Source organism: Fundulus heteroclitus, chromosome 7 (genome assembly GCF_011125445.2).
Source record: "Fundulus heteroclitus isolate FHET01 chromosome 7, MU-UCD_Fhet_4.1, whole genome shotgun sequence".
Taxonomy (NCBI): Eukaryota; Metazoa; Chordata; class Actinopteri; order Cyprinodontiformes; family Fundulidae; genus Fundulus; species Fundulus heteroclitus.
The window spans coordinates 40,650,908-40,795,086 of record NC_046367.1 but is presented as its reverse complement, the minus strand read 5'-3'; the positions used below and the strand labels follow the sequence as shown (position 1 = coordinate 40,795,086).

Sequence of the window (144,179 nt, the reverse complement as noted above, 5' to 3'; positions counted from 1 at the left end):
ACAGCAAAGCTTTTATCAATCAAATTAGGAGATTTTGATTGATAAATAGGAGAGAAATTCATGTTTATATGGGATGAGGTAAGGAATGTTCTTTAGAGGTCTGAGGGTGGCTTTGAAAACGGACTGTTAACCCATTCAACATTTGTCCTCATATCTCCAGAACTGGCCTGGCCAGCCCAAGAGGATCAGAGGTCTCCAGCCAGGTGCGTCTTGGCCTAACCCTACCCCTCAGTTCTCACCCTCATTTGGGTGATCAAAACATCGCTCCTTAAAGACAAGCCAACAACAACCCTAATGACTCCTCGTTACAGATGAGTGGACCAGTTTCGGTTAAATCTGCTGGCTTAATGTCTTTAACGACCACCCATTACTAAGGGGTGGACCTGTTTCGTTTGGATTTGCATGTTATCTAAGCCATTACAAGGCCTTTGTTTGGACAGGAGTATTAAAGCTTGGTACTCCACATTCCTCCAGACTTTTTCAATGGCGTACCGCGAGCGAGCTATTTTTAGAAACGTAACGTCACGATGACGTCACATCACGTGGTACGCAGTAGGACAAGCTTGCATAGTCCGCCGCTGTTTCGCTGTAAAAGAGACGTGCGTTACCCTTGGTTTGACTCGGTAAATGACTGCTTTTTCCAAATCTAAAACCATGGTTTTTAAACATTGTTGCTATGGAACGTGCAACAGCGACTCGAGGTACGCTGATCGGCCGCATATGAAGGATGTTTTCTTCGAGACTGCCAAGGACAAATGTGTGCGCTGGGTACACCGGTGCGGTCGGCCTACATATGTAGCAAGCATTTTGTTGGAGGAAAGGGCCCAACCGAAGAACATCCTGACCCAATTCCAGCGACATTAAGTAGTGAACAGGTAAGAGTATTTTGGTGGCCGACATGTTAATAAAGTAGCGCCTGCTACCATGATAGCATATAGGCTATCATGGTAGCAGGCGCTAACATGATACCCTGCTAACAGGATAGCTTACTCAAAAACATTTCAAATAAGACAAACATTAAACATATACCGATCCCTGGACGGTGATTACAAACAAAAAAAACGGCCGATGAAGCCATGACCGCCGCGCAGGAAAATGCGGCGGTCCGTTCGATCAACTCGGCCCGTTTTCCAGTCTTTTTAAGCCCTCGACACTCAAGCCATCGTTTGAGCTGAAGGTTGGTGTGTTCTTCGACAGTGCGACCAGTAAACCGTGTGCCTGGGACATCGTCTTGGGAAAGTTTAACGGCTGCAAAGTCGGTCATATCGCTGTTTCTGTTGCGCGTGTAATAGCTGGTTGCTACGGGCGTTCTTTACCTGTATGCCCTACCTAAGCGGCAAAAGGGGCATTGCTCTTGAGACGGTGACGTCACGTGCGCGGTACCCCATTGAGAAAGCTTCCTGGAGAGGAAGCGAAACGTCTTCAACTACGAAAAACAAGTCCAGTTGTTTTGTTTTTTACTTTTTTTGGAATGACCACGACCTTGATGACTTAGAATCTTCACCAGCAACCCTAACCCTTCCCTGGGCGGGTCAGGGAATCTGTCTGTTGGTCTGTTGGTCTTCTCTCTACCGCTGGTCTTTCACTGTTTCTGTAACTATAGATATATCAATGATTCGGTCCAAAAAGATCACCTTGATCAATGAATTGTTAACAATTCCTGGACAGAAATCGGTGTGTCAATCTTGGAAGAAGGTAAGAGGCTTAAATGTTAGGGAAAAAAAACAGTTTTCTACTTCTGCGTATAGTGGGGTGTAAAACGCCTAGCATGGGAGCGCAGCACTGCCCTCTAGTGTCCACCAGAAAAGTGCTACTTCAGAGGAAGAGCTGCGTGGAGCGTAAATACTGCAGACGTTGGGTCTGCACATCTCATCTCATTTGCATGCGGAACCTAAGTGCATGAAGCATAAAGAAACCTTGACAGTTTTGGATCCTGGACATACAAAAGCACTGTGGGAAGTGACCGTGATCCAGCCGTAGCTCCTGGGAGCACATCTGGAGGACCTGGTGGACCCGCAGGGATGCCAGCGGCGCTGTTCGGTTCTCCCCGTTAACTGCAGCACCATGACTCGCTGCGTTAAATTCTGGTTCTCCCTGAGAAGCAGACAGAAGCTCATTTGATGACGCGATGACGCTGGTGTCACTGTTTGTACATATAAAATTCACAGCAGTCAACCCGACACGGTGCAGGTGGAAATTTCACTGAAACCGCGTTCGGTGTGAACGCACCATTAGAGATCTCTTTAACCTCTCATATCTTCCAAGAGAAAAAGTTCAGACACACAAGGGTTTACATGTTTGGAGAATCCTCTGGAGAAGTTGTTTTTCAATAAACTTTTAGGTTCTGCATGCGATGCAGTATGATGTTCCCTTGATGTCAGAGCGAGTCTGAAGTTTGTCTAGTATCACAACACTGATGATCACAAACACAAATAACCAGAAGCAACTTTGTAAGGTCAGCAGATAATAGCCTTCCACTGTGGTCCAAGCACTTCAGGACTGACTGATTTATGATGGCATTTTTCAGTTTATGCTCACTAAACTGGATACTTGGTCCTTTAACCTGATAATAGCAGTCACTGTTCATGATTCAGATCGTGGTCAGGGTTAGAGACGCTATCAGCTGCCCATACCATGATGTTATGAGACGGAGAGCCATAAAGTTTTTTGACTGGGTGGCTTACAATCAGAAGCATGTTTTCATTTAATGATGGAAAGACTTTTCTAACCCGTGGTGTTGCAGAGCAACAAATCACTCATTATTAGTGGGCATAAAACAAAGGAAGAACTCCTGTGCTTCCTCTGAGGGACCTCAGGTGTCAGTAATATTATTATTGTCTGTTTAGCTCAATGTGTTTTCTTTCTGACAGCACATGACAATTATAATGCCTAAGTATTCATAGGACAGTTCCAGATTGATTTCCTTATTACAAAACAACGGTGATAATTATAACGAGATGTTTGTGTCAACCAGATACTGATTCAAAGGCAGTCTCTTAAGTTTTTGAGACTCATTTGTCTCTATCTATAGAAAACAAGAGCAACCCTAGGTTGGTGCAGGCACAGGTTATCCGAAACATGAAACATACAGATGTTAAACTAAAGTGGCACAAGAATAAACCCTTGAGGAACCCCACAATTCGATTTTGTTCACCCAGATTTAAAGAGACAAAGCAATTCTAGTCTACCAAATAAGAGCCGAACCAGTTCAGCACCACTCTGTATGTTAGGGGTCAAATCCTGCCCTGAGATTGAGTAAAACCTAGACAGAAGTTCCAGCTGTTAAACATGTACATTGTTCAAAACTTTTACCAATGCGGTCTCAGTTCTGTAGAGTGGTCTAAAGGCTAACTGGAAAGCACTCAGGAGGATCTTTTTATCACAAAGTAGCACATTTGTAGAACAATGGTAGAGCTCCACACTGGCTGAAACAAGCCTTTAAATGAACTATGCATTTAGACAGTCAGGTTATCCGTTTAAATCAGAATATTACCCAAAAGGTCAATGTAACATGAGCATTAAAAACAGCTAGAAATAAGTCAAGAATGGTGTCTTTCCTGGTGGGAAATCATTCTTTAGGGAGCTGTTAAACTACTCAAGTGCTCTACATTTAATATGTTGTCATATATATTAATTACACTCTGCCCACCGTGTCCTGGCCCCTCGTGCTCCAGCGCCTCTTTGATAACGTCAGCCCGTTAGCAGCTCGGCAGCTCGATCCGAGTTAGTGGCAGAGGTGTGAGGAGGTTAACGCAGATCCACAGGCTGTGCATTAATCACCGAAAGGTCAGGCGGGGAAAGGCCACAGGCAGCAAATTACTTTTGGGCCGACATCAGGTGAACTGAATACGCGTGGACTGTGGAAAGGTAAAGCAGAATCAATGGATCCAACAACACAACTCTGTGCATTCATTAAACTGCTCATGCAGAGATGACTAAGGGTGAATAGCCCCGTCATTTTTCTTCTTTTTTAATTTGCTTTGCACTCTGAGATGCTCCGAAAACCAGAACAGAATCAATGCTGAACCATGACTGAAAGAACAACAATAGAAAGAGAAAAAAAACTATATTTACACCCACTGTAAAAATAAATTGCACTATCATTCACTCCTAGGACATTTTATATCAGTCCATTAACCCATTTGCTGTTTTCCAGGTTGTAAAATTATTCAAATCCTAAATCTAAAAACGCACAACAGATTTTATACAGTGATTATATATTAAACAGCTTGAAGCTTAAATCCTCTATTGTGATTTCCAACTGAAGGAAAGCAGCCAGACTTTGTTGATGAACTTATGATTAACTGATTATCATCAGTGTGATCGCCTCTTTAAAACTGAAGTTTTGCTGCTCTGGTCAATGCAACCCCAGGGTGGCAAAAGATCAGCGATTAACTCAGAGAAGTCCACCCATGTGCGACAGAAAGATTATTCTTAGCAGGTCATGACAGGCCAATTGAAAAAAAGGTTAAGGGAAAAAGCCTCTTTTAAAACAAGATCACAGCCAGATTTAGGTTAGCAAAGCTGCACCTGCATGAAGGACGAGACTTCTGCGACAATGTCCTCTGGACAGAAGAGAGCAAAGCGGAGATGTCTGGCCATAATGCTCAGATCCATGTATGCATGGTGGTAAAGGAATTATGATCTGGGCTAGTTGTGCAGCCACAGGACCGTGAGTTCATCTGCCCTGTTCATCTGAAGTTTAGTTGAGACTGGGTTATTAACAGAACAGTGATCTAAAACACAGCCGCTAGTCAGCAATAGAAGGGCTGAAGAAGAAAAGAATCAAGATGCAGCAATGTCCTAGTCAAAGTCCAGACCTTAGCCTGATTGAAGTGCTGTAGTGGGGCCTTCAGAAAGCTGAGCAGGAAGAAATATTAGCAAATGTCAAATATCTGAATCCAATTAGGGTTTCTGTTATAGGGGGGTCACCCACAAGCTGTTGAACAATGGGGTGTACTTAGTTTTTCACACATCTTCCATTATATCGCTGTCTTTTTTTAAATAATCTGTCATCTGCTTTCTTAAACCTAATTGATTTTGTAACCAGGTATATAACTGATCGGCTGATCACCTCCTGAAACTAAACTATTGAAAGAGGTGATTTGTGAAATACTTGATTATTGTGAAATACGTATTAGAAACCATGAAATACATCCATGCTTTACTCCAGTCCTTAAAGCTATAGTTGATAATCCTGTTCAGAAACAATTTTTTGTTATCCTGATAGTAGTCAATACATTATGTATTCAGTTCCAGGGTTATCACGCTCATGCAACGGCAGAATGCGTGCATCCAGTTTATGTATCCAGTTAGCTTAGCTATGTATCCAGTTAGCTTAGCGGTTAGCTCAGTGGTTAGGTTTGGTGTTAGCCTTTCATCGTAGCTTCGCTGCTATCACTGTATATTTTGAACTTAGTTGCGAGTCACAAAAAGCAAACTGCGTGCACATTTATGAGAAGAAGAGGAAGGCCTCAGTAGAAAGAAATAAGACCAGAGTGAATTTGGGAGATTTTTTTTCACGCGATCTCCCCTGAGGAGAAGCGGAAGAGCAGGTAAAGACGGTCTGGCACGTGCGCAGTTCTTCAGAAACGGATTTGGGGAAACCTCCGGACAAATTGATGACCCTAGCTTTAACAACTGAGTTTGCAAAGAAAGCTTCTTCTTCTGTTTTCATCTCCAGCTGAGCACAGCAGAATGAAGACCTCCTCCTACCTTCATCTGAACAGAGGATCTCAGGTAAAACACCATGAAGACATCTGGGTTCTCCTCCATTCCTTGTACACGTTGCAGTTCTGTCTCTGGTAAAATTGATGACTTGTTTGCCCATTTTACCAGCGACAGAAAATTATAGTAAAATAGCTGGAGGATAACGCCTCTGAACTGAAAGGTCTCTCCTCAACATTCAGCAGAGATAAATGGAAACATCTTGATTTTGACAGAGAGGGGACGTTCAATCTAAAGCCTCCTTACTGAGGTGCTTTTCTGATGCAGCACAGGTTCAGCTTGTGGTTTTCTTCTAAAGTCGTTTAATGCTTTCAACTGATAGCAGAACTGCTTTCTAACCTGAACTTTACTTCTAATGCAACGACAGAAGCAGTCGGGCCTTGATTCCCATGGTGTTCCTGATGCAACAAACAGCCTTTACCAATCGTTGTGGATGGGAGATCTTATCAGACGCCTTTCTTGTTGTTTGCTTGTGAGCCTTTGTGTCTGTTTTGCCGTGTGTGTGTGTTCAGTCTTTGTCACCTGTGTTTAGCTTTTCTAGAAAGCCCTGGATTTAAACCGGCTGTTATCGCTAAAAAGACATTAAACGAGAGGCTCAGATGTCCAAAGTGACATCCCACTCGGGGAGATAAATGGATTTCCACTACATGGATGTCTCTGCAGAGTTTCCATTATGGAATCATCAAGAGGCTCAAGGACAAATGCTGTAAAGAGCGTGAGCTCAGAAGTTGATGCATTTCATCAGATATTTATTGTGGCATTCTAAGAGGGACAATTTTTTCTGTTATAACAACTTCCTTTAAAGCATTCAGTTACTGTTGTTTTCTGCAGGACGGGTGCCTTAACTGCTCCCTGTTGCTGATATTTTTCTTATTTGGAAACGTGAGTTGAAGACTGAAGCTGTAAACCAGGGGAATATAGTTTGGCTCAAGTCATAAAACCCTGTAAATGCTTTATGTTGGTGCTCATAAACGATACTCACAAACTAATATGATTTAAAATCATTTTAGTCGTGTCTCCCATAAACTCTCTTTTAAAGCACATGACAGTCTCCTCCAAAGTTATTGGATTGCTTTATGTTTTGCTGTGAATTTAAAAAGTTTATCATCATAAAATGCAAATCAAACAGGAAAATTCAGAGAATGGTGGTAAACAGCAAGATATTACCGTGTTCTGCTCCTGGATGCAAATACCACATATTTTATTCTAAAGTGTCGTTTGCAGTGGCGTCTCTGGCATGATAAGTTAAGTGGGGCACAGAAACTCAACACCTATTAAGCAGCAATATATTGTTTTTTGATGCATACAACCTGACATTGATCGATTTTAAATTAAACAGATAAATTAGCATAAACCAACACACCAGAAATGACAGTTTATATTACCTAAATGTAATTTATTTTTTTATACCTAAAATTACAAATAAAGTTTCAATAATAATAATAATGTTAATTTCTTGACTAGAAAAGATTTGCATCAATTGTTCAATGAACCAGCAAGGCCAACCAACACCAGATAGTTGCACACTATCCAGCAGAACGTAAACGTAACGTGTGATTCCAGCATTTTGATTGGACGAGCTGAGCTTGGGGCCAGAGGATTTGTGCCCCACGGCTGTCTACTGAGAGCGTACTGGGCATGCTCTCTGCGATTTCACATGTTCATTATTTAAACAAACGTTGGTGGGCCGACCCCGATATCAAGGCGCCTAAAGAGGATTTAGCTTCCTAAGTTTATCAGTTTTCTGGCAGACTTGGATATATAGACATAAATGTTTATAACAGAATTTCATTGGTAAAAGAATCAGTCTTTTAACAATATTACGCTATAAAGAAAAATCATGTCCCACCGACTATTGTGAACATAGGTGACATCTGATGAGGCCAGGCCCCACTGGCCCTAAATGCGGAGACACCACAGGTCGTTTGAGGTATTCGGGCTATAAACTGTTTCCTGGATATCACCAGAGAGGAAGTTTAGTTTGTATTCCTGAAAGTCAAACTGTTCTTTTCCAAAACTTCCCTCTCGTACAGCAACAGCTCCTCTGCGACCGGGTTTGTTAACACAGAGTGCTCAGAATGTCTCAAAGGTCCACGTGGGAAATGCATCATTTGTTGAAAAGAAAAAAAGCAAAGACAGCAGGTCTCCTGGACTATTTGTGCACTTAACTGCATGCAGTTATGTGGTTTATGTGATAGCAGTGCTTGGCTAGAAATTATGCTCCTTAAAACCAGTTGATGAAGATGAACAGAAGACTTTTTAATGAATTGTAATAGTCCAGATGGGAGGTGATAAAAGCTTACATGACTTTCTCCAAGTCCTTCGATATGGCTTCACGTTGTCAACTGATTGAGATGCTAAACATCCAAACAATTCTAGATTTAACCAAATACAATTGCCATAATTTAGCCTTTTCACAAAAAATTGTTTTCGATATTTTCATTTAAAAATGACTGGATGGCATGGTGGTACCAGACAGACAACAACTGTGACAAACAAAATAAAGGCAGCCTCGAGGCAGCCTGGAGAGCTTTTGATAAAGATCACCTAAACACATTCAAAGAGACTGACTTCTTAGAGGGAAGATTTAAAGAAAAGAGAAGACTCTCAGAGACGTATGAGGCACTCTGGGAACTTTCAAGGTTATCAGAAAGAGAAGTCCAGTCCATGAATTATGTTGGTTCAAAGGAAACGCAACTACAAAGTCCAGTTGAACTGAGGTTTAATGGAAATTATGTTAACAAACAGTCCAAGAGGAGGAGGAGGAGGAGCAGGAGGAGGAGGAGGAGGAGGAAGAGGAGGAGGAGGACAAAATAAACAAAAGGATGAAAACCCTCTGACCAGCCAAGCAGTTCATTGTCCAGTCTGGACTTATTCCCTTTCTGTCCATGACTAACAGCCAAAAACCCCAAAACAGGACTACCACTGATTCCCAAATTAGCCAAAAACAACAAAAAAAAAGAGTTCAGAAAGAGTTCAGAAAGTGGCTTGGTACATGTGGCAGGGCAGTGGTTGTAGGAAGGAGGAGGCAGAGCTTAGGTGTTTCTCTTAAAATAAAAATATGGTTAAAAGAAACTCATTTAGAAAAAAACAAATGTTATTTTATGATAATTTGCAGGTCAATTTAAATTGTCATATAATACATTCCAAGACTTACAGGTTACTTTACAATAACTCAGGTCTTTACAAAATTTACTAGTTACATTTGCTCAGCACTGGGGATAAAACATTTCTTGTGCATATTAAAGTTCCCAAACTTTTGTAGCCGTGCACCCCCTTCTGAGTCCCAGCCGGGTTAACGCACCCCCGATCTTTTAAAACTAACAAACAAAAATATACAAATAAATGCAGGAAGCTTTTTGTAGCCAGATTAAAGGTAGCATGTTCAATCATGCTCAAATGACCAGAACACACATAAAAAAGAAGAAAACTGCAGTTTCAGCTATATTAGCATTTGAATTAAATTGTAATAGGGTTACATACAACATCCACAACAGGATCCTGAGGATTTTCAGGTGCAGCGGTTACATTCAGCAGGTAAACACGCCCATGGCAACACACCTCAGCTCCCCACAGCCCCACCACCGGTTTCCCTGTTCCAGTCTGAATACGCGCTAAAACTGCATCTTTAAAATGAACTGCACCTGTCTGAATCACAATGAAAAGTATTACAGCTCTGTGCGTGAGCATAGTCAAGAAACCACGTCTACCACCAATTATCCCACCAGCAGCAGCGGTGGTGGCGTGACATGAGCATCAGTGCTTGTAGCGGTTCAGTCACTGCACCATGAGCAGCACAGTTTGTAGGTGCTGCACGATCGATAGAGAGACCGAGTCATTCAGTTTAATCTTATAAATAAAACTTTCAGCCGAAATTAAATTTTCCCTCTACTGAAAAACGACGTGAAGTGAGGAGAGAGATAGAGCCATTTTCTGATTCTCGCTTGCTTTCTTCTCCTGGATCCTTTGCAATTATCTCCTCTGTTGCCTCTGATTCCTCTCTTTCTCTCTTGGTTCCTCTCCTCCTTCATCACTAACTTTGACCTTAGATGTCTCACCTGCATGACAGTTTCCCTGATTTCAGCCAACTGAGCATACTTGCAAGAATGAATGACGGAGAGGCCACAAGCTAGGTGCGCATATACAGCACAATGCGTAGAAGAAGATAACTTCCTCTATAGTTCATCTTAAAATGAATCGTAGTAGAAGATTTCTTGTAAATAAATATATTTTTGAGTGAATACATATTTATTTGTTTATTAAATTTACAGTTTTTGATTTAAATTTTTACAAAGGAAATGTTAATTTACACATCTTTATTGTGCAGGGAAATACACTCCCAGACCACCATTACACTTTCCATTTCGTACATCTCCTGGTGGCAGCACCGCACTTTGGGAGTTGCTGCTTTAGAGGAACTTGCATGGTACTTTCTGGAACTTACAGGAGTTTTATACGTGTTTGATGGCAACTTTTGCATGCTACCTGTTTGCATACCAATGTGATTTATTTTATTTTATTTTTTTAAATGTTATCCACATGCATGTGGATAACATTTGTGTTATCCACATGCATACCCATGTGGGGGCACCTATCTCCAGTAGAAAGTGGAGGGGAGGCAGGGAATCCACATAGTAGATCACCAGTCTATCACAAAACAACACGAGGACAAAGACACATGTGCAGTTTAGCCCTTATCATTATGAATATTAAAACCAATTATAACTGGGTATTATAATTGATAAGTTATTTTAATCAAAGGAAAGCAACAAGGAAACATGTTTTTAACACGTGTTTGTTAGAAATGAGATGCATGAGTGGAACATGAGTGGAATCCAATGTGTTCCAACTTGAAAAATCTTGAGCTGAGATGAGGTCTGTTCGATCCAGCTGATGCTGTCTGAAGGAGATGAACCCTGTTTACACCCTGGCTTTATCATCTCAAGGCTGTGGTCTCACGGGTATCGGAGTTTTGGGTCCCAAACTGTTTCCACATCGTCACCACAGAGCTGAGTTTGAGCTCCAGAGCACCAAGCCAGATCCAAGAGAACAGCCCTGACATCCGCCTGGAAAGTGGCCAAAATGAGAGTCAGGTCTATAAAGTCTGAGTTTCAGGAGTGTCTTGGTAATGTACATTCTTTTCAAACATATACTGAAGTCGATATCAATTAGTAAACGTGACTCATTGCCACCTTGATTGGAGATGGGAAGTCCAGCTGTTTTTCCAGGATTTGTCTCTGTTTGTTCAGATGAGCTGAATGTTCATAAAGACCCTTAATTCAGCATCTCTCTTAGTCTACAATTTTAGCCTAAGGACTCAGGATAAGTTTGTGTGTGGAAAAGCAAGTTTTCTATTCAATGTTTTTCTAAAAAATATAAAAAAATTGAGACTTGTTTTTTTTTCTTTTTTTTTTTTTTTTTTACAAAAAATACCCAGTTACTCTTAACCTTGTCCATTAAAGAGTTTCTGACAAACAACAAATTACTTCTTGAGAGATGGAATGCGGTGATGGAGAGTGTCACCAGGGACCAACATCCTGAAGAATTTACCTACTGGTCCTCAGAGACGGCAGCGATGGATGGATGAATCTTAATCCACTTTTTTATTCAGACGTACTCTTTTGGTTTCTTTGAATTCAGTCCATCTATCTTGAACTTTGACTTGATTTTTTTTCTGTTTCGTACAGAACATTTTCTTTTTAAAGGTTATATGTATAAAGCGTCTCGCAGTGACCTTTAGGTCCAGACAGTCTGTCAGTGACTCCTTTAAGGCCTTTGCATGTTTGTTGCCAGAGGATCACAAACTGCAGGGAGACAGAACAAGTGGATTCAAAAAGATTATTTTCCTTTTAAAAAACACTTTTAGAATTATAATCCCCATCTCATTTCAGGCTAATTTAATGCTGCTGATGTATATGAGATCCAGCCCAATCTCATTATTCCCACTGTCACACTCCCCCCAGGTGTGATGAGCAACGACTTGTCACCTCCTGACACCGCCGGACCTGCCGCTGCCAATAAAAAGGCAGAAATTGATTCCCCAGCTCCAGTTTGGATTCAGTCCAGCTGTAATTGTGCTGCAGTCGTTCGCCTGTAACACAATTACAATTAATTATTTTGCTTTATTGGAGACAAAATTTTCTCTGCTTCAGCGATGATGAGCAGAGAGGAATCCGTCAGCGGGATAAGGTCAGCAGCTCATCTGATCTTTGGCTGCTGTGGGAAGAAGCCTCGTTAGATTAATTATCTCACTACAAACTATTTTCAGACTGAGTTTCTAATAATAATTGGAGATGTTAATGTTTTTAAACTAAGGTAAACATAGTCGCTTTTCATGTCTCTTCATTATACCTTGCTTTAATTGATTGAATTACATTTTATTTACATAGCTCCAATTCACAATATAATAATAATAAACACTGGAGATAGGCATCAGCAACCTCTGCGACCCCATGAGGGATTAAGCAGGTCAGAAAATGAATGGATGGATGGATAATAATAATCATCTTTATTGTCATTTCAAAATACATTCCAATGAAATTTGTTCTCCACATTTAACCCATCCCCACTGTGCAAAGCCCAGGGAGCAGTCTGGGGTTAAGGGTCTTGCTCAGGGACCCAGAGTGGAAGTCTGTGGGAGTTGAACTCAGAACCTCCAGGACCCAAGCATTTTAGGGAAATTATAGAGTCCCTATGTTACAGTATTATTTTCCTTTGCAGGAAGTTTTTAGAACTTGTAGGTTATGTTCGCAGAAACTGCCGCCCTTTGTTTTCCCTTTGATCACTGCACCCATTTTTAATTTTTAGTTACGTTTAATCTATCCTTAGTAAACGGATATGTACCAAAGGCTTTTGAGGCAGCTTTAATGAAACCTTTGCTTAAGAAACGTTTTCTCTTGATCAAGATGACTTAATAAATTACAGACCTATATCGAATCATCCATTCTTATCTAAAAGTCTTGAGAAAATAGTTGCTGATCAACTTTGTGAACATTTACAAAGTAATGACCTATTTGAAGAGTTTCAGTCAGGCTTTAAAGCTCATCATAGCACTGAAACAGCTCTGGTGAAGGTCACTAATGATAATGCATGATTTGCTCAAGGAATCATAATATTTAAAAAAGAAAAGAAAAACGCAGAAATATGTACCTTCAAGATCTGCTGACATACACATTTTTATTCCTGGTGCATTTTTATTTTATTACTGCTGCTTTTTTACCTTATTTTCTCGTCTTTAATGTTCTGCAGAGCACTTTGTTCAACAGTAATTTCTTTAGATGGCCTCTATAAATAAACCTAATTACATTTCATTTGGGTTTTCATCATTTTCCTACCCCTGCATAGCTGTCCTCCTTGTGCTCAGGAAGATTAAATTGCAGCTCTTAACTGTCTGCAGCTGCAGATATGGATGTTTCTTTGTGAACTGATGGTTTCAGTTTAATGCCCAACAGGAGCAACAAATGAGCGGACGTTGAGGTTTGAGGATACATAACTACTAAACTAACTAACAACAAACTAGTGTTTTGTGTGTTATATTGTGTTTTCTGCCCATTCAGGGCTCTGTTTTTACCCTTTAAATCTTTGAAAGATTTTTAAATGAGATTTTTCTCCTCTGGAATGATGATGAATCAACAAAATTTTAAGTACACACAACATTAGCCACTGTGCTGCCTACTTAGACGGAGCTAAGCTGGATGGAATATATGATATAAATATATACAGAAGGTCAGATCATTTCAGATTCGCTCATGGTGCATTAGAAAAAATGCACTTAAAATATGAAGGAATTTATTCCTCTCTGCAGTGCTGCTTTCCTCGCTGATGCTTCTTGATGAGGCTTGGCAGATGCATCAGGAAACATAAGCTCAAAATAGATCACAGAACAGCGGAGCAAGCTCTCATCTTGTTAAAAGGACATGAGAGCGGAGGAAGGGAGGGAGCTTAAAGGAGGAGGGGTAAGATTTAAATATTTACTCCATTAGTCATGTTGTTGACGCCTCTGAAAGGACGTGATTAAGACACAGACTTGAGAGCAGAAACATAAAAAAAAAATCTAAATATGGTTCATTTACATGAGGAAACATTAGTGTGGAAAGTGACTCATAACCGCTCAGCATAAACGTTTCACTCAAGCAGCAAAGAATATCATGTTTTTTTTTATCACAGTGTTGTTCTAGAGGAAGAGAGAAAATAAATAAATAAATAGAAAACAACTCTACCTGTTGAACTTATTTACATACAAGCTAGCATTAGCCAGTACCACAGCCAGTTGCTAGTTAGAAAGTTTTTCACTCATTCTCTAATCCAGAAAGTGTTGAGAATAGAACTCTAAAACTCGGCAGTCTCGTTGTGACTAATTTTTATTGTCAGAAACAAAAAAATAATAAAAACTGAAAACAACTCCATCTGTTGAACTTGTTTATGTATAAACTAGCATTAGCCAGTAGCACAACTAGCTGCTGTAGGAACTTCTCTGACCCAGAAAGTGTTCAGTGTGAACGCACCATAAAATGGTTTCTGGATGGACTTCTTTGATACCTTGTCAGGATATTGGAAAGGTGATTACAGAACCTTGCTCATGGTAATTAGAGGTTACCTTGCTAAAGTCCACCATTAAAGACGGTGAACGGACAGATCTGGAAGGTGAAGGAGCAGAGCCGAAAAGCTGGATGTGCTGGAACGCAGACTGGATTCGGTGGTTGAACTCAAGGGGAGATTGGATAAAATCTGGAAGTGTAACTCGGAGAAGCCCAACAATTTGGAAAATTGGATTTGCCATTTGGAGCCAGCAAAAGACTTAAAGCTTACGGGAAAGTCAGAGCAGCTTGTCTCATAACAAATAAAGTATTTGGTCTATGCCTTCCTTATCTAATCACTCCTGGATTGTTATTAGGAACGAGCTCAGAACTCTCCCCAGCTCCCTCCTCCCCCGCTGACATCTGCGGATGCTTTCTGAACTGTTGGCCGGCTGATAACATCAAGGGCAATGGCCTCTGGAGAGCGTTCACGGAAATATAAACACTTCACCCAAACAGACACACATAACTGATGCTCAAAAAAACAGATGAACTTACACGCGACTAGTCTCAAATGTTTACTGTTCTGCTTAAATGTGTCTCGTCTTATTTGTGCTTCTCGTGCATAAGGATTTTTTTTGGTCAGATATCTCACACTGTACCGTGAGAGTATAGGTTGTGTCTTATTTGGCTTTTTTTCTTCTTCTCCCCTATTGTGGCATTCTACCCTTCCACAGATTCAATGGCAGCGCCCTGTGGGCACAGTAGTGTCCTTGGCAGCATGGCCTCAGTAAATGTTTGTGATGTATCATGTGATGGCGGTTGTGCTGAAACAGTAATTTTCCTCTGGGATTATTAAAGTATTTCTGATTCTGAATTAACTACAGAGATTTTCACACTTAAGTAATTATAGTTTTCTCCTCAGCCAGAGCCAGAAGATCCCATTCACTCTTACTGGTGTATACAAGAAATTTCCCCACGGGGGGACAAAAAACATTTATTCTGTTTTATTCTATTCAATTCTAAGGTTAATTATAAACGGCATTTTAAAATATGACAGAGCCATGTTTCCTCCGATGGCTTTTTTCTGAACTATTCTTAGACATCCTCCAACTTTACAAGGACAGTTTGGTTTGAGATTTTTTCACAGGATTTATCTTGATCCCCAGCTTGTAACTGCTTATAGTAACTCATGGTTAGTTCTGGTTTTGGTCCTGCTTCAGGTTTCTTGCTGTTGTTCCTCCACACTGAACCCTATGTTTGTTCAAAAGGACAGATCCTTTTTGATCAGGGGTCTGCAAGGTGCAGCTCTGGAGCTGCAGGTGGCTTTCTAACTTCCCATAATGGCTCTTAACAACTGTGCCTTAAAATTATAAAGAAACAAGAAATCATGTTCCATATAGATATAATAAATGCAGCTTTTAGCACTTTTTTCCTGGAACAATTGCACTGAATTTCCACCATAGAATGACACTAAAAGTGGATCTATTTTTCTTACCATTAGGTTGAAAGCTGTGCTTTTTTTTTTTTTTTTTTTTTTTTTTTTTTTTACAGCATTTTCCACAAATATCAACATCCCAGCGTGGTAAATGTAGTGATCATTTTTTGTGTGCAAAAGTTAAATGTTTTTTTTTATATTTTAAAATCGTAAAATAAGAATGAAATGGTAGTCCTTACTCTGTCACAAGATTCAATACATTACAACATTATTGAAAAGACTATTCATTTCAGTAACTCAGTTCACTGAGTGAAACACATTAAGTAGATGAATTACACATGTACTGATGTGGCTAAACCTTTATTATGTTGATTATGTATGTTATCTTAATTATGCTTTTTTTTTTTTTTTGGAACCAGTGAATGACAACATTTAACATCAGAATATTACGGCAGACCAATATTTTTTTTTTTTTCAAATACAGAAATGTGGCTTTAATGTAAATTATGTTTAATACCTACTTAATGGTTGTTCATTTTTAAAGTTACTTTTAATCTGATGAATGAGCCTCATTAGAATAACCAGACCAGTTTGAATATGAATGTAGAAATGTATCCAAAATTACATGTTTTCTTCTTTTTAAAAGGTCATGTAAGATTTGTGGCTCTCAACATTTTATTTATGTCATGATTTGGGTTTTTTGTTTGTGTTTTGGACTGTTTGACTGATCCTTCTCCACTTATTGCTCCATTCCTCTCAGCCACAATCAGCTCCACCTGCTGCTGCTGCTAATTATCCTCAAGTCATTCCACCTGGTTCACTGCCTAGTTATACCTGCCTCACTCACTTCCCGCAGCCAGAACACCTCTTCTTGTCTTGCTGGCTGCATGTGCTTTGTCCCATATGTGGTGCTCAGCCTGCTGATCTTGTGGAGCTGAACCACTTGGAGGCAGAAACATTTTCCTCTGCAGACAGTTATCAGCTGCATCATAAAATGGAGACAGCAAAGAAAGTCTCACCAAACATGTTAACTTCCTCTGATTTTAATGAAAGGATGTCAGTTTGTGGGCCATCTGATGCACCTCACCTATGAATAAACAGTGAAAATACAGTTCTTGATAAGCAAATCTAATGAATCCTGAGTATGTTAGCTTTACCTTAATGGGAGAAATCAAGTCAAATATTCCCTGATAGGTGAAATCCTCCTCTTCCAAGCTGACTTCATCCTCTATCATCTCCTCTCCAAGCTTCTCCACACCTAAACTTTACAAACTGTCTCCAAACTATGAAAACTCTTTCCAGCTTCACTCTCCAAGCTACCCAAATTCTACTCACAACTTGAACTGACCGCAACTCTCCAACAAACAACCACCTTTTGACTGAATACTAAGGCGCTTTAATGCCTGTCAGAAAAGCCATTTGAGCGCCTCGGTATTTAAACGTGCTATGGCTGGGTGGCAAGGCTTCAGCCGTCATCATTTTGAACTCCTCCCCTAAACAAAGCAAGCCCCCTCCATTACTCGACACACACCTCGAAACCTCGGCTCATCTCATAACATCCCTACTCGTTGCTTTCACCAGAGCAGGGGTCACCAACATGGGGCCCGCGGGCACCAAGTAGCCCATGTGGTCCCAATGGGCCACATCAGCTGCATCTGGCCAAGCCTGACTCTGCTATGTCCTGCCATTCCTGCCCGTCTCAGCTAACTGGTTCCCAGAGCTCCAATAGGGGGTTTTCACTGACGTCACTGGCCAACTTCCGGTCCGCCATATTGGGTGGCACACTTCCTTATCTCTAGTTGTCGTACACGTATTATCGTATCGCGAATGGATAAGTACGCCAGCACGCTAGAGCGACCAGGTAAGGACGTATATCTGAGGAAATGTTCCGTGATCGACCATATGGACCCCTATGCCCTCCACGGTGCCTTGTTTAGCCGTAATCCAGATGATTGGCCAAATGTAGAGCACGGCGACATAGTGCATTACCTGGTGTTCGGTGAAACCCCTCTGCACACTCTTGAGGAAATGAGAGCTTACAAGGATCTAGAGGCTCACAACCAGTTCACATCTGGTTATGTACATCAAGGAAATCGCCATCATACGTGGACGGGTGAGTTTCAATAAGATGGTAAAAATGTAAACAATCCGACGCAAATGCGTCGCATGCTTCTGCGGTGGCTGACGGCCGGCGGTGCGCGAAGGCGCTTGGCTGCAGGGCCGATCGACGCCGCTCGCGGCTTTAATTATTTAAGCAGAACAATGACCAGTGCAAAATTAAGTTGTATTTACCGTATTGGCGCCGGTAGGAGCTGCAGATCATAAAGCCAGCAAACAGTGGGAACACAGTAACTCATTCAAAGGTAAGCTGTGCTCAGACGGGCTCTGGCACATGCTAACCGTTAGCGCTAACAACCACTCACGCATGTAATGTACTTTTAACTTGCTGCTATGTGTTTCAAAGGTTTAGAACACACTCTCATTGACATCGGGATACTGTGGAAAGTTATGTTCGGTCGACTTACAGCCGCGATCCAAGCGAGCCGACGACTCTTTGTTATCTCTAACACTTGTTCTCCGTGGTTGCGCCTCCAGGCAGCAAAGCGGTGGAAAATTAATCTGTTTCTATGTTTTTCCCATGGCGATCATGTGTTGCGCTGTTACAGTCCACAATACAGCAACGGTTTACCATGGTTGAAATCAAGTTAAGGTGAAATTAATCAAATTAAAACACGGCTGAGAGAGGGAGTACAGTACGCGGTAGTAATAGGCAGTAGAGGGGGCGGAGGCAGTCAACATGGCAGCCGCGGAAAGTAATAAGTCATAACCACTGAGCTATATAATACACTGGAGTGCTAATCACCGTCTGTTTGAACGAGTCGGTTTGAAGCCACCAGCCGCCATATTGGTACTCCCTATTTTCCCCCAGTAACTAGGGAATATGTGCGCTACAGCATCGAATAACGAGGATTTTGTCATGTTCAGGGGGGCTTAAAACTTTTAAAATGTAAAATGCCATATACTTTTATGTTATGTTCTAAAAATATCAAGTACTGAGAAAGTCATGTGCTGAAATATTTTGCATTTTATTCATTTAAATAATATGTTTAACATTTATAAATATATAAATAACAATGTACAAAAACATATATTTACATATGTGTATACATATATACATATACACATACTTATATATACATATATATATATATTTAATATGAATAACATGTAAAATATTTCAGCACCTAATTTCCTAGTAGTTAATAGTGTTAGTACATCCACTGACTGTAGAATTACCTGTGAAATATTTTCACTCAGCCAGAAAACTGCTTGTTGTTGCAACCAAATCCTATGGGATTCTGTGAGAGTAGGGAGTAGCAAGATGGCGGCCAGTGACTTCAGTTTTTTGGCAAAATCAGCACTCCAGTGTATTATATAGCTCAGTGGTCATAACGCCCAAGCCCTATTATTAATATATTCTTCTTACATGTTTTAAATACTTAACAGTTAATTACCTGTGACAAAGTGAGCACCGCAGACTCTGGCGTATTCCAGCTTAACACCGTCCAAATCGGACCTGGATATCCGTGTCAGCCATAGGTGACGGCGTTGTTCAGAGAGCTGTTTTGTTTTTTCACACTGATTCACTATTACGGCTGGTAGGCGATAGAAAGAGCGTTGATCTCCACCTCCACGGGCCGTGCAACCAACCATTAAACACGTTTTCCCCATTGTTCACTTCCAATACTGCCTAAGGCGTCATACAACGCAGGTCAACGGTGCGAAACGACTGCCACCCAATATGGCGGACGCGCTGAGTAGTCACGTGAGCGTGACGTCAGCTGAAAACCCCCTATTCAGATGGCCAGAAAGCAGAATTGGCTCTTTGAATTGTAAATTTTGCAGATCCTTGGCATAGATCAGCTGACTTTATTTGTACCGTTGCTGTAACTGAGGTTGGACTACGCTGTATTCTCTCACATCTGACAGTGATTTTATGAACACATTACAACTTAATTGGCTAATTGAGATTATAAATTAAATCAATAACTGGAGTTTTTTGTGTGGTGTATTGAACTGATGTCTGTGATGTGGAGAACTATCAAAAAAGATGTTTATACACAGCAACAGTCCAGTTGCCTCTGCTTGCTGTTGCAATGACCTGGATGACTGAGAATTTGCACGAGAATAAACAATGATGAAGCTGAAAGTTCCAGATGCAGCCTATGCATATCTTTCTGTATGCAATACAATAAAAAAAGGTAACTGGTGAAACCTAAACCTGTAATGAAAGTGAAGATTTTTGTTTTGTTTTTTGTACAAAAGGTTGTTAGCCAGAAGCAAATGACGTTGTCCACCACCTCAGATGCAGGAAGGTATTATTTGCAGAACATAAGTAGCAATCTGGTAAAATCTGGTTGTTGTTACCACTTGCAGGCTTCATGGTGAGATGAAGCACGAGATAAATAGACAGCTTGGCGCTTTATCTGCAACATCGGCTGCCTTGAACTGCTCTTTGGTTAAGAATAAGCCAAAAAGGCCACGCTCTGGACTTTCTGCTCCATCTACATTTCAACCACCACCTGGGATATAGATCATAAGGGAAAGAGCCAGACACTGAATCAGACTTAACTGGAGTTAGTTAACATCTTAAAACACAGCTTTAGAAAGTTACAAACTCCCAGCAGTTGCTGCTCCAGAAAGTAATAACCTGCAGGATTATTTATGATCTGTTGATCTGATGAAAACTGATCCACAGCTTTCTATCGTCCTCCCACACAGCATTCTGAACAGTCATCACTCTTAGAATTTACTATGAACTATAAGGGTAAAAAAAACTCCAGTGTGTTTAGAACATAAAACAATAACTTTATTTACTGAAGTCTTCCTGGTCTTTTTGTAACCTTTTCAGTTAAATACATTTTCCCGGTCAATCTGCTCTTGTCCTTTTCTGACTTCTCGTGTTGATCCGCCGCCTCTGTCTCTCCCTGGTATCAACTGTACCCGACTCCGGCAGTAGGGAGCAGCAAATATTATTTGTAGCTTATCAGAGATTACTCAGTGCAGCTGTGTCAGAGCCAGCTATTGGACGTCTCCTTTGATTTAATAAAAAAGTCCACACTCCTGACAGCGTTCGTGTCTCTGAGCATGGACGCCCTCGAGAAAAGTCATATTGTTATATCACTTAATCCTAAGAGCTCTCTTTGAAATATCACATTTCTTCTTTTTTTCTCACTGATGCTGGGATAAAAATGTTTATTTTCAGTTTTTTAAAGCGGAGAAAGGCCATCCTGTCAGAAGTCCAAACCCATGAAACCCAGTCTCATTTCAAAGGATTTTATTAACATGACACACAGCAGCAGAAACGGATGATTTAAAGAGGATTAAGAGCAAAACAAACCTACACGCATACATTTAAATCTGATCTACAGAATAAAATATTTATTTTATGTAATTGTGGTGATGCTGTTTATTCAAGGAAGCTGGAGGATTTCACTGAATCCTTATTTTTTAGAAAAAAGGCAATGTTAACTGTGGAGGAGGCAGGTTCTCAGAAAATCCTGAAAGCTCTCCACACCAGAGACCTGCAGAAAAAGTGCCTCAGATAACCAGAAGACAACCAGAAGCCAGGACAACGAGTAGGGCGTCTTCCAGAAGGAGAGCCAGGATGAAACAATGATGGAGAGGCGTCAGAGACAGCGAGGTAAAACGTAACATCGGTGGATGGACGATCTGAGACCTGCAGACCTTAAACTCCCAGAGAAAGGAACCAGTAAACATCGCAGTGGCAGCCTTCCAACAGAGCGGCCTATTCACAAACCACCCTGGTCGGCTCCATTGTCTGCACATTGTCTGCCTCCGCAAGGCTGTGTTGCTCAGAAGTGATGGTAGAACCTGGCAGGAGATTGATAGCTGGACTGGGTCCACTTCTGAAGTAATGTGGTGTAAATTAATCTTTTGGAAAGAGCCGAGTAACAAAAAAAAGAGAACATGTTCTCAATTTGTCGGTCGATCTACTTTGTGGCCTTTGCTGTGGTCATGAGATATGGACTTCGTCTGAAAAAATTACATCCTGGATTCCAGTAGAAAAACCTAAGATTAGACCTTGAAGTTCCCCAACCAGGTACCCTCCTCTCTCTCTCCGACTCAAACCCGTTAACGACATGAACAAGATGGGAGAGAAGAGCCGTCCTGGTTGAGTCCATTCTGTACGGGGACCATGCTCAATGTTCTGTTAAGAATGAATAAAGATCCAGTCTGCTGTTCCAGGTGGAAAAGCCCATCCATCCTACTCATGCATCAGAGTCAGCAGTCGCTTCACGTATCTTGTCCTACATCCCAGAGCAGGGGTGTCCATCTCAAGACCCGGAGCGCCACTATCCTGCAGGGATGCATCCCTTCTCCAACACATCTGAATCAGATGAGTGGCTCTGCAGCTTGTTTCAGTCAGTTTGTCCGCGCTCACCTCTGTCCTCGGCGAGGAAAGAGCTCTTTAACTTTCAGAACAGGTTGTCTGAGCTGGACCAGCAGGAGCAGAGAAATTAGACCGTCTTTCTGACGAATGCCGACTCTCAAAGGATCCCAACAGCATCGTTCTGGTTATCTCAAACACAAAAACGTTTCTAAAGGAAAATGGCTGAAACAGAAAAGCTTGAAGGCCCAGTCTGACTGAAATGCTGTGGTGGGATCTACATACACACTGCAAAAATGGAACTAAAAATGAGTAATATTTTCTTAAAATGAGTGTATCTGTCCTTGATTTGAGCAGGTTAATAAGATGATCTGCCAATGGAATAAGACTTTTGCACTTAAAATAGGAACAACTTATCTCCATCATCTTATTTCAAGTGCAGGATGTCTAATTATCTTATTTTAGGGGTCAAAATACTCATTCTATTGGCAGATAATCTTATTTACCTGCTCAAATCTAGGACAAAAACACACATTTTAAGAACATTTGACTTATTTTTAGATCCGTTTTTGCAGTGCAGCTCAAGACAACCCTAAACCTGAGCAATGAGATGGAATCTGACTCTAAACTTTTAAGGAACTTCCATGAAAGTACTGTTAATATGAAAAAATTCAAAGTGTAGCTGGGTATTTCTGGCAGTCCCATCCTTAAACCATTCAAATCATTTTTCTCGAGAATCGGCTCCTCAGTAAGAGCACAAAACATTTTATTGTTCTCATTCTGAGATTTCAGGGCTATCAGAGCCTAATTATTCTCCTACAGCTCAAGGATTGTGCTGCCGTCAGATGTGATATCTAGACATCTATTTTTACTCTTGCCCTAAAACCTTTTTCAGATACTTATACATCAGGGCTTGCATAAAAACTGGAACTGCACGGCGAAGCCCGTACAGACCCAAATCTGTAGGAAGTAATTGTGTGAGCTGAAAATCCCCTCAAGCTTCCTTTGTTTGACGTCAGCCGGGAAAGTGAAACCGTTTTAATTGCGTTCCGGAGGACTTCGGCTTTAATGTGGCGATGCAGTGCGACTTATTCTGCACACTGAAATATGTTTTGCTACACGATGAGGGCGTCCTTCTCTGAACTTGGCTCGGATGACACAGAGATGGATGCTTTTAGCAACAGTGTGCACAGAGAAACCACAGGCAGATCATCGTGACACAGACAAATGTTAATTAGGGGCCCCTTTAGGACACATGAAAACAAACCGTGATGGATTTAGCCAGCGAGTTAAAATCACGTGGACAGATTTAGGAGAGAAAGGATCAGCCAGTTGCTGCTGATCATCATCATCATTGTGAACTCTTCTAGAAAAGGAGGAGTTGGAGCATACAGAAGTGTGTTAAAGCAATCCCCCCTCATGGAAAGACATCAGGAATCACCATAGAGATTATAGGCTTCAGAAAGAAAGGTTATCTTCTTAGGATTAATCTTTCAGAGGGATGCAAACCTTCCCAGCAGATTCAGCACATATTAATGTAGTACCGACCTCCTGGAACAATGTCCTTTATGCAGATGGCACCAATGTAGAGATGGTGGAGGTCTGATGATTTGGAGTTGTTTTGCAACCACAGGACCTGGGCTCCTTGCATTCATTGAGTGGAACACAAACTCTTCTGTTGACCAAAATATCTCAGAGTTAAATGCAAGTCCATCTGTCCACAGGCTGAAGCTTCACTGCAAAAACGGAACTAAAAATAAGTAGAATTTTCTTAAAATGAGTGTATTTGTCCTTGATTTGAGCAGGTAAATAAGATTATCTACCAATGGAATTAGATGTATGCACTTAAAATAGGAACAATTCATCCCCATCATCTTATTTCAAGTGCAGGATGTCTAATTATCTTATTTTAGGGGTCAAAATACTCATTCCATTGGCAGATAATCTTATTTACCTGCTCAAATCTAGGACAAAAACACACAATTTAAGAACATTTTACTTATTTTTAGATCCGTTTTTGCAGTGTTGGATAAAAACAAGACAATGATCCCAGACACAGCAGCAGATCCACAACACAATAGCTGCAAAAGAGAACAATCATGGTGTTGTAATGGCCGAGTCTAATTTCAATAAACTGAACTCAATAAACTGAAGCAACGTTGAGAAGAGAATTCCTCTAAAGTGACGTGAGACTGATGAACTCAGTCAGAAAACCTCTGCTGATGGGTTGCTGAAGGAGGTTCTACAAGCTGATGGACCATAGGGTGGACTTAGTTTTTATGCAGCTGTGCTACTTTCTCCACGACTCTAAAATACATTTACAGAGTACGAAGGAAGGTTTGTGACTGAACTTCCACGTGTTTTGCTGTGAGACATTTTACATCTCTGCAGCAGCAGCAGCAGCTTTACCTGCTTTTATTTTTAGAACAATAGAAGCTCTTCCTCCCCCGATATGACGCAGAGCAGCTCCTCACCCCTCAGAGATCAGAGCTGCTCATATAATCAGCCGAGGCGTTGATGTAACGCTGGGTCACATGGCGCTCGGCTAACAGATGTTAGCGCTGTAAACACTAATGTACACATCGTTTTATCTGTCTCCCTCCTGACGTCCACAACAAAGTGCCGCGTGTTTCAGACGTTCAGACACCCTCCTGTCAGGGAGACGACCCGCTTCGTATCATTGATCCGTCTCTCAGCGGGTGTGGAGGAAAAATACATTTGGCACTGCCGTTGGAGACGAGAATCATTTGTGCACCTTTTTCAGCTGGTTAACATTAAAGAATCATTCTAACTGTATTCCCAAAGCCTGCACAGAGACAGATACCAGGAGGTTACAGCAGCCAGCAGGTGTTGCCGCTCTGACTCACGCTCTGTGCATTAATTTACAACTGACCACATATTTCAACACATAAATCCACCTTAACAAATGTGCATACCCACAAGAACCTACAGGAACATCCTTTCATTAAGAGATAATTGGCTCTGACTCACTGTATAAATAGCTGGTAATAGCTTAATAGCTGTTATTTTCAACGCTGCAGATGAGCACCAGGTTCAGCTTGCGTGAACTTGCTCGGTAGAGAAAAATTACATAGAATGGAATCGTACATACAGTAAATCCTCAGATTTTACTGCCCTGATGGTAATTTTATTTGCATTTATGCAGGCCCGTCTGTGATTGGCTGACTCCTTTGGGTTGGTGAGTGCGTGGCGGTGATTCCTTTTCTCTATAACAGCAAACATCGACATAGGTTGAGAATAAAAAGCACAAACAACTAAAACAGCCTGCTGAATGGCTTCAGCACACAATCTACAGAATCCACCCAAACTAAATAATTCAACCTCTTTAATGATCCAGATACAGATCTAGACACCACTGGACAACTTGCATTAAAATGTTCACAACTGAGCTAATTAGCTTTTATTCTGTGGGGCCAAACCTAAAATTGAACAGTCTTCTGGAAGGGAAAGCCCTGACTGCCTTCATGTGAATTATGATGAATTTCTGAAGGTCTTTCCCTTTTTCTCTGGAAGTGAAAGCCCAGATCATTTTAGGAGGATTTGGTTTATTAGGGCACTGAACTCTAAACTAATGCCTTCTAAACTGAACCAGTGTTATATTTTAAACGGGATCTTTAGGCACTCTGATAGAAGCTGTGAAGGACCACATGGACCACAGACACAAAATATTCTTAAAAAGAATAAAAGAGAAGGACTTTGTTCTTACAAAAGTAAGAACAAAGTCCAAAAATGTCTGGTTTGTGTCAGGATCCACAGGAATTTGACTACTTAGTTCAGGTTCCTAGGGTTCCTGCAGTTCTGTTTTGTGTTTTCTCACTTCAGTATTGTTGATTATCTGAACATCTTTATCTCATTGTGATTTCAGTAGTTTATTATTATCAGATCCTTAAATTCCTGCCTTACCTCAGTTTAGTTGGATAGTTTATTTTATCATCATCTGTTTAATCCACATGGTTTCTGTTAGGTTCTATTGTTCTCTATTCATACCCAAATTATTGCCCTCTCTCAGTCTAATTACCCTAATATCTTTCACCTGTGTGTAATTGCTTCACCTGTCTTCCCCTTTTGTCTCCTCCCTCTTTATTCAGCCAGCTCACCTGCAGACTTTATCAGGTCCTATGTAGTGTCCCCCCCCTTCTGGTCCCTTTCTTGGCATGTTCCTGAATCTAGTTTTGCCTACCTGGACCCCATTTTAGAAAGAATGGCCGAAGTACCCTGAGTAGAAAGCAGCTACTCGGACACTGTCATACTCAGCGTTTCAGAACAGGTGATATCAATCAGGCAACTAAACTCACCGTCCAATCAACCCTGAGTGAAGCACGAGCCTGAGCATTGAAGAAGCCCACATGAATGGAACACAGATAACGAGATTCACCATGGCCATGGCAGGAAATAAGAAGCCTCGAAGTGTGCATTTCCCACGAGTGGAATTAGAAATATTTAATAAAGGCATTTGGAGAATATTAAACCATAATTAATCAAAAGAAACAATGCTGTTGACGCTGCAAAAGCGAGTTAGTGGCAGACGATTGCTGAAAAAGCCAATGCATGAGTGATATGAGAGTTATTTTACGGATAATTAAAGCTGTACTCTCACACTTCACTCATTCAACATCCAAAAAAGGAAGGGGTGGGGGGACATTGATTACGTGGCTAGGTGCAACCTGATCAGCATTTAAATATTATGGGGGTCAGAATTTCTTTCTTTCTTTCTTTCTTTCAACATAAAAACACCAAGCTTTAGGTAAATAAGGTTTTAGTATCATCCTTCTAAACATCTGTTGCTTGAGCATCCACACATTAATCTCCAGCTAATCCTCCGATTAGTTTAGACTTGAAAGCAAAACCGTGTGGCATGACTATTGCAGCTTAGAGGGACAAATATGCAAATGTTAGGAATAATGCAAAATGTCCCAGCAATGACGTTTAACTAAAAAATTATTTAATCTCATGCTACAACATGCAGAGGCTCAGTTTGCGCTGATGAAGAACCACCTCCAATGCCTGTAGTGATTGGCATGACGGCAGTGACCACCTGGGGGCATTCATAGATTCTGTGAACTTTCAACCCAAGATGGTGATAAGGAAATGTATTATGGTAAAAGAAAACAATATGGTAACATCACAGGCAAATGTAACTTACAAGCACAATGTACATCTTTCTACAACGTTTTTTCTTTCAAGGACTGCAATGTATTTTTTTCATCCTTTTACTTTTGTCATTTTTGTCAAATTCTGTTATGGACATATCAGACCTTCTGTTGTCATGGTCTGATACAAAGAATGACCAGAAAATGAGTGAAAAAGCAGCCAAATACCAAAGAAGACCTTTGAATGACCTTTAGACTGCCCGGAGAATCACTTTCTGAGAACAGAAGAAAGTTGGTTGCTAGGAGGGAAAATGAAATGACATAAAGGAACATTGTGTTAAACTAGTCTTTGTGGATAATAAGTAATTGTCTTAGGTTTTTAAAAAAAGTTTTCTTTAAGGAAAAAAAAAAAATCTGCAGAGCTTTATACTATGCTTTATATAAATTAGTTTAAAGTTTGATGCATACACATAGTCTGCATCGTTCAATATACTGCAACAAAAATAAAGCCTCATCAAAATTTCTTGTTTTTCAATGTGGACACATGAAATAGAAACCAATCTTCAGCTCCAGAGACAACGGGGGAAAATTCCTTGAAAAAACAGACAGACAATGTCCCCTTTTATCTGCTAGCTGCAGAGTCAGAGATCGCCACGCTGTTTCAACTCAGAAAATATTGAGGTCAACACATTGTGGGAAAATTTGCACCCAGGAAATACCATCGAGCCTTTCTGCAGATTGGAAAGTTAGACTTTTGCTTTTCGTTCTATTCTTCGTTAACTTACCAAACAGAGAAGCTCAGTTTCCCTGAACAGTGTGAGTAATTTCTCTGCAAGATTAGGCTCACAGACGGGCACATTCTTGTCCACTGACATCTCGAACAAAAGCTCACAAAAAAGCACACACACCAAGAGACATGCTTGCCAAGACTGTGGATTGATGTTACCACCAATGAATCATCCTTATTTTCTGCCTTCAAGGCACGTTTTTTTAGACAAGGGGGAAAAGTCTGTTTCATAGACAACCCAGCTGTGTTTGTCTTTGTTTGTTCTGGAAACACTGAATGCAAACGTAACCATCTCAACAGAAGCCAGAATTTGTGTTTAAGCCAGAAGAGTTGTAACCTAATTTTAGTCTATTAACACGCACATGACTTCAGCTATTTATTCAGAAATCCTTGTCCATTCTGCAAATATCTGCCTTTTCAAAATTAGCTGCACGATGTTTGTGAAAGGCATTCCAATGAAACAAAATCTAAAGACACTTTTTGGAATAAGTTTTGATCCTATAAAGGTTTTTGATACAGATTTACTGAGAAAAAATATTTTTTTGTGTCTTGTTTCTTTTTTTTTTTTCTTTCACCAACCTGGAAACAATGTTCTACAAGCTTGAAAGTTGTTTAGATTTCTGGCATGGAAAACCTAGAATGTTTTTAATTTAAGAATAATTATTGCAATATTGAATTTACCTGGTTTTAAACTGCAGTTTTAATTGAAATGTTCCTAATCCCAAAGACAAAGGGGTAAAGCTATAAAGGGATAGTTTGAATTATTTGATGCTTTTGTGCTGTTTATTTTGATCGCTGCAGCAGCTACCAGTCAGAACAGTCTGAGTTTGAAGAAACACGTGAAAATATTTTAAAGGTGGGGTTCTTTTGAATGCTGGAAGTTGACACTGGAACTGATCTGCAATCTTAATAGCTATTAAAAGGAAAATATGTTGCGTTGTACCTAACTTTTTTTAGTTTTAAGATTCTATCTTGTCTGTAAAAATGTTGCCCTAATTAAACATAAAAAAGTTTCCATCTGCATCATCTGCTGGTGGGCTAAATATCTCTTGAAATGCAGTGGGGGGGCCGCACAAAACCAATACAGAGGCCATAAATGACCCCAGGGCCACACGTTGGACACGTCTGCTTTACGTGGTCACACTGCACTATATGCATCATCATAAGGTCCTCTAATTGTTGCAATACATCCTGTTGCTACATACTTGCACAATTCATATATTACAACTTTTCTGTTATATGAACCATAAAATGTCTTTTATGGTTTGCAGCTACATTCTTGACCAATGTCACAATATTTTCGATTAGCCTCTGTTTCTTTAATATTTTTATTTCATCCTTTTAATTATTTTATATTGCACATACTTATATTTATAAAGTGAGGCTTTTAAAAAAAATACGCTAGTGTACATTGTGAATGATAATATAATTTAAGTCTAAAGTGTACAGCCTCCATAAATGTGGGTAAACAGTTTTCAAGTCTATAAACATTTTGCTTTGTGTTTAATTGTAAAGTTGTGAGTATTTTTGGTCAGTGATTAGAGGTGATTTATAAGTCCCTAAGCTAAACTGAGTATACACCATCTAGCCCTCCCTGCAGGAGGAACTGCAGATCCAAGTCTTTTGTATTGTACACAATTCACCCAACAACTGGGGCAGCACATAAGCAGACACTCTGCATTAGCTGACTATGGCTGGTGTCCAAGTGGTCCCAAGGTCCTCAGCACGCTGCTGCATATCAAAAGAGAGGGAGATTGATTAGACAAAGCCCACAGCAACGCTAATCAGTCTCACCTAGCATTGATCCCTGGAGCTTTCCACCTCCCACCCTTTTTTTTCTACCCTGCAGCTGAGATGAAACCAGGCCTCACCTCCTCCACAAAACACCAACATTCATGGCTGACATCATCAAAGTCTGCTTAACTCACACCCGCATCTGGGCCCAGAAACAAGGTCATGGATGAGAAAGCATTTCTGACAACACACAGCAGCACCAGTTTGGCTAAAGATACATTTACTGTTGCCTTTTAACAATTTTAATGCAGAAATCTCTTTTAATAAACAGTTTCTACTGTAAATTTTGATTTTTATTGTCCAATTAGTTGTGTTTAAAATTAGCCTTCATGTGATAAGATAGCATTAGAACATCCACTTTTTAGATAACTTAGGAAACTTATGAAGACCTCCCTCCTGAACTTTTGGACCTTTTTAATAAGAAGTCAAGTTAATTAAAAAAAGAGAGCAAATAATAAAATTGTTACTGAAGCTGTAAAAGCCAGTCAGCAAATTTATCAATGAGGTATTTCATCAAACCTTTTGGTCAAATGCTGCTTTTTTTATAATATGCCAAACATTTGGTCCCTGCTGATGTACAGAACAGATGTACAGTGACACAGAACATAAACAAAAGCACCTAGTACAGTAAAAAACAAATATAAGCATACTCTCTTAACCCTTAACAGCCCAATCCCCCTTACTTAAACAATGCAAGGGCATCGCCAATCCAAACCAATAATAACCTAAACATGCTACGCCAATGTATTGATTTAAACAAACTAGCGTCACAAACACCTTTACCTTTTTACCTTTACTGTAAAAAGGTAAAGGTTCAGGGTGTTCTTGCCTGCTAATTATTTGTTTCCTGGTAGAAACAAACGTAGATCAAACTTTAATGGCACAATCTAAACTCAAAGCTTTTTTACTTAGGCTCAATTTGGCACAAACGTTAGCATCCAGAATTCTGTCTGGTTTGTGTCTCATCAGCCGAGTCTGGTGCCATATCTCAAGCTGAGTGTTGTTTCCCAAGCTGAGGGTTGACATGTTTCAGTACTGGCCCACTCAAAGCAGGCCACATTTCTCCCTACAGCCAGCGTGTTGTATGTGAGCCAAAGCTAGCTGGCCCATTTGAAACTAACTCTGTCTGGACCTGAGCTAGATGTGCAATACCCGGCTCAGAAATGGCCCAAATCCATCTGTTGTCTCGGACAGCACATCTGTCTGTCACAGTTATCTATTAAGGTTTATCACATTACCTCACATTAAAAAAAAAGAAAAACAAACTGACACTTTCAGTTTAAAGAGTACTTTGAACTCTCCTTTAACCCTTTGTTTCTGTCACTTACTTGTGGGTCTGTAACAAAATCAGCAGGTTTCTGTGGTCAGCAGAATTATTCAGGAGTTTTGGCATCTTTAAAAATGGTTGGTTTTATGCGTTAATGGAAATGTTCTGCTTTTTCATTGCGTCAAGGTGTGAATTTCAGGAAATAAGATCTGAGATACTGATCTCCTGTTCTGTTTTAGTGTTTAGCAGGAATAAAGGACAAACGTCACTGTTCGTTTTTTTTTTACAGTACAGGAACAGAAAGCAATCAGTGGAGCTTTTAGACATACTTGAAAACTGACTGATTGGAGATCTGTTTTCGGTTATTTAAACCACTGACCCAATGAAGCAGATCAGAATATAAGGATATTCACATATCAGACATTGACCCGTGAAAAACGATAGTCATAGTTTACGCAGGGTGTGTAGATATCATTTAAGATGACTCATAGAATTCAGTGTATGCTCGCCCTCAGCTGTCTGATTCATATCCAGAGAAATTTGTTTCCTTTTTATGGTTTTACTGTCACATATCTGAACGAAAACACTTCATGATGATCCACAAAGTCACCTCAGGAGGCTGATCGCTGGTCAGCCTGGGCTTTTATTTACCAGCTCCATAGGAGCAGCTGCTACTTCTGCTGGCTTCATCAGACCTGAGCGTTTCCTCAGGGAGAAGAAATAAATATTAGATTTTCTCACTTAGAGCTCAGCCTGGACCCTCTGTCTCCCCTGGAAAGAGTTTATTCTGGCATCAGAGGATGGTAAAGCAAACAACAAAACGTCTGCTTCTTCCCCTGAATCATTTTATGCAAAGCAATGAATCATTATTTTCACAGAGAACCCACACATTTTTGCTTAGCCTCAGGAAGTTTCCAGGTTTGGTGATTTCAAAAAATCAAAAAAATATGGAAAATTTTTGATTTTAGATGAGTGATTTCACACGTTTTATTGAGAAAAACATAAATCTGAACATGAACCAAATACAATAACTATTGCTTCATGTATCACACTACCTTAGTCAATTTTTTTTCATTATTTATAAAATATTCCTTTCTTCCTTAAAGCCATAGTTGGTCAGGTTGTTCAGAAACACTTTTTGTTTGTTTTTTTAGTGGAAAAGTGAGGTAAGATGGTCTTGGTCAGTTATTCAAAAAGGTAAAACTGTAAAACATGCTGTAAAATAAATTTTACATTTTTATATTTTTACCTGACACAATAATTTGGTCAGTTTTCATAGTACCATAGACCTGTTACATCAGTGCAGGATTTGATCTTTTCTAGTTTGTGTTTAGTCACTAAGAAAAAAATAACATTATGGTGGCAGATTATGTTTGATAAAAAGGATGCAGTTTATTATTACTGATGACAGGTTTGAAAAAAAGAAAATTAACAGAAAGGTGTTCTGTAGTCAACATTTCAGTTGGGAAAGTTTGACGTTTTTGACCAACTTAGACTTAAAATTCCAAAATGGCTTCCAGACACTTTGCAGCAGCCTTGCAGACAGCGGCAGTCTTACATCTCATGACAATTGTTTTCTGATTTACTGCTTAACACTCACGCACAGTGAGGGCATCTAGAAAGACCCCAAGGACATGAACCCAGGATCTTCTCGATCCAAGGCAACAGTGCCACCAACTGCGCCACTGCGCAGCAAACAAATAAAAAAACGGAAATACAGAACAGGAGAGTTGTTGCTGAATAACACAACTGTACACAGCTTTACCACCGTTTGATTTTATCCAGAAGTGAGTAGAGTAAACCAAAAATGTACTTGAGTAAGAGAGGCGCCACTTCAACATGTTTTTACTTAAGTAAAAGTAAAAAGTAGCCAACCAGGAAATGATGAGTGTAATAAAGTTTTCTGTAGGAAGATTACTCAAGCACCAAGTAAGTAATCATAGCATCATAGCATATGGTTTAATATAAACATAATGTAATTGGATGTCATTTATTTTAAAAACTAAAAAAAATAATAAAATAAATAACAATTACAAATTCAGAGAGGAGAAACACTTTTCTGATTTTTATTTTCAACATAACACCAATGATACCAATACAGACGTTACTGTATATACAGTAAGTTATAACAGGGCAAATTACTTCCAGTGATAATATCTATTGTTTATTGTGTGGCCACTTTACCTTAGTGAGATTTCAGCTGGGTTTTAAAAACAATCAGCCAGGCTTGGATGTTTTTGTCGGGTAGAAAAGGCCGCCTGACCTCATAACCCTGACAAATGACCAACATAGCTGTCACATTAACTGCACAGCAGCTTCTTTAATCTTCCCGCAGGCCTCCTCCCAGCCTCGCTGACAACTTTTCTTTCATTTGTTTAATTGTTACTCATTAGGGAGCAGTTGTACATAAATCATTAGTATGATGACTAAGAGCTCATAGAGGCTTACATTTATTCTCCTACAATGACAACGGACGACTTTATGGGTAAATAGAGTTGAACTCCATCTCACCTTTCCTCCTTATCTTGATGTGCAGTTGTTCTTCTACTTGGAACATATTTAGGCAACATGCAGGAAAAAAAACAAACATATTTCCCCATCTAGAATGTTTCACAACCACAGGTCACACAAAGAAGCATGACGGGGAGAAGTCAAATTGATCTGAACGAAATAAGGTTTCTCTTTCAACATCCCCACTCATGCGAGGGAGAGCAAACCTGTGGATTCACTCAGTTTAAGTTTATTTTTCAGCAGTGTTATACATATCTGAGAAACGTGTTAAGGTGGAAAAAGTTCAGGGAACAATTTATCTTCACATTACTAAAGTCTGCCTGTATAATGTGGGTTTGGGGACTCTGTATCCATACTCAATAAATTAGAACAGGCATTTGACTGATTGTGGAAACCCAAATCCAGGAGGAGCCATGCGGCTTTCTCCCTGGCTGTGGACCAGTGGACCAGATCTTTACCATCGCAGAGTTGCTGACGGGATCATGGAAGCATGCTTCTTCGGTCTACGTGTGTTTTGTGATTCTGTAGAAGGCGTAAGAACGTGCAGCCACTGGATGCCCAAAGCAAGACCGTCTTGGCACAAAGGCGGGTCTGTTCCCAGTGCGCATTGGACTCCCTCAGGGCTGACCCATGTCACCAATCCTGTCTGTGGAGTTCATGGACAGGACCTCAAGGCTTAGTCGTGGAGAGGAGGGTGTCTGGCTTGAGAACCTCAGGAGCTCATCTTTGCTTTTTGCAGATGATGTGGTTCTGTTGAGGCATGACCTTCAGCGCACATTGGAGCGGTTTGCTGCAGAGTGTGGAGCGGCTAAGAACTGAAACCATGGTCCCTGACCAGAAAAAGGTGGCCTGCACCCCCCCCCCCACCACCCCTCAGTTTGGGGGAAGTCTCTGCCACAAGCGGAGGAGTTTACGTGTCTGGGTGTCTTGTTCACATATGATGGCAGGATAGAGTGATAGATGGATAGATGGATTGGGACCACATCTGCAGTAATGCTAGCGCTGATCTGATTTGTTGTGGTGAAGAAAGAGCTGAGCCAAAAAGAAAAGCTCTCGATTTATCAGTCCATCCACATTCCCACCCTCACCTATGGTCACAATCTCTGGATTGTGACCATAGGTGAGGGTGGGACCATTGGTGCATACCTTTGGAGGTTTGTTCAGGAGGAATCCTACTGGGAGGAGACCCCTGGGAAGACTCAGAACTGGCTTGAGGGACTATATATCCAGTCTGGCCTGTGAGCAACTTGAGGTCCCTCAGAATGAGCTGGAGTAGGTCGCTGGGGAGAGGGATGTCTGGGTTTCTCTCCTGGATCTGTAGTCCCCACAACCTGATCCCGGATAGGAAGATGATGGAAGGCTCGTTTGTCCTTTTGGAAATAACAACCGTATCAAACATACTTCTCATTAAGCCCACATTTCTGTACCAACAATATTTTGTTTTTGTGATCTGGTGTAAAATTCTAATCTTAAATGTTGTGTTTTCAATAGCTGTAAATTGAAATTCATCCAAATTAACGGACGTAAAGGCTTGTTTGTAATTAATGTATATTTTGTGTTTCTTAGTGATGAAGTTAATGAAATAAATGAACCGTTCGATAATCTTCCAGTATATCAGAATATGACTGTATGACTGCAGCCGATTGGGTTTTGCACAAATGCGTGTGACAGCATGAAGTACGGAGAGGATGCTGACATTTCAGCAGAGAGTTGTCATCCTGGAGCTCAGTTACATTATGCATCAGCCACAGAGGCCCCAGCGGCACTGAAGGGAATTCAGGGGCTCTCCAAAAGTGGAAAAAAAATCCTGCCTTTATTCTCTGGCTGGACTTCAACAGGAAACTCCTCATATTGATATGTATTACAGCAGGTTAAGGGGTTGAAAGCATGCAGCAGTCATCTCTCATGTTCTGTGAGAGAAAATGAGCTTGTGTGTTTTTAGGGCAGATCTTGTTTCCCACTGAGCTCATATTACTTTTTCCCATTTGGTATTTTTGCCCCTTAATGATCGTTAAACATCCCACAGCCGACATATAACTGTGGGCTCCGAACTGATTCTTCTCGGGTTTCTAGGATGGGACCCAGCTGACTAGAATAAATAACGCTAAAGCAGTTGAGCCCCAAATGTGTTTAACGGGTTTTAGATGAATATGGAGAAAATTCGTTTAAATTGCAAAACACATCAGGCGCCCACATTTTACCCCCGAGCTGTCCAGAACCCAGCATAGAACCCTGATAGGCGTTTAACACCGGGCCACCATGTGACGTGTGGACAGTCCCATCTGGGACCAGTTATTCAATATATTCCATTCCCATATGTGGCAACTGTGGCCTAATGGGTAGAGATGTCTTGCAATCCGAAAGTTGTGGGTTTGATTCCAGCTTCCTTATCACGTGTCGAGGTGCTCCTGGGCAAGGCACTTAACCCCAAGTTGCCTAACAATCTGCATATCGGTGCATGAATGAATGTGTGAATGTGCTGATAGTGTAAAGTGTTTTGAATGGTCAGTGTGAATGGAAAAGCACTATATAAGATCAGTCCATTTACCATCTTCATTAATTAGAATGTCTTCAAAAAAGTTTATTTAGTGACACTATAAAAAGTGGAACACATGTTTGCATATTCCACACAAAGTGATATAGTTCCAGTTTGTTGATGATCGTGTCCTATAGCTAATGAACACCCAGAATTCAGTTTTTCATAAAATTAGAATGTCACCTCACAACAATAGAAACGATTATTAAACCAGAAATAGCATGTTTTGGACTAGACAATCATGGGGGAGACTGCTGAATTGTTGTTCAGTAGAGGATCAATGGCGCTTTGCATTGCTAAAGAACTGCAGGCCTACAGCCCTTTGGCCTCTTAGTTTGTTTCATGAATAAACTTCTGCCGGCTTTGATTGGATCAGAAGAAGCTGGCTGCTCACAGAGTCCTTTATGCAAGCATATACATATAAAGTCTTGTAGAAAGAGAAAGTGCAGCTAAAAAGGTGCATAAAGAAAAGGGATAATTTGAGCCTCGAGAGGACTGCAACAAATTTTTTTAAGAGTTTGGGGGAGATATATTAAGTGGACTGACTGAGAACTGTCAGACCCAACATGCTGACGTGTATCCAGGACATGGACTTAAACTGGCTGTTAACTCATCTGTTAATGTCACGAGCATTCACATAACATTAACAAGGACCATCAATGTTGGTTAATGGTATTTTGTAAAACTTAAAAGGAGGCTATTGAGGTAACTGCTTTTTTGTTAGCTATTGGTGAACCGGATGTGCTCCCAACATCATAACATCACTGTTTCTAAATTGTTCCTCTCCGCTGTTTTAAAGTTATCAGTTAAAGTCTATTATTGCCTGAGAAATAATTTCATAATATGAGATATAAGAATCAAATGTCCGAAAGGTAACTGATTTTTTATTTGGTAAATCATTCTTATTGTCTAAAATAATGTTTTATCTAACTCTCTGAGTTGCATTGTGAATGGGTTGAACACACAACCAGTTGTTTTTCTGAATTAGCTGAAGCTAATTTGACCTCATTCCAAATTATTTAATGTTTCTCAAACATAAATATCCTCACTCAACTTTAAAATTATTGTATCATGTTCATGGTAAGGCTTTTAAACCACTTGTATTCTTTTGTGTCTACAATAGTTTTCTTTAATCTTAATTTTGCTGAGTAATTTTAGTCAAGTTTCACTTGCTTAGTTAGCACTGTTGGTTGAAGTATGTTTCACTCGAAGTTGAATTATTTCTGTTAATAAATTCCTATATTTGAAGAGAAGTTGTCACTAGTTTATTCTGTATGTGTCCAGAGTTTGCTGTTTGAGAATCCTAGAGCTCGATTCCCTCTTTCATCTGTTGTCCTGATATCAAATCCAAATTGGACTGATAGGACACTATTTGAAAGAATGATTATTGATTAAAAATTAAGTAACTAAAATGCATTTAATTGCACAACATGCTATATTTAATGACTTCTGCTGTTTACAAGATGTCAAAGTACAGGTTAGCTTTACAGACCACAAAGGAAAATTTCCCTCATACTGTCCTGGTCGGGGCAAATGCATGGCGGACTGAACCGTCTGCAAATCTGGCATATACTGGATGTTTCTGTGTGTGACAAAGGTGCCACGGATCCATTTATTGATGTATTTATTGCTTTACTTGCTGTATATAAAAACAAAAACAAAAAAATATGAACAGGGCGTTGTGCAATCAGGGTTAACTTGCAGTATAAGAAAACAAACTACACTTATTCGTTAAAAAGCATGATCTAAAAAACAGAGAAGAGTGACACTGAGCAGGGCGAAATGTGCAAAACGTGTTAATGTGTTTATCCATTAAAGAAAACAGATTACAATAATTAAAAAGACGGTAGAATAAGAAATAAGAAACTACGGCCGAGGAGACAAGGAGGATGAAATAGTAAATCACACTGGATTATACACATAAAGTTAAATAAGTGTTTCCTGGGAATAATTTTCAGATTTTTGTTTATATGTCCAGTAGGTCTCTACAGGTGAGCTATTGTTGCTACAGGCTAATTGTCTAATTCAGAAGAGTCATTTCAATCAGTATGTAATCCCCGACTTTAAGATAAGATAAGAGATAAGATAAGATAAAATACGCTTTATTGATCTCACATTGGAGAAATTCACATCGGCTCAGTAATCAATAATCAGACGAAGGTGCCAAAGTAGGATAAGGTGCATCGGTTATATACAGTATGTCCTCGTTTATACAGTGGATCAAAAAAAAAGAAAAAAAAAAGTAGATAAGAAAAATGAGAATAAAAATACAAAACAGAAATAAGGCAGAGGATGTCTTATGTACATTCACAGTGACTTATATACATGTGTATTGACATATATTCAGGTGGTAATAGCAGCAGAAGTCACTTCTTTCAGGATTATTGCACAGTGCATTAAATAGGATTACACATTAGTTATTGAACGTTGGTTATTACAGTAATTATAGTTACAGTTAACGTCACCTTTGTACATGTTTGTTATTTAACTATTCATTCTAAGCACAGAGAAGGCAGACTTTAAATATGTTCAACGTGTACATTTTCTTTACATAATCAGAGTTTCATTAAAGCATTTCACGTTGGGTCAAGTGTCCCATTTTTGACCCAAGCAAATGTAGAAGTGAACTTTCTCAACTGGCTGACATCATAGTTCATCTGTTTAGTTTGAAATTATTGGGAGTTTTCATTTAATGTGACTTGCTTATCAAACGGAAGCCCGCACCCTTTGACGCACACACACACACACACACACACACACACACACACACACACACACACACACACACACACACACACACACACACACACACACACACACACACACACACATACTTGAGCTGTAAAAGTTGCAGGTTTCCTGCTAACTTTCCAGTCGCCTGGATGAACAGCGGCAGCAGCAACATGCCTGCGTCTCCCTCCTGGATCCTGTGCGCCGTCTGGCTCTCCTGCCTCCTCAGCTCAGCCTCCTGCAGACGAGACAGAGGTAAGAAACGCCAGAAAGAGAGAGAGAGAGAGTGTTAGTGAGCGGGTCATTACTTTTAGTTGGCATTTCTCCTGAGCTGCTTTGTTGGGGACGGAGAAAGTTTCCCTCAAAGTTGCGCGTAAAGCGCAGCGCGCAGAGCCACGAAGTCACTCCACTGAAGGGGCTTTGTTTGTTTCTGCTGCTTTGTTTGTTCTGAAGGTTCGGTAGTTTTCACTTTGGTATATGTTATGGAAATGAACTTGTTCTCATGTAGTAAGTTAGTCTCACATTATAAAGCAGCGCAGCTTTTGTTGCTTTCGAATCCATTTAACTCCCCGGTCCGGTCAAAGTCCAGACCAACACCCGAACCACCGAGCCGCCGCCTCCGGCTCTCTGGTTCCAGGGCAGACCCGGCGGAGACATTTCTGAGGCTCCTGGTCGGTTCTGATTCTGCTTCTGCCCCTTCGACCCGAGCTGGAGTTCAGAACAGAAAGCCAGAACTGTCCGGTTGTGGGTTCCGCAGCAGGGCAGGATTAACTGCAGCTGAGCCTCCAAAATATTCCCGGCTTGCTTCCCTTATCTCCCGCTGACATTCAGCGGTTAAATGCATCACTTCCCACAGACAGACGGAGCGTTTTCAGGCTAAGATTAGGCTGTTTTCCCGGAGGCCTGGGGGTCCTCTCCCTGCTGACAGAACGTCGTTCTATGAAAAATAAATGTTTACTTCTTATTGGTATTACTTGTACTCATATAATGTATGATGACTCTATATTCAGACGGGCTTAAAATACCAAATATGCAGAGATGCCGCCTATCCAGGGCCGTATATAACTCTTAAAGGGCCCTTTGCGGATTTTACTGTGGCCCCCTTTTAATCATCACTGGTTATTTGCATTCTGATTACATCCAGTTATTCTGAGAAAAATTAAATATTATTAACAAAGATCTTAATGTTTGATAGTTCAATGACTAAATCATTACAATAGTTATGAAGCCAATATTGTTTTTCCTCATTTCTGAAATGGGCTAAACGGATGATGTCCTTAATATGAACACGGTGTAAGTAATATTTTTCCGACATTTTTTTCAACTTCTGCTTTAATTCTGCAATTTCTTCACAGTCCCAGACCACATTGAAATCCTTTATATCTTCTTTGTAAGTAGGCAGGGTTTACTGTGATCCGTTAAAGTGGTCTTTATTAATAATTCATCAAACCATCTAACATTTTATTTTCCTCCGGATCCTGAATGTTTTTTCAGCAATTTTCAGACTGAAAATGGTGAAATTGTTTGTCAGGCCACTACTTGACTTAAACGTGATGTTTAGGCTCTCTGTTGCCAGACGCCTGTTGGAGAAACACAATTTGTTTTTATTTTTTGTCCAGACTTTATTACCTAACCATGGCGAAATTTTGGGTCTAAAAATGTGAAAGATTATCAAAAAGAAAAACATTGTGCTTAAAAATCATTTCCGACTGATAAACTACAGAAATAAAAGAAAATAAATCCCAATTTAGTTGATTATCTAATGGATGTCAAGTTTTAAGCCACTATTTGAATGGTTAGAGTTATTGGTGGTGGGGGCACCTTGGGCAGGTCACCAGTCCATCACAGGTTCATGATCAAATAAAATCTTTATAAATAAAATAGTCTGACATCTTTGACTCCAACCAATCCATGGGAGAAATTAAACATGTCTTCTTGAAAACTCTGTTTGATCCAAATTCAACAATTGAGATCTTGAATGTCAGCCTTCAGCTTGTGTGTCTTGTCATTTTCACATGTTTGTTTTAAATTATTAAAAATTATAATTAATAGAAATAGCTGACTAACCAGGTAATCTTTCACAGTTGTTATTACTGGAAAAATAAGAAAGAACGGCAACATTTTATCAAATCAAACCTATATATTAATAAAAATAAGCCGATAAAAGTTTGTTTCTATAAATAAAAAAAGTTTTAATATAAGGTCCTTGTGTTTTTTTTTTTTTTTTTTAGATGATCTGTAACAGAATGTAAATCCAGATCTGAATTCAGTTCAGAAGGATTTCCTCATACCCTCCATTAGGAATAAGGAACAAATGGGTTTGGTGCTAAAGTTGAACTAAGACGGGGTGTTTTTTTCTTTGTTACACCTTTTTCCCCCCTAGAAGATAATAATGGATGCTCCAGGATTTGTTTTTAATCTGTGATGTTCTAATGTGGGCTCTATAGAACAGGTAGATGGTAAATGGAGAGCTTAAAGGAGCTCTTGCCCTTAAATGTGAAGGTTGGTGGATTCATTTCTGGTCTCTGGGACTGTTGGAGTATTTGTGCACAGGAAAAGTGTTGGTGAAATAGTCGACAGAGAACAAAGGAGACGTTCAAGTGTTTCTGCGAATGGGAAATAAATTGCTCAGTGAGTTCACTTTCAAAGCTTCATCATTTTCAGTTTTTATGTCCTTGGAGAGGTGCGTTTATTTCCTCATTCCTCAGTTTTCGTTCAGTTTCCTGACAAAACCAGACAGATATCAGATACTTATCCTCCAAAGTGTAATAAAACTAAATTATAGTCAACCTTAAACAATACGCAGCTCTGAATCAGAAGCACAAAGCATTGCTGTGCCTCATTATTGAAACTGTCTTTTTTTTTTTTTTTTTTTGCTTTCATCGCTGCAGAGCTGAATGTTTCTTCCATGTTTGTGAGTTTTATTGTTCCTGCAAGCTAGAACGTATTGATGCTTAATATTGGAACCGACACAGACACCATCAGGTCCTCCAGGCCCATACAGACAAAAATATGACATGCTTAACACGTTTACAAATGTAAAAATCCCAATGGGGAAATAATAAAGATTTCTAACAGCAATAATGTTTTGAATACATCAGAAATACGAAGCCACAGGCAGAAACTAAGTTGTTTTTGACTAACAGATTAATATATGATGGAGGTTTGCTAACCGAGGCCTGTTAGCCTTTACTGTTTACATTTCATTTATCTGCTCTCTTGAGAGGCCCAGCAGCAAATGAATGCACGCGTTTGGAGCTAAGCATCAGCACCGCCGGAGCATGGTCCTTGTTGCTTCAGTGATTGTCTCATGGAGGCGTAAACACTGGGTCTCATTAATTTGTTGAGAAATTTAATTACTTGCTGTTTGAAGTGGTCCTTTAATTTCTGAGCCTCGGGGCCACAGACTAAGAAAAAAAAACTTTGAAGCATCTTAATTATAATGTGCGGTATGCAGCTGACTTTGGACCAGTACCTTACCAAGACTGCTCTGAAAATATTTCACCCCAGAGACTACGTGTCGCTGCCAAATCCACATGTTAACGATGAGTAATCTGAAGAATGGTCCCCGTTAGGAATATTCCAGCCTTTACAGAGCTGCTCTATTAGAAAATGCCTGGGCTCCTAACATGGGTACTGAGGGAATAGGCCCCAAAAGGTTTGTCTTCACTATAAAGGCAAGACCCACTTTTAGTTTGTGGGTTTTTGTCTGGCTGAGTAAATTATAACCAGCCTGAAATATGACCTAAATATTCAATAGTTTTTGTATCATAGGCGTCCATAAGTTCTGAAAATTTATCAGCTCAAATGGGTTAAAAGCAACCATTTTGGGCATACCATACTGTATTTATTTGAACATTACCAGTGTTGGCCTGTTTGGAAACTGTGAGCAATCACACATGGGGCCCTTTTTCCAAATCATTTATTATTAACCTATTCAATTCAATAAAATTTTATTTATATAGTGCCAAATCATGAAACTTGTCATCTCAAGGCACTTTACAAAGTCAAGTTCAATCATATTATACAGATTGGTCAAAAACCTAGAGTCCACATATGAATTGTGTCCCGCAAATATATTTTTCCAACACCGTGTTAACCTCAGGGGGTCACGTACACATGTTGGCTAGCAGATATATTAATCTTTGTGGAGGTAGCTTTTATTTCCAATGTGAGTTGGAAATAAAAGCACAGTTTGGACCAATGTGGAATCTGCAAGAAATTCCCCCATAGAACAGTTCATCAGGCTATTTATTCAGGATATAGACAAAATTCCCACAATGTGTGCTAAATGTCAGAGTACCATGTTACTGACAGCCAACATGACAACGGTCAGTCTTGTAAATGACTGGGACAATATAGAACCCATAGATAAACCCATTTGGTTCCCCTTTCTAAAACCACTTTAAAGCAAACGTTCACAGTATTAGGCGTCTGTTGCCACATATGCTCAGTCTCTTTATAATGTGCATGTTCGCACTATTCTTTATAACATATTATGCAGTATATTACACCGTAGTTGTTGCAACTGATCTACTTCAGTCAAAGCAGGCGTCAGTAATGTTGGACACACCAACTGAATAATGCAGGTTATTAGCAGCATACTAAGAGGTGAGTATATATTTAAACCAGGGTTTTTAGAGCTGGTCCTTCCTCCCCTGTTCTGCAGATTTTATGTAGGAATTAACAAAGTAAGACACGGACTGATAGTCTTGGCCATCAAACATCTGAGTCAGTGTGACCCCACATACAGATAGAAGGCTTGATGCATTGCAGCGTGGTTTATGGGGTCCTGTGGGAGGAAATACCTGTCCACTCCGGTTGGTCGCTGCTGGTGAGATGACAAATGTTCTCAGAAGCGTCTCGGCTTCCGGCCAGTCTGGAAGTCCTTTGGATGGATGCCGGTTTAAATTGGCACAAACAAATTTAACTTTCTATTATATTTAGAGAAAGTATTCTTTCTTTGATGATGTCTCTTCAAACCAAAAAATGGTTTTCTTCTATTTTCTGTCTGGAAAATGACCACCCAGCATTTAAACACTCAATGAAAACACAGCATCATCTCTGGATAATAAAAATAACATTTATTATTCTAAGTATGCAGATTTCCACCAATGATAAAGAAACTACTTAATATTACTTTGTCAGCTGGAGCCTGTTGAGGTCTAAATGCACCTAAAATCCGTCCATCTACCCTTCTATCCGTCCGTCCATCCTGCTGCATCTATCCAACTGTCCAGCCATCCATTCTTCCTACGTCCATCTATCTGTCTATCCGTCCATCTGTCATGGCCAGATGGAACCGACTGTCATGGCTTGCCGTCTTTCAGTCCTGAGATGTATTTGGTATTGGAGGACATTTATCAGTATGTTCCAGCTTGAAATCCTCCGAAATGAAAATGCTCGAGAAGTGGTCGCAATTGCTCTGGAATGCGTGCGGTTAATATGTGGTTTGCCCACCAGACATCAGTGACCACATCTCTGTTCTATTACTCCTAGATCTACAGTAAGTGCTCCATTCAACACCATGGGCCACTGTATTCTTCTGGATAAGCTTGAAAATCTTACTGGAGTTACTGGAAATGTACTCTCATGGCTCAGATCTTACCTATATGAAATATTTCAGTATGTTAGTTTTAAGAACGAGACCTCTGTGTCTTGTGTTGTGAGCATGGGGTCCCTCAAGGTTCTGTGCTTGGTCCTCTGCTATTTTCTGTCAATCTTCTTCTTCTTGGTCCCCATTTGTGTTCTTTTAACGTTACCTTTCATTTCTATGCCGATAATCTGCAGCTATACGTACCCTTTACTGTTGACAACTCTGCAAACTTGTCAAAATTAGAGGCCTGTATATCAGCCATTAGGGGCTGGTTGTCTAATAACTTCCTGCTTCTTAATGCAGATAAGACAGACTTAATGGTAATCGGACCTCAGAATTGACTACACTCATTTATATATCTTACCTTTTAAGATTGCCAACCACATGATAAAATGTAGGGATAAGATAAAGAACTTTGGAGTGTGGTTTGACCCTGTGCTAACTTTTGAGCTTCATTTGATGGAGGTGATGAAGACTGCCTTCTATCATCTCAGAAACATCACAAAAATCAGAGAAATTTTATCCTTTGAAAATGCTGGGATTCTTATCCATGCATTTGTGTCATCTATCCATCTTCATATTTAAAGCCATACTTCTGTTTATCTTTCATAAATTCATTGTATATATATATATATATTTACTTCAATAACTAAAAACTGCTCTAGAGTTGGATATATAATAATCTGTGCCACTGTAGTTGTAAGAACACACGTTTATAGTTTCTGACATTATGGATGTTTCATTATCATATCAGGAACAAAAGCAGAGTAAAGGGCATTTTATTGAAACATCTTTTTACCCATGCAGTGTGTTGGAATTTAACGTTGCTGCAGCTTCATTACTTCTGCATCTTGAAGCTTTCGGGGAGCTTTTATCTTTTATTTGTTGACACATAATTGGCTTTTTGCACCGGGGATAAATGGCACCAATATGAAATTCTAATTTGGGCAGATCTTCGCTCCAACTGAACACTAGCCTTCTAGATTTATTCCAGTTATAAAAATGTAGCTGTCATTTGTCTTTTAGTCTGAAAACCTTCTGCCAGCTGGGTCTCTGCAGAGGAAGAAGGCTTTGGTAAAAGTTTCCGAGTGAGGCGCTGCAGATAAACGTGAGCTTTAATAGAGAAGGAAAAGTCAGGAAGTTCTGAGTCTCGTAGATTACAGAAGCTGAGTGAGAACAACAGAGATAAGTTTCTTCTGATGGGAGCGAGCTGTGTTGCGTTAATCTTCTAAAATGCATTGATGTGTAAATGCTTTAAGTCCCCCTCATTTGGTTTATTGCAGCCAAACTTTGTTCTAACAGATTATTATCCAGGCTTTCTGAAAGTTTTTAGGTTATTTTTCGTCATTTTCAGAAGCATACCTTTTTATTTGTTTAAGACAATTTTTAAATGGCTCTGGTCGAGATGAGGTCACCACATAGGGAAGACTTTTACCACCGCCACCTCTTAATTATTGGTCATGTTAGAATATAACTCTATGAATCATTCAGACGTAGAAAGCTTCCCGTGTGCAACCCGGTAGAACCTTTTTGAGATTAAAAAGTCAAACTTGGTCACAAAAACAGTAAAATGTGCAAAAAAAAAAGCACAGACTAAACAATTATGTTCACTCAAAATAAAATTTTGTAGAAGAGAACTAATTTTGAAATAGATTTTTATGTATGTTTTTATTTATTTTTTACCAGCAGTCTGTGGGAAGGACATAATTTGTCCCCATTTCTGTAGCAGAATCTATGATTTTTTGATCCATCCAAATGAATCCCACAGAGCTGTTAGCTGAAAACTCTTTTCAGATGATGAGCAAGCACAGAGAAACGGCTATGAATCTATGTGAAAATAATCATCCTGACCCTTACACTACCTGTGTGTGTTTGATCTTATAGAACTCTGCTAATTTGCATCTTTTTAAGGCATACAATGACAAACCCACACTTTTCCTGCGTCATCAGGCACTTTCAGGGAAACAGTAAACCGGCAGTGATCTGAATAGAGGAGTTGCTTCCTCTTGAGTTTCATGCTTTAAATCTTCTTTGTTGCTGAGACCAATTAATGACTCAGGGTGAATTCTCAGTGCGCCTCATGTTTAATCATCTACCCCCACATTGTGACCCCTGAGGGCAGCAGTCAGGGTTTCTCTCTGACTCCCAGCCTCTTGTTACCAGCGGATGGAGTGTTTAGCTTTGTACTCATATACCTTGCTCGGACTCCAGCATCGATCCACTAACGGAGAGCGTCTGCAGCACTGTCAGCTGAGAATGACATCTGCTCTGATGGAGAATGAGCCACTTTAGCTGCCGTCTGTCTGACCTATTGATCTGATTGTGTAGCCACAAGCAATGAAAGCAGAGGAGACACAAACATTCATGTCTGCAGGGGTTCTTTCATTGTTTGACAAATGACAGCTTCATTGTAGGGTAGATGGAGTATTGACGCGCTTTGGAAAACTGAGCTCTCCACTAAACAACTAGCAATCGAAGAGAGTCACGTTTTCCTTGTGATGTTCTGAGCTGCTGAAGCTGTTTATGCTGATATTCTGAGTGGAAGTAAGGCTTCTCAGGGCAAAATGGACGGAAAGTTTTGTGGAACACGTATAATTGCAGCTCTTTGTTGCTGAAGCTGCAAGATGAGCATAAAACAGACCGTTACAGACCCGTCAAGCCCAATAACACTTAAATCACACCTATGTGTCCTAAACTCTGGCTTTTTCTGCTTTAAACCTCTGATGACCAGTAAAATTACACCTGAAGAATGGATCGTGGAGAATAAATCTGTTCTTTTCATTTCCTTCATGGTCTTTCTGTTACTGGTTTTGGTTTTCTTTTGTTTGTTTGTTTTGGTCTTTTCCTTGTTTATTACTTTCTAAAGACAACTGACTGTCTTGCCTGGTTCAGTTGTTATTTTTGCCTTATTTGTTCACTCCTTTATCTTGTTTTGTTCCCTGTGCAAACTAGCTTATTCCGTTCGGTCAATATTAGTGTTTTCCTCTTGTTTAGTAGTTGCTTTATGTTAACGCAGATCACTCTGTTTTAATTAGTCTCCCTCTCTCAGCTTACATGCTTCTGTTCTGCCTTAGCTGCTTCACGTTATCCTCTGATTAACTCGCCTGTATTCATTGTCATTCTCCACTCTTCCCTCAGCATTTAAGCTCACTGGTTTTCATTGCTCACTGCTGGATTCTCCTCCTGCTATCCGTATCACTGCATATTCCTCTGCCCATGCTCCATGTCCTGTTCTCACTGCAACGTCCTACCAGTTTTTATATTTCGTTAATAGCATAGTCACTATGCTTATCCCACGCTTCTGTCTGCACTTTGGTCCTTCACCTAAACCCATGCAACATGACAGATATATCTACATTTATTCTACGAGCATCAGTTATTTTCCTCAAAGATTTTTGAAGAACGTTGTTGGAAGCCTGGGTACTTCTTGCATCATAATTACGGCTTAATATCATGATTGGTGCTCTGACGCCTGTAGTCATGAAATTCTTACAGCGACTGGTGCTGAAGCATCTGAAACACATGCTGGACCCCCTGCAGTTGACTTAGCGAGCTAAAAGATCAGCAAAGGATGCTGTCAGCATGGGTCTACCCTTCATCCGGCTCCACCTTGACCATACAGGGGCATCGGCTAAGATCGTGTTTGCAGACTCCGGCTCGGCCTCCAACACATTCAACCCTGACATCCTCCAGTAGAAGCCCACCCAGCTCACACTGCTGCCCTTCACCTGTTAGTGGAAATCCAGCTTCCCTCCTGAAGATTCTGGCTGGGAAGATCTTCAGAACACTGGCGCCACCCAGGGATGTGTTCTCTCCCCCCTTCTCTTCTCTCTGTACACTAATTACTGGACATCTGTAGACCCATCTGTGAAACTCCTGTGTTGTTCGGCAGTTTCCTTAGAGCAACAACAGATCTTGACCCTTTAAAATATTCAGAAACCTTTTAATTTGAACCACTTAGGTATTTTTGTCTGCTTTCATTCAGCGTGTCTCCCTCTGCTGTCTAACATTTTTTCACATTTGCTCAATTCCGCAGAGATAAAAGCACACTATGACTCACACCCATTATGTTTCAGATGTCTTTTTCCAAACTCTAATTTGCCATACTCATATACGCAGTGTATATAATGTCATTTCCCCACATAAAACCCCACAGATACATAGATAGAAGCATATAGGTGTTGCTCCTAGAAGGTTCTGGCTCTCACAGTTTAAGAATATTTTTAATACCACCTCCAGTGTTTGCTCAGTGACTGTTTAAGATTGTTTGTACAAACTTGCTGCACTTCCAACTTGATAACCCAACCATAATAACAAAGTTTTATTCATTTAAACTTTCACAGTCTTCATTTTCATGCATATGTGCGGTGGATGAATGATGAAACCTCTGTAAACAGATTTGTGATTTACTTCTTCTTTTATAGATGTTTTTTTAAACTTGTTTGATTTAACTGTTTTTCTTCAGGCAGCTGCAGTATACATTGGAGTCATTATATTTTTCTGGGGTTCTTTGTGATGAAGAATCTGACTGGATCATCATCTTCATTATTGGGGATGATTTGGTTGTCATTGCTGCTGCTGTGATGAATAATTCATTGAGTGTTTGTAAGTAGGACTTCCTCACTTTGGCAGATGGTGCTGTTCTACTTTCTCTCCATGACGCTACGTGCAGCTTAAGGCAAACTTATGTCTGCATCATTGTTTTCCATATGCTCCTGCTGAGCGGAGTAGCAAACAACTTCTGTCAAATTAAAGGGGTCAGATGATTGGGTTGACACCTACGGATAAAAGGTTTGCTCAGGACCATCCACTTATCAAGGGCATCCCTCTGACTGGAAAAAGAGCACCTAAAAAAAAATCACTATATGCACAACATTTCCGAGTTGAAAAATTATGCAACATAACTAAAAAGGTTTTAAAAACAAAAATTGGCAGTCCATATTTGAATTTACTATGGGCATATGGTCAAAATTATACATACAGGCCCAACTGTTTACATACGTACACCCCCACTTTAATTTGGTTGAATGTCTTTAGCAGGTTGCACCTTGACAGTGTGGTTTGTATAGACCTCAACAAGCTTTTGGTGTTATTCTGACTGCTATTTAACCAAATCGTAGAAGTAGAATATGTAGGGTTTTATTTAAATAGGGTAGTTTCCTGCCAGGTTCCAGCTTCTAAGTCATTGATTGTCTATAACTGCTTGTCCTTGCAGGGATTGGGTAATCATTGACAGTACCAAAGAGCAATTCAGAGAGATCAGTTAGCCTAAAAGTCATGATTTTGAAATGTAGGAGGAATCTGTAGTGCCCAGCGAGAACCCACACATGCACGGGGAAAATATGCTTGTAGAAAATGTGAAGGTAGGGTGTCCATCTCCTGTAGTACTGCTAGGAGGCAGGAATCCCCCTTCATTTTTTCCATCCACGTTGAGTAATGGATCAGTTCCGCCAGCAGAGAAACAGCTACATACTATGATGCTACCACCACTATGCTTGGACCATAGCGCATTGACCCAGTAGGCTTCTTGTTGTTGTGTCCAAAGTTCAGTTTTTGTCTCGTTTCTCCAAAAGACATTTAGCTTGTCCTTGTGGACAGCTGCAGGTTTTAGTTCAGGTTGAAGGTTTTGGATCAGGAGCTTCTGTCTTGGTGGTGTTTAACCGGCTTTTCTGTAGACAGGGACACTGATGTCCCAGCAGGTTCATGGCAGATTTTGACTTTGGTGGTTCCTTTGGACTATCCTGACCAATTTTCTCTTAACTGAGGGGTGCAGATTGGGTCAGGGGCTTAAAACCTGGACACATTTAGGTCCCAAGCGCTCATCCAACCTGGGTTTGAATGGATAAAGCAGGCTACGTTTAAACTTCTGGTTTCTGGTCCTCAAAATGTTTATGGATTATACTTTAAAAGCAGAGCCAGGAAGCCAACCAGTTTATATCAACTCCGCCAATTCTACTTGAAGATTTATCTAATATCTGAATTGTTGATGGATACAAAAAGCATGTAGCCAAATATCAGTGGGAGTGTATGTATAATTTTAGCTGCAGATGATCCAAAATGTGTGTCCATTTTTGAAAACAACTATGCTGTATAATCCCTCAACCTTGGAAAAATACAGCTCAATTAAAAGACACCAGTTTTAATGTCATGTCAATAATGAATGGGCAGAAACTTCTGACCAGAACCGAACAGGTTTTGCTGGTATTTGTAACCAGGTTGCAAAATTCCCATTATGGCACCACTCAGGAAACGTGTTTCAGGTTGAACGCCTGAGCTGAGGCTTAAACAGCCTCCTAACTGGCACTAAACGGCTTTTTGACTCGCCGCATGTCAGAGCATGGATTTGGTTGAATCACTGAAGCAAGAGTTCTGGGTTTACACTTTTGTTCTTGTGATCCGTTTGGAGACATGTTGGGGCTCAACCCAGTTACAGAGGATGTCGCTGTAGAGACGGATGGTTTGTGCAGGTAAATTAGTGGAGAATGACGGCCGAGTAATACTGCAGAAGCACGTGGATGAAGGATATAAAGTGCTAAAAGTTTGACCACAGAAGAACATCTGTGGTTGTGGGCCTAAAAGGAGATGCTGAGATGAATATTAAATCTAGTTTGGTGTGGACAGAATGCTCACTGCTCAAGTGGAGCAACAATTAATTAGCTCATTTTATGTCTCCTCCCAACCACCTGCCGCACCGACACAGGCTCTGATTAAAAATGGATGCCTCTTTCATAATTTCCCTGCAGCCTTACAGCTCATCACGGAGCACGGTCACAATCTGCTAATAGTAACAGGAGATAACGCACAAAAGCTCCTTTCAGTTAAAGATAGTGTAATCTGGAAACCATCTCTCCTGACAGGTCTCAGCCTGCATGGAGATGACCAAACCAGCCCCCACTGTTCTCCTGAGGCGAACCCAAAATTGTTTCCCAACCTCGCAGAGCCACATTTCACAGCTTTTATTGTTTTCCTGAACGTGCATGACTCTCGCAGGGATTCCTTTTGATCTGCTGGAGAAAGAGCTCCAGCAGCTGCTGGAGGCTCATTCTGATCTCCAACCATGAGGATCCGTCAGGACTGCAAGAAAGGAGGTCACATGAGCGATCTGAAGGGTTATCCTGTTCCATTACTTGCATCCATTTTTTTAGGTTACTGAAATCACATACTTGCATTATAACTATACATTTTACTCTTCAGAGGTTTTTGCGCATTAAAGATTTATAGTATTGTGCAAAAGACTTAAATAAACTTCACTCTTCATGTTCTCCTTCCATGCAGTCTGACTCTGTTGTTTTTTCCACTTCTTTTCTTTAGTCCTTTCCCTTGTTCCTCATTTTTAAGCACACACAGCACTACGGTTGTCAAAATATTTGATATCATTTTTAACCCGTGGCAACATGTTTAAAGGCACAGTGATATTTATTTGGTTAAAAACAAAAAATATGATTCATTACAGTGTAACAAACTTAACCTTAACTTCTTAATTAGGGAAAGCCCAATAAGAAGGGGACAAATCAGCCATCATTTAGAGAAATATTTAATTTAAGTGTTACTTTCCTATTTAGCAAAACAGCACACATGATAACACTAACATTATATATCTGACTATCCTTTATGGAAATATGTACCTTTGAATCCGTCATACGATTATTTTATTTTATACCATGGTCTGGGTGAATACTCTTTTCTGATGGACTGCAGACTTTCCGTTAGAACGTGTTATAGAACACTCATAAAATAGTTCCAGTAAAATAGCCTGATTGTTCTAAATTATTGCGCTGGCTCAAACGTTAGCTGGTAACGCATAACGAGAGATATTAAATAGTTATCTCAGCTGCTTCTTGTGAAAATTTCAAGGTTGAAAAAATGTGCAAGTTAAAATAATTAAAGTTATAATAATTGATTTATTATTTATTTATTTCATAAGTGACCAGCAACAGGGTTCAAATCTCTACGTCATCCATTAATTTCTGATGATGGACACCTCGTTGAGCATTATCCGGTACTTATTAGATTTGCTCATCTCTAGTGTGCCGCTATGTGCTTCCATTAGCCTGTTAAGTTGCTGCTGATACATATAAATGTTAAATATTGAGGAGCAAAGAAATGATAATTCTAAACTGAAATCAATTTTGTATCAAAGCAAACACTGATCTGGCCCGCCACAATGACCTGTGTTATTATCAGCCACATTAGCCTCTAAGAGCTTTACAATTAAACAGAAGTAAAGGAAGGAGATACACTGGTTTGTGTCGTTGTTTCACTATTTATTGGCAGACCGAGCCGTCATCTGATGAACATTTTTAATATTTAACATTTTATATTTAAAGCTAGCGTTAGCTTATGTCATCCCAGAGGTTTACTTCATCACTGTTGCAGATACAGGTGCTTTACTAACCTTCTAAAGGTGCTCTCAAAAATTTGTGTTGTAGCATTAGCTTGAAGCATTAGCGTGTAATGTTAGCATTTCGAATTAGCTTGTAGCAAAAGCTTAGCATGTGGCATCGTTCAACATTTCATTTTTTTGTCCTTCTGCTGCATAGGTAAAGGTCTGCCTAGACAGACCCCCTCTGTATGTTTTTTTTTTTTTCTGGCTTAACTTGACATGTTCGCAGAGTTTAAACTTCCAGCAGCAGATCATTGTTGAGTGTGTCTGTAACTGAAGAACTGCAGTTGAAAGTCCGACAATTTGGGCAAATGTGAACAGTCACTTTATATCAATCTAGACGTGTGCACAGATATTGAAAGTAACATTTATACATAATGAAAACATTATAGTGTATATTTTAGTATTGTATGCGAGATTGCATTATATTTTTCGAATTAGTTATATTTGCCAGGTATGTGTACACATACGAGGAATTCAGTTCTGGATTATTGTGAGCAGTACAGTCCAGAGTGAAATTGTTTGAATGTACACATACCTGTTACATAAATCTGATTCTAATTCTGATCTTTTTAAAAATAACATTTTGAAAAACATAATGCAATCTCTCATACAGCACTACGAAACTTTAGGGACGAGTTCCTGTCATCTGTTTGGTCTATTTTTAATGAGAGTCTTCCTCATTTGTTTTCCAACGTCAGGAAGTGAAGAAGGTCATGCTGCCATAAATCTGTCTCGCTGTCTCAGTGAAATACTTTTTGGTCCGCTGTTTTATTTTTAAACCTGTGATCTACACAAACTGGATGATAAAGTCACATAACATGTGTTATGCCAGTCTTTAGGCTGATACAGTAGATTCTCACAAACTGAATCCTTCATATAATGAAGCTGACCTTCTTCAGCGGTAAAATCCTGATTCACCCTCAGCTCTTTGTTCATCGAGGGCTCGGCTCTGACGCTGCAGCCGATTACTGACCTCATAAAGGCAGGTAAATAAAATCAACACAGTAACCAAACCAAAAGTGGTGTAGGTGGTTCTGTCTGCAAATTAATGAAGTCATAGTTTGTGTAAAAAACCTTCCAAGTGATCCTAAACCATCTCAGCTTGCAGCTTTTCAGTTTCCTCTTTCATTTCTCCTTCCATTTTCTTTAATATTCTCAACTTTGAACTGTCTTTTAAACCAGGAATCTTTCATGACCTCCCTCTCTCAGCTCTTCCTGGTGTTAATGGAGGCATTCCCAGATGTTGAGGGTCAGGGTCCTTCTGTGTGTTAAGGAAAAAACAACAACCTTCAGGAGCTTAATGATCGCTCCAGAAAAAAAGAAAAATGTTCTATCTACACATGATTGCAAAATGCTAATTTTAACTTTAAAAATAAGTAAGACTTGTGTTTATAAAGGTATAAACCCAGCTGACACTGGTTCAGCTATACTATCCTTATGTAAGGTTATTTTTTACCAGTGGTTTAATGCTTCAGTCTGTGATGGTCTGAGTGGGGAGTCACTGCTACTTTTATCTAGTGAGTTAGAAAGTGAAGCTTTTAGGAACCACCGCTCCAGACAGCTGTGGGACGAGTTCCGGTTCTGCTGCAATACCACTTTATAGTTGAGCTGAAACCAGTAGTCAGCACCTTGTTCTGATCCATGGAACCCAACGGTGATTTTTTCCCCTGATGGGTTTTCCATAAATAAACAAATCCTGGACAGAAATGGGTTGAAATCACACCGTTTTAACGAGCCCAGCTTTACTTATTTTAGTTTATTTAACATCCTTCCTGCAGTTGAAGATCAGATAATCAGACGCAACGAATAAATGCCCTAAACAGCTAAAAACAATAAATTGCCTTAAGAGGCTAAAAATATAAGTCAGTGGAATTCAGTTTCTATCAATTATTATTAAAATAATTGAATCAGCTATTGGTATTGATACTGAGTTGCTTGATTTGATGTCAGACAGAAAAAGGTTATGTTTCTGTTTTTTTTTTTACAGCGGTTATAAAATTGTCTTTACCTGTAAAAAAAAATAATCAAAGAGCGGGTGTGAAAAAAGGATGCTTTGTCGTTTAGTTTCTTGGTGTTTCTTTCTGCTTTTAATTCTGCCCCTATGATCCAAACATGAGGAAATGAAATAAACTGAGGAGGTAAGATGCCAGTGACAAGCTCAGACTGAACCTCTAACAGACGGGTCCACATCATGGCCAGCTGGGTCCGCGGCACACTGTTGAGCTGCTCCTTCTCATCTTTATCCAGATGTTTAAATCTTGGCCCAGCTGCAGCCGCCAGCTGTGTTCAGGGGAAGATCGATGTTCAGTTCGGCTAAAAATCTGCTTCCTTTGACTTGTGGTTCACAAGTAAAGAAGCTATTTAATTTGGTTAACAGTGGTTTCTAAGCTCTGATGGACACACAGTCACAAATGGTGACATCATCATCATCATCATCATGAAGTTTGTTCACTTAACGAGCCGCACGTTTATGCGAGAACATGTCTGGTTTTCCTCGCTGCAGTAGGAGGTAAATTACTTCTTGATCTTTAGCGGCGTTCTCTGCCATGATTGGACCTCCTCACCGTGCTGTCTGGGGAGGCGTCACAAATGATTGAAGGAAACATTGCTTATTGTTCTTGGGCTCGGCTCAGACAGAAGGGGCAGAAATCAATGCTTCCGATGTTTTCCGTCCTCTTGCCAGACAGAAAAATCCTGGTTTATTGAACGTTCTCGTCCTAAATCTTTCACACATACCAGTCTGCAGGGTGTCTGTCCTTTGTGCTAGTAAAGGGAACGACTGTCTGTAAAAAAAATAAAAATAAACCAGTGAATAAATCCTCCATCATTCCTCTGAAAGGTTAGCCGGGTTTGTGTATATTTAGAGCTAAAACTTGTTGTGTTATCAGATTAAAAACCCAAACGGCTTTTGTTGAACTGCTGCTCATTTCCTGCAGAAAAGCTCTGTTTACTATCGGCCATGGCAGGTTATTTATTTATGTATTTGATAGGGACAAACTGAGAAAACAGCAGTTCCATGCATGCGTCATGGTGCTGTATCATGAGCCAGTTTGCAGCACTTGACCCTAGATGGGCTTTTATGGAAATTACATCTAAACAGAGTAAATAGAGTAAACGAGTTGAGAGAGATACTAACAACATATTCAGATGCAGCAGACGGACTGAAAGAGTAAGACATGCTAAACACCATTACGGCGCTGTTGGTGACACAGACAGTGTTTTGGTTTGTTTTTAAAGATGCTGAGTCTGGTTACAGATGTTAAACTGACAGGGAGGGAGGTCCAGAGTCCAGAACCCCTTTACAGAAAGACTGCTTTGAGCCAAAAAGGTTTTAGGGACAGGAAACAGGTCTGGTGGTTCTGCTACAGCCCGGTGTGTCCACTCAGTCGAGGTGGTTTGGGTCTAAGTCCAGTGAGACACAGCAGCGCCCGAGCAGGCTGGTAAGCAGGCCAGATGGGCGACAATGCTCTAGATTCCAGACACAAGGTCACCACCAACCCGTCTGCCAACCCAAACAGATTTTTCCCACTCAGTGACACACCCGCTGAGAAGCCAACTCAGTTTTGTCCGTGAGTCAGACACCACGTCTACTTTTAAGACTAATCTTAAAACTTTCCTTTCTGACAAAGCTTCTAGTTAGAGTGGCTCATGTTACCCTGAGCTACCTCTATAGTTATGCTGCTATAGGCTTAGGCTGCTGGAGGACATCAGGGTCTATATCTCTCACTCTGCTGAGTTCTCCTACTGCTCTCCAATTTGCATTGTTTGTTGTTAATTCAACTTTTAACTTTTAGTTCTCTGTCATTTTTTTCTCTTCATAGTATCTGGAGGATTTGATTGAATTTGACTTTGGAAAAGTTCTTTGAGATAACATGTGTTGTGAATTGGATCTATATAAACAAAACTGAATTGAACTGAATATTATAGGTTTAAAATATAACATTAAAGATCAATTAATTATCAGCTAAACTAAAACTGCTCCGATGATGGGTCCCACAGTTTAACTAAATCAAACTGCAGTCAATACTGTTGCCTCCAGATATTTCCCCATTTTAAAATAATTACTATTAGTTTAAACAAAACTGCCCATAGCAAAATATTGGAATTCTTCCCTTCCTAACTCGGTACAATCCAAACTCACTGTGTCCTCGTAACACAGCTGCTGGAACAGGGAGGCTAAAGATCCGAACTAAAGCTGGTTCTTTTGTCAGTTAATGTTGAGTCAACACTGGTACATCCTTTGACATTAGAAGCATGTTTTTTTTTGTCAAAGTTAATCTCTCTGTTGATCAAGTCTTTATAGTAATTATGTTACCATAATGAAATTTTGGTGAGCTCAAAATTCACACGACACATAGACACAAATCAAGAAATATTAACGTTGAATTCACCGATAACAGCTCTGAGAAGCTCGAAGCATCTAAATAATCCTTAGCAACTGAATATTTTATTTTTCAAGTAACAAAAGACAGATGTAAATTACTGTGCAATTGCATGAATGTCCAAACAAACACTACCTGAGAAGTTAAAAAGCATATATACAGTCATTAGTAATAATTAAAATGTGCAAATAAATGACATTAGCAGTTGTAGTCAGGATGTAATCTAAAATCCAAAGAAAGCCGTCCTCAAAAATCCCAGAGAGCTATGAGCCAAGACCACAACAACAACATAAAGACATGACGGATAAATCAAGATGGTTCTGTAGCTCAAGTTTCAGCTTCAGCTTTGAAGTTCTTTAAATATCTAAAGAAAAACAAAGATAAAAACCAGTCAAAATCACAGCATCTTGCCTCAGAAAGGCATGAAAGAATCTTTTAAAACGAACTCAACAGATTTTTTTAATGGATTTTTAATTATTTTTCAGGCGTTACAAGTTGGTAAAACATTTCCTTCCAAACTCATCGTCCCTTTGTTTTTTTCTCTGCCAGAGAAAGAGGAGAAACATTATCCGTGCCATTAAGCGCCAACATGACCCGTACATGAGGAGGTTTCTAAACGGCGTCACTGAAGCTGATATGATGTGCAGCTCGTTATGCAGCAGAGCAGAGATCAGACCTGGAAACAGCGGAGAGGGGGGAACAGAAAGACGGCTGCACGCTGAGCCGAGTGATCTAACATTGGCAGCGGCTGTTTGCACAGCGCGGGCTGCTCCGCGTCGCCCTCCTTCCCGCATGTGACAGAGCCAGCTCTCATCCACAGATAATGACATTAGAGAGCTGCCTGTGTGCAGCGCCTCCCTGATAAAATCTCTGAGTCCGAGAGATCAAACGGGGTTTTCATATCAGGGCCCATCATCCACAGGCAGTGGATCCAGGTTGTGTGTTGAATCCACTGATGTGCTGCAGTAGAGCGAGTGACTGCGTGCTGTAAGATATCAGCTGGTCTACTCCCTACAGATGCATCCTTTTATTTACAGACCAAGTCCAAATAAGTATGCTAAATAAATCCAACTTGATGACTGCACCCATAGTTGTATTTAATTAAGTAAAATCCAATAAATGTCTGAAGTCACTCAGCTCCCCAGTAACGGTCTCCCTCTGCGGCTCTGAAGAAAAACACAGAAAGCTGTGGAACTGTTTAGACCGAAGTCGTTTGGAAATTAGACTCCACACATGAAGCTTCACTTTATCTCACAGCCTGAGGTTAGACTCTGATGCTTTGACCTAATTTCTTCTACAGCAAAAAAAAAAAATATTAAAACTTTTTTAAAAGGAGGAGAATATGAAGCAGCTTTGTTCAAACTGAACTAAACTCTAACTTTCTTCTTTTTTTCCCTTATTTTGTTGCACAACGACCACACATCTTAAAGTATATTATTGGGATTTTTGGAGGGAAAGGGAAATAATTAATAGTTTAAACATTTCTTTTAATGAGTAGAAATCAAAAACTTGTCTAAAACCACATTAAGAAGCAGTTCTGGCTGAAGTTTGTTTCTCTGTCATTCTTCTTCAAACGTATCAAGCCCAGTCGGATTGCATAGAGGTCTTCTGTGAACATCATTTTTCAGGTCCTGCCACAAGCTGTCAATATGTTGTAGGTCTGGACTTTGACTAGGCCATCCTTACACCTGAATCTGCTTTCATCTAAACCATCCCTCTCTGGCTCTGCATGTTTAGGATGGTTAACCTGCTGAAAGGTGATAATGTTTTGTAGGTTAAACCACTTTTAAAGTTTAATGTATTTTTTTTTTTTTTCAGGGCATTCTGATCCGATCATCTTCGATGAGCTCTGCGCCCTGAAAGATGAGCCCGGGCCATGCAAAGCCATCAAGGACCGATACTTCTTCGACGTTAGGTCAGGAAGCTGCGAGCTGTTTGAGTACGGAGGCTGCGGAGGGAACGCCAACAACTTCGAGACAGTTGAGGAATGTGAGGAGGCGTGCGTCGTCTCAGGTGAGACGGGCTGAATTATAACATCTTCTCATGTTCCTAAGGTTTCTGTTTGATCGAACGATACACAAAGGCCTAAACCTGCTCAGGTTAAGAAATAAAAAAAAAGAGCTATTATGAATTTATGTCATAACGATGTTTGTTTTCTGGATTTGGTGCTCTTCATTAGCCTTTCTCACCCCCTGGGGCAGAAAATCTTATGTAAAATAAAAAGTCATTTTGTGGTGTGCAGCAAACATGAGTCTTTGCCAAATCGGATTTCTCAACAGTCTGGCTGAAGGCTCCTACTTAATGGAAAAAACTTTTATTGCAAGCCCTCAATCAGGTGATATTTATAGATGACAAACACTAATCTGGAGATAAAAGAAAGAAGACTTAATCAACATTTAGAACAGAGTGCTTTAATGTGTGGCTGTCCCAGCTCACATTTAACTCTGGGCCTTTAAAGCAATGCACTGCACATCAATGATATTTTATTTTACAAGGCTGTGAAATTTATGTGCTGTATTTTCTGTACTATAGCACTGGATTATAAAGCGCACTGGAATGAATGGTCTATTTTCAAACCTTTCTGTGTGGAGTTTGCATGTTCTCCCTGTCCAAAAGGGACTATGGACACTGACATTTACTTTAATTTACTGCAATTTACCAAGATTGTCCAAGCTGTATGCAAACAAAATTTTGTTCTGTGCACACTCTTTGCATGCAGAATAGCAAATCAAGTTGTCTAAGTCTAAGTCTAAGTGTCTGCATAGAGTTCCTCCGGACGATCCGGTTTCCACTACCACTAAAAAGATGCTGGTCAGGTCGGCCATTAGTGCCGGCGCGCTCAGTCTCAGCGGCTCAGGCATCTGATCTGTCATTTTTCATTGTATGTACCTTATATGTATAATGCCAAACAAAGTATTTTATCCTTTACATAAAGCACACCGGATTATAACGCGCATTAAACAAAACGAAACAGTCAGATAAGTCAGTCAAACTTTATTAAACATGTTCACAATAAACCTCAACAATTTTCAGACGTTAATGAGCGTATTCACAATATCTTCCAACCTTGTTCAGTTTTAACACCTATAAAAAAAAACATTCTGGTAACGCTAAATTAATCGTTAGTGTATTAACAGTAACTTTCAAAATTGTTCAGTTATCACACGTAAAATACAAAACAATACACCCACTTTTTCAGCTCATTCCTCGTCCACAAATCCTTCAAATTCTTCATCTTCATTGTTCGGGTTTCACAGTTGAAGGCTGGTGAAGCACAGCGTGTATTACTCCGCGATGCGCCTCACTACGGTAGCCGTGATGCTGCGAGCAAAATCGCTTTGAGGCCAGTAAGCACAACCAGAATTAATCCATATATAAGGCGCACTGTTGTTTTTTGAGAAAATAAAAGGCTTTTAAGTGGTTGTGAAACTCACATTACTCATAAAGCTGCTTTGATTTTCAAAAACAGGAAGTGGTGCCATGCACCATTCCAACTGTCACTGTACCCGCAGCATGATGCTGCCACCACCAAACATGACAGCTTTTAGCACCTAAGCGGCGTTCTTTGGTCTGAAAGCCTCACCTTGACTCCTCCCTCACATTTTAAACAGTCTAACAAGTTACTCTGTTATGACTTGTTGTTTCTGCCCAGACCAGTTGGGTGGCAAAATGGGGCTAAGGTCAATATTTTAGATGATGCCCATTTGGTTGCAGCTCGTGCATGCACCAACAATAACCTGGATCAGCTCTGTTATCAGTAAAGTAAAAAGAAAAAAAAAAACTACAGCCGCTCTCCTCCACATCATCTCAGAGACGTCAGAAGCAGCACGAAAAGTTTGTTCTGTTTTCTGCGCTCCAGATGGAAAGTTTTACTCACCTGTTCTCCTCCCATTCATGCTGAACGCCGCAGGTTGGAGCATGCATCTGTGAAATATCTGCTTTTCTTTGCTCTGGCATGGCGTGACTGAGCTTCATGGGTACACCAGCCCACAACAAAAGATCCAGCTCGATTTCAACACTTTCTCCAGGCACAAACAAAACAGTGAAATATGATGTTGGACCAAAAAGCTGAGAGGATCCGAGGACGACTAAAGGTGACTCTGAATGTGGGTAGAAAGGCCTGTACTGAGCAAAGGTCTTGAGTAATCGTCATTACTTCATAGTTTCCTTTCAAGCAGCCAGACATCTTTATAAACCTTCAAAGCAGTCTGTGTCAGAACGTCTTCAGGATTTCTGGAAGACTTTCTGCCGTGATCTGCTGGACTTTAGTGTGCTTCATTAATTTGGTGTGAGTTGGGAATCCATTTTCTTCCATCCGTATGTTGTCATTTTGAACCAGTTCCTATCTTTTTTAGCTGTGGCTCATCAGATTCACCTGTTCCTTCTGCCAGTTTTCCCCCCATCTCCGTATTTATGCTCCCAGTTTGTTTTCAGTCACTGTCGACTCCACCGGTTTTACACCTGCTCGTTTTGCCCTCTACTGTTTTCTGTCTTCAATCTTTCTATTATGAACCAACGTGACCCCGCCTGCTTCCCGGACAGCACAACAGTTTTACTTTTCATTTTGGCTTCAAACTGCAAAAGAATTTAAGAACATTACAAGAAGGCTTTGCTGCTTTGGAGGGAAATATTCAGAAATGAGGGGCTGCTTCTCGACTTTCCACAGTATTTAGAATTCAATGTCAAATTTAACAATACTGAGAAATTCAAGTTTTAAAGCCAACAATTTAAACTAAAGTAAACCCACTTTATAACTTCTTTTTATAAAACCCTTTGGTAAAATGTAAATTTAGTGCCAAGTGCAGTTATTGGCAAAATTACCAAGTCAGTAAAACATCTGATAATCAGAAATTAACAGCCAATCAGCTCTCAGTCTCTGTCGTTTATTGTTTTATGTAAACCTGCCAGGTGAGGTGTGGTATTATTGAACAATAGATGAGAGTAGATTTGTGAACTGGAGTTCTCTAACAGATTAAACAACAACAACTTCTTGCCCAAATACAAGGATTTATTAACAAATTACTTTAACCTCCAGTTAAAATAGTCAAGAAATTTTTTCTCTAGGCCAGTAATGGTCAGCTAAACTATTTAGTAAAAAATAACAATAAGGAAAACAAATAAACTACAGAAGAGGGAGTTTTTAAAAAGGAGCAAATAAGAATAAAACCAAAACCATTGATGAATGAAGAGATGCAGGCATTTTACAGTTCAGCGTAAATGTGGATTTTTAAGACCATGATTTGTTTTTGAGGAACAAACAACCGGAAGCAGAAGGAAAATAAAACCTTATTTTCATAAAATTGAGCGCCTCCTTCCTGGCAGCATTCACCATTCACTGAATAACACAAATGAAATCATATTAATGTTTCTAAAAGGCTTCTTTAGACAAGAATGTCTTGAGGCCTTTTTAGGGTCTCTAGGAGGGCATTCCTGAGGCGAGGGGTGACTGTCTGGAAGGCCCATAGAGGAGAGTTTGGTCCTGGGTTGGTGAAGGCGGTATGAGGAGGTGGTGGAGCGGCGGTTTCATGTGTGAACAACTCGCTAAGGTAGGCAGGGGCAGTTCCAAGAACGCACTGGTAAGAGAGAAGGCAGAGTTTATAGTGAATTTTGTATCAAATGGGCAGCCAGCGGAGGGATTTGAGCACAAGGGTGATTTGGTCATACTTGCGCCTCCTCATTAGGAACCCGGGCAGAACAGTTCTGAATGATCTGGTCCTGGTCTGCAGGTCATTCATGACGCAGACCAGGCTGTCTCCGTGCTGTGGGCTGACCGGAAACCAGAATGGAATTTATCATACAGGTTATGGATGTGAAGATGATTGTGGAGTTGGGCTGCTACGTATTTTTCAAGAACTTTTGAGAGAAACAGCAAGTTAGAAATGGGTCTGTAATGGACTTGGGTCAAATGAAGGCTTGTTCCCTCCCATGTCTGGGCCAAACTCAACCCTTCTACATTAATTCCCAATCAAAATAGCTAAAATGATGCACAGAGGTATCTCATCAGAAACACGTGATGATAATATTGCTACTCAGCCTTTTGAAGAAGATTTGCCCTATTTAGACATTTTGTTATTTAGTGTGGTGCTCCTGACTTTTGAAGTGAAAGTGAAAACCATGGTAAGCTCCAAAGAGTTGTCTGATGCATTCAGAAACAGGATTGTAGCAGTTTATGAGTCTGGAAAGGGGTTTAAAAAATGTTCATAAGGATTTTAAATCAGACATCTATTCCCATGGTCTACAGGATTATGGGAATGGATGGGATATAGTCTACAGGAGGAGGACATTCAAAACAAGTTCATCATGTCCAAGTTTACCCTGAAAGCAGAATGAAAGATGTTAAAATAAGTCAAGTCAAAAAAAATCTTAGCATGTCAGGGGATCTACAGAAGGATCTTGCTGCTGTTATTAGGAAAGTCCACACCTATAAAAGCAGAAAGAGGTTGAGAGAATTTAACTATGTTGTGCGAACAGATAACATTTGCCCTGCTAGAAAATAAAAGATGGCCAGACAAAATGTTGCCAGAGAAAATGTAGACACAGACCTGGCCCTCTGGAGAAAAATTAGTGTGAAAATGAATTATTTGGACAGTAGAACAGACGACATGTTCTGAGATCATCTGTAAAAAAAAAAAACACAACTGCAGATAAAAGAGGGCTGACGGGAATGCTGCCACGGAGGATAAAGGGTTGAGAAGAGAGTTGTTTTAGTTCTTATGCAACCGTTTACAGCTATCACAACATATATGTGGAATTTCTTAGGTCAGACCGACACTTTTTATTATAGAGAGCCTCTGATTCTGAGCAGATTACATGTTTCTCCAGTAGAGTGCAGGCTTTGGAGATAAAATGACCCATTATCTGGGAAGTCAAATACTAACTTTCCCCTTACCGTCTGATAATGTTCTTCCACAGATAAATAACAAGCATACCAAAAACAGAAAACATACCAGTGATTGAATCTACCGGAGCATGAGGAAGACCTTCTATCTTGATTTAGCAACAGCAACTATTTAGCTTTTAACTTCAGAGGCCCAAAAAAATTCAGCGTGATCGGAGTTTTGATGTTAAAGTTGAAACGGACTGATGTTTTTTTTTTTTAATCTATGGCATCTCTTCCTTTAACGAGAAATATTCAAACGCATTGGACTCAAAGCAGAGTTCCACCATAATAAATGTTTTCAAACCAAAATCTTAACATTTTTATCATTCAATTTAGTTCAGTTTATTCATGTACTTCTGAGCCAGCTAAATGTTTTAGATTCATGGAGATTAATTCCAGCTAGAATAAAATACTCATGTTTTCTCTGGTTGCTCTGGTTGCTGTTCCAGCCAAATAATTCATAAGAACATAAAAATAACATAATAAAATATAAGTTATTTCATTATAAGGGGAATTTAAAATTTTTCAGCTCCGTGCCTTGTTGTTTTTATTAGAGTAGACATTTTGCCCCCCGGGACCACTGTTGCATTCATTTTCTTGCTTTAGTATGTAGGGTCCTGTTCGTGTTCGCACATGAAAATAAAATCTTTTCAAAGGATGCCGGAGGAGGAAATAATGTCAAGCAGCAGATAAAGAGGTGTTAGGAAAGAGAAGATCTGTTGGGGATACATTAATTCTGCTTCATCCCAAACCCTCGTCTGCCTTCATTCTTTCCGCAGACCCAAAATGGCAACAAAACAGTTTGAATATTAAGATGAAACCAATTGTTTTCTGTCATCATAGAAACAATCTGGACTTGTCCTCAATGCGGACTCGCCGTCAGACTGCGGTTCTCTTTGGTGAGCTGCCAGAACCGCCTGGACGGACGTCCTCTGTGATTCACCCCCAGCGTTTAGCAAAAAGCTGACAGATAACTCTTCACTCTCCCACCTCTTCCTCCTGCTCGGCCTAAACAGATAATAACATTTTCTGAATTATTCATCACTACATTGCTCTGGAGAAAGACCGTGATGCTGCAGTCTCCTCACACATCTGTTGGCCCGGTGCTTTGAGCCAAAGTCACCTCATGAAATGCATTTTGATTTTACAACGATAGCGTTTTAATCGCGGTCGCCCCTCGGCGGCGTGCGGCGCTTAAACAGATAAGCAAACAGAAGGTGCACAGCTGGGATACGGTCCTGGATGTTGGCTCGTAGAGACTTTGGAAGGGACACTGATGCTTTGGCACAAGGTGAATTCTTATGCCGGCCTCTTGGTTGATGAATCACAGTCTGCTGTCCTGTGGTCTTCAGTCAGCAGCTGCCTGAAGGGGATTTACAGCTGAAACCAGATATTTCCATGAACTGCATAAAAAACACACATAATCTCTGTTCACTGTATGACATTAAATCAGATGAAACATGCCCTGTTTAGGTCAGATAGGATCGACAAAATTATTCCTATATTCTAAATGTCAGGATAGTGAGACTTTTATTTATTGCTTTCCCTAAATTCAAAAGCTATCGCTACTACTAAATCCCAGATGATGCTTCTGATAGGTTCATTGACAACATTTGAGTTAAAAGGAAGCCCACCTGTGCATTTATTTTAGGCAAGCCTGTCGGGTGGAATGGGCCAAAGTTCCAGCAATTGTCAGAAGCTAGTGGATAGAAACCAAATCTATTTGACCCAGGTCACACAATTTAAAAGGTAGTTCTACCAAAAACATTGAGTAGGTTGAATTGAAAGAGTTTGGACGCTTCTGGGAAAAGTTTCCCCTCATTATTCTGGCATTTAGTAAAAATAAATAATTTATCCAATCCTAACTGACCCTAGAAGGAAGGAAATGTTTACTCTGATTTTAAAGTCACACACTGAGATTAAATTGTGTGGTTTATTACAGTGAATTATCTCATCTGCAGTATTTTCACCAAGTAGGATAGAAAACCCAATAAGCCGACACAGGACCTGAGTGATGTGTTGTCGTTCGCTGATCATCTACTAGTTTTCTGCACTTCAGGAATCATCATGCTGGACCTGAAAACCGCTCCTCCCTCCGTCACTTTGTGTCATGTTAGTTTTCTGTCTGGATCCGGTTAAAGGAATCAGAAAAAAATGTGCCTTTGTGACAGGATGCTGTTAACCGCCTTTTCTTGTTCTTCTTTTTTCTTAGACGAAAAGAACCCTTGTCATTTACCGGAGGCTCCGGGTCCCTGTCGAGGTCTGTTGAAACGCTTCTTCTTTGACGGCGAGACGCAGCAGTGCAAGCATTTCTTTTACGGCGGCTGCTTCGGCAATGCCAACAACTTCAGGAGCATGGCTGAGTGCCAGAGGAGATGTCAGAGCCCAGGTAGGCCGGAGCCACACCCAGCTGTCAACGCAGCATCATTAGGTCCTATTCAAAGCATCGGTTAAGCCGCGATGTTAGACAGGCCTCCACCAGGACCTGTGCACATATTTACGCTCTCTAATCTACAATCTCACCTCTACAAGTCGAGCTGCAGGAGGAAAATTCTTTACCTCAAAGCGCATTGACAGCATTTCAGAGAAGCGGCATAATCAAAACAGTTCAACCTCAGATAATTAACTTTGTGATGAATTTTCAACTGAGCGCGAAATCACTTTTCACTTTGATTTGGATCGTTTTAACTGACCGAAGCGGACTCAATTAGGCTTAACTTAAAGGCAGAAGGCAGAAGTAATTTGGAAACTGAAATTGTCAGGGAAGAAAAGAGTCACGTAGCTTGACTATAACTATTTCAGCATGTGCTGCGTAGAAAAATCCATTAGTCCTGGACATTCTGACGTTTTTCTAAAAGACAATAATTGCAGGATGTCAGCTTCAGTGCTAGCCTGAGAAAAAACTGATTGAAGGAATGCTGCTTCATAAAATCTGTTAAACACATACTGTTCTGTGTAGGAACCTAAAACAACCTTCAGGTTTCTTTCCTGATTTCTATTGTTTTGTTTTTATAGAAGTACCAACAGCTGCTTCAGAAGTCCATGTGACGTCTGCGAGTAAACCAGACGGGGATCTTCCAACCATCAGAACAGGTAACATTAAAGACCAACCAGCGTTTTAATCTATTAACCAATACCAGTATGTCCTAATGTCAACACAGAGGCTACACTTTGACCTTATTTAGTCAATGTTGAGTCTATAGGTTAGTCTAGCCCTGATTTAGACCTAATTATTGGTGTGTGTAAGTTCTTGGTGTTTTTTATTGCTGACTTGTTTAATTGTTCAAACAAATATGATCAGGAAGTTTATGTCACTCTCTAGACCTGAGCAAGGTGCATCTCACATGGCACAGAAGAGACTACCAGTACATCTCACAAAATGCGAATGTTATGAAAAAGTTTTTTATTTATTTATTTATATATTTATTTATTTATTTTTTTATATATTTTTATCAAGTATTTCTTAAAGTGAAACCCATATAGGTGCTATATAGATTCATGACACAGAAAAACATATCTCAAGCCTTTATTTCTTGTATTGTTAATGTGTGTGGCATACAGACGATGAAAACCCTGACATTTGTATCTTAAGAAAATTTGAATATTGTGAAAAAGTTATTTAGACTTTTCATGAAAACATTGCTCTTAGCTCACTTTTCCCAACACTTGAATTATCCGACACATGTATGGACTTATCTCACCGCCATGCCTTTGCTGTGGACTTAGTGAGAGAGGGCTGTGGGGGGAAACTATTGATGTTCTTTATTGAGTCCTCCATAAATCAAATCAGTTTATTTATAAAGCGCCAATTCACAACACATGTCATCTCAAGGCAGTTTACAAAGTCAATTAAATTAAATCATACAGACAGATTGGACAAAGGTTTCCATCACCCAGTAGATTGCATCGAGTTTACTAAAAGAGACCTTTATGTGATAAAAAACTAAACGTTGGTTGTAATAGTAGCTCCTAAAGTGGCTTCATCCAGGAGGGAGACACAAGCCAGTCCATCTCTACATCTGATTGGCTAAAGTCTTACCTGATCCTCTGAGCTTTAATGTGGCACAAGTAATTTCAGCTGCGTTTTCATGAACAAGGTGGTACTGCATTCAAGACCACTCGGAAAATACGGGATAAAAGTAGGGCTATTGTTTTAAAATGGGATGCTTAAATTAGTTTTATTTCATTGTAGTTTTTATCATAATTTTTTTACGTGAAGGTTACAGTGACCAGAAGGCCCCTATTTCCGGGGGCAGTCCCCATTTTATGACCTGTCTCCGACTAAAGCTGTCCCCCGGAAAAGTCCCCGTTTTCAGCGTTTTATGAAGGAGGTCTAAATGTTTCACACAGCAACAGCTATTATGATAGCTGGTGGTGCTTCTGTTAGCGTTACAGACAGAGTAGTAGAAGAAGAGGCGAGCATGCTGTTAGCTTAGCAGTTAGCTTAGCTGTTAGCTTAGCTATTAGCTTAGGTTTAACTTAGCTCAGAATTTATGTTGCATTCCACTTGACTCGGAAATGGAAAATAGGAGCTGGGAATGGGGTTAATCTGAGTAAAAAACCGTTCCAGTTAACACAATCGAAGAATTAGGGGTTCCAAAAAAAAAAAAAAAAAAACAGGTTAGGATTCCAATATGGCGACAGCTGTTGTTTTGTTCGCAGTAACTCTTAAAGCTGTACATTCCACATGCAAACAACACTTTTTATTTGTTCAGTTCAGAGTTGCAGCGCTACATGTACCATTGATTTTAGACGCACTATTATAACTTTGTCTGTGTAACTATGTCACAATAAACATGTTTTATCACAGCCTACTGTTGTTGATGCGAGGAGCGGCCATATTTGATCCGACAATCAGCCTTAAAAACATTTCTCTGACTTTCCGAGGGGAAAGTCTGACTATAGCGTTACAGTTGATATTTCCGATCGCAAGACGAGATTTCTGAGATCCGACTGCAAATGGAACGCAACATTAGCTTAGAATTTAGTTTAGCTTTCAGCATAGCCTTTGGCTTAGTTTGTCATTACTGATAGTTTAAATAAAAACAATATATTTGTCCTTATCAGACAAATTGGCTTTTAGTTGTAAATCAGAAAGTAGTGTGTTCTACAGATAATGTTCTCTTTTGTATGGAACGTTATGTGTACTAGTGCAGGCTATTTTATTAGAGAATTCAGATTCTGTTAAATAGGATTGGTAAGTGATATCTGCTCATAATGTTTTTTTTCATTAATTTAAAAAACTTTCAAATTAATTTATTCAGCTGAAAAATAGGGTCACCTTCAACCGTCTTTTTCCCAGTTGTGTAATATGTGCCTCCTGCAGCAACTACTGCAGCTCCACCAGGCAAATAAATTAAAGGCCTGCTTTGTAAGACTGTAAATAAAGGCTGTAATTTGCAAAGAGCAAAGCTTTGTAAATCAGTTTGACTGATTAACTTTAACTAAATTCACAGAATTTTAAAAACGGCACCTCATAAAATGCACATTGAATGGGGTGAGGCATAAAAGTCCCATCTTTGCGTTTTATCATGTGACTCATCACGGTGACTTAAATCTGTGAATTCTCGTTGTCAAATCAGTTCTTTCAGCAGATAATCGTAGATCTTTGCCAACGTTTGTTCATTAGAGTATAAGGAGGGCTGTAGATACACTCCGCTGTTCCTCTTGTGTTTTCAGATCAGTATGCGTTAAGAGATGCTCCGGCAGCGCCATAAAGTAGTCGCCTGATTTATGGCATCTGCTGAATCAACAAAGAAACAAACAGTGACTGTTTGACAGTTTAATCCTCCTCCCCCACAGTGGGGTTTACTTGTAAACTTGTGCTGCTTCATCCTGTCAATTGAACACATCGTACTCTAAAAACTTATTCACACAAATTACGAATAGTCTCTGTCATCTCCAGCAAGGTATTCTTTAGTTTTTCAAACTTGCCCCTTGAGGCAACATTTCCAGCATCCTCAAGTGATATAGTCTGACGTGTTTTTTAAGGAAGTAAATAACGGCTTTATTTGCGTAGGAGTGAGCTTCTTAAATCACCCAGTGATCAATTTAAATGCTCCATTCCCTGAATTTTGAAATTGTAACTCCTCTAGATATGTTGTCAACGAGGCGGTTTCTTCACCATCGGGGGCAAACTTAATCCTGAACGTTGTTACTTTCAGAAAAGACACAACCTGTTGATCTGTCCCAGTGTTTTGTTCAGTTTGTTTAATTTAATTCCAGCTTTAAAAGCTTTAATTTAATTCCAGCTTAAAAAGCTTTATGATGCACTAAACACCCACAGCTGTACTCCTGCTGTATATAAACAGCAGGAGTAAAATGCACTATAATACATTAATTTCTTACAACTCAGCTAAGTTGTCATTAGGTTATCTTCCTGTTTTATTTGTTGATCCCTTAATATGTTTTTTATTTTGCAGAAGAGCTGATTGTGAGCGAACCCCAGGTCCAGCCAAATGTTTCCAATCCATCAGCAAATGGTAAGAAAAGGTTTCCTTGTGATTATTGAATCAGACAAGGGTCAGATTAAAGTTAATATTTAATGTCTTTAAATGTTCCTCGGATCAGCCACCATCAGCCAGGAATCTTTGTCATGTTGTAATTACTGCATCTGATGATTTATCTATGATGAAAGGTTGTGATGGTGTCAGCTACCTGATGGGAAATCCAGTCTGCAGCTTATTCTGCTGCTGAGTCGCTGCGGCTCAGCCTGAACTCAGGGTTTGAGTGTCCAGCAGTCTTTATCTCATGTAATTAGAGGTGGAAGTAAGCCGATAAACTAATTTCAGTAAATGATTATTGTTCATATTTTCCCGTTATGGGGTGCGTTTGATTTAACCACCAGGGACATTTGTGGGTCGTCAGCTCGTATTGGCTCTGAATAAGTTATGCATGCCAGCTGAAATTTATGACGATGAACGCAGATTTCTCCCTAATTAAAATGCAGTACATGATTTTGTATTGATTTTTAGAAATAAATCACATTACAAAGACACTTCCTGTTTAGCTCAGGAATTCGTTATTAACATAAATTAAATTAGTTCAGTTAGTACTTTTTGACATAAATGCATAATTTATATTTCCAGTTGAGGAACATTTTTAAATTCCCATCAGGTAAAAAAACAACACATTTTCCTGCATTCTGCATTGAATGGTCTAAAAAAAGATAAAGAATAAAGATTTTAAAGTGTTTATGTGTAGATTAGGCCTCAGAATAATGATTTGAATTCATAACCTGCAGCCAAACAAATGCAAAGTTTTCTGATACCTGCTGGTGACAAGTAGCTTCATCTTTTGTCAGAGCAATTTGACGTGTTCATTCAATTAATCACTAAACTGGGCGAACTATAGTAGCAGACATCTAAAACTGTTGTGGGTTGCCATATTTAGCTGTTTGGGGTTAAAAGGATTTAAATAAAGTTATCAGTCTTCAATGTGTTGAGGATAAAACCACTGAGCTATATAATACACTGGAGTGCTGATTTTGCAGAAAAACTGAAGTCACTGGCCGCCATCTTGCTACTCCCTACTCTCACAGAATCCCATAGGATTTGGTAGCAACAACAAGCAGTTTTCTGGCTCTGTGTGAAAACATTTTACAGGTAATTCTACAGTCGGTGGATGTACTAACACTATCAACTACTAGGAAATTAGGTGCTGAAATATTTTACGTTATTCATATTATATATATATATATGTTTATATGCATATATAAGTATGTGTTTATGTGTATATATATATATATATATATATATATATATATATATATATATATATATATATATATATATATATATATATATATATATAAAAAATAGATAAAATGCAAAATATTTCAGCACATGACTTTCTCAGTACTTGATAGTTTTAGAACATAACATAAAAGTATATGGCATTTGACATTTTAAAAGTCTTAAGCCCCCCCCCCCCTAAACATGAGAAAATCCTCGTTATTCGATGCTGTAGCGCACATATTCCCTAGTTACTGGGGGAATATAGGGAGTACCAATATGGCGGCTGGTGGCTTCAAAGCGACTCGTTCTGACAGTGGGCTATTAGCACTCCAGTGTATAATATAGCTCAGTGGATAAAACAAACATGTTTTATTTTCTGTTTGAAGGTGGCAACAAAAGTTTGAAAAGCTGTTTTTGTGCTGCCTTAACAGTCAAAACATGCATACAAATAATGTACTTTGGGCACCTGATAAAAATCAATAATCAGCTGTGGGTGTTAGCATTGCCCGTCTAACATAAAGCCAACACTAAGAATAATGAAGGTAAAACCGCATTTTAAAATAGCAACATGCCAACAAATTAGCAAAGATGTTCAGACACAGCTCAAGATGCTTTATTACTTCTTTGTGTTAAAAAACTGACATCATCCCTCTCTGCATAATACCTTCTGTGGTTCAGTACAAGCAGGGCAAGGTTGCATTAGCAGACACATATTTGGGAGCAGCATGTGGCTGGCCATGGCGATGATTGTGGATGAGCAGGAGTAATGGGAGTGTATCTCGGAAAGGTTAGGGTAACATCCAGGGAACCTTCACTACGTTTTTTTTAGAAAGTAGCTGGAACCTTAAGTCAGTGTTCCTCACATATTTCGTGGCTGGCAAAAAGTGAAGGTTAGCAGAACGTCCAGGTAACGTTGGGCGAATGATGCTGTTTTCCTAAAATAAACAGTTTTAATTGGCTGTAGGTCAGCAGCCAACGTTCATAAAACGTTTAGCGAACTTCAAGAGAACATTCGCTTGCTGGATTCATTCTTTATTGTGGGAGCGGGCCATAAGTTATAAATAACTTCATCAGGGCAAACGTCTGCATCATTTTTGTGTCAGACCATGGACAAAAATCATTTCTTGCTTGAAGATAGCGAAGTGTGAATTAAATTCAGCCTGACCAGGAAAGATATTTCACAATAAAAATAAATGCAGTGAGATGGATTCATTTCCTCACAGCACCATGAAATAAGCTCAGAGACGTGCTCTCTCATGAAAGTACCATGTGATGCCTGAAGTCTTTTTAAAAAATGAAATAAACGACACGGTGCAGTGATGCATGGATGGCAGACAGCTCGTAGGAGCGCCGTTGTTAAGGGGAGCAAAGGGCAGAGGCTGAGTGCATCCGTGCTTCTCTCACGCGTCCCGTTTTCCTCAAAGAGCCACTTATTCATTTTCTTGATATTAGCTGTGAGGGAGCATATTTCCCCGCTGTCACCTTTCAAGGCTGTTTGGTGTCGCAGCTGGAGAGCACAGGGGAAACCAGCTCCGCCAACACAGTGAGAGTTATTGCTCCAAAAAAATTCAATTTCTCTCTTGTCAAAAATATTGTGAGGGTGAGATTCAGTCGGTCCTGGCGTCCACCGTTTCAGCTCGCCGTTATTGTTCAGTTCATGCTGAGATCTCCGATCTTTTACTCATGTTGCTGTGATCGGGGTCTCTAATCAATGCGCTGAGTTTACATTTCAAATCAAAAAGAGTGAAACATGAGCAGGAGAGAAGTCCCCAAAGAGCATGTAGAGTCACATGCATCCATCCAGAAGTAAAAGAGTGACACCTTGTGGCTAAATGGGGAGGAACAGGTTTATTCTTGGAACCTTTTGATTGAACACACACGTGCATTTGTTGCTGTCCATCAGTCGGTGATGGATGGTCATCAAATGTCTGCTAACTTCAATGAACTGAACAGCTGGAAAGAAGATTGGACCAACTCACTTCACAAACCTTTGTGGAACTCAGAATAATGAAGTTTAATGGCTGGTGTACTGTTCCACCTGAGTTTTCACAACCTTGTGTAGCTTAAATTAGTTTTTTGAAGCCCTAATACATCGGAGCCTATATTTCAGGTGGTCATTACTTCTCTTTTCAAACATCTCTACATCATTTGCACAGAAAGCCAACTAATTGGCCCTTAAAAGCTCTTTGACAACTGAATTATGATTCTGCTTCTTGTTCAGATGAAGGCTGCAGAGTTATAGTTGCTTAAAATCATAATTTCTTTGCCACCTTTTTCATCAACCGACTAAAAAAACACGTGTGCACATACATACCCACCAGTTTTCTTCTATTTTCTAAATCAACAACTTCTGCTTTTGAGTCTCTTCAGCAGTTCCCAAAAAGTTCTGTGTAATCGCCTTGTCCCCGAGTCTTACAGGAGCAACTATAGCAACGAAGAACAAGCGGCTCTCCAAAAAGGTCAGGGATAAGGTTCTGGAGAAATACAGCCTCAGAGCCGGTGATAAACCACATAAAAACAACTCTTCGTCCCACAGAGGAGAGCCGCTTCATAAAATGGAAAGTTGTATTTTACCAGAACGAAGCTGTCAGTGTAGACTATTAAAAACCAAGAGTCACGGTCCAGGCGCAGGAACATCAATCAGAGTAGCAACAAAGAGGACAAACGTGACTGTGGAGGAGGACGTAAGATTAACAGCCAACAACGGAGCCATCATTGTTCACTAGAGCACCTCACAAGAAAAGCACAAACAAAATGGTTTGGGGTCACCAAAAAGTTCTGAAGAGTCTCACATTGAGCAAGGTTCTGTGCTGATACATGTTTGGCTTTAAGCTGACGAGAGAATAAAGGGAGGGTGAGGTGGTGGCTCCATCGTAGTCTCAAGATGTCTTCAAGCTGCTCGATCTGGAGAACTGGTCAGAGATGAAGGAAAGATGGCTGACTTTTGATTCTTGAAAAAACAATCACCTTTTTTTCTAGAGCAGCAACACTCAGTACACAGCTACGAAGTTTTTTTTTTCTGAAACAGACAATTGGACATGCAGAATATCAGCTGAAGGAAGAAACTGTCTATGCTCAGATGAAGACCAAAAGGCTGAAATGTTGGCATGTTTTCTTTGATTACTACTCTGGGTAGAAAAAGTCCAGGTTCTAAGTAGGAAAAAATAAACTGGAACCATCCCTGAAGCTGCTGTTTTCTCACCAAGTAGACCTCAAAATCCAATATGGCTGCCGTGTATGTAAACCATGGGGATGGCTACACCTTTAAAGGTTTTCACTGCATTAAATCTGCCAACATACAACTGTCCAGGACATGCACACTTGATGCTACCGTGCAAAAAAAACAAAAAAAAAAACAGGATTGTTACCAGATTTCATTGCTGGCAGTAGTTAGCCCGACTGCTTAATTAACTGATGAACAAGTCTGTCTGGCTAACCAATCAGCAACAGGAACACAGTTTAGGATGTGATTAGGATTCATAAACTGCAGAGGAGGAAATAAATAAAAAAAAAATACAAACTGAAAACTTGGTAAATCACAAGCTAGCATGAGCAGCGCAGCACAGCCGGTGCTACAGGAAGTTAGAAAAGTAGCTGTTGCCAACTAGCGATATTGTTGCTAAGTTTATGAAGACTTTAATTCCCTTTAAAGGCTAGTGACTATTGGTGTGACTTTTTCTAGTGTTTCCGCAGCCTTATGCCTTAGTCTAGTCTTATCAATAAGCAGCAGGTGCTGCTTGACCCTCAGAACGTACGGGGGGGCACAACATGCACATAGAATAAACTGAGAAACCAAAGCATAAAATAACTAAAATGGCAGCAACTAGAGAATATAAACAAGAACAAACACATAGAAACCAATGAAAACCCAAACACCTGGAGATCATGGCAGTCAGGGATTAAATTTAAGGTTTTTAATTAAAAAAAATGCTTGAGTTACATTTATTTTATACACATTTTCATGAATATCAATACCTGTGAAACTCAATTTGATATCTGCTTCACAATAATGTACCCAAACATTTATTTAATGGGATATTTATGTAATCTGACTTAAATTTATTGCTTTAATACACATTTACCTTTGTGTCAGTAAAGAAGCTGTAACTCTGTCTCTTTGTGAATTTTCCAGGCTTCAGCACCTCAGAGATCTGCTTCAGTCCCATCGAGAGCGGAACGTGCAGCGGCGCTCTCAAGAGGTACGCCTACAACCCAAAAATCAGGAGGTGCCAGATGTTTACCTACAGCGGCTGTGGAGGAAACCAGAACAACTTTGAGCTCCGCAAACATTGCTACCACAAGTGCATCAGAAGCAAAAAGGGTAAAGCGCTTTGACCGGCATTAAACACACTGGCTCAGTTTCTACTGATGAAGAGGCTCTTGTTGGTCTTCATCGTTTTATCTCACTTGATTCTGTTGCAGGTGACAGGAAGAAGATGATCCCAATAAGGAAGAAAAACATTGACAGAATTCTGAACCGCTCAGTCTGAGCACTCTGCCCTGCAGAGCTCCAGCAGGGGGCAGCATTGTAATTATCTCTGTATTATAGTTTTAGCTCCATCTGTTTTCTTTTGAAATGTTAACAGCTTATCGAGTCTTTGTCACTCAGGTTTTCTTCTGAAAATCTCAGATTTTAATAGGATTTAATTTGAAATCACACACAGTGAGTTGTGTCTTTATACCAGTTACTGTTTTCTTTTTTTCTGATATTGATTGCTTTTTTTTTTTACTCTGCAACAGGATGCAGAGTGAAACAGAATGACTTTAAAGATACAGCTTTACGTTAGGCCTGTCTGACCGGGTTCAAGCTTTGGACTGGAAACAATTAAAAGAGCCAGGACTGCTGGTGCAGATTACAGCAGTCCGAAGAAATAAAACCTTTACACAAGAATGGACTGCTTTTAGAAGAGAAATAGAAATATGCACACAAGACAGAAGTCTTATGCTGCGTTCAGAGCAAATGCTTTTTGAGCATCAAGTTTACATCCAAAGTCAACGGTGGACGCTCCTCAAGGGGCTTTCAGACATCTTGCGCTGCTCGTTTTTAAGCTTTCAGCACGTTTTGCCTGTTTGGCTTGATGCACGTTAAGCGCCGCTAGAGCGTCCGACGCAAGAGTTGGAAAATCTGAACTTTCAACCAATCAGAGAGACTGCTATGTGACGTAGTGGGAGATTCCCCAAAAGGAAAAATATTTTTATTTCTTATCCTTGATAAATGTTAACATCAAGCCTCCTGAATGATGTCCACTAACCTGAGACAGATGGAGGGATGCCTGTAGTTGTCCTGGCGAGAGACAACCGATGCCAGCCAGCAGGTTGTCTAACTGGGCTGGGTGAGGCGTAAAAAGCGCTGAATCGACCCTCGTTAGCGTGCAGCTCCTGCAGTAGGAAACTCACCAAACTCACAACGTCTCTGAATTATTTCTAATTTCAGACACGGTGCAGATTATTTTATATGATTCAGTTAGTAAAGCCAAGCCACTCTTGATTTCATCCACAATTTTCCAAAGTGTCCAGCAGAGGAAAACAACAGGAGCGTTGAGGCTCTAGACAGCGTGTCAGACTTTTATGTGCACAAGCGTCCAAGTTGAGGCGTTTTAGACGTTTTAGACACATTTTAGATGCTGAAAAGGCGTTTGGTCTGAACGCAGCATCACTTCTTTGTAACCTTGAGCTCCTTTTGACCATGAAATCACTTCTTGCTTCTGGTTTCAGGCTTTCTTTATTTTTGCTTATTTTAACACAACTGAAACAGCTTTAAGGAACAATTTAGTTTGGGTTCTGATCGGATTCACATTATGTCTGTACGATAATAATTGAAAACACTTCAGCTCATTTAAAAAGGTTTTATTACTATATGGGGGAAAAAACTAAATAGTGTCATGATTTTTTAAGATGAAGAAGAAAAGGCCTGATCTGAAGTTATTCACCAAGCAAACATCTAAGACGGAAGAAAACAACAACCTAAAAATCTATTCAGAAAAAAAATTAAATAGGGATTTGGGATTTTTTTGTCTTGATTTTAAGTCTGTATACAAATATTCCAGTGCTTTGCCTTTAGAGAGTCTGAATTATTCATATTATTTTTGTTTCTGTGTGTTTTAACTGCACGTTTTTTGTTTTTTTGTATTCTCGCCACAGTTTGGTACAAAGCTTTAAAGCTGCAGCAGATGTTTGTTCAGTGATTTTGTTTAAATATTCTTCTCTGATTCATATTTACTGTCTGCGGATATCAGCCGCTGATTGATGTTTTGTTAAATGACTTCATTTACTGATCGAAATAAACCAAAAAAATCTTTTCAAACTTGCTTTGTTGTCATTCAGCTGCGTGATCGAGCGCTACAGCAGGATGAACACCAGGGGGCAGTGTCTCTTCAAGAAAGTCCAGAGTTCCTGGCTCTCACTTCAAAGTCTGAAATGTGAGACATTAGATAATAAATCTAATCAATGGATAAGTTGATTTTCTTTCCAGCTAACAGATAGGGTGTAGAACTTCAAATATCTGCCCAATAAACAGATTAAATCAGATCACAGAGAAGCAGTGAGGGAATAAAAATAATAATTGCTTGACATAATGCAGCAGAATTCAACTGACGATTGAGGTAAATAAATAATCTGCTAATGATTACTAACCCCTTAGCATTAAAACCCCTTTACATATTTTTGCTCTTTTATCCTGAATTAATGTCCTATTTTTACACTGAGGTAATTTCCTGCAGTGGAAGCTGCAATCATTTCTAAACAAACCGCAAAGGGTCATTTCCAGCTGTTTACATGCTGATGGTTTTAAAATGCGTCACTCAAAACCTGTACTTCTGTAACTGTTTAAAAATATGTTATATTTGAAGATATAATACAAATAACATTAATAAGTTCTGATCATTTTTGTTGTGTCAAGTAAAACTGACCTAATCTTTAAGAGCTGCTCTAGAAACAACAAAGCATCCCTCATCTATTCTGTGATGTCTTCAGGGATCCAAGGAACATTTCTTATCACGTATGCTTCCACGTGACAATGCAACAGCTTCGTTGGGTTTGAAGAGGTCAGGGTCACCGGTTCTCCGGTCCCTCTGAAGGTCCTTCACAGATTTTCTTTGGCTGCATTTCACTGCTTCAGTCGACTGTCTGGTCTATTTCAGTCCAGTTTTTAACTGAATCTCCAGCAACATATCAGAAAAACAGGTTTGTTCCCATCCATCGAGCTCCAACAAGATGATTCATAAACAGACATCAGCATTTGCGCGTTCTTCAATTCAGCATTTTACAATTTCATGACTTTTGTTGGTAAACTTTTAGTTTTGCATTAGTAAATCCATCCGTCCAGCTCCTGTTTTCTCCCTGTCTGAGTTTGGTTTGCAGAGCTAAGAGGAAGTAAACCCAGAATCAGCAGTATTACCTGATGGGGAATATTTAGTTCCCTCAGTTAGTCCTCGGTCTGCCTCGGGGTCCGTTCCATGTCGGAAGGGCTTGTCACTGTAGCTAATAACAAAAGACATAACTAAAAATAATTACAACTAATTTATTAAACACTTTAAGGTCTAAAAATCTCCTCCTCATTCTGTGTTTTTATCCTTTCAATTAAATGCAGAATGTTAGTCCCTGAAACACCCAGATATATAGAAAATAACTGTAAAAAACTAAAATCATGTTTAAAATTGGATTGGGAGGAAAGTCTGAAATAGAGTTAAAATTCTATGATATATTTTTAAGGATTTGTTCTCTATTCAACCTGACTCTATAATGTAGATTTATATCCTGAGCAGGATATAAACACCGGGTTTATCCTGACCCCTGTGACTCCTGGTGGACATCTGGTTCAGAACCTGTTTCCTCAAGTTCTTTATGGCTACATTCTGATATTTTATGTCAAAGGCAGGTAGTAAAATGAGTGCGAAAGCAGTGAAAGTCCAAATAAAACCTTCAGAGATCCTGCAGAACTTCTGATCAACAGCTATTTTAAACATTACATCTAAAGGAACTAGGGCCAGTTTAAGGCTTTTGTCCAGAACCTCTCCTTTGGATCAGCCTGAACATCAGCAGCTGCAGAACGCTCCGTGTTTCTGGATCAAACTGACACTCTGGGTTAAAACCCGCCCAGAATAAGCCTGCATGCAGAGCGTGGGAGTGGGTGGGTGAAAGTGTCCACTCGGCTTGCAGCTCCTCAGCTGTGGGCTCTCCGGTCCACTCCACTCCACGGTGATGTCACAGGAAGCAGTGGGCTGACTTCCAACGTCAAGCAGAAGCCGCCTGAGCTGCGCGCACAGAGCCGCCGCAGGTCGGATCCCCGAGCCGAGCCGAACCGAACCCGGAGCGGAGCCGCCGGAGCCTGGACGGAGCGGAACCAGCAGCTGGATCCCCGTGTCTGGTAAGGACGCCGGAGCGGAGTGCGCTCTCTTTAGTCCCCGCGTTTCCAGGGGGAATCGCGGCCGATCGCGGTGTCTGCTGACAGGAGAGCGTTTTGGACCGACGGGCTGCAGAACATCTGCTCGTTAACAGGAAGAGAGAGAGAGAGAAAAAAAAAGGTTCTGGGTTTTATTCTGCGCGTCTGGATCTGTCTCCGCTTAATCTGCGTTGCCCTGCGTCCAGGAGGCGTGGAGGTGGAGGAGAATCCACGCAAAAAGGCGGAGAGCCGTGGATTATCAGTCAGCATTCCTGGATCCTCCTGCGAGCAGCTGGGCCCTTCAAACGCTGCTGCTGCTGCTGCTGCGGCGCACGGAGGGTTAAATGCTCGGAACCGCTCCGCTTTGGGGTTAAATCTGTTATTGATTGTGTTTATCAAAGCGCCGCTGAGTCAGCTGCAGGATTGCTGCTGAACAAGCCAGAGCTGCCATCGCTTCCAACAGATTGACAAATGCACCCCCCCCCCTCCCTCCTCCCACTGAATCCCACCCAGACTCCTTCCACATGGGTCGGACTGGAGCGCAGCGATGCGTTCAGCCGGTCCAGCCATGACGCTCACTGCCTCCTGAAGCCTCTGCACCCTTACATAAGCAGCAGCAGCAGCAGATTTGGACATGCTGGAAGTTCGTGGGCTGGACAGTGGAGATGGAGATGCTGGTGATGGTGGTGTGTAGGAGGAGGAGGAGATGATGCACTGGTGCTGTTATGGTGGAGGTGAAAGAGCAGAGATAACCGGCAGTCCAACGCTGGCTTCGTGGTCCTGGCATCGCCCCACGAGCATGATCTTTAGAGATCCAACAGGTTTTAGAGATGGGGTGTTGCTTTAGAGAACTTTCTGGTCCCAAACGAGGAGATGCTGCTGCTGCTCTGGTTGTCTGGTCCCGTCTCCGGTGTTCGTGGAGAGGAAGTGTGGCAGAATTTGGAGACCTCAGGGTCTCAGCTTTGCTTTTCAGCACGTGCTGCGGTTCTGTTGGCATCTTCAGCTTCCGCCGGAGTTTGCAGACCATGATGGCTGGACTGGTCTCCACTTAACGGACCCTCTGCATGGTTGCATAAACAGCAGCGCTTATAGACCTGCTGGACATGAACAAGGATGGTGACGGAGGTGTGTAGGAGGAGGAGATGATGCTCAGGGCTGATTATGATAGAGCTGAGCCAGCTGGTTCTCCAGGGAACTCATCCATCATTGCTTCTGGTCCGAGCTTTTACTGGACCAAAACTGCCCTATCTCACTGGTTCCCAAAGTTCTGGTTAAGACCCTGCTGTGGGTTGCCAAAGCCCAACTGCTGGGTCTGGAGATGCTCTGTAACACCCAGATTCAGTTTAATGGTGACTGGTTATGTTATTTGGTTATAATTTTTAGAAGAGATAAAAATAAAAAAATAAAATCAGTAGCTGCTTGTTCTCATCATGCCCTCATCTGATTGGCTAATGGGTCATGCTTGTCTGCATACTGGTGTTTGTCTCGTGTCAGGGACGCTTTTACCATAAAACGTATCTTTCTAAAACTCTAAAGCTTTATTTCATACCGTTATAACCACTAAACATGCACACACAGTCACTGGTGAGAACAAAGGTTGAACCCCTTCTGGAGCTGGTTCCGTTTGGACTTAATTAGGTCCACCTGCAGAAGAACAACAGGTATGGTGTAAGGTGAGGCGTGACGAACGGGGTAACCTGCTATCAGCTGGCTGCACGTCCCACAGCCAGTCAAAGCAGGGAGAGAAGGTCAGCAGAGGGGAGCCGAGGATGAGGAGGTGAAGAACAAGAAGAACGATTTTCAGGTGCAAACGTGTGGAGGTGTTTCCTGTCTGAACCAATAGGGATAGACGTGTTAGAAAATGGATGGATGGACTACAACCCTAACGAAGAGAAACTAATACGTGGTATTTTTGTTGGTTTCCCAGTAGGAGATGTTGGTAGCCGCTGCTCCGGCGTTCGGACCTCACAGAGTGGGCAGGACAGTGTTGACTTTGAAACTTTGCCCTTAAATTTGAGACAGAATGTACTTCTCTGCATGGAGGAGGTAATGAAGCTCATGGTTTGGTTGTATGAGGAGCGCCTGTGCGTACAGTGCATACGACATCCTGAAGAGAAGGACCATAATCACATGCCTGCATATTCTGTGTAATAGACATTGTGCACCAAAATTACAATGATTGTTGGACTTCATGGTTGGGAGGGTGGGGGTTGGTTAGCAGGGAGAAAGGAAGTCTGAGATCTGACCCAGACCTCAGACTTCCTTTGGTAGATATGAAACATTGCTTCCTCTCTGCCTCGGGTTAATCCTGATCCCAGCTGGTCATTCCATACTTCGCTCTGGCTTTACCGTAGGAGGCTCAGAACCTGGATCCCAGAAAGCTCCCAGAATCAGTTTGGATTAGATTGTCACACACAATCTGACCTCCTAAACCAGCGTTCATCTCACTTTTAGTATTTACAACCCCCTCTGCCCCTAAGAAGCAAATGTTTCCACCCTTACAACAGACTGCTCTGGTACCAGAGGAGGCCCACCAGTTCTGCGCCCCCCCAGGCGGCCCAAACGTTCGCAGGGAACCATCGAGGTATTCTTCCACCCAACAGCTCTGTGTGTGTTTATCTGCTTTGTTCCGTTGTCAACGCCGTAGAGCTACAGGTGACGTCCCTCTTTCAACTCTCCGCTGACCTCAGGCTGAAGTTCTCACGTTACACAGAAGCTCCGGCGACGATCATATGCGTCGCGGCCGGTCCTGGATTCAGTTTTCACGCACAACCTTTTGAAACGTCCTATTCCTCTCACCCATAGTAAAGGGTAATTCCCCCTCCTGACCCAATTTGACTGTAGAAGGGTTCTGCTGTAGGGTTTAATATTTTTCCCGAAAATGAGATGTATCAAATCCCGGGAAATGCATTGTCTTTTCCCAGAAAATAGCTGTTTTTTTGTAGTTATGCCTCTGGTGCGCTCTGAGGTGCGTCTGCCTTCAGCCAAGTGCATCATTCACCGTCCGGTGTCCTCAGACACACACACACCCACCGACACACACACACGCGTGCGTATGTCCATATATATGTCCATCTCTCTTAAGTGCTGATCTGAGATAGTCGCATTTTGCCATACTATTAAACGTAAATCCATCAAAAGCTGCCATCTCCGCTAGTATTTCACCAAGCGACTTGCTAGCTTTGCTAAAGTAGCCATCTAGCGTTTTCAGACGTTCTGTTGATGGACTTTCTTCAGGAACGTTTTCATGCTGAGATTCTAAATGTCTGCGCAATCCACTTGTCGACCCCCCCAGAACACCTGGCAATCCGGTCACACAACATGCACTTTGCGTTTTCATTTTCAACCCTTTTTAAAATGCTCCCATACAAAGCTGGCAGTAGACATCCTTAGGTGGTAGGCTACTGAATGCAACGTTACCGTCAGACAACAATAGGAGCGCACTGGATTTATTTTTTACTTTCATTTCCCGTTTCCCGTCATAACATTTCCCTGGAATCGGGAAATAGTTTTGATCAGATTTCCCGGGAATCCCGTCTCCCGGGATTAAACCCTATTCTGCAGTGGTGTGGCTGATCTGTGTTCTTTACGTTCTGGGTTGGGGAACAGTTTAAAGGAACTATGAGTTGTCTAATTTGATAAAACACAGTGAGAAACGTGTTTTTAAACATTGTTTTCATCTTCACAAGGTGGATCTGTGGTGCAGTCTGCATGCTGGCTGCCAATAAGCAAAATGAGTGTTTTACCGTGCTGTTAAATAACCCTGTCCTTCTTTGGGGGTATTTGACAGGAAGGGTCCAGTCTGCTGTGGATCCGTCTTCCGCTCCATGTTTTCTGACGCCGTGAGCAAACGTCTGCAGCAGGCGTTTGTCTTAAAGCTCCACTTAGTTGACTTACTCTGCTGTGAAAATGTCCCTGATCGGAAAGCTGCAGCAGCTGCAAGCTGTGCTGTGGCTTCACCAATGTTACTGCAGTTAATTGGTCTCCATGGTTATTAATGTTCAGATTACTTGAACAGGATGTGCTCCCTCTGGATTTCAGCGAAAGATTTAATAAAAGCATGCAAGCTGCAGCTTTTTGCAGTAATCGTGATTTATTTAGTTTTTCTTTTGCAACTTTGTTTTTAGAGGATAATCTTCTCAAATGTCCACATGGTTTTTCCTCTTAAAAAGTCTTAAATTTACAGTTTTCATGTGCCACGTCTGGCAAAGTACAGAAATAATATAATTCTGCATTGAAAAATTTTAATGTTGGGAAATGATATCACATCTTTTACCTTTACTAACCCTACTACTACTGTAAGCACGGTGAGGTAAATGTTTTTTACTCAAATGTCCAGAGAAAAAAACTGCAGAAAGAAATCTACAAATCTGAATCTAAAAAAACCTCAATTTCTCAAAAAAGCTGCATTTTAAAATTGTAAATGTGTAGGAAGGAGGTTTAATGTGCGACTATGGGCTTATCCACCACAGCGATTCCATTGCTAACTGGGGCCAATTCTTAACTGGTTCAGTAAAAAAAAAAAACGAAAACCTAGAAAGAGCTGGTTTTATTGTCCTCATCCTGTGGAGCTCAGGAGGTTTATATTCGCCGTCTCCAGCAGGATCTCTAAACACCAGCAGGGCTTTATTCTGAACCAGGGAAGCTTGTTGCTCCGGTTTCCTAACGTGGTCCCATCATAGTTTTGATCAAACAACAAAAATCACTAAGGTCAGTGTCAGGGCTGTTTTTGTATTCAGGTTAGTCTCTGTGTGAATGCTCTTCATTTATATTTTTGCTTTCTTGGACTGAAAATCTTTACCCCCATAAAACTCTTCTTTAGTCACACCAGCTACGCCTAATACTCTTAAAGGAGCGCACTGCAAATTATTGGCTTCATACCAAGATAAAACATCTCAGCTTTACAAGTGTTAGGTAATTTATCTTGTTTTAAGAGTTCAGTTTTTTGAGTGTTCAACTTTACACCATAATCTTACAGACATCTTGTCAAGTGCAATTATCTTGCCGAAACAGCTGTTTTACACAGATAGACAGATAATTTTGCTTGTTTTGACTAACATTTTGCTCCGATTTAGGATGTTTATCTTGATTTTAGATGCTAATTTTTGTAGTGCAACTGGAGAAGATGTTGAAACTGCAGTGAAACATTTAAAATTTCTGACACCAGTTTCTTTTATCAATGCTCAACATCTGAATTTCCCCATTTCTTGCAGCTGTGCACAGGCCTGCTGCTGTGAGGGATGGGCTGTCCATAATTTCTCAGCAAACTGACAGTAATTAATCTCCATCTATGAGTTAATCGATGGACTAATTGGCTGCGTTTGAAGGACAACGTCGTCTGATTTCTGCTGCAGTTTCTATCCAGAGCAGCAGATCTGCAGCTTTTTCTCTTTTCTCTTCTGCAAACTGAGATCATCAGAGGCAGCAGAGAAACTATTTACACTTTTAAGAATATTAATAAGGGATAAATGAATAAATCATTAAAGGGGAGATGCTTTAATGAGTTGAATTAAAAGTTTTTTAAAAGCCAGTTTTGCAGTCAGGAAGCCACAGTAAAAAAAAAGAAAGAAAAAAATGCTGTCTCCTCTTTTGGTTCTAAAGTTTCACACATCAGGGCGTAATAAAGTGATCGGGTCTTTGCCAGGTTCTACAATTACTCCTATCTAAGCTCGAGTGAACAGAGACAAAGCTGACTGCTCACCGCCATTATTGATTAAACGAAGATGGAGCCAATGTAGAATGGCTGAATAAATAAGCACACACCAACTGCTTCCAAAAACTAGCTGCCAGGTTCCGCCGATCAGTTGCATTAAATAATTGATCATCTGCTTGAGCTCCTCTCTAAAAGCCTGAGTTTAGTCGTGGCTGCTGCTCCAGACTGGACAGGTGTGTGTTAGCACAATGCCAGGATGGGAAGACACCAGCAGTGACCGCAGAGCAGCAACTGTTCCTGCCCATCTACCTGAAAAAGTTTATGAGCTCCAAACCATCTGAAGTCTGTCATCCTGCAGAGAGGAAGATTATTCCCAGGAGGAGAACATCCCAGCAGCTGACAACCTTCCCGGGAGTGGACGTCCCTGGGGATCCAGCCCAAGACCAGAGCAGGAAGCTCAGAGAAATAACCAGAAACCCAAAAGCTTGATGTCAGACTCTACAGGCCTCAGTTTGCAGGTTAAAGGTTAAAGGACAGAATAGAAAAGCACTGAACCAGTTGGTTGGTTGGTAAGGTTGGAGGAGAAGGACTCCTCTCTTTAAAAACAAGATGGCAGCTTTTACACGGCCACTGACATGTAAAAGTTTAGAAGTTATCTATCCTGTACTAAAACGGAGATCCCCTCAAACGTTCAGCCCTGTGCCTGTCCGTCATGTACCGTATGAGCGTGTGCAGCACCTTTTGTCTGAAGATGTGACAGACGGTGGTTAGTGGTTAGCAGCTAGCGTTAGCTTCCTAAAATTCTCTTGTTTATCTTCGGTTTAGCGGTTGCAAAGCTAATATTTCTGTCATACTGTCAGACACGGTGGGGTAGTAGTGATAATTTGGGCTCAACTTGCAACCAAAGGCCTGGGAACCTTGTTGTGAGTGAGAGAATCAAAGTATTCAGGAGTCAAATGTGAGTCCAGCTGTCCACCTGGAGCTATCATCACAATATGTTGTGGTCCCTGTGCAAATTCTGGGACATCGCAACAGCAAACGGGCTTAAATCAGAGGCAACCGGACTTTTGTTCAGTTCTGTTTTGACACCCATCCAGGAGTCTTTGGTCTTTGTCAGCTCTCGTGACTCACACTGAGCAATCTGCAGTTGGAGCGCTGCTGTTTTTAAGGGCGCCGTCCAGGTCAGATTCAAGTGAATGACCCACACTGTCCTGGGTCATTGGGGGACTATTGCTTGATGTGTATTGAGTAGTTGCTCATCTGGATCATGATGAGACTGCTGATGTAATCTCTTGGATTGGTATTAATTACTCCTCATCTGGAACAACGCCCATCCGTCATCTATACCCGCTTATCCATACAAGCTCACTGGGGTTGGAGCCTATCTCCAGCAGTCATTGGGCGAGGTACACCCTGGAAAATTCTACCAGAGACAAACAACCATGCACGCTTTGGTGGGAGCTTCAGGGAGCTGTGCAGAAAACCTCAAGGAACTAAAACAACTCCTGAAAGCGGTTCTACAACCAGAGAGGTCTACTTAGTTTGTCACACACAGTTGAACTATTTTAACTTTATCCTCTTGGAATTTGTGGTGGATGTTTTTGCACGTTTTAGGCCAAATTCTTTTCATTTTGTCCTCGTACATAAAACCTTCTAACTGACAGAGGTGTACTTTCCTGTACTGTGACTCTACGGTTTTATTTTTACAGTAAGTCAGCCTGTCAGGCTCTCAGTCGGATATTCGGCTTCCTATCGGCCAGTTTGTCTCGGCTCCGGAGTTATTTTTGTCCCTGGGTTATCCGCGGGGATTTGAGGAGTTCACAGCTGACATTCTCCAAGTTCAGCTGTTGAAAGAGTTATGTGCTGCACAAAAGGACTAAAAAATGCATCAGTGACATGTTAAACTACCTGCTGCTTCCTGAATGTGGCGTGGAAGCTCTCAGAAACAGGATTTTGAAGATCTACTGAGATAGAACCCAGAAGGACTTTAGTCCTTGTGCCCTTAATTATCTCGTACCAGGGTGTTGATGATTCTACAGTTAGAAGAAAAAAAACATCTGGTAATTAACCTTATTAAAAATCCTCAGATGCATTATGGAGAATCATACCTGTTCCTTAGAGAAATTGTAAAATATGTTCCACCAGCTGCAGGATCTTCCATGAACCCCCCCACCCCACCCTGCTGAATCCTGCTTTCATGGTTGCTTATCCATTCATCCCTATTCAGCAATGAAAGCGTTCTAAATAGTCATACTTTGATGGGATTCAGAAATATCCCAGATGAAGGATGCTTGGAGCTCCTGAGTCAAGAGTTTATTTGTGCCTTTCACTCTTAGCTGCTGATCAGCCCTTCTTGCACCAGTCTAACGGGGCGAATCCATCTCAAAGCTGAAAAGTTTCCCACCAAGCAACAGTCTGCAGGTGCAGTGCACAATGGAGCGTGTCTTATTTTTAACCTGTATATTTTTAACTAAGTATTTGTGCTATTTTTTCCTTTGCGTAGGGCAGAGGCCTCTTCAACGGGATCATCTTTCTGTGAGGAGAGCCTCCTCAGGGCAACCATCCTGTTCTTCAGCTCCTGTCAACACATTAGGCCGACGTCTTCATACTCTAACTTATCTCTGTGATTCGTGATTAAGTCGTATGTTTGAAAAAGAAAATCCCTTTATAGTCCCGCAGAGGGGAAATTTGTCTCTGCATTCAGGGAGCAGTGCCAATACTGAGGTTCACACGGGGAGCAATCTGTGGTCAAACGCCTTGCTCAGGGACCCAGAGGGACAGACTGAGTTTCAGTTCATCGGCCTTTGGGACCTCTCCAGTATACAAATGCTCAACTCTCTGACCACCGGGTCAATATGCAATCAAGCAATCAAAACATTTCAGATGTTTTTGTCTCTCGTTAGCAAACAAATCCCATGTGCTCGGCGATATTATCCGTTCTTCTGTCCATCATCTGTTTGGTCTTCTGGACCAAAGCAGGACTGTGTTGTCCCCACAGAGGAAACATAGCAGCTCTGAGCTTTTCTTCTCTAGATGTCAGGAGGATTCAATCATCAGAGATAATAACTCTGCACCAGTTTTAAGGTGTCCATCATTGTACTTCCTGCAGACTATCGCTCTGTCTGTGGGGGATTTCTTGAACAGAAGTTTCTTCTTTGCTGCTCCTCTTCTTCAAAGTCTTCCACTGATGTGGCTATCAGAAGCACAAACACCTGCCTGCTGCCAAAGTGGAGCCAGCTCTGCACAGATGGATAATCCTGTAAAGAGAGTCCTGGATCTTCCTGGACTGTCTTGTTCATTCTGAAGCTTCTCTGCAGCCAAAGCTCTCAGATCTAAGTTCTTGAGGATCCATAGAACGTTCTTGTTTTGGTTGCAACATTCTTAACAGCGGTTCCCTGCATGTGATGCAGAAGGATGATGGCTGCAGCTCTTCTTTTGGAGGTAACCATTGACCTTAGCAGATCTGACCCTGTTTTATAGCAGCCTGTCAGCTTATTAAATTGAAAGGCTGGACTTTTTCCCAGGCTTTATCCCGGGCTGATGGTGGACATCAGCTCTAATACTAGATCTAAAGGCCTTCAGACAATTTAAGCCTGAACTGAGTTCTGAAACACACCGCCTGTTATTTGTGGTGCTTTTGTTATTAGTATTTGTGAGTGTGTGCAGCAGAGGATTGCTGTGTGAAGCATGTCCAAGAATACAGCTATGTAAAATTAAAAATGTCTCCTAGCGAAGGTGTCTGGCTGCTGTGGCTCATTGCGCTATGTTTCTGCAACCAGAGGACCCCCCCCCCCCCCACCCACCTTCACTGTTTCTGAAAATAGTGGCTAAAGTCCTCAGATTTGTTTTGTCCCAGCACAAGGAAGTGTTAATGAAAGGTACCTGGGTTGGTACATGGTTTCAGTGTCTGCATTTTTAAGGCCCATGGATTTCAGTGGCGGTGCTGTTTAAGGACGGTTCTGGTCTGCTTTACACTACATGCTTTCAGCTCGCTTGTGGACAACAGTATTCGCTGAAAATGGAGACAATAGTGTCCCCACAACTTAATACGGTGCATTGCACATTTACATGCATCTACACGATGTGTGATGATGCAGCTAACTGTGGCATCCCCAGTTTGCTACAGAGCAACCTGCATCTGATTGGCCCACAGAATAATCCAGGAACAACGTTTTGAGAAAGTTCTGTTTGGGTATGAGTTTTAGTAAAACTACGGTTGATGCTTTTCAGCTCTGTGATCCAAAATGAACAGAAAGGGTTCAGTGGTATTTAGAACATCAAACCATGGTGACCATGATGTTGCTATAGCTTACCTGTAGTGTGATTAGAATATAATTTGTAGTGTTGCTTTATTTTATTATTGTATTGTATATAAAAAATTGATCTCTTAAGAGACTGCAGACCTGAATTAGCTTATGCTATAATTTGGTGCAGCGCCTCAAATGGTGACTATTATGTTTGCTGTACATTGTCCCCTTTTAATTTTTTTCTATCTATCTATCTATCTATCTATCTATCTATCTATCTATCTATCTATCTATCTATCTATCTATCTATCTATCTATCTATCTATCTATCTATCTATCTATCTATCTATCTATCTATCTATCTATCTATCTATCTTTATATAAATAAATAAATAAATAAATATATATATATATATATATATATATATATATATATATATATATATATATATATATATATATATATATATGAGGGGAGTCTAAAATATTAGAAGCAACAAGGGAATTCTTGACCTCTTTAGTCTGGAGGACGGATCACTCCCACAAGGTCTTGTTTATCATTAACTTTAACACAAAAGGCTCCAGTTCCCTATTAAACCTCCAACTTAGAACTGTATTCTACTACTAGTCATAAATCAGAGCCCCTTTGAACTCCACCGCTTGCTTTGACGCACTGTAAATTCACAAGGATTAACAGTAGCAGAGCTGAACCGGCAGGGAGTTTGTCCTTAAAAGTAGCCTCAGTTCCCCTTAGTGCCTAAATAGAAGACAACTGGACCTTTACGCTCTCGAAGGTTTTCAAGGCTTCTTCCGTTCTCAATATAGGTTGGAAGCAGAAGGCTTATGAATTGTAGTCAATATGATCACACCAATGGAGCCAGAGAATAAAGGCTGGGTCCAGTTATTCACTTGACCTTAATGGTCAGTTTATGCAACTAGGACTTTCATTTTCTACACCGAGTCAGAATCTACACCAACAAAAATCCTTAATTATGACAAGCAAATAATGAAAGCAAGAGAACTTGAGCTATTACAACTGAAAGAGCGATGGAAGCATAGGAAAATCACAAAATAAGATCAGTTTGACAAGAACAAGCCCATTTTTGTAGAGGAGGAATAAAGATTGGACACTGGAGGGAGGGAAAACATTAGAATAGTCCAGATGTGCCATGTTTCAGAACTATGGGCTCATCAGGTTGAAGAATCCTGGACAGTAACCAATGTACAATCCTGTAGGGGCAGACGTTTAGCTCCTGAGCAACCCTGTCGCCTCAAAGCCGTCTTATGAGCTGCTGTTTTTACACCCTTAATTTCCTTTTTTTTGCTGACAGTTTAATACCAAAGCATCCAGACCTTCACACTGCAAGGTTTTCTCAGAATGAACACTGAAGGCATTTATTGTAAAACTTGCAATAATGCAGCTTTTAAATGTTGTCATATATTTCCTGTGAATTACGAGCAGAATACAGTTCTGGTTTGTTTCCGGTGCTGAATAAAACATTCACAGCATGTTGGAGGTTGGCTGAAAACGTGACGAGAACCTGTGTGTCTCCTTACCTACCTGCTTATCAACATTTTATTCCTGACTTGTTGTCAAAAAGGACCGTGGCCTGTTCTGGCCCTGGGTGCTGGCGCTGGATGAAGATCGGGAGTGACAAGTTCTTTCAATATTCATATTACCTTGGGATACCTGACTTTGTCTTTTTTTTTTCCGCTGCCGTCTTTCTTCTTCGGCTTCAAGGACTAAGTGACGGTCCATAGTTTTGTTTTTTTCCTCCTGCCAGTGTTAGAATGGGGAGATTTTACGTCCGGCACCATGGTTGTAAACAGATCCATGTGCTGGCCCTGAGGACGTTGGCATGCTGCGGAGGGTGTGAGCGTGATGACATGAATACTTTGGTATCTTTTTTATTGTCTGCCTTTTAAAGCCCAAGAACACACACCTCCCTCTGGTGTGTACGGCTGGAAGATCAGCTTGTTGTTGTCTAAAAAAATGTTCTAATATTATTCCCACAGTTTGTTTTTCCATCATTTCTCTTCATGTGGAACTGGAAGTGGTTCCCAGACATCCATCGGTGCCCTCTGTGGTCAGCTCTCAGGCCCTGGGCGTACTCTCGATCCGTCTCCCGGGTGTCTGTCCGCTTACCCAGCCTGACTACTGTGGGAGTTTCGGTGGTTGGGGGCCTAAATTTGTTTCTCCATTTTTCTCCAAACGGGCCCATGTTTGCAGAAGATCAGCGCAGGGAAGCAGGATGCTGAGCTGACAGGAACTAGTTCCTTCCTTCGAAGCAACAGAAAGATGTTTTTACTTTATTTTCTAAAATGAAGCAGAACAAAAATACTGAATTCAAAGTAAACTGAGCTGTATGTTAATCGAAAGTAAGATCCCACAGATTCAGTCTGCTTTGCAAAAATTTTAAATGTGTTTTATTGTATGTAAAACAGAAAAAGATGTGTCCCACTGTTGGTAATTTAATGCATCGATTATTAGAGTGATACCATTATTTTCTTTAACCTATTTTTTAAATTTTGATGCATATACTCAACACGGACATATCATGCAAAATCCACTTTTTAGCCCTTAAATACATTTTGTTGTGAACTTCAACTCTCCAGGAGTGTAGAGAATTTGAATGTAGTCTTTCCATAAGCTGCATAAACATCTTTATATTCGGCTTGGGTTATATTTTTCAAGCCGTTCAGCTTTCTTTTTTTTCTGTTAAGTTTTTCTTTAACAATTACGTCACATACTTTTGCGGCGGAGCTGCTAAACAACATCATAGACTTCCAGCTGGCCAGTCTCATGAATCCGCCATTTTTATTTCTCGGCGCGATTTTGTAGTCCAAGCTGAAGGAAGTTGAAATTTTTGTTTTTTTTACTACACCGTCCCCCCAGCATGTATGAAAAAGTCTGAATTGGCTGAAGTGGCAACGCTGTTCAACCTGAAGGAGAGCAGGGGTTGAAGTGCCTCCTTTAGATTTAAAGAGACGGCACCAAAATTACTTAATCTCAGACGCTCCTTGGAATGTGGGGGTAAAAAGTGGGAATGTGGGAGTAAATTTCAGACCAAAACATTGACGTTCCACTTTATATAGACCACAACTGAATGATTTTAATGTGAAAAGGAAGAACAGAGGAGCGTGATATGTCCCGATTAAACATAAATCCAGAATTAACACCTATTAAAAGTGCTTGTCAGGCAGAGTACTATGTAGATTTTTCAGTATTCATCATTTTTTACGTTTATTCCCTATATTTGAACACAAATATCCGTATTGCCTCATTCGTACATTCTCGACACTGGTAAACATCGTAGAAGCAAGGTATTCCCAGCTCAGTCGCCCCCCTTTTTGACAACTCTTCAGCGTCGTCGGCTCCGAGAATGATTAGTGGCAAATGTGTTTGTGCCTCAGTTGCAGACCCAAAATTGGACATATTGAATCTAAGAACTTTGGGAACCAGCTTCTGCTGAAGCTTAATGAAGGATTTTGAAGACATGAGTGAAAGACTTGATTAGATTTGACGTTTCCATGTTCATTATAATGTTCCTGAAATGGAAACTGGATTATAAAAGATAATTATAATGTTGAGTTTATCTGTACTTCTACTTAATTAATGCCTCTGAGAATGTTTTCCACATCTGCTGCTGAATCTTCTACATGCATCCCACAACAAAAACACTTAATATCTTTCCAGATAGCACACATTATTTTCCTGTACTGAATGCTGACCTATGGTTTCAGCTGCATTCTATGATTGCAGAAGTAAAAATGGGACAAGTTGAATTTTTATCATGAAGTCAAAGACGATGTGAAAAACGGCTAAATAAGCTGAGATTTGGCCCTGTATTGCACGGGTTTTCTTTCATGCAACATCTGTTCTATCTCCATAATTATGAGGCAGCGCTGCACTGAAGGAGTGTTTGAAATGCAGAGTCTGCTGCCATACCATCTAATGCTGACAATATGGTGAACAAGAGCGCTAGCGAGTGAATCGTTCAAACACAGCACTGGTCATTATGCGACTCTCCCCTGGAGGCTGTGGATGCTAATGGCCTTCGATATCTTAATGATCTTAATTATGGGTCCTGGTGGCTGCTGGAGTACATCGTGTTTGTTTGTGCGTTTTGTTCCCTGCTTCCTTCTTTAAAAGAAAAAAAAATCCTACAATCTTGAAGGATCTTCTAAATAAGGAATGTTTTAGGTACAGCATGTTGCTTTTGTCCTGCACGCTCCCCCTGTTCTTACACTTTTCTAAACCAAGCTTTCTTCATAAAACAACTAGACGAGCTAACACCTAATGAATGCAGCTCTATGGATGGAAATGTAAGTGTTTGCCACATTTCACCTTTGACCACTTCTGTTTAGATCATCTTGCAGTTTGTATGATTATTAAGAACAACTGAAACGTTTTCAATCTCAATGAAAAAGTAAAAAGAAATAATAGATAAACCATCTTAATCTAATAATGGAATCAGTGTTTAAACTTGATTATTATTATTAATAATAATAATCAGAGGAATGGAATAAACAAAGAACAAACATTTTTTTCCATAGCTCTAAATTAAATGGAAATAATGAACGTTCAGAACATCATTATTAAACTAAATAAAGTCTGATGGCCACCCGGAGGTTATTTGCTTTACAGAAATCCCAAGGAAACGGTCTCCGGCTTTTTTCTGATTCTAATCTGACTCTAAGGGACGTTAGGAAAGAGGACCCAGGTCTGTGTTTACACCATCTGCCCTCATCCATTTTAACGGCCGGCAGAACAACATCCAGGACCGTCTTTAGGTCCAGCTGCAAACATGTCGCTCAGACGAGGCATCCTAGGACCTTCAGCCGAAGGGTGGTCCAGGAATCCTCTCTGCTCTCTGTTTGGTGGAGGGGAACCTCAGCAGCTCTTTGACTCAGCTTTTAGGTCATCTCTCTGATTATGCAATACTGGACCTCTTTCTGCAGGTTCAGTTCAGGTCTTCTGGGTCTTACTGAGGCGGCTGGTTGGTTTGACCAATCAGAGAGGGAAGCCTTCATTTCTTGTAATTTTGATGATTATGGCTTATAGATATTGAAAATCCAAAATTATGTCTAGACTATACAGTTAGGCCCAGAAATATTTGGACAGTGACACAATCTTCATGATTTGGGCTCTGCTTGCCACCATGTTGGATTTATAATGAAACAACTACAATGTAATTAAATGCACACTTTAAGGTTTAATTCAAAGGGTTAAACAAAAATACATGATTATACATGTAACGATTGTAGCTATTTTTATACAAACGCTCCTCATTTCAAGGGCTCAAAAGTAATCAGACAAATAAACATAACCCTAAGTAAAATGTTACTTTTCAATATTTTGTTGAGAATCCTTTGCAGGCAATGACTGCCTTAATTCTGGAACCCATAAGCACATATTGATTAAATAATTGTTTATGTTTTCATAAACAGCTAAAATAACAAAACTTATGTCACTGTCCAAATATCTCTGGGCTTAACTGTGTAACATAAAATGCAATATAAATTCAGAATCTATATACAGAGTTCACTTTCTGAAATGATTGGCATTAAATATTGTTTTTTTTTTTTTGATTTCTAACGTTTAGAGACGCACTTTTATATCTCATATCGACTCTTTAGGCAATGAAGGCTGAAACTCTTTAGCCTGGTCAGCCAGACTAACTTTTGCTTCTCTTCATTACGGCTGAACTTAGTCTGTTCGCTGTGTAGCAAAGATCTGAGTCTGGCTGGCCAGGCTAGAAACTCTTTATTTAAAGGATTCGTCAGTGATCATGTTTAGTGATAAAGGCTCAGAGTAGGGAGATACGCGTGAGAGTTAAGGCCTAAAATCTCCCTGTGTGAATAGGATGTTACCAGAATGGCTCAAAATATAAAGATAATTATGGTGCGTCATGAAAGAAGCCCCAACAACAGTGTGTTTGTGAACTAGTTTCCTTAATGCCGCTGCCTCCTGGGTAATCTTCTGCTGTTTATTGACACACTGATGATGACTGCTGGTCATATTTAATTAAACCAAGAACCCACAGCTTCCTTGCATCCAATATGTTTAAACAGCACGCAGAAATTCACAGGCTTTGCTCCTGTCCAGTGTCCAGTTTCATTTTTAGCCTGTCGAAACATTTTAACGTTTGCTGAGTGCAGCAAACGCCTCACGCAGACAACAAACTGCATGAAATATTCACTTTCACCTTTGCTCATTTGTTTTTTTTTCTCAGGATATTATAATGCATGTTTTACAAAATGTCTCTTAACTTTAATTTAACTCTAAAGAACACGTCATAGAATTAATATCACCTACCCAGTGAGTAGAAATAGAGGTTCACACTTTTACTGTAAACTTTCTGTAAGTGGACTCGGATAACAAAGTGGTCAGAACTGGGTTGAACTTGGATTCCTTGGCATCGGATGTCCTGAGGTTGCAGAGTGATGCTTACTGGCTGCTGGATTCCTCCCCAGGGAGCGCGGGGCAACACTTAATAAGGTCAGGCAGGGATCTGGCAGCAGGTGAGAAGACGACAGATGTTGTGCAGACCCTGTTTACGCAGGGTAACTTTGTGCAGGAGAGCAGATGTAATGAGTGATGTCATGTTTTGTGTGAAGTTTACATGACTAACCACCTGAGTGAAACTCTCTGAGGTACTCCAGATAATAACGGGCCACCCACAGTTCACGCGCAGATCAATAATGGAGCTGCTGTGCCTCGGTGGAGGTCAGCCGCTCGGCTTTCAGCTGCAGTCAGGGCATAAAAACATAGATAACATGGTTTAACAAAAAGGTTTCTGTTGTTATGTATGCAACCCTTCTTAAACTGGCCGAAATGTGAAAGACCCAAAGAGAGTAGTGCTTAATTTTAGAGTGGATTTAACAAATAAAAAAATGTGAGGAGTGCAGCTCCCCTTTTCTCAGGTCTCAGGTTTCTTGTGGGCGCAGGAGTTAGGGAGTTCATCCTGGAACTGGCAGGTTGCCGGTTCGATCCGCCGCTCTGACCGCCTCAATCGTTGTGTCCTTGGGCAAGACACTTTACCTGCATTGCCTGTTGGTGGTGGTCAGAGGGCCGGTGTATGGCAGCCATGCTTCTATCAGTCTGCCCCAGTGCAGCTGTGGCAAACAAAGCGCATCACTGTCAGGGTGTGAATGGGTAAACGACTGACTGTAGTGTGAAGCGCTTTGGGGCCGTCGGACTTGATAAAGCGCTATAAAAGTAAATTTTACCATCGTAAAGGGACCAAGGAACCAGAGGACAGAGCTCTGTTCAGTTCATCTTCTGGACATGGAGAGAAGATGGACCACCTGCTGACCTACGAAGAGATAAATGGTCACCTAGGCTGACAGGCTGGATAGGAAGAGCAACTTTCTCTCAGTTGTGGCTTTTCTTCTTGCCACTCTTCCAGACTTGTCAGATTTAAGGAGTGTACAGCTCATAGCTCTTCAGGGGACACATCCTCCCACCTGAGCTGTGGATCTCTGCAGCTCCCCCAGCATCACCATGGTCCTCTTGTCTGTGTCGCTAATGCATTTTCACTTGTATGGGGCACAGCAAACATCTGGGAGAAGGTGCTCTGCTCACACGAGACCAAAATGTTACCTTGTTCCTGTGTGCAAAACATTGTGTGGATGAAAACACAGCAAGTCACAGCACCCCCTCGGTGAAACATGGTGGAGGCAGCATCATGCTGCTGGGTGCTATTCTTCAGCAGGAACAGGAAAGCTGGTCAGAGGTGATGTGAAGATGTACGGAACTAAACCCTGGACCATCCTGGAGGTAAACCTGTTAGAGGCTGGATGAGACCTGAGACTGGGGTGGAGGTTCACCTCCCAACAGGAGAACCACCCTGAACAAGCAGCCAGAGATGTTATGGGACGGTTTAGACCAAAGCAGATTTATGTGTTAGAATGGCCTTGTCAAAGTCCAGACCTAAATCCAGCTGAAAATCTGCGGCAAAACTACTGATCAGAGAGACTCTCCCTCCAGTCTGACTGGGGTTGAGCTGTTTTACGAAAAACAACAGAGAAAAAATGTTAAAGGAGGGTTGAAGCGTTCCCTAAAAGACCGGCCGTTGGACATGGACAGGAAGGTGGTTCTACAAGGTGCTGACTCAGTGGGTTGAATAACATTTTACACAATTTCAAACTTTTTTTTCCACTGATTTTCCTCAATTAAAAACCAAGTCACTGTTCTGGCCACATAAATCCCTGATGAAACACACAGAATGTGGATGAGTCCTCTCGTGAACGTCACTTCTTTATGGAGTTGTGCAATGGTGACAGCACCCATTCACCAGAGAAACGGGCTTCATTCCTACAGGGTTTGCCAAAACAACGAGTTTAGAGTTTAAAGCAACATTTGGGCTTGTGCTCCCACTCAACATGAACTGGTTTGAATGAGCCGCCTGTGAAAAAGAGAAGGAAATCTAGTTTCATTAAGAAGACTGACGTGGATGTGAGTAATTAGGGTAGGTGGACCACAGCGATTGTAACTGTTGGGAAAGTATTCTCTGACGTCTGTTGCTTTCTGACGGGACACATCCTCTGTGTCACATATGAAAAACAGGCCGGGCCAAGAAACAGCTGGGGAACTTGGCAGGGTGGGCGCAGTGTGTTTGGGAAGTTTTGTTTTGTGTACTTCCATTCATGCGTGATGGTGCAGCTGACCTTCTAATGGCTGTTTCCAATTTGCAGATCCCAGTTGTGTTTTACAGCCCCTCTCTCCTGGGGGAGCCCCTCCTCACCGGGTAAGGCTGCCTCTCTGACGGCGGGTCAGATTCATCTGCGGCGCGTTGTTGGGCTAATAACCCCCTGCTTGCTTCGCATTTATTCTCCTGTGCTCGCCCTGTTTCAGCCGGAGAATGTTGATTTGTTAACCAAACAGTGAAAATTAGAGCTTGCTTGTTGCCAGGGTTTGTAAAGGACTAGAATCTCACATTGGCTGGTGCTGTTGGTATCAATAGAAATCGACCTTTTATACTGTTGGGAGATTGTTTTCCTCAAACCATGTAGACTCAGCTTTATGTTTAATGTTTCTTCTGGATCTTTGGTTGACATTCTATCCATGAAACGTTATACCTGTGATTCAGTTACAGCTACGGTCCATGCTATCTATAGCCGTGTGTTAGGGGATACTGTACAAACAGGAAACAGTCGCAGATATGTTTTAACTGAACAGATACCCTCCATATGAAGAGTATCGCTGCTCTTTAGTGTTTGAAATGAACACCAGCTGGCTACCACCATGACCGTTATTGGCCCTCTATACGCTGAGCATGATTTGGTGAGTGAGTGTCCAGAACCAGCAGCAGATGTCCGTCAGCTCACTGTGTGAAGATGGCAACGGCTAGCCTGGAACAATAGCAGCTGGTGGGACAGCGTAACAATTGAGTGGTTAGGAAAATAGACCAACTGTACGCTTTATGCCATATTGTTAGAGATACAAATGGCAAGCAAGGCGCTTTAGGTCTTGGCTTCAAACAGAGCTTTATTAATGTTGGCTCACAGTGTCATTGGTCCACCACATAAACACTGTGGGTTGTGTATTTTATGCAGTCTATGGTCACGCTTCCATGCAAATTTAAAACATTTGCAGACACTACACCTCCCTGTTCATTTTGGAACTGACCAAAATATAGAGATTCTTGCTTATAAATAGATAATATTGAAATTTTACTTTTACAGAGTCAAAATATGCAACATTGCTGTGTGAGAAATCTTAGCTGAGGAAGAAAAATATGCCGTTCCTATCAGTTCCTCTCCTTAAATGATGAATCCAGCATGCTCCAGGTCTGTTTATTGGGACATCTTTTTACCTTTCTCATTGGCTCCTTTCGTGCACTGACCTAGCCTGCAAAGCTGAATTCTCACAGTATTTGTGGCCTGGCATACCAGTTTATTGTAGCAGTGGGCGGTATGGAAAAAATCCTATCGTGATATTTTTTTATATCGGTCAGTGTCAATATATATCACAAATTAAACAAATCACTAGTTTTTGTCAATCTTTAATGTTCTCTGGTACGAGAAGTAATATTTGAAGACAGATGGTTATTTTTTATGTAAAAAATTTACCTCACAAATGACTACTGCATCATTATTTTTCAGCAACCGCTCAAAATATATTCTGCATTTCTATGACCTTTTGAGCAAAGATAAAATTTCTGTAATGACTGGTGTGTTAGAAGCTTCACTTCAACACAAGGATTTCCTGCACTTCTTTAAGATACGATACTGGCTGCTCATTAGTGACTCATAAATATATACATTTTAAAAAGTTTACTTTTCATTTTGAGTATTTGTAACTTATTATAATCTCCTTTATTTTAGTTAGGATAGCCTGATTAATTTTTTTTCCGTTATTGGTCATGTTTTCAATAAAGTGAAAAAAGTTAAAATGGTCGTTAAAATCTTTGATCCACTTTTAGTGTTCTTAATCTTCTGGGTATGTTCACAAACTGAAAAGAAAGAGTGCAATAAGAACAAAAACACATTTGTGATGCCAAAAATGACCAGTTGGCACTTTACTGTGTTTTGTCTGACTTTGTTCTGTTAGTTTGGTGAAGATTGAGTTTTTTTTGCATCTAGTAGAATTTAGTAGAATTGACTGGCACTGTTAAAGTTATTGTGAGCCACTACTCTTGGTATTGAGAAACAAATTAAAGGAGGAAATTCAACCCTTTGCTGATTTTTCCAGTTTTCACAATATTTCACACATTACAACTGTGGTAGTCTAAGACTGTAGTAAAAATATCAAATAAAAATATCAGTATTTACATCAGTAAATTATGTACACAATGAAATAATTCAATGTGTAAATAATTCATTAAAACTTAAGATTCACAAGCTGCTGCAATCAGAAATAATGCATTTTCATTCATTTAGAATTTAATTTTATTCGTATATTTAAGTAAATATAGATGTTGTTTTTCATTGTTATTATTTTATTTGACATATTTAATTGCTGTACAGGAACATAATACAGTGGTTTTATTTAACCGTAACCTGGTTCTGATTACGTTATAAATCAGTGTGAAAATCCTGACTGAATAAGTAATAATTTAATTAAATGGAAGAAAACCAGAGAGCCACAGTGCAGTGCTGCTACCTGCATCAACATATTAACTTGTGGAGGAGATTAGTTCTTCCAGAGGGAGATGTTTGAATTCTGGTTCCTCTGCTGCTTGCGGCCTTGGAGCCCCAGTCCAGCCAACCCTCCAGAGCAAGGGAAGGGTGTAAACAGATGATTTAGAGCTCCTGTCACGTTTTAGGTTTGGCCACAGCATGCTGATGATGTGTGGCTTCTAAAGTACAGCAGAGCAGCCAAAACATGAGTTCTTTTCAGGAAGTATTTGTTGTTTGAATCAGTGTTCCAACAACCTGCTCTTTATCCTCGGTTGTTCTACTTCTGAAACGGTAATTTTTGGGTGAGCCACATGATAAATGCAGTTATTACTGTTCTCTCCCAATCGATCTCGATTTCCCCAGTATTATAATGCATTCATGTGCCTGTTGTTTAAGTCCTGATACATAATTTTTGTTTTTGATTATGTAAATATTGACTGGCCTTGGTTTTCTGGAAAAAAGAAACACGGTTTCTTAGTTAAAATTATATAAAGCAATATTTAGCATAAATAGGAGATCAGTGAAGCAACTTTTCTTTTTGTTTGTGTCTGTTTCAGGTCTGAAGCTGGTCAATCATTACCTGAGCGACATGGCTGAGAGGAAGCTGAACGGCTTCAGGTGGAGCTGGATGTTCACACTTGTGCTTTTCTGCAATTTAACAAAGGTAGAACAATACACACACACCATATACATTTCTACTCAAAAGTGTCCATCCACTCATCAGAGGCAGGAAGCTTATATTACTTTGGGCTTTTAATTATTTATTTGAGCTGTTTTTTCCTTGGTGGATTCATTATACAAAATACAAAAGCAATGATTTTAGGGACTGGAAAGTGGTTCACAAATTTGAATTTGTATATACGGTGTCTCAAATAACCCTGAAATAATTAAAAGAATTCTCAGCAATCCATTTTAAAGGGAATGGTTTTACCGTTTCTGTTACCACAGCTACATGACAACGCTTTCATTTTGCTCTCCGTGCTAGTAGAAATATCAAAAACAGTGTCATTTCCCTGCCACACCACTAGTTGGCAGTATGTTCATTGAAACTCAACAGCATGCCCATGCATACAAACACTCCGTGCTTAAAAGTGCCAAAGCTTCCCCATACAGGCAGAGACTTGGTTGTGTACACGATAAGGGAGACGGTTTTGGGAGGGATACAAACTGGAACCAGCTGTCAAATCGGGCCGTTTCCAGTGAAAACAGGCGCCGTTGTGGTGTAGACAAACAGTAGAAACGCAACAAAACTTTTTCATCAACAGGCGTCATGCAAACAGGGCGTACCTCTCCCCAGGTCAAGTAAATAGAAAAGAAATGAAAGGCCTTTACAACGTGTCAATGGTATGCTGTCACCCACAGTAATCTGATAAATATTTCCTAAGAAGTTTCTCCTGGACCGCACATCAGCCAGCTTCTGGCGTCACTCTGGATTATATCTGAGCTGTCCTCTTAACAGAACAGATAGAGTCCATTTCCAAATAGGACTTTTTCTGGGAACAGGCCTGAGGTTTTCTGTATGTTGTTTACCTTTGAGTGAGTTCGTACTGCCTTTTCCCACCCACTTTGCTGCTGGTGCAGTTCAATTCCCCCACTGTGGCCCATTAAAGGACATCTCCATTCTATTCTTGGATCTTCACTTGGTTTCCTGAACTTTACCATTCCCATTAAATATTGCTCAGCCCTATGAGTGCTGTGGAGTCGTTCCCTTTTATGGTGCAGCGACAGACTTGCAGCTGGACTCAATCTTCACCGAGTCAACAGGGTTTGGTCTGGTCAAGTTAAGATGATGCGCAGTCTTAGCAACACTTATAAACACACTTTTTGAGTTGAAGGTACGTATCAACCTGTGTGCATAATGTTGTAACACTTTGTTTTCAGTTTCTGGTGAGAGCCAGCATGGAGGTTAATGAAAGCCAGCAGCAGCATCCAAACAACGTCTACCATGACATCGGAATCACCAGGAACAAGATAGTGACGGCCCAGTTTGAGTGCTACCAGAAGATAATGAAGGACAACACGAACGGCAGACAAGGTGGCTTTGATGTTTCCTGTTTCTCATGCTCACTTCACTTCAGTTCACTTCATGTACAGTATAAACCGCCAAATGACTTAAGGCTCATTTAAGGTAAAAAGTTAACACTCTTTGCAAAATTAGAAAACGGCATTTTGTTTTTCGTACCATTTAGACGGAGTGATATTAGACTAGCATGGTGTGAAAATCTGACAGAATTGGTGGTTATGTCTGAAGTTACTGTGTTAGAACTCCTAAAAAATGGGCAAGATAGAAATCGGACCTTTTTATTTTCTGAGTTTTTACACATCAATCAACAAAATAAATGTATCTGAGAAGGTTTAAGAAGAAAAGCTGTCATTGGTATGTGGCTAGGTCAAAATGAAGCTCTCCTGAGGCTTTCCTGCTCTGTGGGGGTCAGGATCTACAAAAAAAGGGAATGATCCATGCGGAACCAGCAACACAGTCATGGACAACCAAAGCCCATTGATGCATGTTGAGCCAAGTCTGGGCTGCATGGTCCAAACCAATGGATGAGGTACTAGAGTTCAGATTGCTGAAAAAGTTGATCCTTTCTGATCGAAAGGTGTCACAATAGAGGTCAGCATCAGAACTGGACCACAGAGTTATGGATGAAGGTGGTCTGGACTAATGAGTGATACTTAGTTTAACTCATATGGATGGCCAGGTGTGTGTGTGTGTGTGTGTGTGTGTTGCTTACCTGGCCGGGTTTCTCTCAGAAAATGGGCTAATCCTGGCGGTAGGTGTCATGGCGGGTTTCGGGAGGGGCTTGCGGAACCGTGTGGGTGTGTTGGCGGAATGTGGAAACGCGAGGGGCGTTGCGTCATACAGCTCGAAGGAGGGGCGCAACATGGACGTGTGCGTGGAGCTAGTAACAGCTTGCAGGTTGGCTTATTTAGACCGGGAGGTTTTCTCCCTGACGGGTACTTCACTGACCGTTTTATGTTGCTCTCAAACATTAAGGCATTTAAAATACACAAACGATGCTTGGCCTGGTGGGGGGACGAGTAAAGCATGGCGGCCCACCAGACTTATAATACGGTGGGGAAACCCTGCCTGGGGAACATGAAGCACCAATGTGCACTATGGGAGGAAGTCGAGTCCACAGAAGTAGCATGATTGTTTGGACTTCATTCTGATGGGAAACCATAGGTTCTTCCATTTAGGTGGTTGTTACTTTAACATACCTACTATTAGGGTTATTGTAGACCTGTGGCTTTCAACGTCTCCTGCCACAGAACAAACATGGGTCAGAAACAGAGAAGCACATCAACCAGTCGGAAGTGATGGCTTGACCTTCAGGCTCTCAGACCAATATCCAATAAATATCTGCTACACAAACAACTTGCGACCCATCAAGCCCCAACTCCAGCTTCCAGAAGTCGGAGTTGGATCTGATGCTGGCATCTTGGTGCTTAATATCCCAGAACACCTTCAGGACTCTATGGAGTCCATGCCTGGCTGGGTCAGGGCTGTTTTGGCCTACACCCTACTACGCAGGTGGTCATAACATTGGCAAGTTATGGACACATAACTTTCATGTTGCTAACATTGGTAAAATGTTGGTCATAACATTTTCAGTGATTGTATTTTCTTTAAACAAACCAGCCCATTAAAGCATGTCCAACTTAGAAATGTCTCTGTGATTTTAGACTCCATGTGTAACCGGACCTGGGATGGATGGCTGTGTTGGGATGACACTCACGCCGGAGTTACGTCGGAGCAGCAATGCCCAGACTACTTCCAGGATTTTGATCCTTCTGGTGAGATCTGATGGTTTAAGCTGAAGAAAACAACAATGTTCTGTCTAGAGTTTGGACAACCACGACCAAAATAAGTTAAAATACCACAAAACTCCAGGACATGTTGTCTAGCAGGCTGAATACTGATTTCAAAGTATTTGATTTGAACATTAGGCAGACATGAAACTCCTAAAACTTGATTGGTTTAGAAAATGTGGTTTGAATGCTTGAGTTCCCTCCCTTTATTTCTTTCAGCGTCTTTAAAGTCTCTTAAAGTCCTCTAAAGAGACCCAGGTTGCTGTGTCGACTTATTGACTTTGCAGCAATCCCTTTATTCCATTTTCCTGGTCAAGCATATGGTGACAGTGGAAAGTAACCCACACTCTTTTCACAGAAAAAAAAACAAATCTTTTTTTCCCCTTTTTACAGAAATGGTGACAAAGATTTGCACAGAAAGTGGTCAGTGGTTTGTGCATCCTGAGAGCAACCGGACGTGGAGCAACTACACCCGCTGCACTGAGCACACCAATGAAGGCATCGTGGTATGTGGCTTCACCCTAAAGGCCGTCTTCACTCAAAGCATTAAAGAACGGACCTTTTGTGTCTCAGATGATGCTAAAAAGCTTACAAATGTTGCACCAGAACACCAATCTGGCCTTTAGCTCATAATAGTTCCATGTCCAAAATCAAGAAATACGATAATAGTGTTAAAGAAACAAAAACCGAGTACAATGGAGCAGAAACTTGCCAAACACAGGCAATGATAGACAACACAATCTCCACTGAGCCCAAACTAGTAAGAGGATAGTTAGAAGGTTTCTAGGATAAGGAGGAGGAAATCAGGAGAACGGTCTGAGAGGAGGAGATAGGAGACTTAACAAACCAGCTACCTTAGCAGGAGTTTAAAAGTGTTGAGCTCCGTCTACCTGTAATTGAAAACAACTTGTTTCAAATCCCTAAAATTCTGGTGGCTTTCATATGGATGTAATTTCTGTTCCAGTTCAGACCAGCATTGTTACTGTGATGCCAACAAGTGCGTCATCAGAAAGCTTTTTTTTTTATCAGAGAGCTGTGTAGATATTCTTAAAGTCTTACTTAATCTGTATTTTTAGTTGCCACATAATATTTTGTGATTTAGTTTTTTTTTAACTGCTTAAATTTAATAACAAAAGTTCTGCCAGTTGCCCTTCAAAGTTCCCTGTGTCCAGTGGTAGCCTTCCCTGTGATACCTGTACGTATGTCTGTACCTTTAAGTCAGTCGAGCTTTCTGTGTGCCCTGTTTCCGTCCCTGCGGTGGCATCAACTGCATTGTCTTCTGTTTTGGTCGGTTGAGGGGAAATCCACCCGCTCTGCCTGTTTACTAACAAGAAACTCGCCAATTTCCTGCGTGCAATGATCTTTGCTTTCCTGTTGCCAACAAGCAGCCACACATTCCACATGTTCCGGTTAAAAAGGCTTTTTTTTTTTTTTTCTAAAAATAAATGCCCTGTTCAGTTACTGGAAAGATACACCACGGCTACCCTCACCCTCCAGTAAGTTGATATAAAGCGGCTACACGCACGGTGTCCTGCAACTGCTCTGGCTACAACTAAAAGGATTTCACCAAGCAGCAAAAAAACCCAAAACAAAACAAAGCTCATTGTGGTCTTCATGTCGGTAAATACGCTCCCAGTAAAAGAGGTGCACCCACGCTTCAAAACTGCGCTTTGCTGGTTTCTCTGAGGCCCAATGAATTAATAAATTCAGCAAGTTGCAATTTAGTTATGTAATTATGCAAAAAGCTACCTGCTCCATCCAAGCCGTGTTGGAAAGGTCAGGAAAGTCCTGCACAGCATGGCTGGTATTTATCGGTGGTAATGAGGCCATACTGGTCGATGCGAAATACGGTTGCAAAAATGTCGCTGCTGCAGGGTTTGTTGCCTCACAAGATGAAGAGTTTTTGGCGCTTACATAGACGGAGCAAATTTGGTTGCATGAGATCTCTCTTTTTTTTTTTTCGTTCCAGACTGCGATGAATCATTTCTACTTAACCCTCATAGGACACGGACTCTCACTCATCTCCCTTCTTATCTCACTGGCTATATTCTTCCATTTCAAGTAAGTCCCTGACCTGCTTTAAGTTTAAATGTTATTCATCAATGCTCATCTGAGTGGGTAAAAACATCTCCATTCTTCTTGCAGAAGTCTGAGTTGCCAAAGGATTACCCTTCACAAGAACCTCTTCTTCTCTTTTGTCCTGAACTCTGTGATCACCATTATTTGGCTGACTGCGGTGGCAAACAACCGGGAGCTGGTGCAAAGGAATCCAGTGAGTTCGTTATTTGGCTCCAACCCATCTTCGCTGTTTATTGTTATGTCAGTTTGCACTGTTTCATAAGTCTATGACTAAAAAAAAAAAAAAAAGTGATGGCGTACACTGTACCAAAGGGTAAGATTTAAGTTTTTATTTGAAACAAGTTGTTTATATTTTTTTATATATAGGAAAATAGATCTGAAAAGTCGGTGTCCAGCATAAAAACACATCAACAAGCCGTTCTGCTGTCAACAACCGCACTTAATTATGTCGGGAGAAGCAGCAGCATACACTGTGGTATGTGTAGGTGAGACAGGGAAGCTGAAGCATAAAGCTTGAGAAAAAAACTCAAAATCTAGTTTACGATGATGTTAGACCTAGTTTACCCAGAGAGGTCTTGGCTCATGGGCTATAACCTTTTTAATTTGCCTGCAAGCTGAATTCTCATGGTGTCTGTGCGTTCACAAACACACGAGAATCCATGTTGTATCGCTCAGGCTTCAGCCGTTTGTGTCTGAACCAAAAATTTGTGGTTTAAGGCGAGACATACCGCTGTGACAAACACAAGAGCGGCTGAACTCACAGCCGAACCAACACAAACATGGCAGCGCAGGAGGATGCATGCGTAGCTGCTGCTACAATGTCTGTTTTGTAAGAATCCACAGTTTCTTCTTTGACTAGTAGAGCAGCGAGAAGTGCCTTGACGAGCTCACCTTCTTGTAGTTTCTCACAGCGCCTGCTGCTCATGTTTTAATTTGATACCCTGATTGGCTAAAACCAACCTTTGGTAGGCAGTAGGGCTGGATGATAATTCAATAATGATATATATCGATCGATAGACGTAAAAAGGACCAATAAAAAGTTCAATAGAAAGTTTTCCTTCCTTTAGTATTGTTGTAGGTCGATTACATCCTCCCAACCAATCACAAACACAGACCCAGGAATGCTCCGCCCCCTTCTAAGGGTTCAGAGTGCACATGTCCTTTTTCTTTTTTAAAAACTTGTAGTTTTGGTAAAAAGTTGCTTGAATAAAGGTTTGAGTTTGAATTCAGTGTATCTAAAAATAGGTCGCTAAGCGAAATCGTCAGGGCTGCATTATTAACTAATGTGTTATTACACATAATAATACAGTAAGGCCATGGAGTCTCATTATTTTCTGTATAGTTTTATAAATTAAACAGTCGCCTTTTATAGAACAGAATTTCCTTCTATATTTCGAACAAAGTAACTAAACAGCTGATTTTCACCATGTGTGGCTCATAAACTCACTCGTTTCTCGCAGCCGGCATGTTTGACGTTGCTGTGTTCTCATGTGCATGTTTTGTGTTTCTGCAGGTGAGTTGTAAAGTGTCCCAGTTTATTCACCTGTACCTGTTTGGCTGTAATTACTTCTGGATGCTCTGTGAGGGGATTTACCTGCACACTCTCATCGTCGTGGCCGTCTTTGCTGAGAAGCAGCACTTGATGTGGTATTATCTGCTAGGCTGGGGTAAGTGGGGGGGAACGATCCGTAAAAATGACCGAATACAAACACAATTACAGATCTGTGAGATTATTCAGTGTGAACTCATTTTTTCAGGCTTTCCTCTTATTCCTGCTTCCATACATGCTATTGCTCGGAGTTACTACTACAACGACAAGTGAGTAAATACAAGTAACAGAAGTGTGCGACATGACAAGTCTTTGTGCAGAACTGTTGTAAATAACCGTCTCTATAATGAGTCCCGCGTTGTGCTGATGTTGTTGCACAAACTTCTCTTTTCTATTTCTCTGTAGCTGTTGGATTAGCTCCAAAACGTCGCTGCTCTACATCATCCACGGTCCCATATGTGCAGCTCTCTTGGTAAGACGGCTTAGATGAAATCAGTCTGTTGGCGCGCTCGCGCTAACCTGATCCGTTCCATGTTTTCTCTGGGCACACCGGTTTTATTGCACAACGAGCAGAGCAATCTGTTTCTGGCCCCTTCTGAGCGAACGACATGGGGGAGCCCCCCCACAAGACGGACGCAGTTTCAAACGTGTTTGATTGTGTTGCTCTTGTGAAATCAAGTCATCTGCCCTCTGAGGATCCGCTCACTGCCCCCAGGCCTGTTTGGGTTTCTAAGAATTTACACAATCAGAACAACAGGACAGATTTCAGAGGAAATGGCTCCATCAGGCCTCTGTCTGTCCAATAACATTACATTCATAAAAACCTGCAAATAGTCTTTATTTCTTAATAATTTACCTCCAAATAGTGATATGTTCTTATAGCATTTCAAAGGGGTCTTTATAATGATTTTGTTGAAGGTTTGGGTATTTTTCTTTAGACTTTACGTGCAACTCTTACCTGACCATGACAGAATATTGGACACTGTCCTTCAGTAATTAATACTGGAGAAAAGCATTGTGAAGGTCACAATCAGGTTCTGTGATCACTTTTACGGGGGGAACCCCTTCTTAGTGCAGTGTGTGTTTGCAGCTTTCCGCTACATAAAGGTGAGACACGTTTATGTCTCTGCCACCACAAGGCAGTCCAGCACATTAAAGGGACAGCACAGAGAAAATAACACAGCATAAAAGCATTGCCTGAAAGAAAAAAGACATTAGGTAAATGTTTTAAACAGTTCAATAGTCAGATTCACTCGTTAAAAGTTGCATCAAACTGAAAAAATCTGTCCTGATTTAAATGATAAAGGTCTCTGCACATCTCAGCTTATCATGGCATAGAAACTAAACGCTGCCTCACCTTGTTTGGTTCTGGTTCTGGAAACACTGGGTAAGCAGGTCTCTGAACACCTGAGTGGTCTGCATGGTTCATACCCGACACACAACTCTGGACTGTATTTCATCCCTAGACCAGGTAGCAGACGTTTAAAACCTATTTTTATACAAACATGGTGCCAATGCAGGGATTTGGCAGTGGTGGGGTAAGGCAAGGCAAGGCAAGGCAAATTTATTTATATAGCACAATTCAGTACAAAGACAATGCAAAGTGCTTTACATGATTAAAATATAGCAAAATAAAACAGAATAAGAGCAAGTAGGAATAAAATATAGAAAGAAAATAGAACAAAAAACTGGTGATTCAGTTAACTAGGACAGTTGAAGGCAATTTTAAACAAATGTGTTTTTAATCTTGATTTAAAAGAACTCAGGCTTTCCGCACTTTTACAGTTTTCTGGAAGTTTGTTCCAGATAATTGGAGCATAGGAACTAAATGCTGCTTCTCCGTGTTTAGTTCTGGTTCTAGGTATGCAGAGTAGGCTGGAGCCAGAAGACCTTAATGGTCTGGATGGTTTATACGCTGATAACAAGTCTGTGATGTATTTAGGAGCTAAGCCATTTAAGGATTTATAGACTAACAGAAGTATTTTAAAGTCTATTCTCTGAGATATAGGGAGCCAGTGTAAGGACTTTAGAACTGGGGTTATGTGCTCTACTTTCTTAGTCTTAGTGAGGACGCGGGCAGCAGCGTTCTGGATCAGCTGCAGCTGTCTGATCCACTTTTTAGGCAGACCTGTAAAAACACCGTTGCAGTAATCAATTCTACTAAAAATAAACGCATGGATTAGTTTTTCTAGATCCTGCTGAGACATCAGTCCTTTAATCCTAGAAATGTTCTTCAAGTGATAGAAAGCCGACCTTGTAACTGTCTTTAGATGCTTTTGAAGGTTCAGGTCTGAGTCCATCACTACACCCAGGTTGCGGGCCTGATTAGTGGTTTTTAGCTGAAGCGACTGAAGCTGTGTGCTAACTTTTGATCTTTCCTCTATTGGTCCAAATATTATTACTTCAGTTTTGTTTTTATTCAATTGGAGAAAATTTTGGCACATCCACGTATTGATTTCTTCTAGGCATTTACTCAGTGCCTGAACTGGTCCATAGTCACCTGGTGACATGGTGATGTAGAGCTGTGTGTCGTCTGCATAGTTAGTAGGGTAGGATCTGTAGCGGAGCCGCCTGGGGCAGGCAGAGGGTCCGGTTATTAAGGGGCCCACGCTGCCCACCGCCAGACTGATGGTGAATAAAACAAAAGAAGTAAAGTCGAAAAGTCGGTCGCTTCAGGCTGGTTCACACGGCAGCATATTTGGCCCCAGCTTCGCCCCGATCTTCACTTTCCGACAGGCCCCGACTATCTGAAGACATATTCCTGCCGTGTGTTAGAGCGATATGGTCTATTCTACAGTAGAACCCTCAAATCAGGGTTCTTCAACATGCTGGATCGTCTAGGTTCCCCCGAGGACAAACAAGCAGGCAGCCTGTTGAATGTGACGTGTAGCCAATCAGAAAGCGGGGTGAGGGATTCGCCAAGGGGGAGAAAACACAGCTCACCTCCATATCATAGCGCAGCAAACGTAGAGCCCCTCTTCATGCTGTCTCTGCTCCTTTTTAAATAATTTTATTCTTTTCTTTTTCTATGTTAAATCAGTCCAGAAACGATGACTGTTGTAATTCCTCGTCCTCCATGTTTATTTACTTTGAATTCTTGTCGGATCTTGAGAGGTAGATTTCCCGTCTGACACCTGAATGATCCTGAGTGAAATCTGTTCTTGTGAGCAAACCTGTTTCATCCACGATTTTCCCCTCACCACCACAAAAAAACACTGCAAAAAGCATTTTAGGTGCACCTGCGCTTTTTTGGTTGGAGTGCGGCCTTTCAGCCTCTGGGAGGCGGGGGGGGTGGGGGGGTGTAGCCAGTCTCCCTGCAGGTTGTAGCAGAACGCAACGCTCAGAGTCTAAAGCAGCTTATTGACCAGGAAATATTTGATCCCTGAAAACCACGTTTCCAGCTAACTCACCCGTCTGAAACATCTTCCAACCATACCAATTCATCTGAGCAGCATTATTTATTATTTTACAGCAGTTACTTTAACGGCTTCACACCTCGTCACAGTAATGTTAAACCGTGGAACTCGTCACCCTGGTGGTCATCGGGGAGACGAATGTGATAAAAAGTTGTGTGGACTTGTAAGATTTGAGATGCCTTATGGACTTTTATTCATATAAAACGTCCTGTTATATAGTTATGTGTCACCAGCACCAGCATGAATAACACTGCAGTTTGTAATCTTTATGATTAAAGTCTGATATACAGTGAAATTTAAGTTTGGCTGCGATTCACCACTTTACCATCTGTGTCGCCAATTTCCCCATCTCCAATTTCTAGTTTTTAATTATTTTAAAGATCCCAACCTTTGCATAGAAAGTGACGTACACGTGTCACTTTCTATGCAAAGGCCTCATTTTGTGCTTCCACAAGCTTTATAGTTGAGACCCCAGATCTGTAATGAATTGTTAACAAGTCCCCGCCCCTTCTGTAACGCGACCCTGGCTCCGCGCCTGGATAGGATCCATTTTCCTTAATGTTGGCAGGAGCGATTTGGATGATCTGCAGCTGCTGGATTGATTTTTATACGGAAACCAGAAAAGAGACGTCAGCTCTCTAACCATCTGAGATAAACTGGGTCGGATACTTTTGCCCTTGGCTCACCGTTTTCATATTGAAGGGTTCTAACCATCTTGGCATCAAATTGAAATGCTCCAAGGGCCTCCAAACCAGGAACCTTTCATGGATTGCATACTTTGTTTTAGGCAATCAGTGCAGAATAATTCAGTCCAGGTTTTGTTTTCTGGTCTAATTCTGAAGGGGTTCCAGTACTAAACCGCCATTGTAAGTCTCTGGTGCTGACGGTACTACGCAGGTTTGTCCTTTTATAATTTATATTATTCTTCCATATTTTCTGCAGAGATTATCTAAATAAATATTCCATATTCATTGTGTGGCGTTACGAGATTTAAGTCTGTCATCAGGGCTTTGTGGTTACTTTGGTTCAGAGAAAAGTCGGTATGATCATGCCAGGATCTAGAGACTATTTAGAGCCTTCGACAATAAAAATGGGTTTTATAGTGTGATTAGAGATGTTTTAAAGAGGCAATGTGCTTTTTAAAACACTCTAAAGTTGTTAGGGGCAGATGTTCTGTACTTTGGACAATGCAGTCAGATACAACAACCGGACTTCACAAAGAATATTCAGAGTATTTTCCTTGATTGTCTTTTCCCCTTCAGGTCAACTTGTTCTTTCTCCTAAACATCGTGCGGGTTCTCATCACGAAGCTGAAAGTGACGCATCAGGCAGAGTCCAGCCTCTACATGAAGGCAGTGAGAGCCACTCTCATCCTGGTTCCTCTTCTGGGAATCGAGTTTGTCCTGCTTCCCTACAAGCCTGAGGGACGCGTCTCCTCTGAAATATATGACTACATAATGCACATACTAATGCATTACCAGGTGAGCAGCCGCCGACCGGGCCGGCTGATTTACTGGCTGACACGACATGCACCGGAACGTTCCTGGGAGATTCATCCACTTTATTATGAATTAAATCTCCTTGTGTAACCTCTATTTATTCCTAAAAGAGGCTATCATTCCACAGAAATCAACTGTAGCCCGTTATCTCCTATCCCCTTTAAGAGTCCCATAAGACACATTTGTTTATGTTGTAACCCAGGGAGGAAAACCAGGAAGGAAGGGCTGCAAAGAGTTGGATGTTGACGAGGTTTTATCTGATCAGGTCGCCCAGCCTGGCCACAGCAGGGAAATGTCTCCTGCAATAGGAAGAACGAGCTCCCAGAATGCATTTGTTTTTCTGGTCTATCTACTTCAGCAGCTTGAGCTGTTCTTTTACCAAAGCCTAAGGTGTAAAATGTTTTTTCATTGCAGGGTCTGCTTGTGGCAACCATCTTCTGCTTCTTCAACGGAGAAGTAAGTAGGACTTTTGACCTTTTAAGCTTGCTTATAGCAAACTCTTCAATCATCCACCTTTGTGCGCCGCACAAGGATCTCAGCATTTCACTTTACCTTTAACCTTGATAAATAAGTGGTTAGGAGCGGGGCTGCAGCGTGTCAGGAAACTGGACCGTCATTTTATTGTTTACAACTCTCCGTGTAACCTTCAGCATCTTTGAGGCCACGATCTGTGTCCAGCATGAGCATCAACCATCAGGAAAGGCAGAATGCCCCTGGTGACGCGCTGAATGTGAATTCATTACAACAGGGAATAACAACCAAACATGCCTTTTGCAGTATCATTAGTGCCAACGCTGAAATTGTGACGATAAAATCCATGGAAGTCCATGTGTTGTTAAAAGCTGGACGTTTGGGATTAGCCCAAGCCGACACGGGCGTTCACACAAGCGTCTAATTTAGTTCCCCAGAGACATGACTGCAGCCCCTTCAAAACAAAAGCTGTTTTAAAATAGAAGCGTCATCTGTGTGAAACAATGGACACCTTATGCATGTTTAATTCATGAAAGAACAACAATCAATCAATCAATCAATCAATCAATCAATCAATCAATCAATCAATGTTCATTTATATAGCATATTTAAAAGCTATTTTCTTGCAAAGACCAAAGTGTAAAACTATAGCAATAAGGAACCAGAAAAGTATAATTGAAATCAATGTGTGGAATTGTAAAACAATCAGAAACTGATGGTATGGGTGTGATTGGTAATCCTACCGACGCCACACAATCCCACCGAAGAAAATCAACTCCTCAGTCTCTTCAGGTGTTTTTTTTTTTTTTTCTTCCTGTGCAGGTCCAAGCGGTTCTGAGGCGACACTGGAACCAGCACCACATCCAGTTCGGCAGCAGCATTGGAAACCACTCGGACGCGCTGCGCTCAGCCTCCTACACGGCCTCCTCCATCATCGAGGTGCAGGGCTGCTACACCATCGACGGCCACACGGAACACCTGAACGGAAAGGGCTTCCACGACACGGACGTCTCCGTCCTGAAGTCGGACAGCACCTTCGCCTGACGTCCGCGCGCCTCCTGACTCTATCCATAGCTCCGCTTCCCCCAACAGCCGCGTCGCCATGCCTCATCCGTGAAGCAGAGGGGAAACTCTCTCTCTCTCTGTACAGCGTCAGGAAGTGTGTGTGGAAAAGGACTCGGACTCTCAGCCACGTCATGGAAGTGCAGACCTGTCTGCCGCTCCACCGGTCAGAGCGAGGTACGGTCTTCTGTTGACGGTCAAAGTCTGGACGCCGTCACGCTCCAACAATCCTGACACAAACGTTTTTAATCTAATGCATAAAAACTGCTGGTTTCTGCTTTTGACGCCTTGTTGTGGACAAAAGCCCTTCGGTTACACTGTAAGAAAAAAAACAATTTTGAAACGCAGATAGTGCCAAACTCGACTCGCCGACTCCTCCCTTCTTACCTTTTGTCCAAGAAATAATGGAGATAAAACGTTTATTTCATAATATATTAAAGCTACATCATATAGTTTCTCTCTAAATATTCTTACTTCCAACATATTACCAGACAGTATTTATTACAGACCGGCTACACTTTGTTTTCAATCAGACAGGTGACAGTGAATGTGTTTGAAAATCTTCTCATTTTGATAGCGAACGTATGTTTTAAAGAGCGGATTGTGTCACATTCCCTTTTCTTACGCTCACGGCTCGGACTGAGCAGACATTAGAGCTGTTCTGAGTGAAAGCTGCGGATTGTTGGCTGGGCGACGGCTTCAGGGCGGGGATACCAGGGTCTGAAAATCCATAAATCTTATCTCAGGTGTACACAACAGATTCCATGGTGTCGGTAGTTATTGAGGAAGTAGGCAGAATGGACAGGCTATGAGGGAAAAACTAAGTACGCCCCATGATTTGATATCGGCTCCTGGTCAGTTTGACCGTTTGTAAATGTATACCTCCGTTTTGTATCTTTAAACAATTTTATTTTTTAGCCATGTACTTAAATCAGAGCATATCACTGTATTTCTCCTAAATGTTACGTTTTATTTTTATCTGAATTATGGAGATTATCATAACATTTCCTCAGAAATAATGTGTTAGTGCAGATTGATATCATGCCGTTTCCATTGATTGTGGTTCTGAACCCAGTTTGAACCGGTCGACTCTGATGAAGTTAGGCAGACTAAGACCGCTGATCAGACCAGAATCATTTGGAGTCATAAAGCCAAAGACTTGAGACTTGACTTAGACGCGTGCTCTAGGACTTGAGTCTGATGAACAATCTTTATGTCCTGAAGTCAGGAGTGAAGGCGAGGCGGCCTGTAAGCAGAAAGGGTCCACTGGATTCAGCAGCTGGTGATCTTCTGGACTGATCTGTAGCTTCATACCAACAACACCACAGATGTTCCTCTAACTGAGCCCTGTGTTCAGGCCAGTTCAGTACAAAATCAACCTAATAACACGTTATTCTCCTGCTACTAAGGCCTCTGCATCATTGCAAAGACACTTCCTACTTAAAACAATAAAAGCGCTTCCTGTTTGATTCAGACATTCACCGTTCTCATTTACCAGGGCTGTAAAAATACACTAACAGGCAGCAGAAACGTTGGTACAGGCCTTTTGGTCCGGCACACATGTGCTCAGCACAAATCCAGCATTGTTTCAAAGCTGAACACGACCAGAATGTTTATGTGCACAGAGGTTCGGTCTGTTCTGCATCTTTAAAGCAACACACCAGAACTCCCAGCAATCCCTTACGTCTGCTGTTTAAGGAGGGTTGAGGTTTCATATTCAGCTACAGTGATGATGGACAAAGAAAAGCGACCAAACCAAAGGCTTGTCAGCATTTTTCAACTCTTTATTGAGTTGCTTGGCAGGAAACAACCCCTAGCCGAATGCCAAAAAGACTGGTACTGCTGGTAGCTGAGGTCCAAATCCTGCTTCCTGCAGCAGCATTCAGCCTAAAATGCTGCCGAGCAGCAGACATGTGGGCAGGATTCTCTCTGAGAGGAGGGGACATCCCAGTGACTGGAATCTTAAGATGCGTTCAGGGACAACGTGTACACTGGATCATCTCTATATCCAAACAACTCCAACTGAATGTAAACCTTTTTATTATTCTCAAATACTAGCGCAGTCTTCCTAAATAACAAACCTTGATTATTTTCAGATGTTTGTATCTTTGTATAATTTACCTAGGTTATCCCTGGTTAAATTTAATTAATTAGAGATAAACAAACCAAATATCCAGTCAGTTCTTTACGAGCTGTTCTTTAAAGGAGCAATAAGCAATAGTTCACCACTAGGTGGAGCCTGAGCACTGTCTGTAGACCAAAACAAGATGTGTACCAAGCCACGCCTCTTTCTTTCTCCGCTCCAGCACTCGGCACCCATTTCCCCTTCTCACCCGTCGGCTTGTATGAGCCTATTTGCAAAGGATAAAAACACAGCAAAACCGTTCAAAGGAACATGTCTAGTGAAGAAGTAAGTAACTCATAACTTTATAATGCTGTTAGCTAGAGAACTTTTTGATCCGATGGCCGTGCTCTCCGCCATTTTGTGCCTGGCGGTGGCATTTATGGTCAGGGAGGGGGCAGCTGTTCACGTGCACGTACGTGCACACGCGGGCAGTCCTGCTACGTAAACAAGACATTGGAGAACAACAGAGAGATAGGATGTGATGTAGTCCATCTAAAAATATGCCTTTTGTTCTTCACAAAATAGTTTTTTGTTCTACAATAATGACATTTTTCTTATTGCTCCTTTAGAGTTCTGAAACATAATAAAATTAATGAATTAGTCATTAGCCACTGCTGAATAAAGTTTAAAAAAGTAATTTTTTGTCTTGATCGAAGGGTAGCAGAAAAGTCAGAATTGTGACTGTAAAACCGAGGTTCTGTCCCCTATCATTTACTCTCTACACCGCCCGCTATCGGTTATGTCATAATTTTCATGGTGGAAAATGTTTACTGCTTAGTCTTAAAGCTGCAGTAGGTAACTTTTGTGAAAATATTTTTTAGATATTTGTTAAAACTATCACTATGTCCTGACAGTAAAATAGAAGACAGATAATCTCTGAAAAAAATCCAGCTCCTCTGGCTCCTCCCCGTGTTCCCACTGCCATTGGCAGAAATGCAGCGCTCCCGGTCAGAAACAACCAATCAGAGCCAGGAGGGGTGTCTTAGCGGTGTCAGATAACGTTTGTGTAGGCGCTGCTGACACCCCTCCCCTGCACAATGCGTACCATTATTCAGGAAGGTTTGCTTGTTAATATTTTCATGCTAAATCCACTTTTTTCTCAGAATTCCCTTCTGCAGCTTTAAGGGTTAAATGCTAATTTACAATACACTGCATAATGCCATACATGAAGAAGCAGGGAAACGATATTAAGGTATATATCAACAAAGACAAGTTTTAATCTCTTTTCTAATTTTTCTCTAAACACAACGTACTTCTAAAACCCAAGGGGGAAATTATACACTTTGACATAATTTTAAACAAAAAAAAATTAAGCAACAACTCACAACAGTTTTTTCAATGTTGAATTATTTGTTAAAAGATTAGAAGATAATTGTTAAATGCTTCTGTTAAATTAGGCTTAACTGGATTTGAACTGTTATAGGAAGACTCGTTAGTGGAGAAAAGGTTTGTTTCAGTCATGGGAGACTTCAGACTTGACTTGGACTTTTCATCACTTTTCAAAGCAGGTACGAAACGGGTTGGTATGAACTGATGCACAGTCAGTGGAAATGGCCCGAGCCTCAGAAAACATTGGTTACAAGACGACCAAAACTGCAGTGGTACAAAATGGTCAGCTTTTAAAGCCAGATGGCAGCAATTGCTTGAACTGTACTGCTCTTCTTATAGTGAATCTTTCAGCTCAGATGTCAAAACTGATCCCAAATCAAACGGAGAACTCAGAAAATGCTTGTTAGAGGAAAAACTGTTGTGCGGGAAGCCAGTCCTGAAGGTTGATTGTGTGTGTTTGAAGAGCTGTTTTTCTAAAAGGGTTACTTTAAGGCCAGTATAGATGAATTATTACAGTAGAAATATATGTATTTTTTGTGTTTCTTGGAAAACAAATTAGAACACAGATGATGGTGCAATAAAATGGACAGAAGATTTAATTACACCAAAGAGATGAAATGATAGAGAAAAACATGCACAGAGCCCAGTTTTAATCTATTTTCCAACTGAAAAGAACTATTATTTTTGTTGGTTAATTATTTCTTATTAGTATTATTTTTTTGTCCTCCTACCATACAAGTGAAAATGGATTTTTTGGTATATCTTTGTTTTATTTAATCTCTTTTAAGTGTTGTTTTTTTATGAAAATGGCCCTGTTTCTGTCGACCAGACGTTTTCAGGTTGCTCTTTAGCATCATCAGCGTGAAGAAAAAAACAGTTCTGGATGATGGCCGCACTCCCGTTTTCACATGCAGCGCTGCTTAGATCACCCCCCCCCCCCCCCCCCCACATCCCGTTTTCCCCTGGGTTTTAGAGGCCTTTTCAGGATCCGGTCCCTAGCGAAGGGAACTCGAGTCAGTTTCAGCTGATGTAAATAATTTTGTACATCCAACAAGTTTTGTTAGAGACGATGCGAGATGATGCCTGCATGATTTCTATATAGACAGTGTTTCTGTAAATTCAGAGCATCCGCACACGGCTCCTGCGTGTTGTAGAGAGAGGGGGCGGCTACACTGAGCAGGAACCCTCTTCATGCTACTGGATCCGCCCGCCGCTCTGACCTGTCATCATGCCCGTCACTTTGTGTCACCTCTCCATTGTGCCTGTGTTAGGAAGCATGAAGCTGATAAGCTCCAGTTGTCTCGCACACACTTCAGCTCCGTCAACAAAATCGTTGCTGGGTATTTGTTCATCGATTGAATGTCTCCGTTTTCAGTCTTTAATTCAGCTGTGATGACTTGCAGGATTCAGCGCAGACCTGGAAGAGCTCTGTCTGCAGGAAACAGTACTTTAGACCCATTAGAAAACACAAACAGCCTTGGTAGAAAGAAAGTACACCCTTGTTCAGTTCAGCAGTTTTGCAACCATTTACGTCTAACCTCAGGTGTGAAAAACAGTTTCCACAGTGTGAGTATTGATGGCCCAGCAGTTTGTAGAACAACCATCAGCAGCAATACCTTCCATCTTTGCTTTTCTGTGTCACACATCTTTGTGGAGGAATTTTAGTCCCCTCTTGTTTCAGTTCGCAGAGTTCTGCAGACGTTTGTTTCTGGACAACTAAAGTCTTGACTTTGACTAGGCCATTGCAAAACCTTTTGTTTTCTTTTCAGCTGTCCTGCTGTAGATTGGCTGCTGTGTTTGGGATCATTGTTCTGTTGACCCAGTTTGGACCAAGCTTTAGCTGTTGGACAGATTGTAGAATACGTTGGTAGACAGAGGAGATCATGGTCCAGTGAGAGAATGCAAGGTAGCCAGGTTTTGTGGCTGCAAAACAAGCCATGGTTGACAATTGGTAACATATGGTTTGTGATGATCTGCTGTTTGGTTTCCTCCAGACATGGTACTGTGCATCAAGGTGCAACATCTCTACTCTGGTCTCCTCTGTCCAGAGGGACATTGTCCCAGAAGTCTGGTCCTTCATCCAGCAGCAGCTCTGCTAACCTCAGTCCTGCTGCCATCTTGTTTCTAGAGAGAAGAGGCTTTCTCCTTCAGCCCTTCCAAGCAGCCAGACTGGTTCAGTACCATGTCTTTTAACCGTTAACCTACTAACTGAGGTCTGTAGAGTCTGAGGTGGAGCTCTTGGGCTTCTGGTCATTTCTATGAGCTTCCCGCTCTGATCTTGGGCTGAACCTGCTGGACGTCCACTGCTGAGAAAGTTGGCAGCTGCTGAGATGTTCTCCTCCTGGGGATAATCTTCCTCTCTGCAGGATGATGGACTTCAGATGGTCTGGGGATGACCTTTGAACCCTTATCAGGCTGAAGAGGAGCAACAGTTGCTGCTCTGAGGTCATTGCTGATGTCTTTCCAACTTGCCGTTGTCGGACACACCCCCGTCTGCTTCAGAGTAGCAAACAGTTTTATTTTTATGTCACCCGCAGCTTTTCCATTTAGGCTTCATGTCTGTTTTATGGGGAAAGACAGTTTGGGGTCTGTTGTGTGATAATCCCAACATGATTGTTAGTGTCTGTGTGCAGAAATCTATAATTGAAAGAGGGTTTACTTTCTTTTCATCATGACTGAGATCTCTCTTTAATATCAAGTCTACATGATCATCTGTCTAATCTTTGACAGTACTGTGAAAGTTATAATCCAGGAGTCGGAGTTAGACCTATCAAACTGTTTTTGATGCTTAATCTATCATAGAGTTATTGTAAACTCATCCAAACTGTGGTAAAGCCAAAGGTTTTTGGCAAAGTGTTGTACGTTTTGTATATTTATGTGTGAAATGTTTTCTTATGACTCTCCAAAGAGTTTGTGAAGTCCCCAGTGACACTTTGGTAAACTGTTGTAAAGGATGACAAACGCATTGAGGACAATGTCTGTAGTTTTTGTTCCTAATGTACTGTATCTTACTTTAATAGTCTCGACACATTGACTCCACACTGCTGTTTGAATGTTAATGGTTTTGTTTTTATTCCTTGGATGTGAAGAACACAAACACACACATATATATATATATCTATATTTACATATCAATGTTTCTCTTTTTAATATGTCAGTGAACTAGACAATGTTGCTATGTTGTGTGTATCTGCATACTAAAACAGTATAGCACAGCACGAGCCCTTGACTCTTTGTTTTCTTTATTGGCATTGCCTGAATAGACAATGAGGTTCTGGCATCACCATCACAACGACAGTCAGGGAGCTTTTACTCTCAAGTTGAGAGACAGTGTTAAAGGGGATGCCGAGACTGGAGAGACCATCGTGATGCGTGATTTATGTTTCCTCAGACTTCTCAGAGGAACAGTGTGGGGGGGACAAAACGGCCAGCAGCTACATCCTGATATTCACATAAAGGACACTCAAACTGAGATATCTACTAAAAGATGAATCAATTGGCACCTTGTCAGCAGAACCAGCCTCTCTGTTTTCTATGTACGTACTGAGATGTACCTGAAAAACCTTTGTCTGCACAAGTTGGTTATTTTAATATAATTACAATATTTAAAACCCCACGTCACAAGATCGCAACCACCAAATGATGTCCAAGGTTTTAATGGTGATTTAAATGTGACTGGATTACAGTGAATTTGTCTGATCACTTAAAACAGCCAGAATATAATTTCCCCTTGTTTCAAGAAATTAGCAATTCTATGACATAAAACAGCAGACAAGGTGAATTTGAACTTCCAATGCTGTATTTCTCCTAAATACAAAGTTTTACAAAAGCACAGCACAAGAAATAAATCGTCAAAATGAACATAACTGGTATCTAGGGAGGTTGTAAAGACTGGCAGTGAGATGAATGGTAATCAACAAACATCCGAGTTTCAGGGTCATTTATTGGCTTTAAACGATAAACTGGATGAAAAAGTTTTGATTTTGTTCCTTCAGTTAGATGAACCATTTCCCTGAGGATTAATAAAGCTCCAATAGAGGAAGCCTTCAAACTGCAAGGAGTTCATCCTGATTGAATTGCTTTATTGTCCCCTATGGGGGAACTTACGTTTTAGTACAACCCATCAAGAGAACAACATACATGGGAGACACGTTGCTGAGGTCTTGCTGTTTTTTACAGAGTATAGAAAAGGAATACATTGGGATGGTGGAGGGCAAAGAAGGAGTGCATTTCTCACACTGTCTCTTATGGGGACAGTAGTAGGATGCAGATAAAAAACCCTCAGCACAAAAAAATCAACAGCACAAGCATGATGTACACAGTGGTACACAGTGGAGGAAGTGAGTCAGAGGAGACTGTGCCTGTGTGCATCAGTATAAGCCCATCATTACCCAGTAGCCCCCCATCCAACCCTTGTCCTAGATGGTATGTTATCAGCAGTTGAGTAGAGCACTGTTGCAGGTCACAGGTGTCATGAACAGGTTAGAGCATCTTGTTTGCATAACATCCAGGAGAGTTTGAGATAAACCAGCCTCCAAGGCCAGCATCAGGTGCCAAATTCAATAACAAGGAGATTTAATGACTGTGGAGGTTGACTGTGAAATTTCTATCAGCTTTCAAGTCTTTGCTGCTCCGCCTTCATGGCAAGTCCCAAACAGCCAAATGTGTTTGTATTTTGTCATAAATTGAGCTAGAGCTTCCCTGGGGTCTTTTCCATTTATCCACTGAGTTCAGACCACAGCTGGGATGCGATGCTGTGCAAGGATCGCATCCAGCTTGCAGTTTTGCTCAGAAAGCATAAAAGTCTGGGAGATCACAGCTCGGTTTAACCCTTCACACACTCCCGGCAGCCTCACCAAGGCCAGAACTGCTGCCGAGATCTTCAGTGTTGGCCAACATACCAGGCAACCGCCAACTCCAATAAGCAGAAATCCTGTTTTCATAAATCAAATTGTATATGCATGATACTTGTCCTCCAGTGGACGAAATAGACAGACACATCATTTTACAACTCCCCCAGGAATCCAAGGAGTATATTATTATTATATATTATTATGTGTCCCCCCAGGACGGCTTGCTTCCCCTGCGCTTGGTCTTCTCGTTGAGAAAATTTGATCAATTGCGTTGAACATTCAGCTGACCGGATCCATAGTTTTCGATTTGGATGATTTGCAGAAAAAAGGCTCTGAGAGAGTTAGGCAGCAGACAGACAAGAGTGCACATTAACACACAGTTTACTGAGTGTATATAGCTTCTGTCTGTATATATATCCTTTTTATTTTATTGTATTTTTATTTTTTGTCTGCACCATCAACACCAAGTCAAATTCCTTGTAAGTGCAAACCTACTTGGCGATTAAACTTCATTCTGATTCTGATTCTGATTCTGACAAGCAAGAGAGGTCCGGGAGGAGAGAAGCAGAAAAGCATCCGCCTTCGCTGAGAGCCGGTAGAAGTGTCTGGATGTCTGACTCTGATGATCCACAACGATGATGGAGGTTATTTTGGATGCAAAGTCTAAAACGAGCATTGAGGCTTGCTCGCTCACTGCAGCAAAGCTCACTCTTTGTGCTGTAATCAATTACGTACCTGGGAATGGAGCAGCTGCAGACATGTTCTAGCTAACTGGTTCAAATGGAGCCATCAGCGGTCGACCTGGTGATCACTCTTGGTAGTTGTGGTAGACGGTGACGGAGTTTTGCAGGTGGTGTTACCATGAATAACGTCCCACGTCATTTATACCTGCTTATCCAAGGCTACACCTTGGAAAGGTATTGTGTTGGGACAAAAATTCCCCTTTAATCTGATTTTTTTCTGTTTTTAAACTTACTTGTTTCTGATCGTCAAATAAATTGGCTGTCCAAATCAATCTGGCCCTGTATGAAAAGCAATCACCCCCTTGACCTGGTAACTGGTTGTTCACAGCAGCAGCTGCTATCACGTGTTTGGGATGAACACTAATGAGTCTTTAACATCTCTGTGGAGGAACATTGTCCCACTCTGCTTTACAGAATTGTTGTAATTTAGACACATTGGAGGGATTTCCGGAATGAATGACCTGTTTATGTAATAAAACAGAGAAGGAACAGGAGCCAAATGCAAGAGTGAGACAAGCGGGTGAAAAATAAACTATTTTACTTAATAAAGGAAAGTTTTAAAACTAACTAAATATATAGTGAGAGCTGACAAACAGCAATATTTAAACTGGATAGGTGACTACTGAACAAGGAGCAGCTGAAATTAAGCCAAGTAACTGAAGTTTAGCTGATGAAACACAGAGAACCGGGGAGCAGAAAATACATACGTACAGGACAAAAAACACAAAGAATCTTAAAATTAAGGAATCAAGTATGGAAGGCAAACCAAAGCCAAACACAAAACCAAAAACCCAAAGATTAGGACAGATTACTGATGCAGCATCTTGGTCAGATTTATGTCAGAACTTTTTTTATTTTAGTCATTCAGAGGTTGACCAGCTCGTGTGTTTCAGACCATCGTCCTGCTGCAGATCTCATGTTGTTGACCTTAACGACACAGGGCCAGGTTGGTTTGGGATCGATTTTATTTTTTTTTCTTTGATAAATGAAACCATCATTTAAAAACTGCTTCACAGGTATTCTTTATCTGATTTAAAATTTTGTTGGATGATCTGAAACATTTAACTGTGACATAAAATAGAAAACAGAATAAGGCAAACATTTGAAATTCATATCAAGTCATCCCAGTCCAACCTGGACTCTCCAGGAACCACTGCTGTGTGCTTTTTCATTCCATAAGTATCCAGAGATCTCTGCTGTCTTCTTAACACTGCTCTTAACTTGCTGTGACCTTGAGTGTTAGACCGGGCGATCTATATCCTACATGAGTTAGATCAGCCAGGTGGCACGTTACAGCCCAGGCCTTCAGCTCCACGGCGGATGTTGTGATGAGAAACATCTGCTTCTCTGGCAAACAGAAAGAAAGAACAATCAGGATCTTCTGCTTCCATAACCCTTCTGCTGCAAGTCGCTGAGGACAAGCTTATTACAAAACATGATATCATGTTAATAGAAATTATCCAATCCAACCCCAACGCCGAACAAGTTCCTAAGTCACCCCGACTTGAGAGGCAGGAACTGCTTTTCTTTAAATCAAAGCCTGTAAAGAATCTCTGATTCAGAACTTTGTTGAAACCAGGACTAATGCCAACTAGAATGATGGAGAAAGACCTGCTCTTTGGTTATTGGTTACATCTGATTCTTGACATATAACAACTTGATCCAACAGAATTTCCCCCCAACAAACAGTGTAGTTTCATGTAAGTGAGCTTGAACAACATTACGCAGAAGAAGAGTGCGTCAGCCAGTTCGGGAAAATGTCTCTCAGGGAAGGTTGCTTCACGTTTGACATGCAACACCATCCACATGTGCAGGCAGAGGGAGCTGGAGAAAGAAAACACATCTATCAAGTTACCAAATTCAATTCCCTATCTGACTGAGATGTTTTCTTGCTGGTTTACAAAAAAAAATATTATTTTAATGCAGGTTTCAATGATAATGCTTGATACTAACAGATGGCTAAGACTGGGGAGACTTAGTTGTGTTAAATATCAGAATAAATGTTTTCCTGTGTTAATGCATGCTGGGTCCCATATCTTCTGTCTTCCCTCTTTACTCTGATGCGCCTAAACTGATTCTCCTGATTACTAAACAAAGTGTGCATTTTATCTCAATATAAATGAAATGTCCTTTGAAACACATCTGCATCTCTTCCAAAACACCACCATCCACCTGAGCTAACAGGCACTAATCAGAGACGCAGCCAAGAGGTCCATGGTAACTCTGGAGGAGCTGCAGAGATCCACAAGTCGGTTGGGAAAATCTGTCCTCAAGAAGACTTTTAGTCTTTGACTCGACAACTCTAGTCTTCATGAAAGAGTGTTGAGAATAAAATGTTATTGTTGAAAGAAAGTCAGAAGCGATCCTGTCTGCAGTTTGCTACAAGCCATATAGGAGACACAACATGTGGGAGAAGGTGAACTGATCTGATCAGACCAATGTTAGACCTTTTGGGTCTACATGCAAAACATTTCATTTGGAGTAAAACTAAGACTGCACATAACTCTGAAACACATCCACCACAGTGAAAGATGATGCTTTACAGGAAGATGGATGGATCTAAATCCAGAGCAAGACTGGAAGACAACCTGTTGGAGGCTGCAGGAGACCTGAGACTTGGGTGGAGGTTCATCTTCCAGCAGGATGAACACCCTGAACATGCAGCCAGAGATGATATGTGATGGTTTAGGTTCATGGGTTGCAATCAATCAATCAATCAATCAATCAACCATCTTTATTTTTAGAGCACATTTTTTAACCACGTGGGTGACCAAAGTGCTGTATATTAAAACAAGAAAGGGTTAAAAACCAAATTTAAAACATCCATAACATACACACACAACATCAAAAGCTAAAAACCAGATTCACTGCAAGAGTATTTTAAAATGCTACACACGACAAGATCACAGTATATTAAAAGACAGGAAATAAAAGAGTGGCCTAGTCAAAGTCCAGACCTCAATACAAATGAGAATCTCTCCATATCACAGTTTATTTGTTGATAAATGATGAAAACTATATATCATTTCCCTTCAACGTTTATCAAATCTAACAACATACATTAAAGTTTATGGTGGGAAAAATTTATTATATTATTACTGTATTAAGGTACTTCATACTGACAGCACAAAACTGCTCAACATAACTCCACTTTACTCCCTAATCTGACCCAATAAATGTTGCACTGCCTTTTAAAAACTGCTCTACCATCCCTTTTGTGAGCTCGTTTAACACCTCAATGAATCTATTCTCGTTTTTGGCAACTAATAATTATACTTCTATTATTACTGGAGTTCATAATGATTCTTGTTATTTTAGTTCTAATTTGATTATTAATTAGATTGAGCTACTTGAGATACAAAAAGAAAAGACCTCTTTGTTGTCAAACGTTTCTGAAAATCTTAATTTAGAATTTGTTACCCTTGCTCGCAAAAAAGCAGCTGATCAGAGCCGAGAACGGCAGAACCGCTACAATTCAGCGTTGAGCCGTCTCTCCCAACAAGAATGCATTCATAATGTCATCACAAAAGCTGCTCTCTAATGAGTTGAAGAGTTCAGCCTGCTGAGTGGAACTGTGCTGAACCAGAGGCGCGTTCCCCCAGCAGCCTTCGCCTGGTTTGATCAGTTCAAACTAAAACGTTATTGATGTACCGCTGCTTAAATCAGCCTGAGCTGACAGCCACGCACATCTACAGATCTATTTCTTTTTCTCCACAGTCAATGACTGAAATGGGAGAAGATGTTTTTGCAGTTTCTGTTGTTTTTTTTTTCTACAACCGTATCCTTCTGTTTGTTTGTGACCTGAATAAGTAAGGCTGCTTTTAGCCTCAAATACTTCAAAAGAGTCACGGAGCTCAAAACAACAGGCTGCAGCTATTATTATTCATGCATTGTCACCATGATTCAAAAAAGGGCCATTTGGAAAGCAAAATGTGCTTTAATTTCAAAATGTGGAAAAATTCCTAAAAGTGTCTTAGTAGCCAGATGCTCGTTGTGACTGTGAATCAGACAGTCATGGTTCCTGTTTTCACTGCGCCAGAGACGTCATCAGATTCCTATTCCATGTGGACTCATCCTGATGAACCTACAGCCTCCTCCATCCACACACATGTATGCCATGTTTGTGAGTTAAGCAACCTGAAAATAAGTGATTCAGGGAAATGACTGGAAATTTGGCTTCATACATTAGAAAGAAAACAGTTTTTCTATCCGACTGAAATGTTTTTCGCTTCAACAGAAAATGTTACATTTCCGTTACAGGAGGGGTTATCTGAGTCAGATTCAGCTTTATTGTTTATAGCTGTTGCACAATCCAGAATTTTCACTTTGGTTATAGCTCTCGACAGACAGGTATAAATATTTAAACAGCAGTATATGCACGTGTATGTTTTGTTAATATTTAAAGAAAAAAAGGAGGCTGTGATAGTGCTAATATGCTTATTTTGTTTCTCGCTGACTTCTCATACTTTGTGTTTATCAGAGAGAGCCTGGGGGAATTATTTAGCTCCCTACAAATACCCTTAATACCAGCTCCTAGCTCCTGTTCCTTCACCTTTTATGGGGTCAACAGTGAGAACTCCATCATGGGGAGGAAAGGAGCTTCGGACAAATTCGGACAGCCTTTAACTCCTACGTCATCACGTGACGGAAACACATGGATGATGCGAGCCCAATCCAGGCCTATAGCCTAGAAAATGATCTACAAAGTAACCGCTCTCCTCGTCTGACATTTTCCGTTGATTTCCGTGAGGGAGCTGTGTTTATATGTCATGTCACGCAAAGGATTGTGGGATACCTTAAGGCTTCTTAGCGCTGGTAAAGGACGTTGTTCCTAGGCAAAACTAGCCATGAGAGGAAGCATGCAGGCTAGTTTTCTTACCTCCTTCCTTACTGATTGCGCCATTCGGACAGCACTGGTCATGGCAACCAGCGCTCTGTAGCGCTACCTGAAGGTAAAAGTCAAACAGTTTGTGTGCAGGATGTGTGGCGTCTGCAGAGATGCTAGCTGCCCTTGTTCCTGACCATGGGCCTGGACAGGTCCTGGATGGAGAAAAGGTCAGCCATTAAGATCCTCTCTGCAGACACGAGCATTCGTTGCAGTTTGCCACATAGAAGATGACAAGCAGCTCCTGGGGAGGGTTAGACGTCTTGAGCTGCTGCAAAAAGTGTAGAATTATCGTGGGGGCTGCAAGTTGTCCTTGTAAGTGTGTGTGTGTGTGTGTGTGTGGGGGGGGGGGGGGGGGGTATTGCTTGCTTTTAAACCAACAGAAGAAGCTGGTGAAGTCATCAAACAGTTGGGTGTCCATCACAGTGTAGAGTGACTTGTAATGTTCTTTGAGTCTCTCCAGACTGAAGCAGGGTTATTAGGTGAGAAGCTGCGTCTCGATCTCTCTTCTTCTGGCTGTCTTGATCTCTTTTGTCAGCTTGTTTCTTGCCGGTCTGTACAGGCGGCACCCCGCTGCTGTAAGCCTCTCCTTTGGTCTGATGCAGCTTCCATAACCATGGTTTGCGTTAGTTTGAGCGAAAGGTCTTGATCGGCACACACGTGTCCTCACACAACCTATGCATCAAGTGGCAGCTTCAGCAAGCTCCTTCAGAGGAGTGGGTGAATCTCTGAATGCGCTGCGGTCTGCGTGGTCCGAGTAGTATGAAGGTCGTCATAAAGTAGGCCCGCTTTGTCTGCTTCCATTGACCAGTCCTCTTCCTCAAAGTCCTAACCACCGGCTTACACTTTTTGCTTTTTAATTGGAATGAGATCAAGCAGATGGTGATCAGAGAGAATAGCGAACTGCTCGATTTGCATCTTTTAAAACTGTGTAACACTGACCAGACTGTTTCCATCTCTGGTGGGACGGTCAATATGTCGTCTGTATTTTGGAAGTCTATTTATTTTAAGCCGTTAAGCCCAGAGGGGTGTAGGGGCAATTTCTGACTGAAGCTACATACCTGATATAAATTAATTACAGCTCCACAGATCTAAAGTGTAAATGCAAATGTTACAATTTGTGTGAAGCAAAGGCTCAAAAGAATATTTTTTCAAATGGAACCAATATTGTAAATGTCACCATTTCTGTTTTATAAGCAATTAAACGAAGAATAAATCACAGTTTCTGAGCCTCGCCTAAATTCAAAATAAACACTGTAAAACTACAAAAAAAACCCTGAGATTTAATTCTCTCCTTAAAGCTGAGGACATTTGGTTTAGACAAGTTACATGAAAGCATAAAAAAACAGATTATTGCTTTTGAATATATATAAAAAAACTTAAACCAGAAGGATGGTGAGAGGCAATAATTCGATTTTAATGAGTTTAGATATTAATGTACTCGGGTTACACAAACATGATGTTGCATGAGAATGCAGCCCAAAGGCAAACATCTGCTAAATAAGTGTACAGTATATATTTACTTTAGTTAGTACAGAGCATGATTCTGCAGGAAAACAAAAATTATTATTTAAGTAGGTGGTGCTGATTTATTATTTCAGAGGAGGCTATGAAAGCAATGTTTCTGTGCTTCAGTGAATATATTTGGGGTCGTATATAAATAAGGATAAAACTGTCAGACCAGGGCCTCTCAAAGCTGGTGTTCTGCAGGTTTACTGTGTCAGTCTGAGCTCAGTTTTCTGCCTCCACGCCTCTTTCCATTCCCTTCACGGCAGAAATGATCACAAGTCAATTTTTTTCAAGTCAAAGTCGAGTCTCAAATCCTTCCTCCCTAATTTAGAGTCAAGCCTCAACTCTCAAAAAACTGAAATAAACAATTTGTCATTAAATCCAGAACATCTAGGCCACCTCTATGCTTAGAAAATAACCTGTACATTTTGACCTTATAGGTCTAAATTTTTACATAAATGTTTTAGAATTATCTTTAAATCTTTTAACATGCATATATATATATATATATATATATATATATATATATATATATATATATATATATATATATATATATATATATATATATTATTTAGAAAAAATGCAAGTGTGATATTTACCCCATTAGAAATATACTGCAATAAAAATTTAACTCAAAGATGTACAAGTCTCTCAATTTTTCCTTAGCAGGACCCATACTGTGACATAAAACATACTATACAATTCATAAAAAATCCAAGGTGTTTGTCTTTCATGTGATCGGACTAAATCAGTTGTATCTAAACTGAGGAATCTAAAAGAAATTATTGCTGTTATTTGATTATTTTAGTAAGCATTGCGTTATAATCTCAGGTTTTGGACAGGTGTAATGTAGCCTCAGTGTGATGTTGTTTACAGAGGTCCAGTGAATGCTCAGACACTTGAGAAATTAGGGGGAACATTAGGGAGGGAGCCTGAGGAAGAGTATTAAACCTGACTGGAGATGAATTATGAAGAAATAAACAAACAAAAGGGGGATTTAGCAGAGATCTAACATAATCAAGTGTACACCGTGAACAAAATGCAAGAAATAAAGGATAAAACTGAGAAAGCAACACCAAATAAACAGGAAAACCATAGAAACCTGAAACCTAAGGGTCATGGCACCATTCCTTTGTTTCCCCATCATGCTTTCTTTATACCCAAAACCTTTTTTATACCCTCAGCCCTCTTTTTGTACCCCCCACCCCCACCATCCTGTTTATGCCTACACCCCTTCTATTTACGCAACCCTCTCGTTGCACCCCCGCTCCACTTGTTGTACCTCCACTCTGCTTTGACAGGTGCAGATATCTGAGAATCTCACTGTTGCCTCCGCTGTGGGACGATGTCTAGGGTTTAGGGGGAGGGGGGGGGGGGCGGTAATCCAGTCTTCACATTCCTGGGAAACACTCAGGGGAGCCTACGCTGTGACTGATGTGGCATTTTGACCCAACACTGTCTTCTCCTGAGTCAGTGACGGTTAAATATGAAGAGTTTTAGTCGAACCGACCCAGAACTTGCTCAGACGTTGGAGCACAGACCCCTGTAGGTCAGGTGCCGTTATTTGCAAGGATCCCAGTGGGCTGACATGACGGCGCGGGTGGACGCGGTCCGTGACGGTAGGACAGGATGTTCCACCGAGAGGTTGCTCAGGAGTAATTTGAACTGAGTTGTTTGGCAAGAGGACGGGTTAAATGAGACCAAGTGAATTGGATCAGTCAGTGGAGCTATTTCTCTTTAGTCTAATCTGTTTGGTTTAAGGAGTAAAAAAAAAACACAACCCCAAGTTAAGATCCAGCATACTCTGACCTGTTTGGGTGCAAATGTTTCCTTCTGGTTCTGGGACTTCATTTTGAAGAAGACTGTCTTGACTTTCTTCTTAATTCGTTCCAGCTCTGACACAGGAAGTGTTTTGTTCTGTGAAAGCCTCCGTCAGCAGCTTTCGGCTTTACGTGTTGACTGACACTGCTCTACATCAATCAATCTAAATGCAGCCTGCAGAGCTTCTGGGAATCCCTAATGCGCATCATCCTGAAGGGTGTTTGGCAGCCGGAGCTGGACGCTGCGATGACAGGTGTACGGTGACAGGGCCACAGACACAGCGGCAAGCGAGAACAGAAAGGAGACTTTTTGCACCAGGACCATTGAGCCCAGACGTCTGCCGCTCCACGTTTCTGGGCTTTAGTGAATAGAAAATCTGACGTGCATGTCATAAATAGTATGTGTACGGTTTGTGTGCTGCAGACAGCGGTGGTGTTGAAACATTTTGCAGCTTTCCAAGCAGGGGGGCATCCATGGCGACGTAAACAGACTGGCTGTAACAGCCGTACTTCCTCTGCCCTTGGATTTGACACCAGCGGTTCAGGGATTTAAGTCCATGCTAAATCTGTCACTTGGACACTGGAAGAGTCCAGCGCTTCAGCTGGAACTGATCCCATTGGGTCCCCTTGCACCGGCTCTCAGAGTGCAGGGACAATTACCAAAGAGGTTTTATTTGCAGTCAGAAAAACTGTTTCAATATAAAAGGTAAAGCTCAGAGATAAACGGTTAGCATTGGGCAGGAAACCTTCTAAGACCCCCAACCTCGACCCCATAACCTCTACCCATCCTTCCATTAGCTGTGACTGCACTCGCACACAGGATAAGAAATTATACTTTTTCGTGCCTCTAACCAGGAGTCAGATGTTGACGGGGTTTGGTTCTAACTGTGTAACTTTGTTTTAAATAAATCAACAAACTAACTAAACTAAATGAATGAGCTAAAGGCTCAGACATGCTGACAAAGAATGGGCCAAAAATGAGCTGAATCTGTATTTGGTTAGGCCGATCTTATCTGCTGAATACCCAGATTATTTTAATATCGTCATTCAGCTTGAATGCTAAAAGTTTGTCACAGCTGAGGCTTTTTTTTTATTGTCCTCTGATTTGTTTTAGAAGAAGTTCCAGATGAGCTACTCTCTGTGATGATGCTGCCTGCAGGACATTTTTTCCAATACTGTACTTCAGTTCAAACATAAATCTGACTCCATTTTCTTTTCTCATTGTGGAGACATACAATGTTTGCAAGGAATGCAGTCTCCTCCTTCTGTACTAAATTCAGTTTTATTTATATAGCACCAATTCACAACACATGTTATCTCAAGGCAGTTTAAAAGTCAAATTCAATCAGAACACACAGATTGGTCAGAAAGTTTCCTCTCTAAGGAAACCCAGCAGGTTGCATCAAGTCTCTCCAAGCAGCATTCACTCCTGCTGAAAGAGCGTAGAGCCACAGTGGACAGTCGTCTGCATTGTTGATGGCTTTGCAGCAATCCCTCATACTGAGCATGCATGAAGCGACAGTGGAGAGGAAAACTCCCCTTTAACAGGGAGGAGAACCTCCAGCAGAACCAGAACCAGGCTCAGTGTGAACGCTCATCTGCCTCCACCCACTGGGGCTTAGAGAAGACAGATTCCACATCATCAGCTCCATTCCAGCCCGCCTCCATGAAAAAGCATCCGCGGTTATTCTGGGATTCCCAGATCTGCCAGGTTAGACGCCGGTCTCTGAGGGAATATGGAGTTAAACGCAGAGCTGAAGCCTATAAAGAGCAGACTGGCATAGCCCTGACTCACCTGCTGCTCCAGGTGGGTCAGGGCTAACTGTAGAGTTGTGTCCTCCATGGATCTCGTTGCTCTATGAGCAGATTGAAAATGATTGAGGTCTGCTGGCAGGCAGGTCATGACATGACTCCGCACTAGTTTCTCAAGTCACTTCATGATGACAGATGGGAGTGGCGCTGGGCAGAAGGCATTCAGATTGATTGTGATGGATTTTCTTGTCTCTTCTCTAGCTCTACCACTCCTACTACGACCACCACTAACAGCAAGAATAGTAAAGAGTACACATCAATCTACATTTTCTCATTGTCAGGATTTTAGATTTATTGGGTTGGCCTAATTCTTTAATACAACTATAGTTGCCTTGCCCTAATTAATAAAAAAATAATTATCTAAATATGATCAGATAATTGAGCTGAACAAACTGCTAAAGTCCAAAGAAAAAGTTCAAATGAGCTTCGAAAAGCCTGAAGAACCACTGATTAAGACAGTGGTTGGAAAGCTCGTCTGCAGGATGTCCTCTTCACAGACAAAAAAAAGTTTAACACCATTAATTTCTATTAATAGGACTGCCATTTTAGAAATATTTCAACAAATGCAAGTCATTTTATTTTTATTTTTGGTCATCTGAGATAGAGTCCTTTAATTTAACCAGGTAAAAAAAAAACTAATTGAGATTAAAACCTCTTTTCCAAGAGTGACCTGGCCAAGACCATCTTCTTACTTTTCATCCGGTTAAAGAAACTGAAAGGAAAATTATCCAGTTAATTTCCACAAAGTGATGCCATCATTCCCAGGTTTACTTTGTCAAAATAACCACGTTTAAGCGACAGTATCTCCTTTTATTGTCTGACGGTTTGTTGCTCTTGCCTGACGGAGACAAAACAAGCCTTTCCGCTGCCATGTCTGTCACTCAGCTCGTTTAACTGCAACGCCTGAAAGCTCGGTCACTTCCTCCCGGTTGAGCCGGCAGAGAGGCGAGGCGGGAGGAAGGAGGCCTGCTTGTGGAGCCGGCTGTCCAGGACGTCTCCTATCAGGACGAACCGCAGAGTGCGTCTCTTCAATCACACTCGGGAAAGGTTGCTCTGAGCTGCTGGGCGCTGACAGGACCCGAGTCTTCCTGCGATTGTGCACAAACCCTCTGGCAAAATGTATATTTTCACTGCTTGTAGCTGCAACAATGACAGAGATTTTATCCCCTTAAAACGTTGAAAATGGAAACAGGGAAAATAAACAACACCCATGGGAGCACGGCTTTAAAAACATCGGGTACGAATCTGATCTGTCGTTGAAATCCACTCCATGGTTTGTGTTTAGAAAGCCTTGAGCTGCCAGCTTAAAGAAAGAGTTGTTTTAAAAAGACGATGGGAGGCTTATTTATCATAATCAGCAGCAGATTTCCAGATTTATTCTGGTTTTTGTGGGATCTTCTCCCTTAAAAACCTTTGATAAAGCTTTTTATGGGCACACCAATGAATCATCGTGGAGTATTTAAGCTCACATTTTGGATGTGCATCTTAACCTCTTTAGGGAAGTTTTGGCTTTAGTATAAAAAAGAGACTATAAGCCTGCAAAGGATTGAACCCAAGGAAACAGATACCAGGGCCATATATTCCAAAAAAAGGTTAAAAACAAAGCAACTGGACTTGTTTTCCGTTGTTTTCCAGGGCCATATAGATAAACATCCTGTTCGCTGGTAGAGTTCTGACTCATGAGCGGCCTACAGGAATCCAAACTGGATGATGGTCTAAAATATATCATTAAAGGCTACAGAAACAGTCATGGAGGAAGCCCTGAAGCCCCAAAACCAGAAACTCTCAGACAGTGTTGTATAGTAATGAAGTAAAAATACTTCACTACTATACTCAAGTATATTTTGGAGTACTTTATACTTTTCTCGAGTATACATTTTTTTGATAACTTTTACTTTTACTACACTATATTTCTGAACTTAATTGCATACTTTTACTCCAATACATTTTCAATGTTTGGTTTAGTTACTCGTTACAAAAAGAGAGAGAGAGACTCACGCACGCAAGTGTTTTGACCCCACCTACTGATTGACTGCGACCAAGTCGGGACTTGCCTGGTCTTGTTCATCACCACTAACAGGATATGAAGCTGGTTCAGTGGTAAAGCAGGTTGAATTAACCTTGTGGTATAGGTAAAGCATCTAATAGCAGAGAGTCCTAATTTTCTTAACTAAATGATAACCTGCAGGTGTATCTATTAGCAGGTTTCCTGTAGGTAAACTAGACCTGGTTTATCACTTAACCATGTTCTTAGTATACACACCCTTTTCTAAATTTTGCCTGCACTTGGTTGTGTACAATTTTAAAGCGCATAGCACTGACCTTACTTGAAGAAGGAAAACTGAAAGCTTAGAAAAAGGTTGTATCTTCTGTCTAAACTTGGTCTAAATTTCTCCAGCACTTGGCTGTTTATATTATTTTAAGTAAATTTGACTTTCAAAGTTTACCAAAATCTCATTCAAACTGCATTTGCTTTGTTTTACTTTTTACTTATACTTTTTATTACATTACTTGAGTACATCTATTTTTACAGTAATTTTCATTCTTAAGTACAAGACATTTTAGATAATTTAAGACTTTTACTCAAGTAACATTTCAGTCAGTGACTTGGACTTTTACCAAAGTCATATTTTGAAGAGGTACTTATACTTTTACTTGACTCCGATATTTCAGTACTTTATACAACACTGCTCTCAGACCCATGAGGAAAGATAAAAGTTAGTTTATATTTAGCTCTGAATATCCGTCAGTAATTACCACACTAAAGTCTGAGCAACAAGCAGAACTTTTCGGGAAACTCTGAAGATTTTCCAGATCTGGACAATCGTGAACAATAAAAACATTTCCAGTCTTTATTCTAATCCCATTTCAGAATCTAGAATTTGACTTTGAACAAAAAATGACAAACATTTTGTATTAAAAATGTGTAGGAATGACACGAAGATTTCTAAAATCACATTTTCTGTGCTGATGATATCACAGTGGTGGGGCTCATCTCTGAAGGAGATGAGACTGCTTAAAGTCGGGGGTACACTGTACGATGTTCTGCCCTTTTTGGGCCGAATCTTCAGTCCTGCGAGACTTTTTTGGATCGGGACGAGTTTCAGCTGCATGGTGCGTCCTGCGTCGGGTAGCATCCAGGGAGTAACGAGGGGGATTGGCCTCTTACGAACACCTCCTGATCAGGAATCGGACGGTCGGATGAAAATCAAACATGTTTGAAATTCAGTCGGCCCTCGTGAGGTGATTGTGAGCGCCTCCTGCTGTAGAAGCAGAGCTACGAGCCGATTTCCCCCAACTTCGCGCATTGCACATGTGCAAACAAGGGAATTCTTCTTCTTCTTCTTAGACGAAAACATAGGATTGGAGAAAAGCATGGCGGCGGTACGTGTGACATGGAGTCAAACTGCGGAGAAGCAACTCGTAGAATTACCAAGGCAGCGCGTTTCATTCTAGTGAGCCTCATTTTTAACAGTGAGCATTGACACTTCCGCCTTTTTCTTCTTCTACTGTTCACATTTGGCGTCCGGAGAGATGAGTCCGAGTAGCGCCATCTCTCTACGGGGCTGAGTCTGACGTGGTTTTTGGACGTACAGCGTGAGCAGTCGGATCATCAGAGCATCTGACTGTACAGAACAGATATGGCGAGCTGTGAACATTTAAACCCTGAGGTTTCATCGTACAGTTTGAGCTGTAGCTGAGTACAACAATCGAAAATATCGTACAGTGTACGCCCGGGTTTACAGAGAGGAGATGGAACGGCTGTCTGTCTGGTGCTCCACCTACAACCTCCACTAATTATCACTCTAGGAGGTGTAAACCAGACATTCAGCCCTTCATTATAAATGGGCACAGGGTGGAGACGGCTCCACATTTCAGGTTCCTGGGCACCTACATCAGCGAAGACCTGACCTGGAAAGTCCACTGCATCTCCATCCTGAAGAAGGCACAGCAGAGACTGTTCTTCCTGAGGATCCTCAGCTCAGATCCTCCTGAGCTCTTGGTGTCCTTCTATCGGTGGAATCGCTGTTTTTCTCGCTGTGGTTCTCGCTGTGGTTCTCGCTGTGGTTTTCGCTGTGGTTCTCCAGCTGCACTGTGGCAGAGAGGAAGCAGCTCCAGAGGATCATAAACGGGGCCCAGAGACTGACTGGCTGCTCTCTTCCATCTCTGGAGGAGATCTACAGGACACCGCTGCCTCCAGAGAGCCCACAGCATCATCAGGGACCCCAGTCGTCTTCAGACTCTTGCCCTCAGGGAGGCGTTTCAGGGCAATAAAGTCAAAAACTAACAGACTGAGAAACATTTTCTACCCATGAGCTGATGTTGCCCTGAACAACGCAATCTCATCCAAACCCTGATCGTCATTTATTTATTTTTCCTTAACATCCCAGTGGTTTCTGTTTCTACTACATTGTTCTTACATGTACTGATTCATTCTTTTTTTGTGTTATTTATTTGCACTGCCTTTGAGAGTTAATATTCTTTAAATTTCGTTGTGCTTTCTCGCACAATGAATAAAATAATTCCGGCTCTTTTGGTTGACAATCATATCGTTTTGTCAGAGTTGTGAGGAAATTATGGTCACAGTTTTCTCCTGTCAGGATCCCGAGAAGTTTTAATATTTAGTGTTAGACTCCTAGGGATCCTGCAGTTTGTGTCTGTTCTAACTTTATATTATTATATTTGTTAGAATTGGTTCCTGTCTTTGTTTTCTGGGAAGATCTGTCAGATCTTCATGTTCCTGCCTGTCTGTCCTCGGTTTAGTTAATTAGTTTAATCTATCATACCCGATCATCCCTCATGTATTCCTGCAAGGCAAGTTTATTTATATATTATAACACTTTTCAGGAACAAAACCATTCAAAGTGCTGTGGATTCTGCTCTCATCCTGTCTCCGTTAGATCATTGGCCTTTCTCTCCCTCAGTCTAATCACTTCCACCTTGGCCTAATTGCTCCGCCTGCCGTTCTGTCAGTCCAGCCGTCCTCGTTGTTAGGTCCTCTGTTCTGCTACCCCGGTTCTGCTGTCCTTTCTGTCACGTTCCTCTATCCTGCTTTCACCTACCAGCTTGTAAACCGTCATATTTATTATTTAATAAATCGTTTCTCATTTTAGCATGCATCCTCCCAGCCTTGGTCCTGATGCAAACTACACAACAAACCTGTCATGTCTATGTTCAATGTTTAAGATTTTCTCATGCTATATCCATAATTTTAGCATTCTACTGGGATTTTATGTATTATCTAAACAAATGTAATGCAGAGTTGAAGTGACGTGGAAGGTAAATGATGCATGGCGTACTGTCTGTGTGGGAAAGTATCCAAGCAGTAGAAATTGCAGATGAGGGGATCTACTTGGTAATACGAGCAATTAAACAGTTCAAGACACTCGAAAAACACATTAATTGTCTCTTAATACGCCGTTCCATCTTTCTGAACCTTGATCTTCTCCTTTTTCTGATTATGAGCGCGTCTCCAAATTGCGAAGATTTTGCCTTTCTTGTTCCAGCCATGATGATCTCCTCCATGTTTAATCCCCGGCACGTCCCTCAGATAAGACTTTTCTGTAAACAGGCAACGGATTGTTTACAGAAATCCCTGGTTCCTCTTTTGCCCTTCGCTCATACTTGAATGTAATTAAGGAAATGATATTGAATTCAATTCGACTTCAGTGTGGGAGTGCCGCTGGGCTTCTGCGTCAGAGAACAGGATGGAGAGGGGAGCGTTTGTAGCTGCGTTTAAACCTCAGATGAGGAGAAATAGGAGCCTGACTCAAAACATACATTTATATTCATGCACGAAGCACCAAGGACAAGATATACAGTGAGTCTAATGGAGCAGAAGAGAGGAGGAGGCGTTTCCAGATGTACATTCTGCTCTTTAAAGCAGTTTTACAGGCAGTGAAAGTTCTGACCAAAGTTTTTTTTTTAAATAGAAACATTACACAGAAGTAAATAAAGAGCAAATGATTTTCTCATTAAACCATTCTATTGCAGACTTTCATCGAAGACGAGCTAGAAGAAAATACAAAAGATAAATACGTAAATAAATACACGCTGGTCAAAAAATAAAGCAACCAAACACATTTTCTTACATCCTAAAGACTTTTTCCTCATATGACCAACAACACGAAAAACAACCTCTGGACTAATTAAAAGTGTTCGTTTTTCACACAGGACATTCTGCTGTATGCATTCAATTAAGTTTTAATAATCTCCTCTGACAGACCAGAGGCATGTAGAGATGAGACCAACTAATTACTGCCCAGAATCACGAGTATGTAGCAAGTCTTCATGGTCAAGTCTCAAGTCCTGCGCTTTAAATTCCACGTCATAATGGGCTATCCCTGAAATACTACACACACAATCAAAAACAACTAAAAATTGTTACTTACATGACACAAAGCCTCTAAAAATGTTTTCTATAAATGTTTAACTTCTACCTTGAAGGTTTTCAGTCTTGTTCAGGGTTGGCACCATGTTTTGTTTGTTGGCAGGTAGGATGGGCTCCCTAAGCCAATTGTCAGAATCACAATATTTTATCTGTCACCACTTATTACCACGGCAAAATTTCTCTTTGGCTTCTCTGGTTCACATTACAGTTCACATTGCACATGATGAAGGCAAAAAAAAAACAAACAAAAAAAAAACAACTGACAAACAAGGGTTACATTGTTTTAAGAGTTCAGGAAAGTCACACATAACAGATAATGAGGTAGTAAGGTGCTTATTAAACAATGATGATTGGAGGCTTCGTTTACAGCAAAGTGCATTTAGATATTCTGAGATAATAGTGTGCAGTAGGCAGTAACATTAAGGTGTAACATATGACGGGTTAGTAACAGTGGGGGGATTTTAAAGCGTTGGACTGCAGTCTCCCATCAGGGGGCGATTGCCCTCACAGCTCTTGGGAAGAAGCTGTTTCTGAGGTTATTTGTTTCGGCTTTGATGCTTCTGAAGTTGTTGACTTTAACGAGAACATCGAGTCATTTCAAGTAAAGATGGTCAAGTTCAAGTCCCAAGTCATTAATATTCAAGTCAAAGTTGAGTCACCGATCTTTTTCTAATACAACCAAGTCAAGTCTCAACTCATCAAGTCTGACTTGAGTCAAAGTCCACACCTCTGGGAGATGGTCTATGTTTTAAAAAGAGAGAGATTTTGTTTTCCATCTCAGAGATCCGACTGTTTTTTTCCAGGTCGGTAGAAAACGAGGCGCCAACCAACGCTGGGGTCCAGCAGGAATGTGTGACATTCCTCCACAGGAGGAACCACAGGACTTTGTCCAGTCTGCATGTAAATGTAAGGTTTCAACTGTAAATACACGTTTATTCACCAGTCTTTGATGCTCAGAGATAATAATCTTAACTTAGACCTAACTGAGCAAAACTGGACCGAACTTTGCCCTGAATACTAGAACTATAGACGTAATTCCCAATGAAAAGAAGCGTCTGCTGCTTGGCAGTAACGTAAACGGCCACTGGCGTTTGAAATATTAAAGAAAGCAGCCGAGTATCCTCCCTGGTTGCTGAATGTCGTTAACGACGGCATGAAAACAGCTCACTGTCGGTGTCTGTCTGTGGAAATAAAGCGAATGTCTGATGCAGAGCTCTCCTCTTCTGCTGCTGCTGCTGCATGAATGACTCACCAAAACAATGACTAACTGAACATGACCCGCGAGCTCCCTTCAAGTGACGGTTAACTCTCAGAATATAATCAACTTTTATTATGTTGCATTATGGAAATGAAAAACCCACCCACAGTTTGAAGCACTCAGAGACTGAAGAGCTTTCAGGAAGTTTCAGGAATAGACCGGCCTCCAAGTGTCCATTGCTTACGCATCCCGCAGGCCCTGAGAACTTAATTTCAACACGGTGTTCAGCAAAGCTTTGTTGACCTCGCAGAATAAAGATCCTTTCTCTAACGAGATGACATGAAATAATGAATGAATCGATGAATGAATGAATGATTAGCTTTACTGATAGGCAACAACCAAATTAGAAGTGCTTCTCCTTCAGCGCAGATCACAGTCAAACAAAACTTACATACAAAATATGTACATATTATAATTATTTGACTTGAATCAGATTAAAGATTTACTGGGTTTTACGAGGCATCTCTTGTTCTGACTGAGAGGGTTTAGAAACGGCTGTACCCTAAATGCACGTAAACTTGTGTTTATGTGTCATGTAATGTTACTCCCACGATTTGCTCTACCCTAAAATGCATCACGTCTGCCTTCTCCTGAAACACTTATCAGCGGGAGTGTTTTTGGAACGGAAAAGGGAAGACCTAAAATATGGTTCCTCAGTCCGGGAGGGAAACTTGGCTGCAAGCGGAGGAAGTCATAAGCCTGGCTTGGCTTACCCTTCCTGGTAAAAGGATATCAGGTTTGGCACCGTTTGCTGGAACCTGCAAGTGTTTGTGTCAGTTTGTATTAAAAACTTCCCAATCGGTGGGAGGTATCTGATGCAGGTGTTTCCAATGCATACTTGGTGTTAACAAGCGCCCCCCCCCCCCCCCCACACACACACAACAAACTGGGATTCTCCGTGTGGTCTGGCTCCTTTGTATCAGAACCGGCACTAACTTATTTAACAGTCTGAACCACAGCGTCTCACCTGTTAGATCGGACCGCATGGGCCAGCCTTCACGCCACGATGTGCATCAATGGGCCTCGGTCCTGTCAGCGGTTCACCGCTGTTCTTTCTGTGGGCCGCTTTTAATCACTTCAGACCCAAGAAGGTTTGATTTTCTGAGCCGGTTCTCTATCTGTCATGATTGGGCCCTTGTTGTCTGATGCACTTGAATCCTGACTCATCACAAATGTCCTGCTTCTAACACAGGAGTCTCTAACTGCAGCGCTCGAGAGCATCTTTTGGATGCAGCACGACTGCACCTAAAGGCTCAATTACTTTACCTCCTTGGCACGTGAGCAAGATTTGCAAAGGCCTGGTCATTAAACATTCATTTGATTTAGGTATGTTGGAGCAGGGATGCATCCAAAGGTCACTTCTTCTTCAGCACCGGGGATAACCAACTCCAGTTCTGGAGATCTACCGTCCTGCAGCTTTTAGACGGTCATCACCAGGCCTCAGCAACTCTAGATGAGTGAATTCAGCCATTTGATTCAGGTTTATAGGAGCAGGGATGCATCTGAAGTTTTCTTTATAAATCAGTTTTATTTAGATAGCGCCAATTTGCAACACATGTCATCTCAAGACTCTTTACAAAGTCAAATTCAATCAGATCAGACAGATTGGTCAAAAAGTTTCCTCTCTAAGGAAACCCAGCAGGTTGCACAGATACAATGTTTACATTTTTAAAGATTAAAAATTAAGGAATTTGGAAAAAATATATAATCCCATACTGTAAATGTATTTTATTTTCTCAACTTTGAATCTTGATCAGATCTCGAAGTGGGAAATTCTACCAGTTTCTGCTGGTTTTTTTCCGATAGGTCCAGAATCATGCCCTTCAGGTCAATCCACACTGATCTCAGAGTTTCTGTGGAGCTTTACAGTAATAGCCCCCAAATGATCAGTTAATTTTATTAAATATTGTAGGAAATGAAATAACCCCAATGCTGTTGATTAATGATTCGTGTTCATGTTATGTCCTTAACTTACCTAGTCCAGGTACTACTGGCACATTTTTGTTGTCATCTCTTCATTCGTTCATGGTGATGAATGTTTGCTGTAAGCTGAGAGGAGCTTTGAGCCCTCAGCTGTCTCTGCATCGTCTCAGTCAGCAGACTGAGAGGGTTTTGGGTGAGGTTTGCATTATAAACAATCAATCCTGACCTAAAGTGCCCAGAGCGCAAAAACAGGCAAGAACAATAGCAAATGAAACTGTGTAAAGTTTAGGTTCCTGTTTTTCTGTTTTCTTCTGGACTTAAAGGGTGCGTGAGGCCGCCCGCTGGGTGTGTGCACGGCTTGACGTTGGGAAACGGAGGGTGGGGGGAGAAGCCCCAATCTCTGGAGAATGCAGGAAACCGAAG

General features: G+C 40.9%; 2 protein-coding genes across 2 annotated transcripts; both read left to right on the top strand.

Moving 5' to 3' along the window:
* The first annotated feature begins 38,947 nt into the window (after nt 1-38,947).
* On the top strand, nt 38,948-78,113 carry tfpia (tissue factor pathway inhibitor a). The gene is made up of 7 exons (XM_012880895.3): nt 38,948-39,084; nt 59,012-59,206; nt 66,286-66,462; nt 67,089-67,166; nt 70,496-70,555; nt 75,942-76,130; nt 76,232-78,113. The coding sequence occupies exons 1-7, from the start codon at nt 38,982-38,984 to the stop codon at nt 76,297-76,299; spliced, it is 870 nt and encodes a 289-aa protein (XP_012736349.3). The 5' UTR covers nt 38,948-38,981; the 3' UTR covers nt 76,300-78,113.
* A 1,806-nt stretch (nt 78,114-79,919) lies between these two features.
* On the top strand, nt 79,920-121,780 carry calcrla (calcitonin receptor-like a). The gene is made up of 13 exons (XM_036139641.1): nt 79,920-80,174; nt 101,774-101,880; nt 103,098-103,251; nt 104,904-105,014; nt 105,423-105,535; nt 106,999-107,090; nt 107,175-107,301; nt 108,622-108,775; nt 108,866-108,926; nt 109,063-109,129; nt 113,336-113,554; nt 113,987-114,028; nt 114,866-121,780. Exons 2-13 carry the CDS (start codon nt 101,806-101,808, stop codon nt 115,085-115,087), a joined length of 1,437 nt encoding a protein of 478 aa, XP_035995534.1. The 5' UTR covers nt 79,920-80,174; nt 101,774-101,805; the 3' UTR covers nt 115,088-121,780.
* The last annotated feature ends 22,399 nt before the right edge of the window (nt 121,781-144,179 follow it).

What these genes read in the sequence shown, in the direction of transcription:
- tfpia (XM_012880895.3), top strand. Translation starts at nt 38,982, where the DNA reads ATGAACAGCGGCAGCAGCAACATGCCTGCGTCTCCCTCCTGGATCCTG. An exon ending in GAGGAGATGTCAGAGCCCAG is followed by an intron (nt 66,463 to 67,088) that starts GTAGGCCGGAGC and finishes TTGTTTTTATAG; the next exon opens with AAGTACCAACAGCTGCTTCA. An exon ending in GTGCATCAGAAGCAAAAAGG is followed by an intron (nt 76,131 to 76,231) that starts GTAAAGCGCTTT and finishes ATTCTGTTGCAG; the next exon opens with GTGACAGGAAGAAGATGATC.
- calcrla (XM_036139641.1), top strand. Translation starts at nt 101,806, where the DNA reads ATGGCTGAGAGGAAGCTGAACGGCTTCAGGTGGAGCTGGATGTTCACA. An exon ending in TTTTCTGCAATTTAACAAAG is followed by an intron (nt 101,881 to 103,097) that starts GTAGAACAATAC and finishes CTTTGTTTTCAG; the next exon opens with TTTCTGGTGAGAGCCAGCAT. An exon ending in AGCTGGTGCAAAGGAATCCA is followed by an intron (nt 107,302 to 108,621) that starts GTGAGTTCGTTA and finishes GTGTTTCTGCAG; the next exon opens with GTGAGTTGTAAAGTGTCCCA.